This window comes from Equus przewalskii, chromosome 14, assembly GCF_037783145.1.
Source record: "Equus przewalskii isolate Varuska chromosome 14, EquPr2, whole genome shotgun sequence".
In the NCBI taxonomy this organism is placed as follows: domain Eukaryota; kingdom Metazoa; phylum Chordata; class Mammalia; order Perissodactyla; family Equidae; genus Equus; species Equus przewalskii.
The window spans coordinates 7,251,468-7,395,646 of NC_091844.1; the positions used below are offsets into that span (position 1 = coordinate 7,251,468).

General features: G+C 41.1%; 2 protein-coding genes across 5 annotated transcripts; both read right to left on the bottom strand.

The window, feature by feature from the left end:
• Nucleotides 1–5,475: 5,475 nt before the first annotated feature.
• IL18R1 (interleukin 18 receptor 1) lies at nucleotides 5,476–46,346 on the bottom strand. Of its 2 annotated transcripts, XM_008537410.2 has the most exons (11): nucleotides 45,419–46,346; nucleotides 39,321–39,405; nucleotides 36,100–36,343; nucleotides 32,091–32,256; nucleotides 29,289–29,439; nucleotides 24,871–24,933; nucleotides 20,439–20,559; nucleotides 17,722–17,861; nucleotides 14,192–14,353; nucleotides 9,603–9,761; nucleotides 5,476–7,724 (listed from the first exon to the last, which is right to left on the bottom strand). In XM_008537410.2, the coding sequence occupies exons 2-11, from the start codon at nucleotides 39,376–39,378 to the stop codon at nucleotides 7,369–7,371; spliced, it is 1,620 nt and encodes a 539-aa protein (XP_008535632.1). In that variant the 5' UTR covers nucleotides 39,379–39,405; nucleotides 45,419–46,346; the 3' UTR covers nucleotides 5,476–7,368. The 2 variants fall into 2 exon arrangements, with proteins under 2 accessions (XP_008535632.1, XP_070429495.1); XM_070573394.1 differs by lacking the exon at nucleotides 45,419–46,346 and having other exon boundaries at nucleotides 39,321–39,520.
• A 3,143-nt stretch (nucleotides 46,347–49,489) lies between these two features.
• IL1RL1 (interleukin 1 receptor like 1) lies at nucleotides 49,490–79,086 on the bottom strand. 3 transcript variants are annotated; one of them, XM_070573392.1, is made up of 11 exons: nucleotides 78,996–79,075; nucleotides 65,393–65,564; nucleotides 64,623–64,833; nucleotides 63,813–63,987; nucleotides 63,554–63,716; nucleotides 62,170–62,241; nucleotides 60,554–60,695; nucleotides 60,317–60,462; nucleotides 55,528–55,674; nucleotides 54,358–54,525; nucleotides 49,490–51,783 (listed from the first exon to the last, which is right to left on the bottom strand). In XM_070573392.1, the coding sequence occupies exons 2-11, from the start codon at nucleotides 65,451–65,453 to the stop codon at nucleotides 51,386–51,388; spliced, it is 1,683 nt and encodes a 560-aa protein (XP_070429493.1). In that variant the 5' UTR covers nucleotides 65,454–65,564; nucleotides 78,996–79,075; the 3' UTR covers nucleotides 49,490–51,385. The 3 variants fall into 3 exon arrangements, with proteins under 3 accessions (XP_070429493.1, XP_008535633.2, XP_070429494.1); XM_008537411.2 differs by having other exon boundaries at nucleotides 65,393–65,602; XM_070573393.1 differs by lacking the exon at nucleotides 62,170–62,241 and having other exon boundaries at nucleotides 65,393–65,602; nucleotides 78,996–79,086.
• Nucleotides 79,087–144,179: the final 65,093 nt, after the last annotated feature.

The window sequence follows — 144,179 nt, forward strand, 5'->3', positions numbered from 1 at the left end:
TATTTGAACAATTGTTTGGTTGAGTATAAAACGCTAGGGAGAACATCATTTTTCCTTCCAGTTTTGAAGGCATTTTTCTATTCAATTTGCTGGGTGATTGGTGGCCCTTTCAACCTGAAAGCTCATGTCTGAGTTTGAGATATTTCCTTTAATTATTTCTAAAATAATTCCTTTTATTTCTCTATTCTCATTTTATAGGGTATCTGCTTATTCTCATTTTATAGATACTCTATTACTTTAATTTAGGCTAATATTCCAATTCTTTTTTTCCTCTATTTTCAATTTATTTAGCTTTCTAGGTGACACTCACTATCCTCCAGTCTTGACATTATGTTTTCCAGTTGAATTATCTCATTTTTAATTTCCAACTCTGCTTTGTTATGCTCTGCTGTAACATCGTTTCTTGTTTCTCTGAGAATATTAAAGTTCATTTTTAAATATGTTTTAAATATGTTTTCCTTTGGCTTATTTCCATTTTCCTCTGAGCTCCATTTTGGTGTTAATCTTGACCTTTCATAGGAAGGAACTTTCTCAAGTGTATACTGATTTTTCACTCTTCACTAACACTTAAAAATATTTAAAGATTACACACATATACAAAACTACAAGTCAATCTTACTTAGAAAAAATTTTCAAATTCCTAAATAAAACTTTAGTGAATGAAATGCATAGATTATTTTAAAAATACCTAACGAATAAGTGGAATTTATTCCAGACATGCAAGAATGGTTTGATATTATGAAAACATTAATATTCTCTAAATAGAAATATCATATGATTATCTCCATGGTTGCAGAAAAGGCATTGGACAAAAGTCAACACATTTATATTTTAAAAATCCCTTGATAAAATTGAACCTAAGAGAAATGTCCTTAATGTAATTAACTATACATGTGTATATATATGATGTAGATATGTAAAATAGTATCATACCTAATGGGGAAACACTGGGGCCCTCCCACTAAAGTCAGGAGCAAGAAGGACTATCTACACCCACTATTACTGAACGTTATATTGGAGGGTTAATTACCAATGCAACTGAACAAGAAAAAGCAATTAGAGGCATTGGAATTGGAAGGAAGAGGGAAAACCCTCATCTCTTTTAGCAGATGATATGATTATATCTGGAAAAGACAAAGAATCAATTAAATAATTGCTACAAGCAATAAGACTTTAATAAAGTAGCAGATGAATCAACACAAAAGCCAATAGCCTTCAAGTATATAAACAAAAGCATAAGTCAGAAGACTAAGGAAGAGGAGACGTCATTTTAAAGCAAAATACCATGAACTTAACATGAAATATCCAAAATCTCTATGAAGGAAACTATAAAACATTCTTGAAAGAACCACATGCAGATTTGAACAAGTGGAAAGATGTCCTATGTTCTTGGCTGGGAGGGCACAACCTCAAAGAGAAATCAATACTCCCTATATTCATTAAAAAATTTAATGTGAACTCAATAAAATACCACCTGTTTTTTTCTCTGGAATTAAATGTGCTAATTATAAAGTTCATTTGGAAGAACAGAATGTGCGAGAAAAGTCAGAAAATCACTGAAGAACAGCAGCTCTGGGGTGGGGTGTAGTTTAAAATCTCTACAATTAAAACAATGTGGTATTACCACATGAATAGAAAGTTGACCAATAGAATAAACTAGATAGTCCAGAAATAGATCTAGCAAGATATGGAAATTTAGTAGAAATTGAAAGGGCACCCCAAATTAGTGGGTAAAAGATGTCCTTTTTAAAAAGTAGTGTTGTGGGGCTAGCCCTGTGGCCGAGTGGTTAAGTTCGCGTGCTCCACTGCAGGCAGCCCAGTGTTTCGTTGGTTTGAATCCTGGGCGCGGACATGGCACTGCTCATCAAGCCACGCTGAGGCAGCGTCCCACATGCCACAACTAGAAGGACCCACAACGAAGAATATACAACTATGTACCGGGGGGCTTTGGGGAGAAAAAGGAAAAAAAATAAAATCTTTAAAAAGAAAATAAAAAATAAAAAAATAAAAAGTAGCGTTGTGCTAACTGAATTGCCACACGGAAAATGATGTAATGGATCCACTCCTTGCACTGTACACCAAGATAAATTCCAAATGGATTGAAGATTTAAATTTTAAAAATGAATCTATGCAAATATTGGAAGAATGGGTGAATTCCTCTATAATTAGGGAATGGGTAAATACCAAAAGCAAAGTAAAATGACAAATGACAAAGGGGAAAAAAATTTGCAACTTACATCACAATGTCTTAACAGCTCTAATATATAAAGACCTTGCAACAACATAGATGAAAAAGATCAACATCTCTACAGTAAAACTGGCAAAAACTAAGGGACAAGCACTCCTTACATTGCTGCTGGGAATGCACAATGATGCAACCCCCTTGAAACGGAGTTTGGCAACATCAAGCCAAATTACATATGCATTACCCTCTGACCCAGGGATCCTACAACTAGGAATCAATCTCAAAAATATTCTAGCGAAAATATGGAAAGATGTATACATAAGACTGCTCTTCACAACATAATTTGTAATAGTAAAAGTCTGGAAACATTTGAAACTGGTCTAATAAACTATGGTACAGCCAAGCCGCACAATGGTGCACCATGTGTCTGTAAGAATGAGAAATAGCTCCACATGCAAGTAGGGAGTGATTGCTGGAATAAATCATTCAGCGGGAAAAGCAAGGTGAAAACATGGTATGTAATACTCTACAATTTATCTGTAAAAGGTGAGGGCATTTAAATATGTATGCGTATTTATTTATACTAAAACATGGAGGGATAAATCAACATCATTTTTAGAAAGGTTTGCCCATTGGGAAAGGAACAAGTGGCAGGGGCAGGACTAGAAGCTGGATCTCTCGGCATATCCCTTATGTTGCCGATCTGCTCTTAGAAGGATGTAAGTATTTTGCATTATTATAGAACAAAATAAATTTTTAAGAAGCAATCCCTAAAAGTCAAAATAAGAGAAGTAAATCTAGCTATATATCAAGTTGGCAAAACTACATCAAGAGCAATAATTTCAAATGACTTTAGAACACAACATCTGACTTTATATTCTAATGAGATATTCTCAAGGGATAAAACGGGACAAAAAAATCTTGAAGTGTTTTTAGTAAACAAAACATTGATGGCTGTGCTAGCATTATAATTATTCTGAGACTATTATGTCTATTGTGGGACACAGCAAATTAATAATTTGTCGCTCCTAGTAAACTCAGGTGCATGGAAGCAATAGGCTTTTCCAGCCCCCAACGACTCCACAATATGCGGCTCAACTTAGATGGCAGCTGGGGTCTGGAGCTGGCAGCTGCCGCAGGCGCTTCCTGGCTCCGCTGAGTTATTGCTGTCTGTGGCGGGATCAGCAGCTCTTTTGGCAGCCTAGGTTTTTTGTGAGACTTTGGAAGACATCCTTGGAAGATTAGCCCAGAGCATTTCTTCCCCTTTCTAGACAATTCTATAACCATTTTTGTTTAAACTAGCTAGAGAGGATTAGGTGTTACATCTAAACTGTGACCTATTCACAGTTGATTTGGTTAAATAAAATTGGTTAACTCAATTTGGTTAAATAAAATTGTTATGAGGAACCTAAACATAAAAATGGTAAAAGCAGTGTTACTCTAGTTGAAGTGGGAGGTGGGAAGAATGCTGAGCCCAGCAGACACGTTCCGCCTCACTCCATCCCACAGCCCATAATGGTCCCTAAGGCACCTCTGAGGAACCCTAACTCCCAAAACACAATTTGAAAGTCTACCTTTTTTTTTTCCGAGGAAGATTCACCTTGAGCTAACATCTGTTGCCAATCTTCCTTTCTTTTTGTATGTGAGCCACTGCAACAGCATGGCCACAGACAGCCGAGTGGTGTAGATCTGTGCTGGGGAACAGAACCCAGGCAGCCCAAGTAGAGAGCACCAAACTTAACCACTAGGCCACTGGGGCCAGCCCTTGACAGTCTACGTTTAACATGTTCACCATTAATTATTAAACTCATGCATCAAGTTGTAGCAATTGCATAAGTGGGGTATTGTGTTCCCTCGGTATGTGCAACCACAACAGGCTGTAAAGAGATAAAAGCTCATTTTCACAAGCCTCACACCAGAAATGTAGGTGTTGGGCTCAGAGCCCCCAGCCTAGATTGTGATCACTCTCGGTGTGGCAAGCAGGTGGGGCTGGAGGGACCCCGTGTCCTGCCCACAGCGCAAACACATCCCGTTTCCTGTTAGATTTGTGGCTTGGCACCTCTTTGAAGAGCCCTGTGCTGCTCATGAGCCTGCCTGCCAGAGAGGCTTCTGCTCTGAAAGAGGGCTCCCCCGAACTGTGGGTCTCCTCCCTCAGAGCTGCACTTCAGACAGTGGTGACGAGTTACTTCCTCTGAGTATTTAAAGCTGTTCTTCAGCTCGGCCTTGGGCTCTGGTTTTCCAGCATCCCCACTTCAGAAAAGCAGGGTGATAGCTGCTGGGACACTCGTCCTCCCTCCTCTGCTGACAGTCCTGGTAAGCCCACCTGGCTGGCCATTCAGCACCCACATAGGATGAGCCCCTAGTGCCCGTCAGGGGTCCGACGCCCTGCATCTTGGCAGTGCCGCAGCGGGCACACTCCAGTCAGGTGCTCACCATGACCCAGTGGAGGATTTGAATGCTATGTCCCCTCCTCCAGCCTCACCTAGAAGAGCCCCTGTGCTCTTTCCCCTCTGAGCCAGTGCTAAGCAGCCCTGCTTCCTCTCGGCAGGACTCTGTCCCAGACCCTCTGAGCATAAGGCGTCTTCCTAGGCAAGTGCCCTTGGCCTCCAAAAACTCACAAGTCTGACTGTCCAATGGGCAATTCCAAAGAGAGGAGACCGAACACCTCTCTGCCAGCTTTGTCACACTAGCTAGTTGTGTGACCTGGGCCAAGCCCCTAGGCTTACCACGTGTCAGGTTCCTGGGTTTGGAATATGTGGGCAATAAGGTATCTCTCTGCTTTAAGAGCCTATTAACTCTAATTTAATAAACGCTTCCATTACATAAGAGACAAACATGATATATATCTTTAAACATCTTAAGAGTGTGTTAGTTGGTTGTTCACTGAGTCTCTGAAATGGCCTCCACAGTTTAGGTACATCTGAAGTCATAGAACTGAGTGACGTTATAATAAAAGTTATTTACTGGTCCTAGTTGGAAATGGCTGCACTTAAATTTAAAAGTACGCACATTAATTAACTGGCCTGTGAAGACCTAACACTTGCGCTGGGTGCTGAGTGGCCTTGTGAGAGAGGAAGGGAATTCTTCTTTTGCTCCTGGATGCAAGGTAAGCCAAAGAAGGTAGGTAAAAAGCAATCTGACATTAAAAAAATATAGATGTAGAAGCTCATTTTGAATGACCCATAACTTATTAAAACAGGTGGGAATCATGTTGAGAAGAGGGATTGGAATCTAAAAGGAAGTGAAAAAGACATTGAGACCTTTCAAAAATAAAGGCTCTAGACCAATGGTTCATTAACGTATTTTAAAGCATATTTTTAATGTATACATCTAACACATTTAATGCAAAATACATTTAATATATTTTAAAACATACACCATAAAAGACAAAAGAAAAATCACTCTATGTATTAGAGACTATGATGATAGCAATAAAATTTCTCCTAACCCTATATTTTCACATATAAAGCACAAGTTAGTAACTAAATTCTTTTACTTTGTTTGGGCCATCCAACTAGGACACAAAATTGTAAGCTCTACAAAAGCTAAATCACTTTCTTACACTGAAAATCTAATGAAAATCTCATTCTTCTTTCATTCAGCAATGCCCACTACAGCTGTTTTAAACAGTGTCTGCTTTAAACTTTTCTGGGACATTCACACTGCACCTATATACTCCAACCAGCCTTCCAAACCCACCCAACTCTTTCCTTTCTCTTTAAGGCTGATGTTTATCACTCACTCAAGGGTTTTCATGGATGGCCATCACTGCTGAAGCCATCAAGAAGGCCCACAGGGCTGGACTCACCTTAGGGAGACAGATATCCATCTTCCAACATCAAAAGTTGCACATGTCCAATGAAGAAATATCTTTCCCCCTTCTGACATGCTTCTCCTATTTGCTCCTCTATATACAAATGTCCACAAGTCAAAACTGCCTTCCTCTCCAGATGTCTTTCCCTTTCTGCTCCCTGGCTTCCATTTTAGTCCACTGCTAAATAACTGATCTAAGCAATAATTAACAATAACACAATAGCAATAGCAACACTTACAGAGTGTTGTCTGTGCCAACAAATGTTGTAAGTACTTATTTAAATTTATTCCTTTTGTCCTCCTGTGAAGTAGGTACAATTATCATAAATTCTAATTTTACAGATGAGGACTGATGCACAGACGGGTTAGAAAAGGTCCCAGAAGTCACCGGAGTAAGTACCAACCCAGGACGGGAGCTCCAGCAGCCTGGCTGCACAATGCACCCTCCTCACCACCAGGCCATGCTGCTCCACCCTAAAGACATTTAAAACATGTAATCTTTTAAAAAATCAAGCAAGTAATTATTATTTTTTCTGTTTAATGGCTAATACAATCTGGCACCCATCCTGCATACAAACATTTATGTAAAATCAACAAAAGTTTTAGACAATTTTTGAAAGACTAAGAGAACCATTTGAATTAAAATATGTGTTTCTCATGAAAGATAAAGAGTGGCTTTGGGTTCCTTTTAAGAACTTCCCACAAATAGGCCCAATTAAGCAAGCCCTGAGCGGTGCCCTAGTGGGTTTCCAAGAACCGTACGGCTACACCTGTGGCTGAGATACAGTAAACAGATCATGGGGCCGATGCCCTGTCACAGCAGGCTCGCACCTCACTCCACTGCTCTGCACGCAGCCCTGCCAGCTCTCTCCCGCATCCAGGCAGGGTCGGCGGTGTGTAGAGGTAGGTAGCTATTGCGGCAAAGTGAAGGCACCGTTCCAGTTACTATGTCACATACTGGCTCATAGAAAATGACACTTCATGAACTTAAAGTCCTTTAGTTCAATCATTAGCATTAAAATCTGTTAAAGATGTGCCCCTATTATAAGGCATAAGTCACTTTGCATTGTGCCCAGCCTCACAGTTACTGAATAAGAGTATTGAGTATGGGCACCTGCATCCATTTATGGAAGAAGGCGAAACAGAAGATCCATTTCTTTCAAATTCCAGGGTCTTTTGGGAGCACACGACCACAGCTCAATGTTCAGTCTTATCCCTGGCAACCTGACAAGAAGGTCCATCTTCAGACTGTGAGCAGGGTTTTCACAGAGTAGAGTTACATGTGTGAATAACCCTCTTTGTGACAGACGGACTCAGACACTCAGCCCCCATCGTCGAGAGTTCTTTCTCACGCTCCGCTTTTCTGAACATCAGGACTGTGAAAGAGCAGGCAAGACTTCTAACTCGTCTCCGCATGGCTTGACTGTTTTTGCAGGCATCAGATACAGAAGATTTTTCCAGAACCTTGAGTTATAAGACAGAGATTCCTCAGGCTTCCACCTCAGAACTCTGTGGGATTTCAACAGGCTTAGAGACTGGGGCAAGAGCGTGAAGTCACTCACAGGTGTCAACTCAATTAAGATTATTTTAATTTTCCTTTCCACCAGCGCTTTGTGGAGGCCACTTTCGAGTTCATACCTGACCTCATTTGACATATAACTTTTACTCAGGACAATGATTAGTCTTCGGCTTTTCTCGATCAATGAATGGATTTCATCAACAACAGCTGAAAATGCAAGATGTGGAGTATTAATTTAAGAGAACTGGAAAGGGTGGGCATGAGATAAAAGCATTTTGCACAATCCTATTTTGTGTTATTAACACTGAGAAGTTTTTTAAGACAAATCATTTATTGTCAATTTTATACGCCTATTCAAAGAAGCAATCATCCACACGACAATAATAATGAATACCTACTTAGCACTTACTCTGTGCCACACCTGCTTCTAAATATTTTGTGTATATTAACTCATTTAATCGTCATAATGAAGAAAGCATTCTTATCACCCCCATTGTACATATGAGGAAGCCAAAGCACAGATTAGTTGCCCAGAATCACACGGCTAGTAAATGGCAAGACCAGAATCTGAACGCAAGTGGTCTACCTCTGGAGTATATGTTCCTAACCATTACACTACATACACACGTATGTAGAAGCATGATAAAATCAGAATTTAAAGATTAAAAAAAAACACCTACCATTATTCTAGACCAAAGATTGACACGCTTTTTCTGTAAAGAGCCAGGCAGTAAACATTTTAGCTTTGCAGGTCACACCATCTTTATCACACTACTCGTCTTTGCTGTTGTAGCTCAAAAGCAGCCACAGATGACACATAAATAGACGCATGTGGCTGTGCTTCCATAAGGGTGGCAGGCCGGACCTGACCCATGGGTGACAGATGGCCAACCTCTGCTCTAGCTTCTAACTCTTCTCAGATAGAGGTTTTAACCCAAACTAATTACCATCGAATGCATACTCTTTATTTTTATTTAATAACTAAGAAAAAAATCTATTTTCAAAATGACTCCTAGAAAATAAGGGAAATATAAGAAAATTGATGGAAAGCCAAGCAGAAATGCTTTCTAAGTGACGACATGCATTCTTTGATACAAAGAAGTCACACAGGAAAACATCGCAGTGCTGTGTGCGTCTGACAATTTGGCATATTATTCCTTTTGCGAAGTTATTTATTATTAAACAGCAGTATATTTTCTCTTTCTAATTTGAAGTATTTTCCCTTTCTAATTTGTAATCTAGGAGGGGACAAACACAACTGTTTCTTAATTCCTGCTACATCTTCAATGCCCAGCTCAGCATTTGGCACAAGGATGGCCCTCGGAAAATGCTGAGTGAATGCATGGTGGTAACAATGAAAACATTTGCACCCTCTGTGATGCATCAGCTTCCAAAATAATAGACACGAGATTCCAAACATTTGCTCTGGAAGACTTCAGAAAAAACAGGGAAATGTTATGTTACTAATTTCTTTGATTCTAACTGTAATCTGCTTCAATATATGTGTTACGGCCATTTGTATTCAGATATTAATAAAAAAATTGAATTCATAACTGAAATATGGTACAAACCTATCAATATCTTTTTATTGATCCTTTCCCAACTCTCTTATTTCCTGCTTTAATTTTCTCACCAATGACAACACAATAAAGAGCAAGCATTTTCCGGTAAGAATTAACCTGTGTTTATAGTCCAAAGGATCACATATTCAATTAGAAACTGGTTCTGTTCTATAAAACATTATCAAAAGAGGTATTCTTCCTTACTGTGGGGGCTTTCTAGATAATTGTCTCATGATAATGCCAGTTCTGGACCCGGTGCTGAAAATGGAAGGCCCGTTCCGTCTCCCCAAAGCTTCAGAGACCCGGGATGGGTCCTAGACAGGCCATTATCAGAAGCAGCATCAGGAGCTTGCTGTCTCACTAGTGATTATGCGGATTTAGCTGGTTATTTCTGGTTTAGAGGACCACGTGCATTTGTTTGTTTTCAAGCAAAGCAGGATAGCCTTTTGCAAGGCTAACTATACATCCTTTAAAAAGAAAGTGCCCCCGTCAGCTTTCTATCTGGTATTATTCTCTTTCTTACCTCCTCCAGGCACTACATCCCTTTCAAATATGCATAACTTATACCCAAAATGTTTCTCCAACACCCTGGGCAAAGTCTCCACAGCAAAGGTGTGCTCCTCTCTGTTCTCCGGCTGACATCCTTTCAGGTAAGACACAAAAGCATCATATGTCTTTCCATCTAGGAGATAAGGTTGAATCTTTAATTGGTGTGTAAATAAAGGTTTATTTAAGTACAAATTTGAGTGAAATTCATGAATAATGGGAATAGAATCATCAAAAAGGAAAGTTAAACATAACATCCTCACGTCCAAACTCATGAAACTGTACACATTAAATATGTGCTATTGTTTGTACATCAATTATACCTCAATGAATCTGTGAAAAAAAAGAATAAAGAAAACATTTTTGATAGAAAATAAGTTAAAAAATAAAACAAGAATGTTTAAACTAGGTAATTTCTAAGGCCCCTCAAACATTCTTTTGGTCTATGATTCTTTTTTATGAATTATTCTTTATCTCTGATTTTTTAAGGGTCAAAAACAAGGAATAAATCCAATTTTTATTAAAGACAAACAAAAAATAGCATCCTCAATTCTCACATACCAATCAAGCAGCCAATTAGCAATTTTTTTTTAAGCATGTCATTGACTCCCACCATTTGACGCCATAGAGGAATGGAGAGAAATACAAGACATAGACCAGGGAACTAAAGGAATTTAAAGACAACAGAAGGCCAAGGAGCCCAAATACGCCCTCGTTCCAGGATTGGAAAGCACATGTCACCTTGGCTTACTCTGCTGCTATCACTTAATTCTACCACCATCCTAATGTCTACCCTCACAAGGAACCCCTGGAAAGTGAAGGTAGAAACAAAGCTGAGCGAGCGTTTACAATGGAAAGTGGGAAGAAACAATAGAGGCGGGTGAAACAATGTTCTCTAGGAAAGTGGGTGATATTTGAAAATATATTATACGATCCTCAATGCCAGCACAAAACCTTGTGATCTATTGAGCGGTTTTCATTGATGCTAATGTCTACTCCTATTTAATTCCTGAAAATGAAGCAGTATACAGATGGCGAAAGGGACAGATTCAAGAAGAATGTGTTACCTATCAAAGACCATTAGGCTAACCGGGTAACTAAACAATTAAATATATTTCCTTCTTCCACCTTCATCCAAGCTATTTGAAAAGACAAAGCAGACAAATGCAACAACGTGAAAAACTTTACAAAGAACACACGTGCAGATGCAAGACAGTCTCACACAAAAAACTGACAAACAAAATAACCTGGTCAGAGAATAAGGAATGATCTCAATGGACATGCTTTCTGAAAGAAGGAGATTTTGAGTCAGGTCCTAGATAAATTGATGCTAATTAGGATTGGGCAGGAAGAAGAGGAAGTGGCAAGAGAATGGTCTCTCCTTATCCCAGGACAATGGTAAGATGGGAGAGGAGTTACATTTGTGCTTGGGTATATTATTGGGAGTAATGAATTTACTACTGAGTTGAAGGTCAAATATTACTGGATCCTTTATTAAAATCTAATAGGATTTAATCTAGGATCTAAAATCTAATAGGATCTAATCTAGGTCCTTGTTCTTTGCGGTACCACAACATTTATGCTCAACAGCCCAGCCCAATATCTTCAACAGCATCCAGGCTCACAAAACAACACTTTCTGTTCGCGGCAAAGGCTTGTTCAGGTCTACCTACAGCATTCTGGTCCAGTCTTTTGGGTCAGAATCTATTGTTGATTTAAGGCAATTGCTTTGCAGAATTGCATGCATATGAAAGAAAGAATATTTTGGTCAAAAAGACAGAATTAACATGCATATTTAAGGTAGGAGAAGCTGGTAAAAACAGAACCACTTCTTAGTTTAATCAGTAAGTGGGTCTTCAGGATAATTCTATTGGATTGTCGTGAAATACAGCTATTTCCTAGCATAAGTAGGAGGTAGTGTTTCTATTAGTGTAGTCATTAAGTCAGCGATTAAAACAGACACCAAGGTGTAAAAAATAAATAAGTACACTTTTTAAAAAGGCACAGTTTTCTTATAATCAGGATGTAACTAATTGCAGTAAACTGCGAAGACAATTCAGTCAAATTTATCCTGTAATATACATGTGATACAGCTTTACTCTTACCCATGAAAAATTAGGTTTTCAACTATTAATTAGCTTTCGAATTCCTTATTTCAAGCAATTCTCTTCTTCATTTAGCAAATATGACGAGTTATATTATAATTTATTTTAAACCCGGATAATGAAAGATTTGGTGGCTTTGACAACTGACAAGTTAAAGTGCTCAGTGTAAGGAAATTGAAAGCCAATGATAATTACCTTGGCTCTGGATAACAAAACCATCACGTGAACGGGTATTTGGGACAACAAGGAGTCAGTTGCACCACTGCTTCCCACACCCCTGTGTGGCAAATGACCACATTTTCATTTCAGTTTTTTTGGCTGATCAATTTCTTTCATTTCCAAGCCCTCATAAACCAATACTGAACACATTCTTGCATATTGCAGCCTTATCAAATTTCTATAAAAGTTTTAATTTTTGTACTTGTATCTCCATTTATGCCTTCTCCTTGACTGACCTCTGTCCACAGACCACGCTATACATACAGCTGATTTAGAGCACATCTCTAAACGGCTCTATGCACTGCCACACTGAGAGCTAAAACACGTACATTGAAAAAATTACCTGTGAATTGCGTCAAACACAACCAAAGAGGAGGAAAAAACCTTACTTAAAAATCAGCAAGAGAGATGTTAGTGAATGCCCATTCTGAGATGCGTGCTGGTCCATGCAAGTAGAGACCCGACCATAAGACCAAAAACAGCCCTCCCGTTTGTTGCAGCATCTCTCTTCAGAGCAAAATGGCACACACACGCAGGCTCACAGCTAAATGTATTAACTTTGCTAATTTTACATTAGTAAATTAGTGAATTCATATGAATAATGAATCTATAAAAATCTCAAAGGAAAAATATGAGAATTCCTTTATAACTTGAGATTAGGAGGGCCTTTCTACTTATGAACACAAATTCAGACACCATTAAAAAAGGGTAAAGTTGAGTCCATTAAAAAATCTTCCACATAACACACCACTATAAGGAAAGTCAAAAGACAAATTACAACCTGGGAACAATATTTACACTTCACATTATACACAACAGGCTAACCTCCTTAAAATGTAAATAGGTCCTAGAAATAAACAAGTAAAACAAGGCCAAACACCCAAAGGAAAATGAGGAGGGGACATGAACAGCTACTTTGAGAAAGGAAACACAAATGAGTCTTAAACAAGTGAAAAGTTGCCCTGCTCTTGCATAGTAAGTCAAATGCAAATGAAAACAATACTGAGATACAACTTTTTATCTATCAGATTGGCAAATATCCAAAAGGCTGTGGTAAGGCTATGGGAAAAAAAGTTACTCCTATCCTTTGAAGGTGGTAGGTAGTACAGTAGTATGGAGGGCAAATTGGCAATGTTTTATTGCCAAAATTACAGCTGCATCTACTGCTTGTATTTCCAGCAGTTTCACTTCGGGGAATTTTCCCTTCAGTTACACAGCACACATACGAAACAATGCAGCACCGTCACATGACTTCCTTAACAACAAAGGGTTGTAAAACCACCCAAACGTTCATCAAAAGGTGACTAAATCAACAGAGGTACATCCATATAGATAAAATACTGTGCAACCCTAAAGAAATGATTTTATAAACTAATATGGAAGGGTATCCAAGCCACAGTACAGCAAAGCTCAGAATAGTATGCATAGTATGCCAAGATTTGTCTTTGAAACAGCAGCAGAATAAGAGTCTATATTGATATTTGTTTGGACATGCTCTCAACGGGGGGTGACATGGGAAACAGACACGGGACAGGCTGGCAGGAAGACTTTCTACTGTGTCATTTCTTAGACTTTTTGTGTTCTGAACTATGTGTGTCCTACACACACACTCACACACACACACACGAAAACAAAAGCAAGTGCAATTGATTAAATTGTTTTTTTTAAATCCAGTAATTATCTTGAACCTTGAGGTCAAGATAAGTCGCCTTTAAAACTGAGACAAGGAGTCACCAGATAGAAATAGCAGGAGACAAAAACTGGCAGATCTAGGGGACTAGAACCCAGGTCACGTGGGGTCTTCTTGCAGGTACATCATGCAGCCTCCTTTGCCAGGTTCAAATAATGGACTATAATACAATCCAATTCAATTTAAATGCCCTTTATTGAATGTGCACACTGTACGTGGTGCCCAGATGGTATATGAGCAACAACATTCGGAAACACAGTCCCTGAGCTCAGGCAGGTCCCAGGGCATTTAAGAAGATACGCCATACATGCATGAGACAATTAGAGAACGGGCAGAGAACAATTTTTGGCAACATTTAAGTGAGCACACGAAAACATGGCACAGCCAACATACATAACAGATGATAGGTTCAGATCAATGTTTCCTATGGAAAACCTTCACCACACATTACATCACCAATATAATCAAAATGAGATGAAGATTAATGTTTCTTTACTTGGTTTCTTAATGAAACCATAAGATAAGAAATCCCAGCATTACGATGTTCATTACCTGTTAATGTTTCATCTCTTCCCACGAAATGTCTATAAATTAGAGCCAAGTCAACTCTGTAAATGACACCCACAATCGCTACGCACACCGCTATCACCGAGATCAAAACAGCTATGATCATTCCTCTAGTGAAGACGTGGCCTGGGATATCAACCATATCTTCTAGAAAGAAAAAGAAAATGGGAATAGTTAATCCAAGAAATTTGACCAGTGTCTTCCACCATCCACAGTGCAGCTGTCGGTTTTTACCTAAACACTAGTCCAGGTGTCTACCCAACACATCCCGCTGAGTCACTCCGCATTTCTGCCTTTAGTCTGGAGCAGTCGTCTTTCTTCTCTAATTTTTAAAGAGTAAAAATGTGTACAAGAATATTCAGAGAGCTGAATGGAAAGCCTTGTAGTCTATCCCTGCCTATGGAAGTCAGAGCTCTAGGATGATGAGATACTCAGGTGAAATGCAGAGAGACCCAAACATACATCTCAGCCAGCGGGCTGAGAGCATAAAGAGAGGTGCACAGTCTCGAGACAGCAAGCGCTGAACTGAGATCATCTGGGCTTCCAGCCTGGCTCCATCACCTATTTTGTGTCCTAGGAAAATCACTGATGCCCTTGACTCTTAGTATCTTCATGTGTAACGTGAAGCTAGTAATAATTTCTGCTTCACTAACAGGGTTGCTATTTGGGGGCAAGATTAAATGTGATACTACACATAAGTAGTTACCTCAGTGCCTGGCACACAGCTCTCAGAATTTTAGCATAATTTTTGTATAAAAGTGCCCTTTGGGAAAAAAGTTATGGTTCCTAGATTGATTCGGTTTATGCTCATTATGGACAATATGAGATAATACACAGGAGTATAAAGAATAAAATAATTTTTTTTGCAGGGAAAGATTCATCCTTAGCTAACACCTGTTGCCAATTTTCCTCTTTTTTTCCCCCTCCCCAAAGCCCCAGTGCATAGATGTATATCCTAGCTGTAAGTCGCTCTGGTTCTTCTATGTGAGCCACCACCACAGCATGGCAACTGACAGACAGGTAGTGTGATTCCACGACCAGGAAGTAAATCTGGGTTGCCAAAGTGGTGAGCCCCAAACTTTAACCACTAGGCAGGCCATCAGGGATGGCTGAATGATAAAATAATTTTTCTTTCTTTCTCTCTCTTTTTTTTTTTTTTTTTTTTGGTGAGGAAGATTGGCCCTTGGCTAACATCTGTTGCCAATCTTCCTATTTTTGCTTGAGGAAGATTGTTGCTGAGCTAACATCTGTACCAATCCTCCTCTGTTTTGTATGTGGGACATCTCTATAGCATGGATTGACAAGCAGAGTGTAGATCTGTGCCCAGGATCCGAACTGCTGAACCCTGGGCTGCCGAAGCAGAGTGTGTGAACTTAACCACTGTGCCACCAGGCCGGCCCCTGGGATAAAATAATTTTTAACAACCATCCCACAATATGCTAATGGCCACTGCTAACATGCTAGTATATTTCCTTTTGGGTTTTCTTTTTGCCCTGAAAGTATTTACTTAATTGGGATCATGTGGTAGTCACTCTTCATTGTGCTTAACATTATATTATGAGCATTTCAGTAGGTCTTTAAAATCATCATTCATAACATCCCAATATTTAGATTGATTGCAGTTTTTCATAAATATATAGAATGCTGCAATGAACATATGCATAAAGCTTCGTCCACGTTTCTGATTATTTTCCTAGAGTAGATTCTAATGGTGGGGGGATTTTTAGGCCAAAGAGTGTGAACATGCATAAAGCTCTTGCCATCTTAGCGTAATTTTTAGGAATGATTTTTCCAGTAAAATTAACTATTAGGATGTCAGTGAGCAACCACAGTTATAAGTAAAATTGCTAAATAAGGCCAGCCTGTCAGTTCCTGCTTCTTTGAAAGGTCTACATATGCATGGCTGTGCCACACAACTATACAAGCACACACTCTCACGCTGGTGCACACTCCTCCAGGGATAATGGTGGAGTGAAAGACCCTACTCCCCAGCCAATATTTGTGAGCAAAGCAGAAGGAGAAACATTCAGGGTAGAAACTTCTACGGCAGGGATAGCACAGCCATGCACTAATCTGGGAGGGGAGAGGTGGCTGTGGCCAGCAGTCTTCAGAAAATCCAGGCAGGGCAGTGGAGCAAACGACACAAAACATGGATTTGAAAGCTTCCCCCTCCCAGGTGCATGGACCGAGCACGCCCATTCATCTGAGGTGCAGGAGACCTGTGCTGAGTCCTGGAGGAGACAGGAGCACAGGTTTCAGTTAATCAGCTCTAAGCTGTGTGTGGTGGGGTGAGTTTCCTCACCTATAAAAGCTTGCTGTAGAGATCAGGTTAAATAATGGGCAGAGCTCAGCACAGAGCCTACCACTTAATAAACATATATAAACATATAAAGAATACCAGCTATTATCATTATTGCATGTGGTAGAGCGATAGCCTGAGAACAGGTGTTCCAGGTGAGCTGCAAATGGTAGGCAGGATAACACACCTGGGGAGGGCAGTGTCCGGCCTTAGGGACTCCCTCTCCCACTCCAGGTTCTAACCAAAGCCACACAGCACTCTCTCGCTCTCTCTCCCTCTCTCTCTCCCTCTCTGTCCCTTATCTCTCTGTGTCTGTCTGTCTGTCTCTCTCTGTGTGTCTCTCTGTCCCTGTGTGTCTCTCTCTGTCTCATCTCCTTCTGTTTCTGTCTCTCTCACTCATGTCTGTCTCTCTTTCTCTCTCAGATTCTAGCCTTTCTCTACAGAGTATCCAGGGAGCTGTTGGCCCAGCCTGGGAATAACTAGTGAATGAGTAGTAACAACTGGAAAGCATAGCTTTTTGGCCCCAGACACAGGCACTTCTGAGCAGCTGCTGGGCCAATAGCCCTGTGTTGTACTGTTTTGGTGGAGGATGGAGGTGAGTGACTCCGGAATGCTCCACCAGATGGGCACTGAAAAACTTTAAGAGTTACTTGGTCAGAACCATCTACTGTCCACTTGCCAAGTCCAGGAACTGGAACAAGGAAGGGAGGCCTCAGTGAATCTTTGTTGAATGAATGATCACACCCAAGGGCCCCCTGTGAGCAGTGCCCAGCTAATGTAGGCTAGAGGCAGAAACTACTCCCACTGTCACTGGCCTCATACGCTGAGCTGCAAACTTCCCTCTGGTTTTTCTGGATGTCCCAGAGCTGCCCTGACAGCCTCCCCTACAACCCTCTCCCACCAGCATTTGTATCCCTGAGCTCCACCTGCCTCCCTGCTCTGGGCCCCTGGTTTCTACACAGGATTGGAATGGGACTGAGAGCAGAGGAATAAACTGTGTCTTCATTCTCTGCTTGGAACTAGGGTGCAGGGTATTCCAGCGAGGGCTGAGCACCAGCTCTGCCGCTGAATGCCTGTGACACACCACACAGTGAATCGTTCACCTCACAGGAGCTTGGTTCCTGGGTGGAAAGGAGCAAGTGAGGATCTTGGAGGGGTCTCTTGGCAGCAACATTCTAAGTTTCCACAAACTCCCCAAAATAAAATTTTCTCACACCTTTTTTCAACAAGATGAAGGTTCTGGTGTCTATGCCTCCCTCGCTGGCCACAGTGCAGTTATATGAAAAATTTAGATTTTTTTCATTAATATTCTCAATTCTCAATATTCTTGAAGCATAAGATTTGCCTTCTGAAGTCCTGTAAAAGAGGAAAATAATTGAGTGATAGGCTTTGTTCATAGCCAGCGGCATCATCCATGAGAGAGGAATTCATATGTGCAAATACTCAAAGGCAGCGGTTCTGTGGACTCCATCAAACCATCCCTTTCGGGTCGGCCCTCAAAGTGTGGGCCGCAAGGAGGCTCCTACCCCTCCCTGATGGGGAGCATCAGGACCCACAGGAATGGCCCTCCTGGACCATCTGGGGACAGTGCTGTGAACTGTCTATAATTAAAATGCTGGAAGGCAATGATGCTAAGTTGAAAATACAAGAAAATATTCCCCTCTCTCAATTGTTTTTCCGTATTTCTCCTCTCCTAACCACTCAGCGTTCCTCCCACGGTGAGGTCTCCACCAACTGTGACAAGGCTGCAAACTGTTCAGCATAGATACAGATTCAAATCAAGTTTGTCCATGGAGTCCTAAAGATCACTTTTATTTTGCTCAGCATTTAAAATAAATTAAAAAACAACACTATTCACAGACACCACCAGGCACATGAGAACTACCAATTAAGCTGTTCAGCGAGTGTCAGAAAATGACTTGAGACAACTGTTGGCCTCAAGTTCTCTTTCTTCTTAAAGGATTCGAGCTGCCCTATCTTTCTTGCAAGGCAAACGCTTATGACATCTGCTTCCTGGCCAATGGCAGGCTCTGAAGGTACTGTGTGAGCCAGCACTTGCAGGTGTAGTCACTCACCTGCCATGCCCCTAGCAGCAGGTGTCTCTCGTACCTGGGACAGGGTACCCACTGTAGCCTCCAACTCTCTCAAATACATTTTAGAAGGTAATTCTGTAGAGAAGTCACCTATCCAGAAATATCAACCATCTAACATCAATGAAAAATCCAGAGGAAAGGCACAAAAGACCACTGAGAAGCCCAAACAGATGACATAAAAAGCACCCAACTATGAAAAAAAGACCTCCCCAGTGTCTTAGCTTAGCTGAAGCTCCATTTCTAATAAGCTTGGTGAGTTATCTTCTCTCCCTCCAAAGATTAGCAAGAGATCCATGGAAGGGGGAATGCAGAACTCCAGCAGAGGCCGGATGCTGAGGGCAAGATGCAATGGCAGGAGAGCGACGCGGCTCAGCGGAGGCGGCATTCACAGAGCACTAACCTCGTGCCTGCTCCTGGGCGAGGGGAGAGACCTTGCGCTGTAAGGAGCTTGCAGACAGTGTCAGCAAGAATTGAGAGCTGCCAGCATGATGATGAAGAATTTTTTTTTAAGTGCTAAAAGTAGAAAAAACTCAAAAGTGCAGCTAAGGGGATAGCCCCCCTAGGATCACTGCTGACTAGAAACTGAGCAACAGTACCTTAATAACGACAGTGATGACCCAACGTCATCCAGACACATTTAAATAATCACAGGCTTAGCATGTTTTGTTTTCATAGTCTGACCATTCCTCAAGGGAAGAATATAGGCTATTTAAGTATTAATACACACATTATTTGGAACTTTTTACACCAACGCTGCCTCCTAGATATTTACATCTAACCATCACCCTTCCGCTTTTTCTACCCATTCTTATAGTGTGTTTCTAATTTCCATCAATGGACTCTGACAGGAAAATGCTGCAATGACTACTATGCTCAATGTCTATCCACCATAGTGAATGTCATGGAGCAGGCTGGTAATTTAAACTAGTATTTCCTTGAGACATAACTTACATCTGACAATCTCTGGAGACCCTTTCATACTTGATAAAATTTTTCAATGTTCACCTTTAAGAAAGATAATCACTGTAATGAATATGGAAAAGGAAGCTACAGGCTATCTCAAACGAGCAGGAGGCAGCGTCTATGTCAATGTAGCTCATGGCGATCAAAGAAATTCCCAGAATAGACACAGAGCTGTCTTCAACTGACTGTTCCATTCTTTGTGATTCTCAGTATTTCTCAAGTTTCTTATAATGAATGATTTTCAATAATCAGAAAAGAGAAAGGTGTGTGTGTGAGTAAGGTACAGGACGTAGATCTGGAGGGGGAGCAGCGGACGGCCTGCCTCTGGCCTTGGCTTCACCAGGTCCTGCAGGGAAAGGGGCAGGGGATGCGCTCTGCAACCTACAGACCGTGGCTCATCTCATGGTGATGCGTGGGCAACACAGCTAGGCACACCCACTGCACTTAAGGGGCCCAAACACTAATTTACGCATGTCCCAGTCTCTTGACCTGGTCTTTTCTCTGGCACATTAGTAAGAACAAAGTACTTAACACAATTTTTAAAATCCAACAAACTGTAGCCTAGGTAATTGCTCCTTTATAAGATGCTTGGCTAAAATCCCCGTCCCCATCAGATCCTAACTGATCAAAAGTGATTTTTGTAAGATAATGCTAAAAAGCTTCATTGACCTTCTTTTTCTAGTTTAGATCTTGGCAATAAATTTCTCCATAATCCATCGACCTAGAGTAAGGAAATTATAATTATAAAATATGTAAATTATATTAAGCCAAATATCCTATCAGCCATTCGGAACTCTGGTGTTTTTTATGTTATATATTTATGATACAATATGACTTTTATATATCATGATATATATCCCATATGACATATATATACCTAATTCTCGTTTCTTCCTCTTCATGAACATTAGGATCTGTTTCATTTTCTTTCCAGAAGTTCCAATAAACCACATCTTTTTCATTCAGCAAAGCAGAACAGTTGAGCCGCACATCTTTTCCTAGGTAGAAGTTGACAACCAATCATTCGATTTTAGAAACTCAGACTTCCCAGTTTAAAAGTAATATAATCAATATATGTTAACCTAAAATGTAATGCTAATATAGTGCTACATCCCAGAAAGAACACAGATATGCCTTGTTCTTAAATTTTTAAAAGTTTATAAGGCAGAGAAATTAGATATTAATAAGTCATCATCAAAATATGAATTGATTTCTCTTCAAATGTTTATGTTAAAATCAATTATTAAAACTTAAAGTGGCCAATGGACTTTCGTTTCAGCATACAATTTAGTAGGTAGTGTCAGGCCAACACTCTCACTGCAACTTCCAGAAAAACAAAACAGATAAATCACAAAAACATTAAATTAGTTAAAAATTAAAGACATTAAAGTGCAGGGAAAACAAAGAGAAACAGTCGAACTGGAAGTGCAGTCAGGAAAATGTCCTTCCAGGGTGAGCTGAGATAGCCAGCCATTTAATTTCTTGGAGGAATTTGCTTTGGTTTGTACAACAAAGAGGGAATCCAGTGGAGAAAAGAGAGTCCAGTGGAGATTTTGAGAGCTGTGCAGGCTTGCAGGATCATGTCTAAGGTCTTGGGCAGCAGCAGAGACTGCAAAGGCGTGATGATTTCTTGAGCAGTTTCATGGTACTTGGGAGAGTAAGTCCAACTAGAGGAAAAGGTTTGCAACAAACACATGACTGAAGGCTCCCCCTAGCTATCAGAGAAAAAACAGATAATAGAAACAGACCCACCCACAGATGATCCAGATGTTCAATTTAGCAGACAAGGAGTTTGAAATAACTAGTGTAAATAGGTTAAAGAAAACATAGGAAAAGATGGAAAAGTACCTGAGAAGATGGAAATTTTCAACACAGAAGAGTAATCCATTTAAAAGAATCAAATGGCATTTGAAAACTGAAAAAAACACCCCACGAATTTAAGAACTCACTTAATGATTTTAAGAGCAGATTGGGAATAAAAGAAGGCAGGATTATAGGGCTTGAATTCAGGCCAAAATCAAAATTAAAGCACGGGGGGGGGGGGGATGAATGAAAATAACAGAACAGAGCTTAAGAAACATGTGGAATATAGTTACATATAAGTTGGAGCATCAGAATGAGAGGTGAGAGGAAAGGGACAAAAGAAATATTCAGACATAATGGCAGAGAATTTCCCCAAAATAGATTAAATACATCCATTCACAAACTCAAGAGGCTCAATGGAACCCAAGCAAGATAAATGCAAAGAAAACCACACCTAGAACACCTCAAAGTCAAAGAGACACTTTTGAAAGCAGCCAGAAGACACATCAAAGCGGCAACAATAAGACTGAAGGCTACTCTTTCAACAGAAACCCTGGAAACCAGCGAACAATAGAAGGGTGTCTTTACAGTGCAGGAAAACCTGCCAACCTAGAATTATTGAAATTAGTGAAAGAAAATATTCTTCCAAACTGGAGGCAAATAAAGATATTTTCAGGTAAACAATAGCTGGAAGAATTTATTGCCAGCACAACCACACTATAAGAAATACCAAAGGAAGTTTTTGAGACTCAAGAAAATGTATCCCAGATGAAAGCAAAGAAATATGTGAACAAATGAATAGCACAAGAAAGGATAAATATTTGAGTAAATATAAACGAATTTGGTTGTTTAAAGCAATAATAACGCCAATCTCTTACAAGTTTTATAACATATGAAGGCAAAAATATGAAATATAGCACAAAGTGAGGTAAGAGGATGAATGAAATGAACTGTTGTAGGGTTCTGGCATGTTTGTGAAGTTGTAAATGTACTAATATGTACATTTGTCTCATGCTAGTAAGACAAGGATACACATAGTCATCTCTTACAGAAGTACTAATGAGGGATAAAAAAAGGTATAACTAAAACGAAAACAAAGTAGATAAATAAAGAAAAATACTTTATTAATCCAAAAGAAACAAATAACACATGAGACAACTGGAAAACAGGAAGCAAGATGAAAGGTTTCAAACCACCCATGTCAGTAATTCGCTAAATGTAAATGGACCAAACACTGTACAGACCGGGTTTCAAAAAGGATCCAAATATATGCAGTTTATGTGGGACACATTTTCTGTATATAAACAAAGAAATGTTAAAAGTAAAAGAATGTAACCAACGATCTATTCTCTGTGTTGACGTGTTTGTTTGCTGTTGTTGTAGATTGGTGGTTACCAGAGGGGAAGGGGGTGGGGGAGGGCAAAAGGGGGCACATGTGTACGGTGATGGATGGACGCCAGACTTTGTGTGGTGAACACGATGCAGTCTATACAGAAGCCGAAATATAACGATGTACAGCTGAAAGTTATATATTGTTATAAACCAACGTGACCTCAATAAAATCATAATTAGGGGCCAGCCTCATGGCGTAGTGGTTAAGTTCCCGTGCTCCACTTTGGCGGCCCAGGGCTCGCCAGTTCAGATCCTGGGCGCAGATCGACACACTGCTCATCAAGCCATGCTGCGGTGGCATCCCACATAGAAGAACTAGAATGATGTCCAACTAGGATATACAACTATGTACTGGGACTTTGAGGAGAAAAAAAAAGAGAGGAAGATTGGCAACAGATGCTAGCTCAGGGTCAATCTTCTTCACCAATAAAATAAAATAAATTTAAAAAAAATTAATTGAATAAGTAAATAAAACAGGGCAATACAATAAAAAAGTAAAAGGATGAAAAAAGATAAAATATGCCAGTCCAAACAAAAGAAAACTAGTGTATCCATCTAATATCAGAAAGAGTAGGCACTGAGGAAAGAAGTATTAAGATTAATAAAGAGAAAGATTTCATGATGATAAAGCATCAGTTCAACAGGCATCAATTTATGCTCACAAGATAACCTCAACATACATAAAGCAAAAATTGACAGAATTAAAGGATATTTAGGCAAATTGACCATCATAGTTATTTAACATCTCTCTCCGCAACAGATAGAAAGAACACAGAAGATTAGTAATGATATAGATGATTTGAACAATACCATTAACCAACTTCACCTAATTGACATTTCTAGAATGATAAAACCAAAATTTGCAGAATGAACATCGGTTTCAAGTGCCCTTGGAACATTGATCAAGATACACCATATTCTGGTCTTTGAGTAAGTTACTACAAATTTCAAAAGAGTGAAATGACACAATGCATAATCTTGGACAATAATGGAACTAATCTGGACATCAATATCAGAAAAATAGCTAGAAAATCCTCCAAATATTTGAAAATTAAGACACACAAATAATCCATAGATGAAAGAAGAAATCACAGAGGATTTTTAAAAAATATTTTGAACTGAATAGTAATGAAAATAAGGCATACCAATACTTGTTGGAAACAGCTAAAGCAGTGATTACAGGGAAATTTAGAGCTTAAAAATACATATGCTAAAAGAAAAGATAATTGAAATTAATTCTCTAACTCTCCATGTCAACAAACGGAAAATGAAGTGAAAATTAAGCCCAAAATGAAAAAATAATGAAGATAAGTTCAGAAATGAATAAAAATAGCAGGCCAACCACAGGTACAAATGGCAAAGTGCCCAAGCTACATTGGGCATATGTGGTCACATAAATGACGGTGACCGGCTGTGGTCAGAAGGTGTGGGCTTTGGAAATAACAGAAACTGTCGTCTCAGCTCTGCCACTGTTTAGTGGCCTAACTTCAGGCAAATTAGTCAACTGTTCTGAGCTTCAGTCATTTAATTCGTAAAATGGGAGTAACACCCCTCAGAGTTGCTTGGAGGATGGAATTCAATAATATATTTCAATCACCTAACACAGTATCGGTCTAGCATATGTGAATTTCATCTTTTCCTCCCTTTCTTTCCTTTTGGAAAGAAATTACTCAGCTGGACATGTTCATTCATCAAGGCCTGTCTAGACAAATCTTAAAGGTACAGTCAATTCTATCCACTGACTCAAAGTGAATCAATTAAGCAAAGATTCAAACCACACAATAGGTTCGAATCGTTTCTCCAGAGTGTTCTCACTGAGTTTTCAAATTTAAAAATGACCACAGACACTATTAGAGAAAAGCCACACACCGGGCAACTAGAGTTTTAGTTCCACAGGCACTTCCATAACCTTTCGAACAGATGCTTCATTTTAACCAGTCTAAAAATAGCAGCATGCAAACGAGGACAGGCTGTTTCTGCATTTGTAATGTTCTTCACGAAATATGGAATGTGTTATGCACACAATATGGATCAATAATGAGTCAGATTTAGTCTTGCAAGACTCAGTTAAGGCCCTATTCATAAATGCAGACTATCTGTAAGTCAAAATATACCTAATTCCACTTTCACATGGTTAAGCTTTGGTCCAAGAAGAACTGGAATCACGTTACTGCGATCTAAAAGTGAAAAAGAAAAGAAGTGTGCGTTAGTGTTGCTTTGAGCTTCTCTAAGACAAACACGTGCTGTAGGAGGCTTAGTCCACATGACAAAGATTCTAATCGTCATCACTCTACAGTTCTTTAGTCATATTTTCATTAAATAATGGTTGCAGCTAATATTGTTTGCTGTTTTGCTTTCCAGAGCTCACACATCTGGAGGAAGCACGTTGAGTTTGGTTTTCCCTCAGTTCAAACCTGTGGCTTCTGCTCACCGCAGCTAAAAGCCAGAAGATGCTCATCCAGAGAGACAGCCAAACTTGCTGGCCTTGGAAGATGCAAAGTCACTGGGAAGCGCCTTTCTGCTCTGCCTTGGTTCCTTCATCTGCTCTCCTCAGCTCCTCACAGAGATTTACTGGGCGGAGTAGGCAAGACACTCCTCTCAGGAGCCCAACCCTCCCCTGGCAGGATACTGAAAGGATTGCCCCTTCAATTCTGTGCCCTGGAGGCCTCGCCGGCCTCCCCCTAGTCCTGGGCCTGCTGGGGTCCACACCTGTAGGCTCAGTTCTACTTCTGTTCCTGAGAGACTTCTGATACCTGACTGGAGGTACATAAATCTTCTCTGCCTCAGCTCCCATCTAGTGATGCTTTGGAAGTAAATAACCCCCCGCAGCCTCCCACTGAATGCTATAACACAACCTAGGGTGCTACTAACTGCAGAACTCTGAGAGTAACTATGGTCATACATTTACAGTGCTACGCAGTCAGGTTCTTGTTACTCCTATTATCAGCATTGGCAACTTTCTTCATGACCTGGACTATCCCCTCTAGTACATCCGGTGCCTCTGGGGCATTTACGTGTACTGTCCAGAGCAGCCCTCATGGGGCTTGCAGGCGCTCAGCAAACAGAATCCCTGATCATGAGGAGTAAAAGACGATTCAGGAGCTCTCCTGCAGCATCCACATCCTCCTAAGCTCTCTCAGAAAGTGCAGTGCTACGGAGTGAGGAGTAGAGAAGGGAGCGGAGGAATATGTGGGCAAGAACTGGAGAATGAAACCAGCGCAGCAAAACCCCAGGTTGAGTCAGCTCTGAGTTCCTCTGGGAATCAGCCTCTCCAGGCAGGCCTGGAATTCACGTAGACAGGCAGGAGGAGCTGGGATGCCTCCAGAGAAAAAAACTAACTTTCACATCTGAGAGTACCGAGGAGCATGAGGTGATTCAAGGACAAAGGGGCAGGAGGTGGTTTTGTGTAATGAAAATTGCTACTGACTACCTTTCTCTGTATTCATCTTTTTTGTCAGGAACTTTGGTAGGAGTCCTGGGAAGTGGCGGTGTAAAAGACATCTTTGGGAAAGGACATCGTTAAGAAAGGACACCATCTACTAAAACTTGAAGCAGATCACTGAGAATCCAGAGAAGCACCAGGTTTTTAAAACTGGTGTAAAGTGAAGGGTACGATCCTATGTAAGGTAAAGGAAAGAAGAAAACACCTCGGTGTATGCCCCTGACATGTCTAGTCTACCTATGAAGCTAATACCACAGAATCACAATGGCACAGAGATTGTCAGCAGTAGGAAGAGACATCACCAGATCAGCCAGAGCATGAGATGAAGAAAATGGCAGATGCCAGGCGGGATTCAAGAGGATTGTGATTCAAGGCAAGGGTGTTTACCACATGGTGGCTGAGAGATCTACATCCATGACCACGGGTGAACTGAAATAAAGACACAACATAAAGAAGGTTGGAGCTCAGAGTTCCACTGTCCTCAGCATGGGTCATGACATCTCCTGACTATCAACTTCAACTCTTAAGCTCTACATTTTATAAGAATGGTGGCAAACTTCATCAAATCCAAAGGAAAATCCAGGATGGTTAAGAGTCTAGACTTCTTGTTGAATGAGGCACAGCTGCAGGAACTGTTGCTGTCTCAACAATTCACTTGACAGACATGTAATGAGAACTGCTATGTGCTAAGTGCCACCTGTAAGTACAGGAGATGCCCAGATGAGGAAGAGAACCCAGTTCAATCCCTTCTTTCCAGGAGCTTCCCAGCCTAGTGACAGAAACAGACAAGTAATTCAATTCTAACAATCAGAAATAGAATGAGAGGCCACAGGAGCACAGACGAGGAGGGACTTTTTAGTTAAGTCCTGAAAGATACAGTTGGCATTCTCGAAGAAGACAAGGAAAATAAGATGGGTAGTTAAGGTAGAAAAACAACAGATGCAGCAGTGTGGGAAGGTGAGGAAAGACAATGGGAGAGGTAATAACAACAGAGCCGTCCATGTCCTTGCCACCATTCTCAATGCTTTACACACACTCAGTCCTCAAACTAACCCTGCGAGGGATGAACCATTACTGTCTTATTTGACTAATGAGGAATCTGAGGCAGAGAGAAACTAAGTAATTTCACTCACCCAAGATCACAAGCTCAGAGGGCCGTTGTGAGAATTGTATGAAATGATTCATTTAAAGTATTTGGTACAATTCCTGGCCTATAGCAAGCACTCTTGATCTTGGCTAGTCTTATTGCTCCCTCCAAAAAGGAAGGAAAGAAGAGTTGGGTAGGCAAAAAGCAAAGATGGATTGGGGGAGGTTGGTGGTGGTGGAAATGTCAAGAGACCAGAGATTTATATGAGATTAAAGAATATACATGGGAAAGTAAAACTGAAGAATTTAAGGTAAATATATAGAATTTAAGATGTTTGAGTTTAAGAATTTAGTTATGGGATTCTCAGGTTATGGGAATGCAGAATAATACCCCCCCAAAGTTGTTTACATCCTAATCCCCAGACCCCGTGAATATTACACCTTACATGGCAAAAGGGACTCTGCAGTGTGATTAAATTAAAGATTTCAGATGACAGTATACTGGATTATCCAGGTGAGCCCAATGTAATCAGGTCCTCATAAAAGGGAGGCAGATGGATCAGAGTCAGAAAAGATGTGATGAAGGAAGCAAAGATCAGAGAGAGATTTGAAGATGCTACGCTATTGACTGTGAAGGTGATGGAAGTGGCATGAGCCAAGGAAGGCAGATGGCCTCTAGAAGCTGGAAAAGGCAAGGAAACCTATTCTCCTCTAGAACCTCCAGAAGGAACACAATCCTGCTGAAACCTTGATTTCAGCCCAGTGAACCCATTTCAGACTTCTACCTCCAGAACTGTAAGATAATAAATTCATATTGTTTGAAGATGCTAAGTTTGTGGTAATTTGTATATTAGAAATACATGGTATATAGCTATATAAGTGGAGGTTGAAGCAAGGAGGAAAAATGTTGCAAAACAAAGGGGCCCATGATTTTGTTGAATGAGTCATCACAGGAGATGGAATGATGGAAAAGAATGTCAAGGGTATATAAGCCACCTATCTCTAAATACTGAAAGGAGCTGCTATTTTAAGAAGAGACGACACAATCTGTACAGGCAAACAAACCCCAGCAAGTGGAAGTTACAAGAAGGCGTATTTGGACTCAATGGAAAAAAAGACTTCTCAACAATCAGCTGTTATAATCTGGACTACCCTGCTGTGTGATTTGGTAATTTCCTTGATAGTTCCCAAGAAGGGAGTGAATGACCAATTATTGGCTGTGCCATAAAAAGGATATCTTCACTGGGAGAGCTTTAATGAAATCATCTCTAAGGTCTCTGTCACTCTAAACTCCCAGGCTTCAGTTTTTCCTTTATATATAGTCTGGGTTCATGATAAACCAGACTAATAGCCATTATCCCAAAATGCACTGCCCCTTTTCCCTGCCACACCTGTGCTCCTCATATCCTCTTATCAGAGCTCCCTTTCCCCAGCGTCTCCTCCTGCCTGCCCATCATGCTCAGCCTCTAAGAGCAGCTCAGAGCCTCCTGTGTCTGTTCTTCCTCTCTCCTCCCTCTGTGCCCCTTACACTTCACAGATGACTCCAGTTTCATATACTATGGTACATCTATGTGCCTTATCACCTATCCTGACTATAATCACATTCCTTGAGAATAGTATATTACTCATTTCATTTCATATTTCCCTGCTTCTCTTACCTCCCAAAATTTGGTATGGTTTATTGAATGTAGACATCCTCAATAAATATTTCTTGACTGAAAGCATATGCATAACAACAAAAGATTCCAAAAGTTACTCAAATACCAAATAAGAGAGCTGACTCATGGGAAGTTCACCTACATAAACTTTCATTTGCTACCCAAAAACATCTTTTCAGCACAGTGGATGATGCCAAAATGATTTTAACTCTTATATTTGAACTAGTGATGTGGTCGTAACTCCAACCAAGTTGCCTCTGGCTTCCCATACTGCTTTAGAAGGGAAAATAATATTCCCCTTTACTAAGATACATTTGTTTATTCCTGCTTCTCAAATTTCTCTTACCTCCAACTATAGTTATATTGAAGGTTTTGGTGACGTTAAACAGTTTTCCATTATGATGAAGGAAAAACACGCAGGTGTAATATCCCCGATCTTTAAACTCCGCATTCTTCTGTAAAAATGGATTTTTATTGTTCTCTATCTGTTCACAGTTCTGTTTTCAAAAAAACAAGTTAAAATATTTTAAGTAAAAGCAGGCTTATATTACAATAATTCAAATTTTTAAAGTTGAAGATTTTTAGGGAAAAGGGGAAACAGAATGGAAACTAGAAATTTCTGAGTAAATGTCCCAGTGCTTTGGCACTGCCTTTACTGGAACAACAAAATACAGTCCCACTACTGTTACTATCATTATCATTATTAATATATGCTGGGAAATAAAATATAGGGGGCACTGTAGCTGCTTTCATCATTTTCTTTCAATCTCTCTCTCTTTTACACACAAAGAGAGGAAGGGGACAGCAAGAGACAGCGAGAACACTACCATAAAAAAATCCCTGCTTGGGTCAAAACATTCCACACAAGTCTACTTCATAACACTTTTAGTCCAATTCTATGTACTCAGGACTACCCACCCTGAGAGTGGGTGGTGGTGGTGGGGACAGATTTACTCAGAGAACTGAGTACCTAGCAGACTACCCACCCCCTTGACGCCCCCCACCAGAAGGCAGTGGACTGATTAGAAATGCATCAAGAATATTCAAATCCATAGGCACATGCAAATATGTCTCTCTATCACAAATTTTCATATATGTCACAGGAATTGACAATAATAAAAAGTCACCTTCTTCAATCCAGTCACCTGTAGATAGGTTCTGAAACAATCTAAGAACCAGAAGGGGGAAACGGGAGCTGAATTGCTAACCTTGACTATGTGACACCGTTCCTGCAAATACTGAATGAAATAAACAATTTATAAGTTTTAAATGGTGTGCCGTTCTTAGTATCACGATGAAATCACAGACTTCTCCCTCACAGCTCTCAGAGCTGGTGACAACTGGGGCTAGGCCCCGAGGGAGCCTAGAATAGGCTTGTGACGCCCCTACATGTATACCTCACCTCAGGAAATTGTTTCTGTAGAAGCTAAACTTTTATAAACCTAAACTGGTTTTTTCCAAGGCATATTAAAATATCAAAGACTCTTTATTTTTATTTCCAATCAATTGCTTACTGATTTTGCTGCCTGTTCCCCTCCCCGCAGCTGGGTCAAAATCTGTAAACGGGCTGAGAATACTCAACTCTACAGTCAGTTATCTAGCTAAAAACATCCCCATTACATTTATTTTCTAAATTTAAATATCTGCATGTTGGGATTCCTTAGAACCCAGCACAATGAAGCTTTGAGATTTATATGTACTCTAAAATATTTGCACATTTGACAGGAAACAGAGTCAAGTCAACTCAGGACTGACTCAAAAGTTTAGAAAACATTTTGGGTAAGAGCTTCCTTGTAAAGTCACAAGTAAACACTATTCAAGCAAGAGGTACAAACAAAAGTTTCTAGGAAATCGTCGTCAGTAGGCGCAACTCTCCCAAGTTCTTCTGTTCAGACCGCCCTCTCTCACAGCTCTTCAGAGTTTCCACGAGAGCCACCCTTTTCAGGTTCTTTCTTCTATAGAAGGAATATAACTTGTGTTGTGTGTGTGCGTGTATGTGTGTATATTATGTGTGTGTGCACGTATGTTATACATATGTATATACATAATCCATGTGAGTGTACATATACATGTGCATATATAATCTCCATAGTATTGTCTAAGAGAGCTCCTACAACTCAACGAGCAAAAGGTACACCAACTGAAGGAAACAGACAAAGAAAACAGACAATCCACGAAAGAAGTAATATTAGGATGCAATAAATATATTAAAAATGTTCAGTCTATAATATGAAAAGAAATGGTGTAGGGGGAGGCACTGCAAGTTACTGAAATTCTGCATGTCATATTTTTAAATGTTCTAGAAGTATTACTTCCCAATGTGGTGAAGATGTGAGAAATCGGCATAGCTCTCTGGATAAGAGTTTGATACTGTGCATCGAAAGTCATAAACATGCTCATAGCCTTTGATCCAATAATTCTACTTCTAGGGATTTTGTTGAAGGATTAAATTATATATTCACCCTAAGACTTATAGGAACGATATTTCTTTTAGCCTTATAAATAATAGTGAAAAGTAGAAAACTAACAAAGTCCGATAACAGGATTAGTTAGATACAAGCATACAACACAACAGAATCCCACGTTTGGAAGAATGTTTAAAGACGTGGGAGAATAATCACAATACAATTTTTAGCAGATAAAAGCAATATACAAGCAATAAAAAATACCACCTTTTAATAGTAGACATTTACACAGAAAAACAACCAAAGTCTCTGGCTGGTGGAATTATGAGTGATTTCTGCTATATTCATTATTCATTTTTTCATCTACCAATTTTATAAAATGAACTCTTATATTCAGAAAAAATATATATACAATAGAACTTTAAATTTTAAATGTATGTGGCAGAAGCAAATGAAAATCCTTAAACCAGCATTCCTAAAAATTAATTTTTTGAAAGAGATGGAAGACGAAGGGAGGCAAGAGAGAGGAAGCGGTTAGCAGGAACTCTGTGACATGCAACTATGCGTAAGAGCTCATTACGGCAACCCCGAAGGGGCACCCAGCTCAGAGAGGCCAGCTGAGCTGTGTGGGGTCACACAGCCTGGAGGTTACGAGACCAAAATGGTCCACAGCCATCAGACCTTCATTTTGGAATTTTATTTTTTCTATCAAGTCTTAAGTGAAAATATTTTAAAAGCGTTACCTTATACAAGGATGTCCTATGGGCCAGTTTTTGATAGTAACTATGTTCACAGGCTACCTGCAAAGATTTTTTAACTTCCACAGTTTTACTAATTACTTGTTTTTCGGTAAAACAGCTCTGTTTACTTCTTCTGATGACACTTAATTTCCATTCATAAGAAGCATTCCTATGAAATAAAGGTTTAAACATATTTTATAATTAGTACAGAGACTTTGCAAATATCACCTTTTAGTAACCAATCCAATGAAATTTTTCCCTTATTTTTGTATAAAAAGACTCATTCACTGATGCCCAAACCCAGCTATGCCTCTTTTTGGTTTAGTGCGGCAAGAAATTTAACAACTGTCATGGGATGTGCATAGGGGGCAGTGAAAGAGAGAAAACTGAGCAGTCATAAACACACACACTCACACACACACACACACACACAACCTATCACAGACCATACACTATAGATGTCAGGACAGAAATGGGTAAAACTTGAGTGATCTTTGAAGATGGACAAGTTCAGAAATTCTTAACCCAGGATGAGAGAGTGGCGGTGGTTTCATAAGCTCTATAAACAAACTCCTGAACTTGTTTTCCAAAAGTCTGCATATACACATTGGGTTTTATGATTTCTCAGGGCAATTGATTTTAATCCTCTTCTCTTAACTGTTGAGTAAACCAACAGTAAACTCTTAGCATAATTGTATCAGCGCTTTAAGTGCCTTACTAAACAGAAGCTAGTTTGAACACAGTTTACTGTTGTTCTGTCTTCTGATTAGAAATTAGTAACCTAGAAGAGGAAAAAAGTGGAATGGTGTTTTAAAAAAGGAGCTTTTAAGAAAGGAAACATTTGCAATCTGATGTTTGCTTCAACTGCACAAGTGAAATATATCGATCCATACACTAAATGCAACAGACCTGTGTTGTTAACTTGTCTTGTGTGCCTGACAATTTTGTGCCCACTGTAGGCTTTTCAGGTTCCCCTTTAAGTCTGCAACAGGATGGAAGGAAGACTGGCATTCATTGAGTTCCAGGAATTGTACCACGGATATGCAATGGAGACAATTATTTTCCTTATGTGAGATGAGAAAGCTAAACTTCAGGCAAAGGTCAATAACTTGCCCAAGGTCACACACCTGGCAAGCAATAGGGCCAGGACGCAAACGCACATCAGTTTGGTGCTAAAGGCCAGGAGTGCTTTGCACAATGCTACGCTTTCATAATCAATGTGAATCCTGCCCTTCTCCTTGGGTATGAAAGTATACAAGATTGGCCAGCACTGGGTGAGTTGGGGGGAGGGGGGTGGCGGGGGTGTTCACAGGGTTCCTAAAGGTTAAAGACAGTGAGTCAGTGGCCATGGAACATAATAGAGCTACCTGACTCTTGGAAAGGATTCAGAATCCCATTGGCAGCATCCTCTTCTCAAGTGTGTTTGTAATGTTTCCCTGATCTCAGCCTTGCTGAGCTGGACAGAGATCTATTTCCGGATCTCTCTGTCTTGTTGCTTACAAAGAATAGGGCGCATGCATATTCCCATTTTATCAGGCCATATTGTTCTCTGCCTCTGCAGTCCTCAATTCCTAACACTCACCAAATACTGACTGGTGGAAAACCTCCATGTCCAAGACGCCACACTGCAAATGCTGAAACAAGCAGCGCACTGTACTTGCTGTGGGAGCTCAAAGGCTAGTGTGAAGCTGAGGCCAACAAAGCCAAAGCCGTGACCCAGAGGGCAGCCCATTCTGATTACAAGAGCCACTCCTGGCCACACACAGAAGGGATTTGAGAAGGTCTAGCCCACTCCCCTGAGGCCTCTTACCAAGCCAGCCTTGCTCTTCTCAGCCTACAACCTGATTATAAGACTTACGTGTGTGCTTTTCTCTCTACCCTCATTTCTTCGCCCTGTCATTGAAAACTCTCTCTCCTGCATCCCTCTGTCTTCACGGATTTCCTCCTTAAAATCTAATCTGACAAAGTGATTTTCACTGCAGGATTAAAGTTTCGGTCTCCAGGGGCATTTGATCATTAGCAATGGATTCCTGAAAAATTGAAGGATTACAGTTCAAAGGAGGGATTCCAGGAGTGGAGTCTGGGCATTGACAGATCCCAGATGAACTACAAAGCCTCACTCACCTAAGACAGTGCACACAGGCAAAGATGCGCGTGTGCACACACACACACACACACACACACACACACATGCCTCTGTGGTAAACACAGGAACCTGTTCACCAGTTGCACTATATTTGAAAAAGTCTGTATCTTCAGTGCTCCTGGATGTCCAAAACAACCTGCTCCCGTGTACCCTCCCATTTATTTTCAAAATTACTGTCAAGGCTGCTCCTCCCACCACCACTTTTGTCTCATGTTATTCATCAGCTTCCAACACCCTCCAAAGTTCACCACCACAGCCTTCGTGAGCCATCTCATTTCTCGTGCCCTCTCCTGTCCTCTTCCGGTCCCTCCACAGCTCTCCGACATCCTCCCTCTATCTGATGATTCCACTTTTTCTTCCCAGGCTGTCCCCTCCACCTTTCATATCAGAAAGACAGTTAATGCTCTTTGTCCCCATCTTCCTCCAAGTGACATTCCGAGGTGACTAGCTCTTCCCTTCAGTTTGCTCTTTCTGTCCTCTCCAGAACACTTTGTTCATTGAAATCATGCCGTTACTCATTCAGGATTAGGGACATGTTCTCTTTTCTCTACCCCATTTGTGAGCATTCATCCTTCCTTAGCTTGGTGTGAAAAGACCCAGTTGTGACCCATTTCTGAAATCATCTCTCTCAAAAGGTCATCCCTCTCATAAAATTCATGGGTTAAAAAAAGAGTTCTTAAATTTCTTTTTCACTCCTGGGAGTTCCTACATACAAAAACAAACCAACATGACCTCATTTTGTGCAAAACCACAGGAGTAATATCAAGGTTTCACTGTGATATCTCACTCTGCTTTCAACGGCACTGTCGATAACGATCAGGACTCTCTCCAGAAGCACTCATGAAAGAAATCTACTATATCCGACAGCACACCGTCACCATTCGCCTGGCCCTGAGCTACTTTCTACAGGGCAGTTTCAAATCCTTATAAAAATACATACATACACAAACACACACATACACACACATACATGCAAGTATACATACATAGGCACACATACATATGCATACACACACATATATATTCATACGTATACATGCACACATACATATATACATACACACATACATACCCAAATACATACATATCATCACTAATGAACCAGATAAATACTATGGCATCAATGTTCTCACTAACAGTCCATCACATAGAAGATTCCTTGTTCCAGCTACTCCTTCTCAAACTCACCAAATCAAGTTGAGTAATAATCATGACACGATCAGTTGGTTGCTCTCATTTCATAGAACTTATGGTTCTTATTAGGGGTCTCCTGGCAGACTCGGGTCATGTCACGAGAAGCTGTGCAAAGCCCCTTCTGTGCTCCCCTCTTCCACTGCCCCAGCTGTAGGTTTGTGATTGGTTACCAAACACACACACCCTTCACTAGCACTGCCACCTGGCTCTCAATAGACCCCTGAAAACTGGCGTAGGATGTGTCTACACCAATTCCAACCCCTCTCCCCAGCCTGAGAATACCACTCAAGAAGCTGACCCCAGCCCCCCTCACCACATGTTCACGATACTATGAAGCCCTAGCCATTTATTTAATTTAACTAACAGCTCTAGATTACAGGAGCAGGCGAATTTTGAAATGAATTTCATTCAGTCTTCACTTATCTTTGGCAAGGTTTCCCTAAAAGGAAATAATATTAGGTAATCTCCTTTCATTAAGATCACTAAGAAAATAAACACAGGGCGGTATTTAATTTAATCTTTCAATAATGAAGTATTTCTTTTATGTCGTAGGAAGAGTTGGGAGGGAAAAATGCATGGATTATCCGACCTTTCAGAGTGCTGTACATTTGATTTGCTGAATGAAGTCCAAGAGTGTGATGAGACAGACTAACACAGAGAAGGTGTACTCACCCCATTTGGAAAGAGTAAGACCCACTGTCATCCGACTCAACTGGCCAAAACTCCAGAACATAACCCCGCAGAGTAATTCTGGGTGAACTGCTTGAGCTTAGCTCCTTGGGTCCATGTGACCCACTGCTTTTGTACCATTTTATGGCGGCCGTTTCATTCTTAGGCTCAGATGAAGAGAAGCAGTATTTCAGATAGAAAGGTTCCCCTTCAACTGCAGTAATTCGAGGACGTGAAGTACAAGTTTCTTCAAAAAATTAGCAAAGTAAAAGAAAAAGAACAAAAACAGAATGACACAGGTAAATTTTTGTGCTTTCCTAATGCATTAGGTGAAGAAGCTGGTACACAAGAAAGTCCTGAGAAATCTCAGTGTCTCAGTCCTATGGGTTCTCTGATTTTAGGGTCAATCTTTCTAACACTCAGACACTTTCAGAACAGAAATGGAGATAAAACTTCCAACAGCTTCTCCCAGAAAGGAAGGTACCAGAACTTAACCTACCATAGCTAGAAGACAGATAAATGCAGTGTAATCTCTTAAAAGAAGATGTTACACATACTTCCTCATAAGAAAAGCCACAGAAGTCACAGTGTTGCCACACCTACCTCAAAACATCTCTAGCTGAGGAGTCTCCATGGAAAAGAAAACAAGAAACCTAGAGCCCTCAGAGGTTTTCAGCAGCACCATCAGCAGTCTCACCTACCTTGCTCTCAATCAGCCTCCCTAAGCAGTCCCTGGGCAGGTGTGGGGATGGTTGAAGGTGCTCCTGTGCAGCTTAGAGTGTGTGTAAATCTCTTCTTTCTCTAGGTTATCCATGTGAGCAATCAAGAATTGATTAATATAATATCGCTCAAAATCTGGATATCTGTCACTTCCTTCATTGGGCTCTCTCTCTCATCCTCCCTCTTTCTCAACTAACCCAGATACTCTGGCTTTGGAACTTTCTCAGATCCTTTCAGCTACACAAGGTTGTCATTCCCCTCCTTTTGCACTTCTGGTAGTTCGAAGTCAGCATTAATGGGCCTTTCCCACATCCTGTTCTCTGGCGGCTCCAGGGTGCCCTTGAACCACATTTTGAGAACGAGAATCTTTAAACTGAGCAGAGCATTTCTCTGAGGGCATGGAGAAAATGCCTTCTTTATAGTTAGGTTTTATTTCTCAAAGCAACTGTCTGGTTTTAATTCAATGTTGTTAAACACAACATAAAAAGGAAGTAGTTCAGATAATAGATGCTTTCTTTGAAAACATGGATGTCAAATCTACCTCAAAGCACAAGAGTTAACGAACATCAACTTTGCGTTTGGTGGCGTTAGGGAATCTCTATTTCACTCTGCAGTGCTTCAACACAGAACGTGTGATACAAGTGTAAACGTGGGTGTTACTTTTTAACTTTACTTTTTAAACGGCACCCAAAAGGATGGTAGGTTATAAACAGTTTAATTTATTTTCCTGTTTTAGAGATATAATATACATAGAATAAAGTGCACAAATCATACAATGTGTGCTCTTTGGTGTCTGGATTCTTTTGTTCATTACTGTGTCTGTGACAGGCATCACACAGCAGCGATTTGTTCTTTTTCATAGTTATGTAGTATCCGATTGTGTTAGGATTTGACAATTTATTTATCCATCCCATGGGTGTTGAACATTTGGGTTATTTTTAGGTTTTGGCCAGTCTTAAAAAAGCTTCTGTAAGCAGCTGTGCCTGTGTTGTGATAGACACATGTCATCATCCCCCTCTGAGAGAAGTGATCATTTGAAGAACCCAAATCTGGAAGACATACTCCCCAGGAGTGGGAGATTGACAGTTGAAAGTTCACACTTCGTGAGAAGCTAGTGGCTTCACATATCTAATCTCATGTTTAACGCTATAGACTTTGTTGATTAGAAATGGTTTTTGATTGGAGAAAGGAGTGGAGTTCAAGGTGTAGGGAGTGTCCAGAACAGGGACTCCCGATCTTACGTGAACAGAGTGCAAGAATCCAGCAGGGTCAAGTACCATCATTCCAAGTACCCTTTGGAATGATGTCTGTGTTTGGAATTGCCTCGAGTTTGGACAATAGTAGGATGTTGTCATTTAACTTCAATTACGTTAAGTAAATCCTACACACAGAATATAATCATGTCTGCCTAGAGCCCTTCAGCACAGGTGCTCTTCAAATGGCTGTTTTTAAGACTGAACCATGGGTTTCCATTGGAACCTAGAAGCAAGGGTATTAGTGTGTGTGCATAGAGCAGGGACCCAGAACACACACTTTCCTGCACCTTGTGTTTTCACTTGGCAGGCTGACAGGATTATTCCATATCAAAAAGAGCAGAACTACCTCCTTTCTCTAACGTCTGGGTAGCAGTGTATCGTATGGATCTCAACAATACATGGACCCACTAGTAAATATACCCAAATACTAGGCCTGAGTTGTTTGAAAGTATCAGTAACTTAACTCCATCATCTCTTCAGCAGAAATTCTCAAAATAGGGGATACTGACTCATGTGTTTCCCACTCCTAGATAATAGATCAAGGCAAACCAATATTTGTGCCCCCACTTTCTCCTCCAAAGCCTGAGAGAAGCTTGCTAATCAATCATGGAACTCTTCTCCAGTGAATCCTGATGAGGCCTCAAAATCCTTCTCAATAAATGTCTCCAAGCATCACTGCTAATAAATTAAAATTGGTGTCTGACTCCTGACCTAAAGACTGCTTGCTTTCCCTGGTTTGGGCAGTCTCTTTCTTATGGATTCCCTCTAACTCTATTGTTCTCGTTAAGATCTGTAAGGTATTCCCACTCACTTTTTTCCTTACCTAAATAACGAGATGAATCTTTGCCTTCATTTCAGGGAGGAAATAATGTGTGTAAAACTTTCTAAAAATCAATAATAAAGAAGGCTGTGACTTCTTAAATTTCAAATAAGAGTAAGCAAATTTTCATTCAGATAAATGTAGTTTATTTCAGGATACAAGTTTTCACACCCTGCTCTCTCTACAAACTCAGATTGCTGAATGTTTTCTTTTTAGTTATCCCATATGAGTCTTGGCTTGATCCCATTCCTATGAATCTTTTATTCTCTATGGCAGGAAGACCAAATGGTTGGCAACTTTATAAAGTAAAATGCAAAATCATCAACTTTCATAAATTCAGCATCTTCAGTAGCCACCTCCACATAAAACCTTGGTATTCCCTCCAGACTACCAATGAAGTATGTTTGTGAATGATTACAATTACTTACCTGAGGTGCTTATAAACATAAGGACAAAAAGTGTCAAGGCTATTTCTCTATGACGCATGTTTAGGATTCTGTTTCAACTGTTTCTCTGGAAAACAGAATAAGACAGGTTCAGCCACAATTTTCAGACAAAAGCATACCTGTCTTATGAAGGAGGTTTTCAAAAATCTTCTGGCACATAGACCTTTAAAAAATCAGCCCAGTCAATTTTATATCCCTTAATATAGTCACTGACTATTCTCAGAACTTTCAGCCACATAGAGTTGATAAACTTCAAGGCACTGAATTCCGGCATCCAGAAGAAATTGCTAATAATGCAATTTTCTATTATAAGAGAGTCTGATGTATTTTAGGCCTGGTCTACTAAATCTTCCTGCCAAGGTCAAAGTTGAGGACAACAGTGTTTCCAGAATATCTGCTACTCTATGAAGAGACAATCTGTGATATACTAAGATATTTATAGCAGTTCTGCCCATGAAGAAGTGTGTGTGCGTGTGTGTGTGTGCACGCGTGCGTCTGTGTTCCAGCTGCTTTTTTCTCTCAACACATAAAAATGCTCATCACAATCTTCATTTGCGGGTTGAGTTTTTAAATATCCATCTTTCTTCTTCAGAACTAAGTTATTCGTAAGTTAGGAACCAAGTCTATTTTTCATCACTGTATCGCTAAAGGCCAGCACAATGCCTAGCACATAGTAAGCACTCGTTAATACTTGCTAAGAGGACTAGGTGTGTGGATGTGCGTGCATGTGTCTGCACTCACATGCCCATATGTGTTTATTTAAGGAAATGGAGAAACAAAGCAAGAGTTTCCTATACTCTAGATGCCGAGTCTACAAGGACTGAACGAATTCAAATTTGTGTTGAATTTCAATCCCACTCCAACCCATCTTTTGCCCTACTAATTACAAATTTAGAGAGTGCAATAGGAGACGAGTGCAGGCGGGCTCATACACCGAGTCTGAATATTTCATAAACAATCCCATGTTCCTTGAATATAACACACCTAGCTCCACTGGGTGGAGGCAGCACAGCATGATGGAAAGAGCTTGGTTTCTGGGGCACACAAACCTGAGTTGGCATTCAGGTTTGAGCCCTGAGAAGCTGTGCAACCTTCAGCAAGTTACATAAAAGTCTCAGAGTCTATTTGCTCAACACCAAAATGGAGATGATAAGAAGGCCTATCTCTAAAATTAATGAGCAATTAAATGAGCTAATTCTTATGAAGGCTTCTTGGGGACACAGTAGCCTCTTCGCCCCAAATAGCACTCTCACCAACTGCCACTCACGTCCCATACAAAAAAAGGGACTGTTAATGCCCAAATCCTAGATGAAGTTTAATGGCTGAGCTGCTAAATCATTAACATCAATCCTTAGGAATAATACTACCAAGCATTTGATGTAATTTCCCAGAGATATAATCAATAATGTAAAGACAAATGGATAAGTATGTATGGAAACTACTAACTGTACATAACCAAACTGGAATATTTCCATGGTTTGAAATCAACCCCCTGCCCACACACACACACATTACCAACTCTACTCTCTTATCTCGAATAGAAAGAAAAGTGTTGTTTCCTCTGGTTAAGGTTTACACAGTCTTGTAAAGGACACTGTTGGTTTTTCGGTTTTGGGTTTTTTTTTAATTTTCAAGATGTACTAAGAGGTAAAGTTATTATGTGATAATTCAGCATTCTGATGAGCGAGCTCCGAGTTTCAATATGAAACATGTTAAGATCCCAGTATACAAATTAGCTGAAATTTGCACCACTCTCTGGGTGTGTGTACATAAAATTTTCACTTACTGTGGGTTTAAAAGATTAAGATATTACATAATGAAATTCATTTTCAAAAGAAAAGCTATTCTGAGAAATGTCGTAGATACCCTAGAAGTATTAATGAAATACATGTAGGAGGATATAAATATCAAATTTCTTGCATGTAGGAAATTTGGGGGTATTTTTCTAGTGTTATGTTTCATATTAATATCATTTTTTGCCTTTCCATAATTTTTAAATTTCCTTCCTCTTCCTTTTCTTTCTGTTTTTAATTTTTCTTGTTTCTAAAGTAATACATGCACATTATAGGACACTTATGAAGTGAAGAGTGAAAAGAATAAAATAATCTCAACATGCCTAATACTTTAGCATGTTTTCTTGTGCTTTTTCTATATATTTTCAAATAATTAAGATGATGTTTAAATAACTTCGTATTCTGTATCTTACACTTAATAAATGAGCATTTTCTTATGTCACAAAAATCTCTTTGTTAACATCATTTTAATTGCCACATAATATTCATTTGTATGGATACATTATAATTTACAAGATGTACTTTATTATAAAATAACTCCAGGAGAATGTTCTTGTGTAAGGCAGTTTGGATCAGTTTGTGGAGCATGGCCTCTGGTCCCAGACTGGCAGGATCTGAATCCTCATTCTACTCTTTACCAGCTGAATAACACTGGGCCAGTCACTTACTCTCTATGCCTCAATTTCTTCATCCATGAAAGGGAATAGTAATCCTACTTCCCAGAGCGGAGGTGCAGACTACATGAGTTACTATTGCAAAGCCAACGTCAGTCACTTAAATGTTAGTTGTTATTATTTATTCACACTTCTCACTATTTTCTTGGTGCTACACATGGCAGTGCAATCTATGAGTCAAAGAATACATTTTGCACATCATAAATGCATCCTGCCAAACTGGATTGCAAAGATGTTGTCATAATTCATACTCCCTCAACAGTACAAGATAATATTCACCTACCACTCCCACACAAGCATTGAGCATTCTCATTCTTTAAATCTAATTAGATGTTCAAATTGGTAAAATGGTATCTCATGGTTTTCTTAATCTTCATTTCTATTGGTATAAATGAGGCAAAATATTAATCATGTAATTTTCAGCTATTTTATTTCCATGTTTATGAACTATCTTTCTTTATTTTTTCTGAGGAAGATTGTCACTGAGTTAACATCTGTGCCAGTCTTCCTCTATTTTATGTGGGATGCCACCACAGCGTGGCTGGATGAGCAGTGCTAGGTGCACACCCAGGATCTGAACCTGCGAACCTCAGGCCTCTGAAGAGAAGCAGGTGACCTTAACTGCTGCCCACTGGCCCAGCCCCTGATGAACTACCTTTTTATGCCTTTGTCCAGCTCTTAGATGTTTAGCTAGTCTTCCAACTTATTGTTTAGTTTACCTTTTCCCTCTTTCGATATTTTAACATATGGAAGGTTTTACATGTAGGCAGTCACAGCGACCATTCTTTTGCTTTAAGATTTTCCGTTACTTTACCTTTAGAGCATTCCTGTCTCCTGAGTGCTCAGAGAGATACTTATCTACGTTTTCTTCATTTTTATGGCTTAACTCTTTTTTACCCTTAATTTTTTTCATCCATTAACAATTAATTTTCTTGTTTAGTCTGAAGATATGGTCTAACCTCCCTTATTTTTCCCAAATAGCTACTAACTACTCCTCTATCATTAATTAAAGAGCCCTGTCTTTCCTTTACAGTTCGTTGATACTGTAATTACAATGCACAGGTCCTTCCTGAGCACTCCACGGGAAATTTAACACAGCATGTTAGCTAACGTGGATACACACAATCATGCACATGCACACTCACTCACACACACACAGACACACACCACTCACTCTCTAATCTCCCATCTTGCTTTGCTTTTCCTATTCATAGCTCTTACCACTAACTGACTTACTCTCATTTCCTGTCTGTTTGCTTGCTTGTTATTTGCTGAATTAATGAATGCGTGAAATTCATTCTACACAGTTTGGAGCCTTAGGCGATCATCTGAACCACTGTTACATCCGCATAACCTTCTCCCTATGAAATTCTTCTTAAATCACGACCTCTGAGAAGTAAGTCTTAACAACTGATGCAAAGTCTAGGGCACTCATTCTCACCTGGAGCTTTAAAAACAATAATGATGCCTGGGGTCCACTCGGACACCTGGAATACAGCCTGGACATCCTGATTTATAAGAATCCTCCAGGTGTTTCTAACACGCAGCCAAGGGAGGGAGACACTCATCTAGGGGATTTATTTGTATACTTAAAAGTAAATTTAATAATCTTAAATATATATTTAATATGTAAGATGTGTTAAATATATGTGCATCGAAATGTATGTATATGTGTATGTATGTAGGTATGCATGTGCATACACATACACAAACATAAAGAATACTCACAAACTTCACCTGAATCACCCAAGAACATGACTATTTTCTAAATGAAAAAGATTCTCTTCCAAAATTTGCATGACCTAGGGCGAGGGTCAGATACACACTGACCCCCCTCTCGGAGCCTTGAGGTAACACAGTGCAAGGCCCCTCCATAGAGTCCGAATAGTCATCTCCTGAGCCCCTGGTTCTGCCCCGCTGCCCTTGTTTACGGGCCTCCACCCGGAGCAAAGTACGCATTTTCTAGAAAAAATAATTCGCAGAAACCCATAATTATCAGGCCACGTCGAAGATCTTCCTGACAAGGAACCTGAGACTTGGCCGGGTGAAATGGTCAAGTCCAGATTATAGAGTTATACTGACTCACATAAACAGGTGTAGACTGCCTCAATGTATATGACTGTTATTAGCAAACATGTCACTGAGCACCTCGTAAGATAAACTGCCCTGATGAAAATCACAACACCAGTGGTTTTTTAAACCTAATTCTTTCTCTACAGTGTTCCTTGCACAAGTGTTTCACTCAGCCTCTGAGATGATAAAACAACCAAACGCAAAGGGAAAAATGTGATCTTGGATGTAACACACACACACGTACGTGTGTGCACATGCACACACACACTTCCACTCTAAGAAAAAAAGAATTTATGTTGAATTAGGTTTCTCATCTGCAAGGCCAGGAAAATCATTCCCTCTCATTGTCCTTGTCACACACATGTCTGCTGTTACTGTCCTTAGGCTTTCCCCCATCACCCAAGCATGAGCTGGTCCTCCACCCGGACCACCCTACCCACTTCTCCTAGAAGCTGCCGGGGTCCTGCAGGCCTTGCAACTGGCCTCAACAGTTGCCATCTCAAGGAAGCTCTCCAACTGCTGCTGCCCCCACAGCCTTGGTCCAAGCCTGCACCCCAATGAGTGCCCCTTACTCCAGGCTCACTCTGACTCCCTGGTGGTTTCCCTGTGGATGGGGACCCTGCCTTCTCACTGTGCTCCTAGCCGGTTGTTCTTAGCCTTTGTATTTGTGATTGTTTCAGGGGGGAGGTGACACTGCCCCAGAACCCGCACAAACCCAGTTTCCCCCAAAGCTACGCCCTCCCAGCCCATCCAAAGCCCTTGGGTTGAGAAGTGTGCCCCAGGTCCTAGCACTGCGTAACGCCGATTGGGTGTTTGCTGAGGTCCCAAGAATGCAGCAAGGGAAGAGGGTGAAATTAATACAGTCATCTGAGGTGTCCACACCTGACTGGGCTGACCCGGCCATTAACTTGTCTGATAACTACGAGGCAACCTGTCAGTGGTTCTGACTCCTGGAGGCATCTCAGATCAAACACCGAGGTTTTGGGATCAAGAGAATTTAGGTGTGAATCTGGGATCTATTACTTAGTGGCTGGATGCCCTTCCATAAATTACTGCACCTCTCTGTGCTTTGGTTCCCCTCCTTTCATTGAGGTTCATAACAGTGCCTACTTCATTTGGCCTGTAGGAAGGTTCGGTGACTCACACTCCCATTTATGTGTGTGTCAGTGTAACTTTCTATAATCTGTTAAGAGCATCTAGAAGCTTCCTACAAAGTGTCAGACACACAGTAAGTGGTTAATAAATGAAAACTATCACCTACTTTAACTGTTCTTACCTTTCCAGAAAAAAAATTGGGAATGTTTTAACCTCCAAAACTATACTATCAGGGAAAGTTGATGAGGCTGTGTCACCAATTATTCATGTGTATAAACTCAACATTTAAAATTACACACACACACAAATAGGTACACAGGACGGCATACCTACTTAATTGGTCAGGTTTTCAGAATCCCTGCCCCCAGGCTGGGTTGCCCCTCGCCCCGGCGGGCAGCAGAGGGATGGGGGAAAGGGTGGATGGCAGTGGCGGCGCCGGTCTCACCTTCAGACGGGCGTGCCGAGGCTGGGGCGGGGGCGGCGGTCCCTCCTTCACACCTGTCGCGATGGCAGAGGCAGGAGTTCAAAAAGCAAGTGAGAAACAGCACTGCCCTGCCTCCCTGGGACTGCGAAACAAGGAACCAGAGAGGAGCCGCAAGTGTGATTAAAGAGAGAAGGCAACTAGAGAAGGTTGAAAAACAAAAGAAGAAGAAACAAACAAAAAACAGAAAGCAAGAAGAAAGAAAAAACGTCTGGCAGCCGCTGGCTGGCGGAGGCTGCGGGTCTGGGGTGCTCCCAGTGGGGCGCTGCTGCCGGTCCCGCGGAGTGTTCTCTGTCCGGGATGCTCCTCGTCGGGGGATGCTCCCTCCTCGTTGGGGTTCGCTCTCGGTAGTGGGGTCTTTCCAGTCGGAGGTGCTCCTTGGTGGGGGATACTCTCGGTCGCCGGGTGCTCTGGGTTTGGGACAATCCTTGCGGGGGTATACTTCGGACTCACGGTGCGCCTGATCTGGGGTGCTCCTCGTAGGGAGGTACTCCTGATCGCGGGCGCTCCGAGTCTGGGGCGCTCCGGGTCTGGGGTGCTCCCTGTTTGGACGCGCTCCGGGTCGGGGTGCACGCGCTCTTCTCAGCGTGCCAGGGTATGGGCTCCTCCACCTGGGCGCCGGCCTGGGCGTTCCGGGACCTACCCGACCGCGGGGGCGATGAGGCTTCGCTGGAAAATCCGGCCTCGCGCTTTCCCCGCGGAAGGTGGCGGCCTCAGCGAAGCCGGGTGCCGGGAGCTCTGGGTGGTGGGCGGTGGCCGAGTGACCCGCAGGGCCTGGAGGTGGCGCGCCAGTGCTGCTCCTGAGCTCCCTTCTGGCGCAGAGCAGTCTGCACCAGAGAAAGGTGAGGAGGGAGTCAACCTGCACCAGGCAGAGAGGCAACATGGGCGCTTAAGAGTAGGGGCTGGGGAGGCCTGGAGAACAGGACTGAAGCCAAGGAAGAGCCCCAAAGATAGGGACGGCTCCCTGAGGCGAGCACGAGGAGAGGAAGAGGTCATTGTCTCAAGCACTCAGGACTCAGGTTTGTGCTGAAGCCTTCTGCTTAACCTGAGGGATGAGAGTTCTCTATGGAGAAGTAATAGAGGGGCGTTGACTTGAGAATGTGACGTGTTAAATACCAAAGTATAAATGTTTTGAAAGACGTACAAGATATCTGTTACGAAATCTACAGACTATTGCTCAAAGAAATGAAAGACCTAAGTAAACACAAGGATTTATCATGTTAATGGATTGGGAGACGTTGTTCAGATACCTATTCTCCACAAACCAGAGTTTATAGAGTCTCTACAATTTCAGACTCTGTAGGTAATAGAGTCTAAGTGTTGAATGCAATCCCTATCGCAATCCATATCCCAGGAGGAATTTTCAAAGAAATTGAGAAACCGTTTCTAAAATTTACATGTATGTGCACGCTATCAGAATAGTCAGAACAATCTTGAAAAAGAAAACAAAGAACAAAGAGGACTTACATTGACTTGAAGGTTTACAAAAAGGCAATAGTGATCTTGACAGTGATATTTGCATAAGCATATAAATGGAAAATAACAGAGAGTAGAATAATAGACCACGCATGTCTAGTCTGTTGATTTTTGACCAAGGTACCCTGTCAATTCAATGGGGAAAGAAAAGTTTTTCATAAATGTTGCTGAAACAACTGAGATCTCTATTAAAAAAAAGAACCTTGACCCTTACCTCATTTTATATACAAATATTAATTCACAATGGACCATAGACCCAAACATAAAAGCTGGAACCATAAATATTTCATAAAAATGCATAGGAGAATATCTTTATGACCTTTGGGTAGGCAAAAAAAAAATACTTAGAGGGGCCAGCCCTGTGGCCAAGTGGTTAAGTTCGTGCGTTCCACTTCGGTGGCCCAGGGTTTCAGCGGTTCAGATCCTGGGCGTGGATCTAGCACCTTTCATCAAACCATGCTGAGGCAGCTTCCCACATGGCACAACCAGAGGCACTCACAGCTAGAATATACAACTGTGGAATGGGAGGCCTTGGGGAGAAGAAGAAGAAGAGGAAAAACAGAAGAGTGGCAACAGATGTTAGGTCAGGTACCAATCTTTTAAAACAAAAAAAATTCTTAGAACACAGAAAACACTAACCATGTAAGAAAAATTGATAAATTAGATGCCATCAAAATTCAAAATGTCTACTCATCAATGACACCATTAAAAAAATGAATAGGTAAGCCTAGAAAAATTCTTACATCTATCTGAAAAAGAACTTGTATCCAGAATATATAAATAATTTCTACACATCAACAAGATGTAGAGAAACAATACAATTTAAAAACGCGCAGAAGATTTTCCTTTCACTGAATGATACATGGATGGCCAATAAGAGCATGAGAAAAGCTCAACACCATTAATCATCAGGGAACTGCAAATTAAAACTACAATGAGATTCATTTAACAACCACTAAAATAAAAACCTGACAATATCAATCATTGGTGAGGAAGTGGAGGAACAGAAATCTCATACATAACTGGTGAGAATGTAAAATGGTACAATTAGTTCACAAAACAATTTGCCAGTTTCTTAAAAGGTTAAACGTACACCTACCCAAAGACCCCTACTAGGTATTGGCTCAAAGGAAGTAAGACATACGTCCACAAGAATGTTCATAGTAGCCATATTCATAATAGCTATAAGCGGGAAGCAACCCATATGTCCCTCAACAGGGAAATGTTTAAACAAACTGTTGGGCAGCATATGTTGGAATGTGACTCAGTAATACAAAGAAACAAACTACTGACCTGTGTGAAATAGGGATGAATCCCAAAAATATTATGTTGCGTGGAAGTAACCAGACACCATGCTGTCCGACTTTATTGACGTGAATTTCAAGACCTGACAACATGAATCCGTGAGATAGAAATCAGGACATTGTTTGCCTCTGAGGAGGGAGAGAGATTGACTGGGGAATAGCCAGAGGGACTCTCTGGGGTGCTGGAAATATTTCTGTCTTGTCTCAGGTGATAACTACACGGACATGTGTAATCATCAAAACTCACCAAACTTAGGACCTTCATTTTATTGAATGCAAATTTGACTCAATCGAAAGTAATTCTTTGTGTTTTTATAATTCACAGGAATTTGTACATGATTCTAGATGACCATATGGTAGACACCCAACAAGTTTTGGCTGAATTCGTTTTATTCACCATGCTCTGTGTGTCAGGGGGAGCATCTATGACTCTCACTGTGCAGGTGAAGAAACTGAGAGAGGTCAGTGATGCTGCTGGTATGAGAAGCCAGGTCTTCTGGGAATTTCCTGACCAGGCAGCTTGGAAGTATGAGCTACTGGAGCTGAGAAAGCTGTCACAGCTTTTCTTCTCCATCCTCCCATTTTTCAGTTGCAGAATCTGAGGCCCAGAGATCTCAAGTGACTTGGGAGGTGGGTGTAAGTTTAAGAAAAGGGGTGATGGAGGAAAGAGCTCAGCGATGTCAGGCTCTCCCCTGAGGCCAGCCCTGTCTGGGTTCTCTGGAGTGTTTCCCGCTCCCTTCCAAGTTCCCACAGTGGACTTGAAACCCCATAAGGTGAGTAAGGAGTGTGCCTTACTCACCTGTGTCCTGTGATGTCCCTTCACAGCCCTTCCTCTCCCGCCCCTCGCAAACAGAGGCTCAGCACACTCTCAGAAAATGTAAATGTTTGTTGAGTACTTACAAAGGAGCTCATAATATAGACAGTCAAAATATGTTTAAAAATAAAAAATAAGGGAAAAATCAAAAACAAAGATAATATGAAGCAAGGGAAGAGGTTATTACAAATTCCTATCTACTTGCTGTCGAAAGATCCCAGATTTGGGTCTATGCTTTCAAGCAGCTAATATAAAGGGGGAAATAAGATCAGTTCCAAAATTCCCTATGTCCATAAATCAAAACACATCTGTCATTCTGGCTGGGTGGGGAAGCAGGAATAAAGGCACACCTATTCCTGATGGTGAGGTTGGAGGGGATATATTCACTAGAGGTCCTCGTTGAGAAAGGAATGGAATATAATCCACATGACAAGAAACATGTGAAGTGTTATAACAACTGTTGCCATTTATTGAATCTTTACTCTGGTCTGGTCCAAATAATTCCTTTTTTTTTTCATTTGATTAGCGCATAAATACAAAGAGTTTGGTATGATTATTCTCATTTTACTGAAGGTAACTAAGTTTGGAGAAGTTAAATGACTTACTCATGGTCACACAGCTGGTTGGCAGCTGACGAGGACTCGTTGATCCCAACTGCTATGATGTTAACCAATCAACTATACTGCATCCTTTTCATTGGCTAATTTTTTAGTAATTCAATAATATCAGATGTCACCACATAAAAGCACAATAATCTGCCAGAGTACGGTAATTAGATTTAGCAAATAAAAATAAAAGACACCCAGCTAAATTTGAATTTCAGATCAATTTCAGATGAAATTTCCTTGTCTGAATTCAACTTTAACTGATGTCCTGTATTTTATCTGGCAACTCTAATCCAGGGAGTAGAGATGTAGATCATAGTGTATCTAGAGGGATGGGTAAATACAGATCCTTTAGGCAACCTTCCTGAAATATGACTTCTTTCCAGGCAAGATTCTGTAGGTACTGAATGACAGTGAGTTTAAGATTACACTCCACGTCAAGGGTCTGGAAAGCAGTTTTCTTTTGTCAGTTAAACATGGAATCATACACTTCATTTAAGCAGTTCAGCTGAGGATAGGCTCTCCATCCGCTTTCAAAATTTGAGGCTCCAACGGAACTCTCTGCCCCAGTGGACACCCTGCCTTAGCTCTGGATCCACGGACCGGCTCTGATGTAATGTGAGCTCTTTCCGGGAACTGACGGGAGTGGCCTGGACTGTGCAAATTAACTTCCATTTTGCCAAAACAGTTCTGCCAAAATGCCACACTAATTTCATAGAAATGATACAAAAAACATTTTCTTTTTAATTGGGAGTTATACCGATATGGTCATTGCAGAATTTATAATGGTGGCTATTTAAGTTGGATACAACTTAAACATCTAAAAATAAGGAATTAGGCATGTCAACTGTAGCACAACCGTGAGATGGAACACTATGAATATTTTAAAATGTTAAAATTTAAATGACGTGTCAAACGCTTTTACCATAGTATTAAATAGAAAAAAATACAAAAACTACACACTGTTTAATCTCAGCTGTATAAACAGTATGTGTAAGTATGAATTAAAATTTTTTAAAAATACAAGAAAATTTATCAAAAGTCATAACCTTAGGATGTGGTTTATGAATGATTTTTGTTATTTTCTTTTTTTATAGTTTCCATTCTACAATGTACTTATATCACTTTTATAGTGAGAAAAAATATTTCTGAAGAGAATAAAAATATATGAAAGAAATTTTAGAACTGAAAAAAATGATCATAATGGCAATTGGGATAAGGTACTCCAACAAAGTTGACAATATTGAGATGATGGGACTAAGCATCTGATCAAATAAAATACAGTAAATTCTGGAATCTGGGGAAGAAGATTTACTACTCACGTTCTGCTTGAGGGAAACTGAGTGTTCTTCAAGATTACATGAAAATTTAACTTCAAAACTTTTAGGTTGATGTTCAGAATGTAGGTTATTGACAAGAAATGAGGAGAGGAAGAACAAAAAAGAGAGAAAGAGGAAAAGAGCGTGGTGACAACGTCCTACTCCACAATGCAGAAAGACCAGCGAAGGGAAGAAGGGTAAGAAATATGAGGTGGAGAGAGGGGAACTGAGGATAAAAATTTCTGGGCATTTTGCATCCTCCCAGAATCAAGAAAATGGAAGTAAAGTTACTAGATGAAATCTGAGGCCTGAATACCCTTGACATTGCTACTTCCCAGCCTCAGCTCCCAATGTCTCTTCGTGGTGTAACCCAGCTAGGAGTTTGGATCTGCAAAATCGGGCGCGTCAGCACATCAAAGCAGGCACTCCTGCCCGTGGGCACTCAGGGAAGCCAAGCGGGAAGTCTTTCTGGGAGGTTTGTTTGGCACAGGCATGTGGTACCTCACGTGCTTCCAGAATTTGGAATTCAGGGACCTCTTGTTGTCCACATGGGCTTCCCTCCACTTGATGGTACCTTGCACTTTCACGAGATGCTTGAGGGAATCTTGGAGCTCCCCAAACTGCAGTCCGCCCGGCTTGCTCAGAGCCTCCATTTCAATCAGAATCACCTTGGAGTCGTTCTGGATGAGGGCGCTGTGCAAGGCGATCTCCTGCTCGTAGGCAAACTCCTTGCTGTGCGTGATTTGAGGAGTTAGGATGAAAATGTGCCGCCTGCTCTTTTGTATGTTGGTTTCCACTGCCGTGACTGCATCTGGGAATAAAAGACATGGATAAAACGTTCTGTTGTTGCTTTTTTAAGTCTAATGGTTTGGTCACAAATGTTCTGAACTTTTAAAAAATTATCATTGTTATAATCTCGTGTGAGATTCTGACAGTGATCAGTTCACTTATTCAGAAAAGTGGGAATGTACTTGGATGGAGACCCGCTATGTTTGCCTTACCCCGTCACCAGGAGCACAACCACTCCAAGGCCCTCTTCTTTCCCAGGTGGATCAGTCCAAACTGAAACAGCTCTTCCGGTTAAATGAGAAGGTAGGAGTATTTAGCAGGAGACTTAGTTCAGGTTCATTAGCTACATATCTTCTAAGGACATTAGCTCACATGTTTTAAAAGGGCTTGGAATTTTAACCCTCAAAGAATGCAACCTCAGGAACTCTTGCTCCTCTGAAGCAACTAAAGTCTCTATTGAAGGGCTGGATCCACCTCGCCCCTCAATAGTCTCTGCTTTAGAAGCTGATTTGATCTGGACTAGAAAAATCTTGGAAAGACCAGATCTCCTTATCAAGTCAGGGTTTATGGAGCATCAACTCCCTGGTGATTTCAGTTAGCTTCAGGGGGGACTTAGAAAGAACACGTAAAATACCAGTTTTCACTGCGAGGTCACAGCATGATTAAGGAAACATAATCAAGAACAAAACAACTCAAGACATTCTTAGAGAGCAGCGGCTGAAAGGCTACCAATTCCTATAGTAGCTGGAAATTAGGAAATGAGTGTTCAATAGTGTCAGATAGAGACTTTGTGTCAATCAGGAACCTAACAGCAAATTTGGCACACTCCAAAGGACTGGCTAAAGAGAGTTTAATGAAAGGACAGCTTATGCAAGATGTGAGCAGAGCCAAGGGAAATCAACAAAAGATGGTGCAGAACCCCACAACTGGCAGCATCAGGGACCCATTGCCACCGTCCAGGCATGAAGGGAAAGAAGCAGTTATGGAACCCAAGGAGTATAAATGCCTGAGGAAAGCCAACTGACAGGAACCTGTGCTCCAGGAGAGAGGAGCACAACTACCCTGGCAGCCCCACCCAGAGCTGGTAGGGATGTTCTTGCCCTCTGAACTCCTGCCAGTGTCTCTCATCGGCCAAACCCAACATGGAACAGAGGGCAAGAGAGTGATGGATTCCATAATGATGGGCCACTCAGGTCTGCTGGACGGAGGGGGATGCAGAGTGGATTTGAAGAAGCAAATGGAAGATAGCAAGCATAGGAAGAAATACACAGCATCAGTCAGTCATAAACTTTTCACTTCACTCTTACAGAAGAGTGAAGTTTGGTGTTGTTTTGTTGGATTTTATTTTACTTTGGTTGAGGAAAGGTCGGAGGACATACTTGAGGGAGGGGAAGTGGGAAAACTTTCCAAATGAAAAATAGCACAAAAAAGGCAACACAAGCTTGAGGATCAGTGAGCTGGCGTTCACGTTTGGCTGGGGAAAGGTGTAATTAGAAACGAGGTTGATGGACCTGAGAAAGAAGAGATGAAGAGCTTGCAGCCACATGTAGCCACATGTAGCAGCTGGTGTGACATGACAAACAGTTGGAGTCCTCGCAGCTTCTTGAGCACTTGTGCAACATGAAAAGAGCCTTTGAGCACCATGACTCTCTACTTGCATGGCAGCCAATGGGGAGCGCTGGGGAAAGGAAAGAGCCTGGAGGGAAGGCTTGGGTTACATTTTTCTGAATTGTACATTTTGTAAGTCTCCCAAGCCATTACTAGGCTCTTAACATTACCCAAATATTCCAGGATAAACCGAATTCACCTGTTGTGCATACCTTTAAATCTACAGGCACTCGACTCTGTCTTTTCCGGAGGAATACCAGTTTAAATTCACGGTCTCCTAAACATTTACTTTTCTGGACTTCCACTCATGATGTCCCTGCCTCATTCACATTTCAAACCATCCTGGTCTCTGAGGAATTCGAGAAGAGTTCCCAGGAGGGTTCATAGGTACTTGACATAAATATGGAGAGAAGAGAAGAACTCCCGACATGCGGGAATTGTGACACAACTGCCAAAGGTACATGAAACCAGCAAGGAATATTGAGAAACAGAAGACACAGTTCTACTTATTCTTGTAAGAATAGAAATTTGCAAATGCTTCCCCAATATGAGGAACATCATGAAGACTCCTTGAGTCCTTTCGGATATTTTAGCCAGCACCTCTGGATATTAGAATAAAATTCTTTAATTTTTAAGCCTTCGTTCAAATCTTCTAGATAGAATTAAGAGAATTCAGAGTTAGCCCAGTGGGGGACGTGGAAAGTGAAGTACGGGCAGTACCTTGCTACTCCATATAGCAAGGACACCTCGTTCTGTCTTCATGTCACTGACACTACCGTGAAGACGTCATGATCAGGGTGGCGATGGCAGCAGGAGGAGCAAAGAATAAGTGTCTCCTTCTTCCGGAGGGAGAAATACTTAAAAGCTCTGGTCACGGGGCCTAGGATCATGATTGCAACTCCTTATCCAATGCACGGATAAGACCACCTATCTCTTAGCCTTCAGATGAATGTGACTTTCTGGCCCTGATGTATGTTGATAGCTTTACCTTCTCCAGGTCGCAGATCCCTGCCATAAATGCATAAGTTATAGCCACATTTATTTTCCAGAACATCAGGCAGGATTTGGTGAACGAAGTGCTCCACAGAACTGGCCCCCTCGGGACTATTTTTCTGGTTCCGTGGGTAGATAACATAAGCATCATAGATCTTTCCATCTGAAAATGAGAACAAGAAGTACAATTCTATTACTTGGTTTTTAAAAATTCTCATCTGCCTCTCAGTAAACATTTTTTCACCGAGCTGAGGAACATATCCCAGCCTCCCAAATATTCTGGAATCCAGAGGTGATGGCAACAATTTACAGCCCCAAAATGTCATCAGGAAATCAGTCTTAGTCCCGAAGTTCTCCTTTTTAGTGTCTCAGACTGAATGATGGAGAATAGGTAAGAGTCTGTCCAGTATAGTTCAAACCATATTGTCAACTTTGATTAATGATCTATTAAAATAAGTATTTACAGTCATGGATAAGGGTCTTCTGTGCTGGATAGATCTCAGTTTTACCTTTGTTTTCCCCATGCTTCTTCTGGGGAAGTGAAAATGCTAATGGCCAATAGTAGCAAGGAGATAGAATGTTTAAAGGGGGCAGAATTTCTCACAAATCAAACAATTAGCCCCTGATTGAGTGGACCACATGGAAAATCTGACATATATCTGCTTCCAAATGAAAGGGTGGTGTTCCTACTAAGCAGGCAGAACTGGCTTCTTTCATGTGCCTGGGCAAGCCTCTCTCTGGAACAGGGTTTCTGGTAAAATACACCTGCATTCTGATGGACATTTCTAACCTATTCACATCTGGAAAACAGGAACAATTTTGTTAATGTTTTGAATTCCATGAAGTTTTACCAATTCACATTTTCCAGAATGTTTAAACCTTTCTGGGTTTGAGCAGATTCTGTTATTGGGGAGTTCATAGGGACAGCAATCCCACTGGAGAGATATTTGAGCTGTTGAGATAAATCTCAGAACCACGAGGGGCAGCAAGGCAGAATGGAGAATGTTCCTTGAGTGGACTCAAGAAAGATGTACTGTTACTATGTTAGTAAGCAAAGGGGAATCAGGGTTTCATAGCATAGCTATTAAGAGATTAATAGATAAGTAACCAACAACCATTATGGGACCTTTTCTTTTTAAAGGAAAACTTGAAACTTGCCACTTACCGTTCCTAGTTTTGTAAGGTCTAGCTATGTCTCTCCAGAGCAGAATAACTTCAATCCAGAACACTTTTAACATTATCATCATGACAATGATTAGCATTAACAATATGCTAAATCCTGCAAGTATGTAGTAGGTGCTTTGATGCTCAGCTATTCAAAAGATAGGGGGAGGACAAAAATGATCATTATTATTACTAAAACAAGATAAACAAATACACCTATGCTGCCTCCACTGAGAGTTCGAGATTCATACAAGAGATGCCTCCATGGAATTGTCATGGCTGCTTTAAGAATCAGTAAGTAAATGTTTTTTGAGCCCCTCTTCTGTGCAAGGCACCAGGCTAGACATTGTAGGGGATTCTCAAAGCATAAAAGATGTAGAGACACATGCCAACTTAACTAAGATAGGAGGTAAAAGCATTAATTTTAGTTGGCAGAGGTATCTAGAAGGAGCGCTCACTCCACGCTGAACTGGGCAATGAAGGCTTCCTGGGTGAGGAGGTCCCTGAACGATGGGTAAGATTCAGGTACCTGCGAAAAAGGCAGTGTACTCTTGGCAAGAGAGGATGCTTGGAGCCCAAGGGTGGAGATGGGAGTGTGTTTTCTGAGGAAGTGGAGTAATGTAATTTGGGGAATTAGTGGAAGATACAATTAGAAAGGTGTGTCAGGGCTAGGTTCTGACCAGACTTGAGGCTCCAGTAAAGAATTTTGCCTTTATTCTGAAGGTCATGGGGCCACTGAAGAGTAGTAAGTAGGGTATTAAAACTGAAAGTGGTTTTCAAGCAAGATTAATCTAGTGGGAGGTTTGTTTCTGTGGAAAGAGAGCATAGGTATTCAGAGTAGAATGAAATGGAAAGTTTTTGTAGTACTAGGGGTGAGAAATAAGAGGGTTCAAAATCGTGTAATAAAGAGAAAGGAATGAGCAAGTCTAGTGCTGGGGGCATCAAGGAGAAAGAATCAGTAGGTCTCAGGGACTCATTGTATCTGCAGTTGGTGGCATAGGAAAGCAGGCTAGAAACAAGAGCCACGTAAGTCTCTAAAGCATATGTGATGGAGAAGTCAAATTACTGGGTTCTAGGTCGTACACATAGCCTTTATTTCTCTTACGGTGAACATTATTTAGCCATCACTGAACTTTTATCCTGTATTCATCGCTTCACAAAATACATATGCAAGATGGTCCTCATCTCTAAGGACTTGTAACAGATATGTACAAATTGAACGTAAGAACTGTCCTCACTAATAGTATCTTTGGCTGTTTTAAGTTTACTTCCCTCTTTAGAATCGTTAACTATCCTATCTTACAAATAGTTCCACTTAAAGATGAATGTGAGAAGAATGTCAAATGACGCTGGGCCACATAGTTCTCTTTTCATTTTCATCTGAAGTCTCAAAGCATGGGCTCTCGGTTTTGCCACAGAAAATCACTGCCCCGTGTTTGCAAATTCTTCCACTGATTTATCAGCTCCCTGAGTATCCAGCACTGTGAGATGAAGAATGACCAAGGGGAAGTGATTCAAAACTGGGGGACAGGGGCTGAAAACTGGCAGAGAGCTCACTGGCTGCCCTGTCATCATTTTAAATGATAAATGTTCCCTACATTCATCACTTCAACAGGAATCTTCTCCGGTTCACTTTCTAAAAATCCTATCTGGATGCACGCTGGCATCTGTATTTCTTGTAGAGATTGTTATGAAGTAGCTGTGCATGGGGCTGGCTGCCTTCAACTGGAAGAAAGAAGTATATCCCAGGCACTAAAGGAAGTTGCAGTTCAGTTTCTTTCTAAGTGTTAAGGACTTTATAAATGTATAGCTAATTCTTGCGTGTGATGACTAAATACTAAATACCTTCTGTAAGTGCCTGTAAACAGGAAATCCCTGCCTGCCTGTGAATCTTGGCTCTGTAGTACTTGGCATGTTATTCAACCTCTCTTTGTCTCAGTTTCCTCATCTATAAAATGAGATGGTAGTGGGGCTGGCCCAGTGGTGTAGTGGCTGACTTCATGCACCCTGCTTTGACAGCCCAGGGTTCACAGGTTCAGATCCCGGGCACAGACCTACACACTGCTCATCAAAACCATGCTGTGGTGGTGGCCCACATACAAAATAGAGGAAGGCTGGCACAGATGTTGGCTCAGCGACAATCTTCCTCAAGCAAAAAGAGGAAGATTGGCAACAGGTATTAGCTCAGGGCCAATCTTCCTCACACACACACACACAAAATTTAGATGATAGTTACAGTCTCTTCTTCATGGAGTATTGATAAAACAAATGAGAAATTAAATGAAAAAGAGTTAGACATGTACTGGTACATAGGAAATAATGAATAAATGTGTACTATTATTATTATGAGTATCAAATATTTATTTAATAATATGGGGGCATAGGTTTTGTAAGTTTTCCTTTTTAAAATTCAAGGCAGTGCTGTAATTTCTTTTGTTCTAGGAATAGAGATGAAGGAATTCATTGTGACAATTCAACAGCAGTAACAACAATTTTGTTTAATTTACACAGTTGTTGAAACAGAGTAAAACTGTGTTGATTTGAAGAAAAACAGGTAAAAGGTAGCAAGTACGAATAAATCAGAAGGAACAAAATCGCCAAGGACATACAACATGAAAACAATTCCTACACACAGGTAACCAAAGAACACTCATAGAATGACAACATAAGCAAAGCACTGGGATAGGGACGTGATGGCAGCGCCGGGTTGAAGGGTGGCTTCCCCTTTCCTCCGAGAGCCACCACGCTGTCAGCCCCACAAACACCACCCTAACATAACATCTCCATGTGGTCCACACGTCCTGGGTGACAGTTATAACTGGCAGAAGCCTGACAGCCCACGGAACATGATAGCACTTAAAATTATTTACAGTAATCATGATTCTGTTTGTCTTATAAAAACGTATAAATCAACAAAGTTGAAATTAAAACAAGAAAAATCCCAAGCACCACATCAGGCAAAAACTTACCACAACCACATCAAATTGGTGGCCTGCTTTCTCATCACCCCCAATCCTTTTCATCATGTTGTGCCTTTGTGGGTGTATTCAAATTAATCTGGGCTATACCCAACTTAGGAGTATAAACCAAGTTTCACTCTCCCTTTGGCTATTTGACAAACACAGTGAATAATTTCTACATGGTTGTACATGGAGTGACAAGTATAAAAATATCATATTTTTCTCCCCGCCCTTTTATACTGAATTAAGTATAAAATTCATCTCACAAACAGGATGTGTTTGCTTGGAAGTGCAAGCAAGTGAAGAAATCGACAGGTTCTCAGGAAGGAAATGTTTCTAAAACTATTTTTGCTGATGTCATTGCATGGAGTGACGTGGGAGTGGGAGGAAGAAGCAGTCAGTCCCCGAGAGGAGGAGTGTGTCCTTGCTGACTTGTTTAACGTTTTCTGGGTATGCTGGTAGCAGAAAGCACGATGACTCTGCGATGGCTTTATTACTGCTTTGAACTCCCTACAGACAATGTATCCTTCTGCTGCTTACACCCAGACAGATCACTTTCTCTACCCTGCCTCCACATGCCACCGATTGTTTGTGAAAGTGTATGTTACGTTTTAAAAGATTATATATGGTGTCTGAAATTAATCCATTGAAGAGTAGTCGGTTTCATATTTTTCTTATAATATTTTATTGCAACAATTATAATGAAGTCAGTAAAAGCATGCTAGATTTAGATAAAACTATAAACTATAGGGAAGCTATAAATAATTTGGCCTTTCCAAATTATGAGAAAAGTTATTCAACTGAACAAACACAAATATAGGTTATTGTTTTGTTGTGTAATTAAGCCCTATAGCTAGAGAAGTAGAAATATACAAAAATAGTTTTCCTTGATAACTTTGGTGTACATTCATTCAGCAAATTTTTTTTTAAGCATATGCTATGTGCCAAGTACTGCACTACAGACTGAGGACTCGAGATAGGGAAGATGCCACCCTGCCCTCATGGAGTTTATAGTCATGTTGAGCAGACTCTCAAACAGATTTTTGTAAGACAGCAGCAATCGAGACAGGATGCTGTGGGAATACGTAGAGGGAGTATATACTCCAAACTGGTGGTCAAGCAAGTCTCCTCAGAAGAGGTGGTACCTGGATTGCATGTTGAATAACAGATATAATGCGAAAATGGGCTGAGCTACCAGACGTCCCATGAGTTCTACCTAAATTTAATATTTTATAAAAGTTTAACAATGATAATGCATGTCTTATTACAAAGTAGCATCTAAGATTTTCTTGCTAGAATGGGCAGTAGTTAAAGACTTCACCTTTTTGTCCCCTTTGCCAGCCTCACTAAAAAAAAAAAAAAAAGTGTGTTCTTTATGGCAAAGAAATAAGTTAAAAAAGAGAACGTGTTTATAACATGTTATAAAAGGTAACAAAAGAACATGTTCACAGTTTACTGTTGGTGTATTTTTTTCCACCTACAATGAGGCAGAGAGAGCTAATGAAGTTAGAAAGCACAGAAGGATGACCAAGGAGGCAGGTGGGTATCAAAGAGGAACCAACAAGGAGAGTAGGTGGGAGAGGAGGAAGGGGAGGAGGGGGAGGAAAGCAGTAGAGAGGAGACCAAGCAAACAAAAACATTCTGAGAAGCCCAGGCTGCAAACGGTCAGCGTCCTCAAGAGGAGAAGCACGTTTATGAGATGAGCCACTTCCGTTGTCTTGATAGATCCCCTGGAACCACACGCCAACACACTGCTGTCTCAGAAAATGATTTCAGCCCATAGTTGATACAGCAATCTCAAGTGACCAGAGTCTCAGAAACACTCCTTACTTGGATTTTTCCTCCTTAGTCTTATGATGTGGTTTCTTGAGCCGTGCAAATTCAGGGCCCAACACTCATACTTCAGGGATAAATCCTCTTCTTTCACATCAGCTATTCTTAAAACGGCATTGAGACAAGTCATCTCATTGCTGGAACTAAGAGGCAACTTGTTACTTTCTGTGCTTACTTAGCAGTTGCAAACTGTATGGGAGGGAAGGGGATGTTTTAACTTCTATATAAAAATACCTTTGGTTTTGCTCTTGCTTCTCTTGAATTCTTGCTTCGCCAAAGTCCCCAACTTTGGTTCTGTTAACCTGCCACAGGATGGCAGCCATGATCTGAGAGCCTTTCCCAAAGCAAGCAGAGCAAGTTATGCTTGCTGTTTTTCCTAGATGAGAAGTAAAGAAATTACACCAATAAAATTAAATTCTGCAAAAGGCATTTAATTTAATTTAATTTGATTTAATGGGGAAAAAACTTGTTGAACAGCTAGTATGCGTCATGAATCGATTCTCATTTCCCCTCCTCGTCGTTAGCACTTTCATTCCTCTATGGCTTTACTTGGACTCCTCCGTCTCTCCCATTATCTTCATTTCACTCACTTCCGGTTGAAGCTCAGCTCCCACTTGCCTTTCACATGCAGAGGAAACTAGAGGCAGATGACTCTCTCACATGCAGCGGAAACTAAAGAGGCAAATGACTCTGGCTTCATCAATCCCACATTATAGTGTAGGATTTCCCTTTACCATCAATTGGAATTTCTTTTTAAATTCTCTCTTCCACATCTTTCTCCTGAATTCTCTTCATCCCTCTATAAGCTACCTTTGTTGGTAAAACTGTATTTTATCTGACCCAGCTACAAGCCCAATATTTAATCATCCAACAAGAGCATTCTCCAGTCCAATGTCTTTAACTTGAGACTTCCTCCTTTCAGAACTGAAAGCATCAGGGCCGCCTTCCTGCCTTGAGACATGCATTCAGCCGTCCTTGCTGAACCCTTAGTTCCTGTGTCAAGACTTAGGCACCTGAAGAGGGGTGAGGAGCTAGGAGTCTCTCAGAAGGTAACAAGGGTGTAAACAAATGATGAGAACACAAGGTATTCTAGTGTTCTATTTAGTAGAAAGATTGACAAAATGACATGGGAATACAGAGGGGGAAATCTTGCAGGGAGGGCTACCACGCTGAGCATGTAAATGGTGCCCCTGGACTTGATCAGATGGAGGCTCTGATCCTGCTCTCTGGCAGGTAAGAGACGAGAAGGAGGACCAATATGGACAAAAGCAGGAAGAATGTGAAAATGCTCCGCATCATTGTAATAACCATGAGGCGGTCGGTGTGGTGGGGACTTGGGGCGTGTGGGGTTAATGGCTGCAGATGGGCCAGGATTGGGGTGAGAACCAGGTCATGAGGGGACTTGTTTTACACGCTAAGAACTTTGAGTTGTAGCCCACTTCTAGTGGGGAACCAGGAAAGGCAGAGATGGACAGAGTCAGAAAGTCTGGGCTCTCGTGCTTCTATCACAGATTATCCACAACCTCGGGCACGTCATTGATCCACTGTGACACTTAGCCTCTCTGACCCTAAGTATCCACCAGCATAAAGTGAGAACAATATCTACCTCCAGGATAGAGTGCGAATAAAATGAGACGGCCCATGTGAAAGCACCATGAGTTACAAAGTGTGATACTAATGTAAATGCTGCATGTTGCTGTGACCACACATTCCCAATTATTAGCACACATGGCATCTCATTTAATCCTCAAAATCAACTGTCCTAATTGCCGGACTCCTGCTTGGGAATTCAGGGGTCAGAGGGAAAGATTTTCCAGGCAACATTTACAGAACGCTTAAATTTTTCTTACCAATTTCCACTTCCTTTGTTTCATTTTGTGGAGGGGCTATAATTACTGGAAACAAAGAAAAGCCTTCCTCATCTTAAGTCAAAGACAAAAAGAGAATATAAATGTTAGGAGAGCATTGGATGGTCATCAGTACAAAGCTTGTGTATCCATATTTCTATCCTGTGTCATAGCGATGTTTCTCACATTTTTCTGACAGTGACCCATGGCAATAAATACACACACACACACAAAAGAAACAAAAACATTCAAGTAATACTTTCTCTTACCAACTATGATACTCTTTGATATTTTTGATTCTCTTTGATATCATTAAAACAAATGTTAGTTCAACGCATTAAATTAATTGCCTGCCCCAGCAGTTGTTAGAAAACCGCAATTCTGCAGAATAAGCATAACACTACAGGGAAGAAGATTTCAAAAGACCCATGAAGATGATAAACACCTAAGTAGTCCACACTTCTGCTCACAGGTTTCCACCTTTGTGGCCCACTCTATTAGGAAATCTTAATTCCTGTGACACTGATGCCTAGAGACAAGGAAAAGGGAGTCTTCTGGAGCCCTGCTTGATTCTTGTTTATTTCAGGATGGTGTGACCAAGGACCCCTACAGATTTTGACATTGAACAGTGAGAGGCACTCAGAGAAACGAGGTCTGGTGATGCTTGTTTGACAGCAGTGGAGCATTGAAAAACCCCAAACAAAACGTTTCTCTGCTACTGCTTTGCTCTAAGAAATCTGGCACACGTAGAAAAGTCACTGCATCTACAGCCACAGATGTATGACGAGGAGACTTCGACTCTTTGAAGATTTGATATGGTTAATTGTGAAATCTTTTCCCTGAGCAGGCTTTTATAGAGTTTAATAAATTTGAAAAAACTGTTTTAGAATGAAGTGACCTACTGAGGTCATTGATGATGTTGAAAGCATTGCAAACCAGGATCGAAAATCACTCAACAATATCTATCTATCCCTTTATAAAGCTTCTCGCTAAACCTCTAACCCAGTTAGTTATATTAGAGATCAAATGGATCTTTTTCTGTTTACAGAACCTCTGACAACAAATTGGGAGAAGGAAAGTTAATCTTGCTCTCCCAATAGTTGTCTCGCCATTCAAAAAAGTGAATTAAATTACTGTTCAGATCATATTGTCTTTGAAAAATTAAGTCATAGAGGAGAGAACAGATGTGGCTTTGGCTTAGCAGCATAATCGTCCTCTGAAACTTCTTAAATCTTGATAGTACAGTTGTAGAGAATGTCTAAGATAAGACGCAGGAGGAAATCTCGGGGGGGGGAGGATGAAGAACGGAAAAATCAACAAGAAGGGCAGAATTTCTCTCATGTTATCTTTTTTCAAATATTCTGTTGTGTTAAGTTCAGTAGCTTACCGTTAACTTCGAATGATCGGGTTGCTGTCACGCTGTAACTGACTCCATTTTCATTGTGCATAAATTTACATGTGTAATCACCTGCGTCCTTACTAGTTGCATTGTCAATCAGCAAAAATGTACTGTGTGTGTGGTACCTTGACCCTTGAAGAACTTTACAATTCTGAAAGAAAAAATTCCATTCCATTTACAATATTTCTTTACTTGCATCTATTTTAATTGTGTTATTTTCATCTATTTCCCCCAAATTTCCTTTTACCTTAAACCACTCAACAGGTGCTGTCCAGTTGTACAGATCAATTGTAGGACAATATATTCTGGAATTTTTTTCTGATCCAGATGTCTTTGAATATATCAGATAATCTGGAATATTGCAATCTGGTTGTTTTTTATATATGGTGACATTCACATATCCAGTCTTATTGGCAGCAGGACTATTAAAATCAATCAAATAATTTTGAAAAGTTACTTAGCATTATGAAACAACTTCATCCAACTCTAGCTTTTACTTAATATTGCTTTTCTTCTCACAACAATTGATATATAATGATCCTGTTCTTATTTAAAAATAGTCATTAAAATCTAGAGCTTTAAATACTTTTTTGTTACATTCGAGATAACCCCTAGCGTAGCCCTAAAAATGACTCAATCTCAGGTAACCCTCTTTAGCTTATCCCTTAGGTTCGAGGCACTGCTAACCACCATTGCACCTCCCAAGGCCTCTTTGCTGCCCATCATCCAGGGCACCATTTTCTGTGCTGGTTTGTTCTTACTTCCAGGCCAAAATGAGCAATTGCTTTCAGTTCTCTTGTCCCTGGGAAAGCTAGGGTTTTCTTCTATTTGGGCTACAAACCCATCCCCACAATTGCACATCTAAATAGTTGGTTCATAATCACCTAACCGGCAACCTGATGGTGTTCCTATAAATACTCTTATATTCACATCACTTTATAAATTCAACTGTTCCAGAAAGGTCTAAAAAGGGGAGGAAAGTGAAGGCAGCTCAGACTACCAACTACTGAAGAAAAGGGAGCAGGCCCAAAGATCATGGTGGCTGCCTGGATAATACCTTCTGAGAATGCAAGTATAAATTCCAGAATCGTTGACGTTGGCTGGGAGAAACTTAAGACTCTCCCCTGAGGCAAGTAGATGATTTCTTTTCTCGGTGAGAATATTTGTGTTGGTTTCTGAGTAATACCAATCTACTGGGTATCGAGATTTTCCTTGTCTAGGACATCTCACAATTAAAGCCTCATTTTCCAGGCCCCAGGATGACTTGACTACAAATAAAAAATATATATATAAATATGATTCTGAAATGATCATATAAGAAGATTACAATTCCTATATTCTCAATATCCCCTTTGAGGGTTAATTTTAGAAATAGTTATACTTTGTGATATTTTAACTGAGAAAGAGTAGGTAAATGATTAAAATCTTTTATGAAATGTTCTAATGGGTACCACAGATTAATGAATGAATTTGGAGCTCCGTCTCCCACACTGATCCAAGAGAACAGCAGCCATGTCTATCTACACAAAGTATGTTGTCAGTCAACAAAAATGCTTACAATATGTCCCATGTGCAGGCACCGTGTTAAATTTTGATATATTTTTGTAAACTTTTGACATATTATGTAAAACTAAAATTATGATATATTTGTTGTGAAGAATTTGTCCTAATAGATTTGTGATGAAGAATGACTATAGAGCATAAATGAATATTCCAGGTTGCAGTCCAGCTGGAACAGCGGGAAGCAACCAGTTTAAAACAAGGCAAACATTCTTTGAATTATTTAATTTAAAAATTTAAAAATTTTACTTGACAAGTAATACTTACGAAACTTAGCTGCAGTAGAAGATATAAGAAATGTTAGAACTGCCAAGACCCACTGTCTCATTCTCAGTTTATCAGTCTAGAGCGAGTTTTGGTAACTGACTGTTGAGATTATTCAAGTTGAATCTGCGATCTACGATGGTGCAGGTCTCCCCTAGGAGGTTGATAATGCTCCCTAAGATTAATAGTTGGAAAGAGTTATCAGCGACTCTCCTGAAAGGTAAATCATACAAAATCACAAGCAAAATATTTACATCCATGATTTTTACTTGCTCAATATCCCCCAGGAGAATCAATCAATCAACAGGTACTTATTGCATATAAATATGTATAACAGTGGGGTTTCCAACACCCATCACGGCATTTATTCTTACTGAACCTTTGGGCCATGTAGGCCTTACAATGGTCTTGCTGTTTCACAGACACATGAGAATTGCTAGAAAGAAGCGAAATTGAGAGGAAAGAAAATGAGTTTCTATTTTTGAAAAAAATTAAAACCATAAAATTCAATAGATCCTAGAAAATAAGAATATTATGAATGCAAATATAAAAACACAGATATCCACACAGGCTGGTGGTTGTGTGCACACACACATGAGCCACACTCAGGCACACATGCCAATAGTCCTCACAAAGCAGCTAAGGAATATAGGAAAGTGACATGAATCAATTGGAAAGCATTAATCAAATAATTGCCCTAGACACTACATCAAACCCTCAACAGTTTGTCCCTGCCCCAGCTTGTCCCCACAATTCACCAAAGGCTTTGTAAGAACAGTTGAAGGTCTGTGAAAAACAATTACATGGTTTTTTTTTCTTTTAGAAAAAAGATCATTTAACTGTATCTTTTTATTAAAAAGTCAAGGGAAAGATGAAACCAATATAGAAATTTACAAATAGAAGAATCAACACAACCACCCTTAAATATGTCAAGAAAGCCTGTTTCCTCTAAGCATGAATTTTTGATTCTTTTCATTTTATATGTATGAAAAGGTTTTTACTACAAACTAGATAAGTAATTGATGCTTACCCAGACTGGAGGACAGAAGGGAATTAACTCCAGGTCAATGACTGAGCTAAGAAGAATTTCCAGGTCTCGCGGCTCCCTCCTTGCAGACTCCACACATGCAGGCTCTCTTTTATTTTAATGGGGAGACACTCAAAGACATCCTACAGTTCACCACTCCACCCACCCTGAAATTTGACTCCTAGCTAAAATTCACGATTTGTTCAAAAATGCTGGTGCATCATGTACCAAGAATTCTTGACTTTGGTACATAAATATTTAAACACAAGGACAACACTGAATAATCCCTTTAGAGGAAGTAAGCAAGTCACCTCCGCCTGTTTGAGCATCAGTTTCCCAAACTGAATAATGCTTTTTGTTTGTTGCCCTGCTTTTCTTACACTTCGGATTCCAAATGATCTTGGAATCTCAGGGCCTTGAGTCTGTGCTTCCAGATAGACCTTGGTGCTTCATTTGGCAGACACTAGTTAGGAGGACTCAGCCAATTTTGGCAGCTTTGGTTCAGAGAGTTTCAAAAGCAAAGAGGGGGGACAAGCAATGAGAGGTAAGCAGAACTTAATGGGGACTTGCAAATGTTCTGTTGATGGTCCAAAATGTGACATCATCTCATCCATAGCAGATTCCAGCTCCTTCCATCTAAATCCCTGTAGGGCTCTCATTTTGGATGGAAAAGGAAGTTTTTCTAAGGAGTTCAGAGAAATAGACGGAGGCTGTGAGTCAGAAGGGTACCTCAAGGGGAGCGACAGAGAAAACCATTCCCCTCAACTCTTGGGCTCCACATAAAAAAAGTGTTAATTGCCAAATTTGGTTTTAGCTATGCATAGTCGGTATGAATCTCTTATGAGTAAATTCAACCTACTTTTAAAGCTCACCAATCCCAGAAGGATTCAGGGACTAATTCCAGACCAGCGGAATAATATAGTAACAGCTAAGCCTTCTCTAGAAATTACTCCGTGCCGGATACAGTTTCAGGTGACTTACGTGTATTAACTCCTTCATTCTCAGAACCGCCCAATGAGGTAGGTGTTCTTATTATTATCCCCATTTTATAGATAACGACACTGAGGCTCAGAGGGGATAAGCAACTTGTCTGAGTCACATGCCACTGTGAGACAGAGCCAGAATTTGAACCCAAGCAGGCTGGCTCCAAAGGCTAGATGCCTGATCACTAAGTTACACTGCTGCCAGTGAGAAAGGTGAAGAGAGGAGGCACCACAGAGGAAGAGTTCTAGCAGGTTTTTGGAGTTTACTAGAGTATCTCCCACCCCCCATGGCGGGCAATGCTCGGGAGCAGGCCTCGCCATCTGCACGGGGTTTAGATTTTGGACGTCAGTCACGTGCTCAGAGAGGAAGAGATATGAGTCCTGTCACCACGGGGAGATTCACTGTGAGATGTTTGGGGTAAATTCAAAGAATTAGGTCTGCCCCTTGTGACTCTTGACTTAGTTGTCACAGTTCTTGTTATCAAGATCACATGAGTTTCAGCACTGAGATCACAGAATCAGGAGTAGGCCAGCTTGGAACAGTGCCCAGGGCGTGTAAGCTTTAGATAACATTTTGTTAAATAAAATAATATAAACTTGAATGTTTTTATACTTGAATATGAACTTATATTTTTATCCTAAAACATGTCTTAAAAAATTTTATTAAATTTAGGCATTTATTCATTAGGCTAGGCCACGTTCACATTGGTTTCTTAGTTTTAAATAAGGTAGCTTAATTAAAAACAAGATTTCAATTAGAATTTTAACATAATCATCATGAAATCTTGCAGAAGTATTTAGTAAAGTCTAACTATTATTATAAAAGGATTCAGTCGTCCATTCAACTAAGTCCTTTCATTCAAAGTATTATACTGTGTGGTACTTATCATCAACATCATTCACAATTTTGCAGATGAAAATAAAAACCCAAGGATGAGACTGGTTAAACAATTTGGCCAAGCTCACCCAGTTGTGGCTGGGGTGGAAACCAGATTTATTGAACCTCAAAGCCAAGGCTTTTCTCCCCTAATATCAACTCAAAAAGAGAGAGATTAGTGGTAAAGCTTTCCTTCTTAAAATTGTGACTGGCTTACTAAACAAAGTCATTTCCCTTAAGCCTCTTCTTTATAAAGAACTAAACCATTGGGCTTCTAACTACTATGACACCATCTGACACGAAAGTATAGCAGTTTATAGCAGCAACAAGAGAAAATGTGAAAAGCAAGGGCTTCTAATATAAATAAAACAGAGATTTTGAGCAGCCATGAATTTCTGCCAAGTTCATCAGAAACCTTCCAGTGTCCGCTTGTTTCTCTGGCAGATATCTTCTTTCAAAGACTTCTCAGAACTACTCATTATTTTCAAAATTAATCTAACCTAATTTGACCTTAATTTTTTCTGACTTTTTGGGTTACAGTTTTGGAATCTTGCATGTCCCTATTTATAATCTAATTCTCTGACATTTCCACTAAAAAATCTAAAACAAACAAAGAAACAAAACCTCTATTTCCAGAGTTACAGCCAACTGCTTGTATCTGGAACGTGGAACCCAAATATTTTGTAACTTAGAAGCTATCGTGCAAGGCTTATTCATCTGTCCTGGCTGGTGTCACGGCTCGACCAGGATATGAATATCTTCTACTCCAGAACCAGCCATCTGTGGCCTCTTCTTACTGTAAACCACGTCAAAAGCCAGGACATTTTTGTTGTGTTAAACTTTTATGAATTTCAGTGGTCAGATTGTCACCCAGTAATCTTCACAAGAGCAGGCAAAGGGGGAGTTAGCCAAGGGCATTAGGTGCCCTGGCCTGAGCCTCAGGAGATGGCTCTGCGCCCAGCTCCGGCCACTGTGTCACCTTGATCAAAGCACTTATCTTTCTGATTCTTTTTTGCCACACTCCTAACTCTAGCGACACTCAAGTCTCAGCTGCTTCCCTCCCTCCTCCTTTTGGTCTCACCCAATTCTCTTCTTCAAAAATTCCAAGAAACTGGTACATATTCAAAGACAAAGTGGAATTAACAACACCTTTACACCTCCACAACTGAACCCCTGATGTCCTCCACCCTCCTGCTCTCCATCGCCCCTGAGGAAAGCCGCTTCTCCCACAGTCTTCCTTGGCTCAGTGATGGCAACTCCATCCTTTCAGTTGCTCACGCCAAAACTCTCTGTATATGATTGGCTCTTCTCTTCTTCCCATATCTGACATGCAAGCCATCCGGACATCCTCCTGGTTTCACCGTCAAAGTACATCCTACCTGCAGGAACTTCCCCCGACCTCCACTTCCACCTTTCTTGTCTGAGGCACTATCATCTCTCACTTTTAAGAATAGCTTCTAACTGTTCTCCCTGCTTCCAGCCTTGCCCCTCTTCAGACTGTTCCTAACAAAGAGGCTCTAGAGATCCTGTTAAAATCTAAGTTAAGTCATCAAGCCCTCCCACATCTTCCCGCGTTACGCAGAGGAGAAGTCAACCGCCTTACCGCAGCTATGAGGCCCACGTAGTCTGAGGCCGCCCATCACCTCCCTGACTTTGTCTCCAGCCTGTGTCCTCCTCACCCTTCCTTGAACGCATCAGTTCCTACTCTGCACTTGCTCTTCCTTCTGTCTGGGTGGCTTCTCCCAGTTACTCACAAGGCGAACTCTCTCACCTCCTCAAAGTCAGTGCTCCAATTGTACCTTCTCAACGAGACTTAGCCTTACTGCTAATTTTCTTTTCTTTTTTTTTTTTTTTGCTTCTGATTATATTTTTTATTGAGGTGAAATTCACATAACATAAAATGAAGCATTTTAAAGTGACAGTTCAGTGGCATTTAGTACATTCACAATGCTATGTAAGCACCAGCATTATCTAGTTTCAAAAGGTTTTCACCACACCAAATAAAACCCCATACCCATTAGTAGTCATTCTCCCTTTCTTTATTCCGTCTAGCCTCTAACAACAATCAATCTGCTTTCTGTCTCTACAAATTTGCCTAGCCTGAAAATTTCGTATAAATAGAATCATACAATAAGTGCCTTTTGTGTCTGGCTTCTTTCATTTAGCATAGTGTTTTCAAGGTTCATCCATGTTGAATCATGTATCAGTACTTCATTCCTTTTACTGGCTGAGTAATATTCCATTGTATGAATACAGCACAATTTGTTTATCCATTCGTCCATTAGTTGACATTTGACTTTTGACTCTTGACTTTGACTTTTGACTTTTGACTTCTGACTTCTGTGAATAGTGCTGCTATGGACATTGGTGCTCAAGTATTTGCTCGAGTATCTGATGAATCAATTTTAAACTGAGCACCCCCTCCCCCATTCCCTATCTCCTTGCCCTGCTCTAGTCTTTTTCTAGGGCACTCATTGCCTTCAAAGTCTACTCATACCATGGATTCATCATTTATGTTCTGTTTCCCCCGCTAGAATCTGAGCTCCAGAAGGAAAGGTATTTTGTCAGTTTTGTCCACTGATAGAGTTCACATGCCTGGAACAGTGCCCAGCATGAAGTAGGTGCTCAGAAATGTTTATTGAATGAACTAGTATGGAACTAGTATGACTGATTAGGTGGGAGAGTTTTTAATTGGAAAAATAAAGGTTTTACCTATGGATCTGAACAGGAGCAACATGCTTTCTACTGTGTTTTTACATCTATCTCTTAAAAGTCTGTCTTTTCTATTCTACCTCATGGTAAGGTGAGGGCTAAGTCAACCCTGGAGACACCATAGGAACTCCTGGGGCTGCAAAGAGAATGAGCATCAAGAGGGCCGGAAGGAGCTCCGTGGAATGAGGATGGACAGGAGGAGAAGCGGAGGTGCTGACCCTGTGAAAACCAGCCAGGAGTCTTAAGTGTTTGCATATGTGCAGTGACTAAATTATAACTAACATCCCTTTGAGACTTTAACGACATTTGTATAATCTCTCCCAGACTAATTCCACAGAATCTATTGCTGTGATCTTCATTTGTCATCCTTTTACTTAGTTCATGGACATCTTCCTTTGTCTCGAGGTCAGTGTGACTGATTTTTCTGGTGTTAGAATCAGCATCTATAATTTCTGTGAGAATTCAAAAATTTATATGGAAAATTAAAACACTTAAACTAGCCAAAACATTGTTAAAAAAAACAGAACAAAGTTGGAGAACTTACACAACCTGACTTTAACACTTAATATAAAGCTACAATAATGAAAACAATGTGATATTGGTATGAAAATAGATACACATACAAATCAAAGGATCAAAAGAGAGAGTCCAGAAATAGACTCCAGCATAGACAGTAAATTGATTTTTAAAAAAGCACCAACGTAAGTCTATGGGGAAAGCATTGTGTTGTCAACAAATGATGATGGAAAAACTAGCTATATATATATGAAAAAGAATATCTTTATCTCACATTATACACAAAAATAAAATCAAAATGGGTCATATATATAGAAAATTACATAGTGGAAAATCTTCATAACTTGGAGTAGGACAAATATTTCTTAGACTGGATATAAAAATCTCTAATCATGAAAGAAAAATAACTTGAACTTCTTCAAAATTAAGAACTTCTGTTCTTCAAAAGACATTAAAATAGACTCAGAAGAAATACTCACAATTTATACATCTAATGAAAGATTTGTGTCCATAGTACATAAATAACTCTTGCAAGTCAATATGAATAGCTCAATCAATAAAAATGGGAAATAGAGTTGAACTAAGATTTCACAAAAGAAAAATATAATCAATGGCCACGGGAGGGCTTCAAGGCAAGGAACGGCATAACCTGACACAGGTGTTAGCAAGAACACTCTGGGTGCTGAAAACACCCTTCAGGAGGACCAGAGATGAAGGAGGAAAACAAGATAGGAGGCTATGTGATTGTCCAGGTGAGAAAGAGAGGGTGGTTTGCACCAGGGCCTGGAGGTGGAGGTGGTGAGGCAAGGCTGGATTTCAGATATATTTTGAGGTGTTGCTGACAGGATTTCTTGATGGATAAGATACGGGGTACGAGAAAGAGAGCAGTCAAAGATGACTTCAAGGTTTTGGGCCAAGCAATTGGACAAAGGGGGTTACTATTTACTGAGTCGGGGAGACTGGAGGTGGAACAGATTCTGCAGTAAGATTCGATCAGTTTTGGACACATCCAGCCTTACGTATCTATTAGACATACAACTGGAGATGTCGAGTTATAGGTGGAATATTTGCCTCTGAAGTAGAAAAGACACATTCAGGCTGGAGATACAAATTTGGATTTTGTCAGCATATAGATGAAATTAAATCCATGAGACTAGATGAGATTTTCAAATATGAAAGTAGATAGGCCACACGAGGGTACAAAAGAGCAACTTCTTATTTTCACTGTAAAACTTCCCTAGGGAGGGGTATTCAGCTTTCCTTAAAAGATAAATTTGGATTTTTCTATGTAAAATACTGCAGAAGTGTCGAGAACTTAGCACAAATTAAAATGAGTTTTTAACTTAGAATCATTTCTTTTTTTTTTTTTCTTTGTTTTGCAAATAACCCTATAGAATCTGAACCCACTTTGGGAACACTGCATTGCTTGTTTCCTTACATTTCAATTTCATTAATAACTAGTTAAGATTGTAATGGTATTATGCTGTTGTCCACGTCACGGATTACCTCCATGTAGTTGCTAAAGCCAAGGTCTGTCCTCAGTCCTCACCTTACCACGAGCTCTGAGCAGCCTCTGTTGCAGTTGAACAATTTCTCCCCCATCTATCTTCAGGACCCCCTGGTTGCGCCTTCACATCTCATCTTCACCCCACGACTTCATGTTCAGTCCTTGAACCTCTTTAATTCTGTCTACACTCAATCCCCATGTGAGGTCGTCTAGTTTCCTGGTTGTAAACATCATCTATGTGCTGATTACTCTCTCAACCTGCTGTCCAGAGTTTTCCCCTGAACTTCAGACGCAGATATTCACTTGCCAACTTGACATCTCCACTTGTCCGTATCCTAGACATCTCAAATTAACGTGTCAAGACTGAATTCATGTTCTTCCCACCCAAACCTGCTTTTCCAACAGCTCTTATTATCTTGGTTGATGGAAGCTCTGTCTTTACAGCTGCACAGATCTAAATCCATGGAGGTATCCTTACACCTCTTTTTCTCCAGCACATCTCATCCAACCCTCAGCAAGTCCCACTGAATCTACTTTCCATCTAGATTCAGAACTCAACCGTGTGACCTCTGATCATGGCCTTCACCAGTGGTCCAGCCAGGCCACCACTATCTCTTGCCTGGATTATTGCAATAACCTCCAAATTTGTCTCTTTATTTCTTCCTTTGCCACTTATAATCTATTTTCAAAGTAGAAACCAGTATGATCCTTTTAATCACTCCTCTTCTCAAACCTCCCTTTTCACTCAGGGAAAGTCAAATTGTTTGTACTGAACAAAAAGGCCCTCCACGGTCTTCCACCCCTCCTCCTCTCTTTGATTCAGGTCTTTCTATGCTCCCCACTCTCATTCCACTCCTTGCACACTTTTCTCCTCCCTCTTCCCTGAACACCCCAAGCTTGCCCCCACCTTAGAGTGTTTGCACAGCTGTTTCCTATGTCTGGGATTCCCTTCCTCTGTGGGGCTCACTCCCCTCACCTCCTCCTTGATGAGGTCTACCCTCCTCCTCAACTCACCCTGCACTCCCAATCTCCCTCATCCTGTTCTATTATTTCCATGACTTTTATAACCTTCTAAAATGATAAACACTTGACTATGCATCATATGTAAATTTGCTGTTTTGTTTGCTTATGTATACCCAGAGTAGGTCTTGAATAAATACCTTTTGAGTGAACAAATGAATGAACGATCTATTGTTGGGTAAGCATGAAGATTAGGTTTTTCGTCATATATATTTTCACTGAATTGAATCCTTTTGCTTATAAGAATGTCAGATGTAAGGATGCTTTCCTTATGAAGGTGGAAGTAGAAATAGGAAGTGGGTGAATTAGCCCTGGATTTGACCCAGAGGCAGGAGGCACAAACCATTGCTGACAGATTCAAAGAAGCAGAGAATTAAAGTGGGATGAGACATACACCAAAGGACAGCGAAAAGGGGAAACCAAAGAAGCCACACTGGAATTCAACCTCTAATTTGCTCAACGTGCTCCTTAATGACAGCAGGAGCCAAACCCATTCTAAGGGCATTTGTTTGGTTACCATGATTTAAGAATGACTTAGTTTTATAAAGCTTAATATAGATCACATTTTGAAAAGATTAATCACTTTGCATGGAGGCTAGTTTACTAAAAATTCCTCTAACAAGTAATTTCTCTGACATCTTTTAAAAGTTGATGTTTATGTCAGCAGTGATCTACTAGAGATTTTTTGGGGTGAAAATGCTTATATTTCCAGGAAACCATACTCGAAACAAATTAAAATGAATAAAAAGCAACTTTGAACATTCCAGCCCAGAATCTATCAGAGCCCTCCTCAAGAAGAGAAGAACGCTGAGAGAATGACAGCTGAAGGCCCTGTCTTACCTCCATGCTCACTGTCCCCACAGAGGAGTAAAACTCAAGGAAACCCTTCCCTCCCGAACATGGGAGTCAGGAGACTCTGTGATTTTCTTAAACGTTTAACGTTACTGCTCAGATGGTGCAATGAAGACATTACTACAGTAAGCCAAGCTTCCAGCAGAGAACGGCTGATGTTTTCTGATCAACTAAGGGCCCAGGGTAAAGAGGACCTTGGAAAGTGTTGATTAGTCCTGGGGGTGGGCGGAGAGTGAGAAACGGGGAGAGCAGCCAGGAACCTCAGATGCATCTGCATCACCCCATTCCCTTTCCTCAGGGACGAGCCCCCATCCTGGGAGCCTCCCTTGGGTACAGGCTCACCCAAGAGGGTGGAGGCTCCAGTCTGCAGTGACTGAAACCTCAGTCCCTTCATCGATTTGACTATAAGACTTGAAAGAAAGCTGTAGGGAGGCCTCAGTTACCAGCCTAGAGTGGGCTCAAACCGGCACCTAATATCCACACTTAAATCATGTTTAAGGAAGTTGTCAAAAGATAGAAGTTGTCTTGGGTAAGGTCTGCAGTTGCTAAAATTCAAAGTTATCCGTCCAACTTGGGAATAAGTTATAAGCTCTTGTCTAAATCTCAGTTACCTTCTAGTGGACACTATCTTTATTCTGTGTCTTTTCATCAGAGCACTGCCTCCTTTCACCTGGCGCTCAGCTACATATGGCTGCAGAGCCAGTTCCACAGACTCGACCCAAGCATTCTTGCGCTCATTTTCAGTCTTGCTGTAGTGAGCCCAAGCTCTCACCAGCATTGGCATGGCATGATGGTTGAATGCACAGGACTGAGTCAGCCAGGTCTGGGTTTCACCCCTGCTTCACAGAATTAGCACAAGAACAACAGGATATGGTGTATGGAAAGCACTTGGCCGACTCTCAGTAAATAGTTATTGTTGCTCCTACTACTGTGTTATTACAACTGTGCTAAGGGTAATTGTGTCCCAGACAAGCTGGAGCTTCTTGCCCAGGTCCCCTTCATCACCCTATTTCTCCATTTCTCTGAGCCCAGTCCTCAGGAAAACTTTTTAATAAAACATATTTTAATAAAACATATGGGAAAAGATTCATGACATTGGTATGGGCAATGATTTCACTGATATGATAAGAAAAGCATTGGAAAATAGACAAAAAGCAAAAGAAAAATATACAGTGGGACTGCATCAAACTAAGAAGTTTCTGCACAGCAAAGGAAACAATCAACAGCGTGAAAAGGCAGCCTATGGAAGAAAATATTTGCAAGCCGTATATCTGATAAGGGAATGATTTTCAAAATATATTAGGAACTCTTACAACTCAGTAGCAAAAAAATAACCCTGATTAGGAAACGAGCTAAAGACTTTTCTTTTTAAAAGATTGGCACCTGAGCTAACTACTGTTGCCAATCTTTTTTTTTTTTTTTTCTGCTTCATCTCCCCAAATCCCCCTGGTACATAGTTGTACATCTTAGTTGCAATTCCTTCTAGTTGTGGCATGTGGGATACTGCCTCAACATGGCCTGACGAGCCTTGCTGTGTCCGCACCCAGGATCCGAACTGGCGAAACCCTGGGCTGCCACAGCGGAGCGCTCAAACTTAAGCACTCAGCCACAGGGCCAGCCCCCCAAGCTAAAGACTTGAATAGACATTTCGCCAAAGAAGATATACAAATGGACAAGAAGTATGTGAAAAGATGCTTAACATCACTAATCATCAGGCAAGTGTAAATCAAACCCACAATACCTCACTCAAGTCAGAATGGCTACTATCAAAGAAACAAAAGATAAGTGTTGGCAAGGATGTGGAGAAATTGGAACACTTGCACACTGTTGGTGGGAATGCAAAATGGTACAGTTGATATTGAAAACATTATGAAGGTTCCTGAAAAAGTTAACTATAGAAATATCATAGGATCCAGCAATCCCACTTCTGGGTATTTACCCAACAGAATTGAAATCAGGATCTCAAAGAGATATTAGCACTCTCATGTTCACTGCAGCATTATTCACAATAACTAAGATGTAGAAACAACCTAAAAGTCCATGGAGAGAGGAACGGATAAACAAGGTGTAGTATTTACATACAATGGAATACTATTCAGCCTGAACTTTGAGGACATTATGCTAAGTGAAATAAGCCAGCCACAGAAGGATAAATACTGCATGATTCCACTTATATGAGCTATCTAAAATAGTCGAATACGTAGTCTTCAAGAGTGGAATGGTGGTTTCCAGGAGCTGAGGGAGGGGAAAATGGGGAAGTAATCTATAGGCACAAAGTTTCAGTTACGTAAGATGAATAATTTCCAGAAATCTGCTGTGCAGTATTGTGCTTATAGTTCACAATACTGGATTGTACACTCAAAAATTTGTTAAGATAGTAGATCTCATGTTAAGAGTTTTTACCGTAATAAAAAAGTAAAAATGTTTAAAGACCCTGTTTAGAATCCAGACAACCTGCCTAGCCCTTTCCCTTCCTGTTTCTGGGACCTGGAGTTGGTTGCTATTAGAGTTTGCCCCTGACCAGAGGCCCTTTCCCTCTACTCTGAACCAGGACCCTACTGCATGTACATTCGGGCACACGTGTGTACACTCACACACTTGCAGCATCACCACAGCGGGGACCCTCCTGCACCCACTGAAATGCACTTGCCCTTGGATATTGATGTCGCCCAAAACTTTGGAGACCCTCTCCTTTGCCGGTGTCTGTCTCTGCACTCACAGAAAGTGGGGAGTGTGGAGGGGTGAACAAAGATATAGAGGTGCTCATAATCATAGGACAAATATTCTGAAGGACATAGATGAAGAGTTCTCCTCTAGAAAAGCAGGTATCGGAAAACCGGACACCCCAGATCTGCTTGAGCTATTGGTCCACGTCTCCAAACACGGAAGCAAACAGAAAAGTACTTTGGGAGCAATCTCCTCATCTAAACAACCTGTTCAAGAAAAGAGAGAACCAGATGTCCTGCCGAGGATTCTGTAAAGTTCAAATCAGCAGCCATGACAGGCTGTCTGCAGGGCACAGAGATGAGTTCTCAGAACAGGAGAGGAAAAAAATGGTGACAACAATGAGGGCTGACATGATTAAGAATTTACTGTCAGCTAGCAACTGCGCTAAGTACCTTACATCCAATTAATCTTTAGAATCCATCCTCTGAGCTTGGTACGAGTACAGACATGCCAGTTTTACTGGTGAGGAATACAAGACTTAAGAAGTGAGATGAGTTGCCTAGAGTCATGCACCGAATCAGTGTGAGAGCAAGGCTGAGATGCGGTTCTGCCGAAGTCCAGAGCTTTCTGTCGCAAGTACTAGACGTGCAATAGCAGAAATGGGGTAACAGTGTCCATATTGAGACTTGGCCTCAAGAGCTGGTAAAAACTGCTACAGCTAGAGAGAAGCACACCTCCCATTTCTCTGCTCCTGGAGGAAATTATAAGGAAAAACTGACACTCGAGGAGTATGGCTTTGGGGGCCAGCTCTGCCACATTTGACTCTACACACTTTGTTGAGCAGCCTTCAGAGAGAAAAAGAGTGGAGCCGTCAACCAGAGGTTCAAAGCAGGTACCAATGACAAACGTGAACTTAAATCAGTTCTTCACTCCCTATCCACCCCCCAAAAAAGGCTGGTCCTCACCAGCCCGCCTCCTCATATCCATCACTCTCATGTTCCATCCCACATTTCCTTCTCCCTGAAGGTTCTGACTCCTCTTCCCCACACCACAGACCTCTCTCTCACCCCTTGTGCCCAGCTCCTCTTACTTCCTAAGTTCTTTTCCCTTCTCCACCACCTGAGTAGAGTCCCTTTCTGGATTTCAGTGGATTCCAGAAAGAATAATTCTGGAAAACGAGCACTCAATATGTATACTGCAAGCCCCCCTTTCTTTCCCACCCTCCACCAGATATTTTCCAATACATGAAGCCAAAGTTTCATATTATACAAATAAGACTTTAAGGGACTTCATCGATCTGTCACTTGTTTTTCCCATTGGAAATACTATTTTTAAAAAAAAAAAAAAGTCAATAGCAATTATGATTTTTAATCTAAATTTCTGTTTTAAAATTCCATTCCCTTTGAGATAAAAGTATTTTTGAAAAACACCCCAGAGGCACTTACCATCAGCAAGTCCTACTTGAGCTCTTTCTTCCTCAGCTTCCTTCTGGCACAATTTATTATCTCTAAAAACCAACTTCTCTAATAGATTTATGCTAAATACCATAGCCATCCTTCTTTAAAAACCTCCCATTTTCCTTATCAGTTAAGACACAGGAATCAGGTCACTGATAAGTTGAAACTGATTAACTGTACTGTTAACAAATGTCAACTTCAGTTTTCACCACATTCTCTGTTTGAAAGATCTAAGATGAAGCCACACTTTCAATATAACATTATCTCTGTAGAAGGTCACATTTTATCTTAACTATATTTTACCTCCCATGTGGGTGACTTTCTCAGCAAAACCTCCTGACTCCATCTAGGTGGCAGGTCACTCCGTGCCCTTAGAGTGGGCTGGCAGCTTTGACTTCCTGAAAGCTGCAGCTCTAAGAGGAATGGTGCACATCTCTCTGCAGCCAGTTTTACTGCTGATAGCTCAGTGTCACTGCTTTGAAATGGATACATACTGAGTGCTTAAGTGTACTCCAGGCTCTGTGTGCAGGGGCTTTGCACATGCTCTCTCGTGCTCAGATCAGGGCCTATGGGAGGCTCAGAGAGGCTCACTGTTACCTTACCCGAGGCCACAGCCAGTACAAGATAAAGTCAGCCCCCAAAGCCTCCACAACTGGACTTTTTCCACGTGCCACCACGTGCCTGTCTCAGGTGGCTGTAATACAGATCTGTGGACACTTGTTGCAGTTATTAGAATCCTGAACAAACCAACTTTAATCATCTATGTGATTTTTTCAAAAAATGTTGGTGACTCTTGAATAATCAGGATATGCCGTCAGCCAAAGAATTCTCTGATACACAAGAAAGATCATAAGCTTGAGATGCAACCTGGTTTTCCTCTTACTGGTAGTGTGACTTTGGGCAAATTCCCTAATATCTCTAACTCTCATGCAAAGGGTAGAATTATCAATACTAAAGAAGAATCTATGTAAGGAGTCAACCATATTAATGAATACTGATGGCTTTCTGCCCCATTATATACTCAACCAGTTCTACTCACTCCAGCTATGTTAAAAACAACTTCAAAATTTATTTTCTTTCATATTTTCTTCAAAACCTCAGTCTCACCAGTGGAACCAAATCACCTGTTCTCCTGTGGTCACCCTACATAAGAGATGAAACTCTACAGCAGAACCCAGCTCCAGACTACACGCTCTTCCTATGGCTTACTTTTACGTGAGGTCATCCATCATTTCTTCTCCACTGCTGGAGAACTGGAGAAAATAACAACCGATAAACCAAACAGTGCTTATTGGCGTGTCCCACACTGTCAGGTGCTGTGAGAGATGCCAGAGAAGCGAGAGACTCATGTGTGACCTCAAGGAACTTAAGCTTTATGAGGACAAAAGGGAGATGGATGTAGAATTTCACAAATCTGAAAATTTTGAGCTTGAATTAGACAGAAATTTGCAACCATCTGAATGTTTTTGAAAATTCGGGTAGGTTATTGAGAAACTATAAAGTAGCCTTTATTCAAGCGTGAACTGTTTAAAATGTTTCTGACATGATTGAGCTATGGTTCTGCTCTAACTCGGGGTCTCCTGACATCCGTTATTATCACATGAGTGTTCTGACAGCAATATTTAGAAACTTGGGCCAAGTCGACTCTGGAATTTACCTTTCAAAGAGTCTTGCAGCGTTGGCACTTAAGTACTTGATGGTTATCAAGGTGACTATTGGCTTTTTCAAGGTTTCCATCAAGAGTTCAAGAGTTCGAGAGTGAAGTCCGGGGAGGACAACATCTTTCAACGTCCATCAGGTTTAGTCAGAAAGAAGGTAATATTGAAGGAAGATAGAGGTCTCAGCAGCCATGCGAAGCTTCAGGAAGTTTCTCTTTAATAATCCTTCTATCTGTAAGGGCTCTGCAAAACGTGGAATTTAGAGATTCCTGCTGACGTACCCAACTGGCGGGAAAGACTAGGCGAGCCTGGGAGGGGCCGCAGCCCAGCCCTTTGAGGATCTGTCCCCAGTCCTGAAGACCTGTGACCGTGCACCCCAAGTGTGATTTTCCCTCTGGTCACACATACTAAAAATGACTGTACCCCTTGGAGGTGAATCTCCTAAACAAAAGTGCCCCAGAACCGACAGAAGGCAATTCTTCTCTATGGGAGAGCAGAACAGCATGTGTGACAATTCACTCTCCAGTGACACGAGAGGAAAGATCAAAACCCAAGCCCTTCTCCAGTTTGCACAAGAAACTCATTTACACTGAACAGTTGTAAGATGTGCACCTAGCTCAAGCCCTCCTACCCGGCCAGGGCTCTCCCCCTGCTTGTCACCACCTCTTCCTTCCCAGAGGTACTTAGGAGCCTTTCACTGCTCCCCAGTACCTGTCCCAGATGGGCCCACCCCAAATGCACTGAGGTGTAAGCAGCTAGAAAGGCTGCACCCCTTTTGGAAGGAAGCTGAGGCTAGAGATTGCAAATTCCTTTCCCTCCATCACCTCTGCCTTGGGTGCACCCTCACCTTCCCGCGAGCACCTCTTCCCCCTTCTGACACCTTCTCACCTCTTACTTGGTTGCCCCAACCCATCAAATATGTTGATAAGTGAGACTTGCTGCTTTACTCTCCCGAGGAGTGAAGAGTTTCTTGAAAACGAGAAAAGCTTTATGAATACAAATATCTGAATGGCTTATAAAGGAATCTCAGCATCTAAGAGTAAAAGGAACTGTAGGATTAGTGTTTTAACCCAGAAAACTCAAACCACATCCAACACATAACCAGAAACTTTGCATCCTCGTAAGACCAGCCTCGTACTTCTCTGCCTCACCCTCCACCCTGGGTCCTTGTTCTCCTCATCATATTTAACAGGAAATAAAAACTCATCTTTATTTTAAAGTCACACCACAGCAAGTTCATTCAAATCTTTTATGATTCCATAATAGGTAAGAATCTTTCTATTTTCAGGAGTTTAATTGGCTGTTCTTCATTTTTCTGAAGCAGTTAGCCTTAAGAATTGCTCCTACTTATCAGAATATGATCCATATAGGCCAGACTGAATTGCGGTCCTCTTTCCCTCTCTCTCTGAGAAATGAAAAATTAAAACCAAGCATGACAGCTAGTGTTTTCCCCTCTTCCTCCTTTCTCCTATTCCAAAGTTTTAAAAAGGTCCTTGTTTAGCTGAGAGCTCATCAGAGGTGCTTGATTTGAGAGTTGAGAAATAGGAGTTATGTTGAAGCCGTATGTTCAACTGAAGGAGAAAAATAATTTTGATCTGAAAAATTAGATTTTTATATTCTCTCTCTCTCTCTCTCTCACATACACACACTCCCTCCTTCTCCAAAAGGAAAGAAAGGAAATGTTGAATCAATGACTTCTATAAAAGACATTTAGATCTCACCACAATTTAACAGGTTCATGAGTTCCCTGCCAGACTGTAGTTTAAACAAAAGAGTGAGCTATTGGGTAGCTAGAAATTGCAAAGCCTCAATAAAAAGCACCTTTAGGGGCCGGCCTGGTGGCATAGTGGTTAAGTTTGCACACTCCACTTCAGCAGCCTGAGGTTTACAAGTTTGGATCCCAGGCGCAGACCTATGCACTGCTCAACAAGTCATGCTAAGGCAGCATCCCACATGCACATAGAGGATGATTGGCACAGATGTTAGCTCAGGGCCAATCTTCCTCACCAAAAAAAAAGCACCTTTAAAGGTGTGGCAGCCAGCCTTCAAGATGGCTCCAAATGATCTGTGCTGCCTGTTGTTCACACCCTTGTGTAATCCTCTTCCACACTGCACCAAGTAGATCTATATGACCAATAAAATATGAAATAAGCCATCACATGCCACTTCCAAGATTAGGTTACAAAGACATGCGGCTGCCGTCTAGGCCTCTCTCTCTTGAATCACTCATTCTGAGAGAAGCCATGTGGTGAGTAGCCACATGGAAATGTCGCAGAAACCCCCGCCAACAGCCACATGAGTGAGCTTGGAGGCAAATCTTCCAGCTCCAGTCAAGTCTTCAGAGATGACAACTGCTGGCCAACATCACCAACAGCTTGACCACAACTTCATGAAAGACTGAAGCAGAACCACCCAATTAAGGCATGCCCAGATTCTTGACTCATGAAATGTAAGAGATAATATTTATTGTTTAAGCTACTAAATTTTAGAGTAATTTGTTATACAGCAATGGATAACCAATAGTTAATCATAATATGTCTCTACCTATTTTCCTTGTGGAGCTATCAACCAGGAGGTAGATGTCAGGAGTCCTGGCTAGTATGAAATGACTTGATCTCCATGGGTTTTTGCATTATATTTTCCTTACAAAGTAGTCAAAAATTCAACTTCTATTCCTACTTAATAGGCCTTTTGTTATCTGTGTTGTCAGGAAGCTGCTTCTGTTATATCACTTGGGTTTCTGTTATCAGAGGAAACTTCCTATCTCAGAGACTGTTCCAATTCTTAAAAGCACTCCTTTCCTAGTCTAATCAGATAAAGCATCTTTTTTTCCTACATGCTCATTCTGTTACCACAGAAAATTGGGGTTCCCTTGCCCAATGCACATAAACAAGCCAATTAATTATGGCATCCGCTTTTGGGAAAAGAGATCAGCTTTATTCTGTGAGATCAATCTGCAGGGAGAAGAGGGGACCAGTGCCCTCAGGTCTGTCTTTCTGATTCAGGATTTGGGGTGAAATTTAAGAGGTTGGGGAGAATAGGCTGGCACATGGACATGCTGATGGGACAGGTTTTGATTGGGGAGGTTCAAGCATTTATGGTAAGGTTCTAAACATTTCTGACAGGGTTCTAAACACTCGTGATGAGGTTCTAAACTCTTATGACCGGGTTCTAAACATTTTTGATGAGGTAGGGAAGTAATTTTAACACCGGTTCTTCCTGAATGAGGGACCCATCGCTTCTGATAAGAGTCCAGTTTCCAGTTCTGATCGTGTCTCAGTCCTTGGATTCCATGGGAAGGAGGATCTTTGGTTCCGTGGTCATTTCAGGTCAAGATTTCTTCTTTTGCACATGCTCTGGCTACATGACTTTGCAGATTTTCTGAAAGGCAATTCTTCATCACTCTGTTGATAAGAGATGGGGTCAGTTGAACGGGTCCTGGTGGGCCTGCGGTTACAATTCCATATATGCAACAGATCTTTGTCCGTGTATCAGAAGGAAACAAATTCACTTTATCGTAGAAAGCAGCATTTCGTCATGCTTTCCTCGAAATCTAGGGTCTGCCCCAAGTCAGTACTGGTTAACAATGGCATCTGGGAGGCCTCATGGGAACAGGTCTCTATAGACGGTGAGATGACCCACATGTGGTGACCAGGAGCACAGCAAGCAAGTGGCAGAAGTTGAAGTAGGAAAGGGCAGGATTAGAGAGAGCAGTGAGCGAGAGCTGAGGTGGGGTCTGGCAGGGGATCTATGACTTTGAGCAGACAGTCTTTTGTGCATGTGGAAGATTTCTTCAGAAATGCTCTTATTGCGATGTGATGCCTTCATCTTGTAGTGGCCTGTGCTCCCTGGGATCTTAAACAGATGCTTTGGCTTCCAGCACCGTGAGAATGTGAGAGGAAAACCTGATGTGTAGGTTACACTCTCAGTATTTCCCCCGTGTGGTTGGCTTTATTCTCTATTGTCTCAATCACATCCCTGGTCTTCTAATATTGTAAGAGTATCAGAGGAAAGGCTGATCTGTAGGTCATCTTCTCATTCTTTCCTCCTATTTAAATAAATGTCAACATTTTCCTTCATGGTTCTAGGTCTTCTAAAACCTAGAAATCTAGACGCTTCCATCTGGGGCTGGTAAGAATTTAAACATGGCCTTTATTTGCTGAAATTTTCCAGTCCTATAAATATTCGTGACAGATTATCATCCAAGATCAAGTCCAGATATGATGAGGCATTCCAAGAAAACTTAGCCTTAGGAAGGAAGGAGGATTGTGGAAGGAAACAAAAGGTGATTTCACAGAGACCACACATGTGTTTTCAGGAAATCACTTTACTCATCCACTTAAAATTGTTTTTCTTCAGGATCCTGTTCAGTTCTCCTGAAATCGACTTCCCTAACTGATGACACAATTTTTTAAAAAACAATTTATTTGCCAAGATACTCGTGTAATATATAGCACATGACAGCCAACAGGTACTGCCCTTACATCTGAAACACAAAGCAACAGAATGTCGGGGCAGTGGAGTCATTCTAAAATCATGCAATTCTGGCTGTGTAAGTAGAGGTCAGGGAAGAAATTTTGAGTATTTCTGAGTATTATCCCTAATACTCAGAGATAATCATTTTAAACATGTCCACATATTTCCTGTCAGCCCTATTTCTGAGTGTGTGTGAATATAATTGTGCAAGAGATGTATAATTATGTATAAATATTATATATATACACACAAACACCCCCCCCCAACAAAAAGACATAAAGGAAAACAAGTGGAGTTATGTTTCTAGAAGAGAAGATTCAATAATAAAAATAGCAATAATTTTTTTTTTAGAATTTGAGAAAATAATTCTAAAGTTAAATTGAAGAATAAATAAATATAGCAAAAATAACTTTTTATTACGTGCTCACGTGTGCTGGGCACGGGTTCCATCCACCCTAACAATAATCACCGTGGTCATAAACGTTTAAGGTAGGGACTGTGATCACTCCCACTTTCCAGATAAGGAAGCCTGGCCATGGAGAAGCCAGCGCCTTTGCTGGGTCACCCTGCTAGTCGCCAGGGAGCTGCGATTTGAGCCCAGGTATGATGAAGTGAAGCCTGCACTGTTATCCAGTGTCCTCACTGCTTCTCCACTTCCCAGAAATATATGAAATATGTGTTCAAATCAGTTTCATTACATGTGAATATACTATAAACAGAGAACAAGCAAAAGGCGGGGGTAACATTTAAAATATTTAAATATTTAAAATACAGGTGCTTTTATATATGTACATATATAGCTTATAGGTATGGTTTATATATATACACACACATATATATACTTTCTATACAGAATATTTTGTAAATTAATAACAGCAAAGATGACAATTTTTTAAAAAGGCAAGGGCTATGAACAGGTAATTAGAAAAAGAGGGTATAGAACTTTTCAAAAAGCTAATTACAAATACTACACATCAAAGGTAATCAGGAAATTCCAATTGAAATCAACAAAAGTACCAGTGTTACTTCTAAATTTTTGAAAAGCTTTACAAAATTATGATATTCTAGACTGGCAAAAAGCATGGGGAGATGATGGCTATGTAAATTAGATAACCTTTCTGGAGGGTAATTTGGAAATTTAAGTCAAAATCCTCTTTAACTTGATAATTTGTCTTATGTTCATAAATTTGAGGAAATCATAGATGTTCAAAAATATGTAGCTTCTCACTGGCAACGTTGTGGATAACAGTGGGGGGAAAACTAAACATACAAATTAGACAGTTGATTAAATAATCTATGGTACGTCTAGCTAATAAAATACTTCATAGTCATCAAAAAGGATGTTGCCTAATAATATTTAAAGAAATAAGAAATGTTTCTGACATATTTTAAGTGTTTAAAGAACAGGTTTCATAATTTCCACTTCCAGCCAAGATGGAGTAATAAGGACTAGATTTACCCTCCTGCCTAAAACAACTAAAAACTGGGCAAAATATATGAACCAACAGCTCTCAAGATGGTGACATCAGGCGATGAATGATTGTGAACTCTGAGAGGTGGGAGGCAAATGAGACAAGCCCGAAATTGCCCCAGCTTACTGTCTGGAGCGTTTCTAGACTGTGGCACTGGGACGGGGAAAGAGATGAAGCCCAATGGTCACTCTGAGCTGAGGAGTTGGAGCTGGGAGTCTGAGAAGGCCAAGGTAATTAGAGTTCAGAGAGCAGAGTATCAACAAGAAAAGCACTGCATAGGGAAATCTGAGGAGGGTCCCCTCAATTACTCAGCTGAGCACTGATCAGCTCATGCTTGTGGAAATCATCTGCAGTCAAGGAGAGAAACACCCAAATGATCAGAGGGAATGGTCATCACAGCCCACCAGGGCCAGGAAAAGTGCCTCCTCCCCTGTCCAGAAGGGAAAGTGAGTCCTGTCGCAGGAGTCACGTAAATTAACCGGAGGCTAAATGCCGCTCTGCTTACGCCTGAGAAAACTTAAAAATGAAGACGCCAAAGGATCAGACTGCTTCCACGCACCTTGACAGTGATCCAGAGCACAGCTGAAGAACAGTTCCCGGAATACAAAAATATCCCGCACCCAGCAAATTAAAGTTAACATTGTTCAGCATCCAACAAAACTCATCAAGCACGGAAAGGAATGGCAAAATACTACCCTTAATAAAAAGAAAAGTTAGTCAGTTAAAACTGACCCAGAGTTGACACAGATGACAGAATTCAGAGAAAAGAACATCGAAGCAGCTATGATGGTCTGATTCCATATGTTCAAAAAGCTACAGGAAAGAGTGAATGTGTTAAGCAGAGACATGGTAGATATAAAATGACCCAAAGAGAACTCCTACAGATAAAAACTACAATATTTCAGATGAAAAAATACACTGCATGGGAATAGAGACTATACAAAATGAAACACAGAAAGAAAAGAGACCAGAAGAAAAATAGAGCATCACTTAGCTGTGGGAAAATTTCAAGTCATCTAATATAAGTGTAATTTGAGACTCCAAAGCAGAGGAGCTAGAAAGAGGACAGAAAAAATTCACTTGAAGAAATAAAGGCCCCAAATGTTGCAAATTTGATGAAAATTATAAAATTCTCAGGTCCAAGAAGCCCAGTGAAATTCAAGCATTAAAATCATGAGGAGAGCCAGCCCTGACGGCCTAGTGTTTAAAGTTTGGCTTACTCTGCTTCAGCGGCCCAGGTTCGGTTCCCAGGTGCAGAACCACACCACCTGTCTGTCAGTAGCCACGCTCACAGAGAAGAACCAGAAGGACTTCCAACTAGAATATACAGCTATGTAGTGGGGCTTTGGGGAGGAAAAAAAAGAGAGAGAGGAAGATTGGCAACAGATGTTACCTCAGGGTGAAAAAATAAAATAAAATCATGACGAAAGCTACCCCATGCCTATCATGATTAAATTGCTCAAAACCAGTGATAAAGAGAAACTCTTAAAAGTCAGAGGGGGGAAAAATATTACTCAAAGCTATAAAGGTAAAGATTATATCAGATTTCTCATCAGAAATAATGCAAACAAGAAGACAGTGGAACAAAATCTTTAAAGTACTGAAAGAAAAAGTCACCTTAGAATTCTTTACCCATAAAAATATTGTTCAAAAATGACGTGAAACAAAGATGTTTTTAGACATAAAACAACTGAAAAATTCAACAACAGACAAGTGCTCTGAGGCATTTTGAAGGAAAGTCCTGCAAACAGGAAAATAAAATACCAGATAGAAATGTGCATCTACATGAAGAAATGCAGAGCACCAGCAACACTAACCATGTAAGTAAACATAAAGATTTTTATTTCTTACTATTTAAATCACTTAAAAGATAACTGATTGCTTAAAGCAAAAATAATTGCAAAGTAATGTGGGATTTATAATATGCGCAGAAGTAAGATATGTGACAACCATCACACCCAAGCCAGGAGAAGAGAACTGGAAGCACACGGCTTAAATCTCTCCCACCAGGAGTGAACTGGTAAAACCCACTCGGGGGGAGACTGTGCTGTTTAAAGATGGATGGTAAAACCCTGAAGAAATCACTAAAATGACACAACAGAGTTAGAGTGAATGAGCCTACAAAGGAGGAAAATTGGTATCATAAAAACCATGCAATTAATCTAAAAGAAGTTAGAAAAAGAGGAATAAAGACCAGTTGGCTCAAAAGGAAACAAATAGCAAGGTGAGAGTTTTAAACTCAATCATATCAATAACCACATTAAATGTAAATGATCTGAACACACAAACTAAAAGCTAGCAATTATGAGTTGAATTAAAAAAAGAAAGCCCAACAATAGGCTAGGTACACAAATTCAACTTCACATATGTAAACAGGTTAAACGTAAAAGGAAGAAAAAAGATATACCCATCAAAACATAGCTGAAGTGGCATTATTTATATCAGGCAAACTTGATTTTAGAGCAAAAAAAATGTTAGCAGGAATAAAGAAGATTATTTCATAATGACAAAGGAGACAGTTTATCAGGAGAATATAACAACCATAGATGTTTATGCTCCTAATAATGGAGCTTCAGAACACATGGGAAAAATTGATCAAACTGCAGGGAGAAATAGAGAAACCCTGAATTAGAGTCAAAGATTTCAGTAGCCCTATTTCAGTAATTGACAGAATATCAGTAAAGCTATAGGAAACTTGAAAAACATTCTCTTGATCTAGTTGACATTTACAGGACCCTCCACCCAACAGCAGCAGAATACTCATTCTTCTCAAATGCACACAGATCATTTGCTGTGGTAGACCATATTCCAGTCCCTAAAACAAGTCTCAATGCATTTAAAAGGGTTCAAGGCATACAAAGTATGCTATCTGACAACAACGGAATTAAATTAGAGATCAACAACAGAAAGATATCTAGAAAATCCTCAAATATTTAGAAACCAAATAACACACTTCTAAAAAATCCACGGGTCATTTCAAAGGAGAAATTAGAAAGTATTTTGAACTCAATGGAAGCAAAAAGACAAATTTGGGGAGTGCAATTAAAGTAGCACTTGGACATTTACGACACTAAATGCCTGTACAGGAAAAGAACACAGGCCCCAAATCGATATGCATGGCTACCGCCTTGACAAACTAGAAAAAGAAGAGCAAAGGAAACACAAAGTAAGCAGAAGAAAGGAAATAATATAAATCAATGCAGAAAACGGTAAGACAGAACACAGAAAATCAACAGAGAAAAATCAGTGAAACCAAAAACTGGCTGTTGGGAAGGTGAATAGAGTTTATAAATCTCTAGCCACAATGTGAAAAAGAAACAAAAGAAGACCCAAAATACTACGTCAGGAATGAGAGAGCTGAATTTGAATGCATAGTAAATGGTGGAAATTTGCAAGGAGGGGATATTTTAAGGAAGAAATCACTTCTTTTTTTTTCAAAGATTTTATTTTTCCTTTTTCTCTCAAAGCTTCCCGGTACTTAGTTGCGTATTTTTAGTTGTGGGTCCTTCTAATTGTGGCATGTGGGATGCCACCTCAGCATGGCTTGACAAGTGGTGCCATGTCCGCGCCCAGGATTCAAACTCACGAAACCCTGGGCCGCCAAAGCAGAGCGCGTGAACTTAACCACTCGGCCATGAGGCTGGCCCAGAAATCACTTTTTAATGTCATCTTCAAGCATAACACATGGATAAAATGCTTTGCCTTAATATAGGATAATTTCTGCTTCTGCGAGCTAAGACTTTATCCTGATGCTTAAACAGTAGCAGAATAAAATATTTCTGTAACAAAAGGTGTTATATTATCTATAAAAGCAATACCAAGGTTTTGGGCTAGCCTCTCTATGATAAGCATCTAGTATCTAGATCACAAGTTTGGCAGAAATAGGATCTATTCTCTTGTGGATGGGCTGCAACATGGAATCAGTGGTGAGCCAGTTCCAACCACGAGGATGAGACCCACGCTCCGAGAGTGACGTGGCAGCAGCTGGAAGGAATCTGGGATTCGGAATGACTTCATGAAGCTGATCTGCCAACCATCCCTAGAGCGCCAGGCTACCCACACACTGTGACGTGACAGGGGAATAAATATCTTGTTTGCCACTCTATTTTTGGTGCTTTCTTTATTTTTACACCCTGACTAATGCAAAAGACATCCTGTATACAGAGTGACTCAGCCATGTTGATCGTGACTAACAATCTGAAGCGCAGCTTGCCGGGGCCTGTCTACAGTCTCTTCCATAGCACACGCGCAAGAGGAAAGGTGGTAACGACAGAGAGAAGAGACGATCATGACGGGGAATAAAACGACTTTTAAATCCCTAATTTTCTCTTCAGTCTATTCCTTTTCCAACTAGTGTTTTAAACACCTGTTATTTACCAGAACCTCTGCTAGGTGACTTCAAGGATGATCTCATTTAACCCTCACCACAAAACCCTGAAGCTTCTTTGGCTTGTAACACCCCAGATGCCACTTTGCAAGGGAGGCTGCCAGGCTGCTTTCCTCCTGTGGCTCGCTCTGGGCACCAGCATCTTGATTGTAAGAGGTGACTATGTATATGACAGGCCTCAGCATCTTTATGCAGCAGTTAGGGCTTCTCTAACTCAGGACGTTACATAGGATTCAAATGGATGTGTTAACCACGTCTGAACATACACGCCGAAGTGAGAAGTACATGCATATTTTTATACAAACACTTGGTCAGTAGAATGACTTTGGATTTGTGACCAAAATCAAGGCACATCTATGAGGTGTATCCATAAGTAACTGGGTCACTTTTTAACATCCGTTAAGAGTTTTGAGGTGCTAGGAACGCAGGACTCATGTTGAGCTCACTGGTATTTAGACCTGGACCGGAAGATACGTCCGCATCTATGTAATGAGAATCACAACTATACAATCATTTTTTGTGTGTTAAGGAACCTGCTGGCTGGTAGCCCAGTGGTTAAGATTTGACGTTGTGGCCCAGGTTCGTTTCCTGGTCAGGGAACCACACCACCCGTCTGCCGGTTGTCATACTGTGGTGGCTGCTTGTTGCTGTGATGCTGAAAGCTATGCCACCCAGTATGTCAAACATCAGCAGGGTCCCTCATGGTGGACAGGTTTCAGCAGAGCTTCCAGACTCAGACAGACTAGAAAGAAGGACCTGGCCACTCACTTCTGAAATAATTGACCGTGAAAACCCTAGAAATCATAGCAGAAGATCGTCAGATGTAGTGCCAGAGGGTGAGAAGATGGTGCAAAAAGGACTGCAGAGGGTTTCGCTCTGCTGTACACAGGGGCACTAGGAGTCAGAACTGACTGCACGGCACATCCAACAAAGGAATCTGCATGTCTGAAATTACATACTTGTAAATGCCTAAGAAACTGACCTAGCATAATGATAGTCCTCTAACTCTATTTTAAAGGGTGTAACTGAGCAGTTGATTTAGACTTCCAATTTTAAGTCGAATTCTTACTAAGTTCATATACAGCATATAAGTTTATGGGTAGCATTGGAAGTACTAAGAGAACTTAAAAGTAGAAGAATTAATTCATTACTTAGGAAGGTTTCAATCAAAGTACTTAAGAAAGTAAATACATTAAATTTATAAATACAGTTTAAAAATATTTGAAGATACTTAGTTTACTAAATTTTTAAATGGGATGGATAACCTAGTATGAAAGTTTGTTAAAATGCGCTAGACTTATAAATGGCATAATGTGATTTTTAAGCTGAACTTCCACTCATAATTAACTAGATTTTTAAATTTCTAACTTTAACAAATTGAATATTAGTTTTAAAACCTAAATAAACTCATGAACAGTCTTTTCTGTCCATAAAACTGCCCTGAAAGCCACTTAGAGAAAACTCGTCTGACAGAGCCATAAAAGACAAGCATGGAGTTCGGCCTTCCCCCAACTTCCCATCACTAAGAACGCGGAGATAAACCAAAGTCACAGGTATTTACCAGTGCGGCTGCTCTGCTGGCCCTGAGAGCTCAGCAATGCCCCCTTGTTCCTTAAAGCAGTTGCCGCTAGTCCCACTGATGAATCTTTCATTGTTGACCCTGGGGAAAGTTTGCCTGGCTGTGTTTCTGAGTAGATACTATTTCTGTTCAGACGGCAGGGATCTGCTTTGACAATGCATTCTCCAAGAGTCACTACATAGATAAGTTTGAAAGATCTCTTGACAAGAAGTGCCTCTTTCTGATGGTATCACAACTGCAAATGTGCAGCACAAGACCCTTTCCGTATCACGCCCCCATGTAACTCCTTCCCCTAAGAAGTAGTTAAGCTGTTCAGAGTCACCCAGCTTCAAAACTCTCCATCTGCCGTCCTGTGGCTTCCCCTGCCTCGCTCCCACGCCTCTCTCCTGGCTCCCTTCCATTCTCTTTCTCCTCTCCCCACCTCTGTTTCTGTGTGCATCTTTTCCTCCCTGCCCTCCTGACATCTTTAGTGTCCCTTCTCTCTGCTCCCACACCTGCACCTGCACTGCTTGGCTTCGCTCCTTCAAGTTCGTGTCTTACTCTCTTTTCCTAGATGAGGAAAACTGCTCCTCAAGTTTGCACCCACACCTCCGCCAGTCTCTGCAGACCCGCTTGTCTTATTTTACTGTTAGGATAAAACAGATATATATTTCACTGCACTTTTCTTCAACTCAACATCTCTTTATCTTCACCCGTTTTCTCCTTCTTCTCTTCTTGCATTAGGGAAAAAAAATTTTCTCCCAGCCTACTTGTTCACATCTCCTCAAAATCTTATGCCACCTGTCATTTCCGCTTTCCTTCAGTAAACTCTTCCTCTCGTCTGCACTTCCCAGTCTTCTCCACTCTCAGAAAAGCCAGAACAAAGAAGGATGTTCGGCAGCCTTGCCACTTGCTGACCCATCACTCGGCTTGTGCAGGGGAGGGAAAAATCTTTCCCAAGTCAGCTGGGTCTTAACTGCCTTCAGCTCAAAATAATCTACACGCCAAAAAGGCATATTTTGGGGTGGCCTATTCTGCTCCCCTTCACTTGCTTTCTCAACTTCACCAAAAAAGTAGTCCTTATGCTCATCGTTCCCATTTTTTCACAACCCATTCACTGCTTAACCCTGAAACCCGGTTATTCCACTTGCCGTTCTCTTAAAATTGTTCTCAGTGAAGGTCGTAACACCCTCAACACAAGATCCAGTGGGCTCTTCTCAGTCTCCATCCTCCTTAATCCAACTTCACTGCATCGTCCTTTGGACCTCTCTTCTCATGCCAGGCACACAGGCGTCTGTGAGAACAGTAACATCTCCCACATTATTCCTACTGTGCTGAACATTTACAGACCCTTCATCTTTATGACCACCCAGGGAAGGAGCTATTACTTTCACATTTTATAAGAGAGGAAACTGAGGTTGGGAGAGATGACGTAACTTGTCTCAGGGCTCACAGCTGAGCTAAGATTTAAACCCTTAGCTTTATGACTCCAGGGCCCATGCTTTGAGCCATCAGACAAGGACACCCCAGTCAAATTGCTTCTTTCTCCTGGCTCTCCTGCTGCCTCACTGACTTCTCTTCCCAGCTCCAACTTCCTATCCCTGCCCCTAAAGTTAGCAGATCTCTGCTTTTATTAATGGCCCCCTGACTCGACGCCTTGCAATCCTTTCCCTTGCCCCAGGTGCCAAATCTTATTTGATTCTCACAACACAGTATCTCCTGCAGATTTCTCTTTTATTTATTTTCTGTTGCCAACATCCTATGCAGGCGCTCATCACCCATAACCTGGACCATATCAGGGGCGTCCTCTGCCTTCCTGTATACTCTCTGCTCAGCTGACTCAGTTTCCACAACATGTTCATTCTATGGAGCACCAAACACAAAAATGAGTTCGGAATCCCTAATTTGAAATAAGCATAAGGTTTACTGGTATTTAAGAAGTATTGAAAATAAAGCAAAAAATAAATACTAGAACATTTTCTAATAAGCCAGTCTAAGAATCATCATGTTCTCTCAAACAAATGTAATTTTGTGGAGAAAAAGGAACCCTCATACACTGTTGGTGGGAATGCAAACTGGTACAGCCACTATGGAAAACAGTATGGAGATTTCTCAAAAAGTTAAAAATAGAAATACCCTATGACCCAGCCATCCCATTACTGGGTATCTATCCTAAGAACCTGAAATCAGAAATCCCAAGAGTCCCTTGCACTCCTATGTTCATTGCAGCATTATTTACAATAGCCAAGATGTGGAACCAACCTACATGCCCAGAAACTGATGATTGGATAAAGAAGATATGGTATATATACACAATGGAATACTACTCAGCCATAAAAAAAGACAAAATTGGCCCATTCGCAGCAACGTGGATGGACCTCGAGGGTATTATGTTAAGCGAAATAAGCCAGTCAGAGAAAGACGAACTCTATATGACTCCACTCATAGGTGGAAGTTAACATATTGACAAGGAGATCTGATTGGTGGTTACCAGGGAAAAGGGGGGGTGGGGGGAGGGCACAAAGGGGGAAGTGGTGTACCCACAGCATGACTAACAATAATGTACAACTGAAATCTCACAAGGTTGTAATCTATCACAACATTAGTAAAAAAAAAAAAATGTAATTTTGACCCAAAACTGATTAGAGTTCAACTCTTTTGCAACTCTGTAAAGTTAGGGATTACTTTGTAGAAAACAGATGAGTGGAATGAGTTTTTGTTCTTCTCTGGTCTGTAAGATAACACAGTGGAAACGGTTTATGTTGTTGTGCATCCAGTTTAACAATATTCTCTCAACATTCCTTCCCCACTTCTTATGTGAATTCCAGTTTCTCGTAACCTTATGAAATCAGTCCCGACATTCTGTTGGTTCCTTCATTAACTAAACTTTGACAGACACTATCTATTCATATGAGAATTACGATTTTAACAATTTGTGAATTATGCTTTCGCACTGGGTACCTATTTCAGAAACATTCTCACCACCCTATCTGCCAGCCAGAGAATAGAACTGAAGGAATCTTCTTGAAAGACAGTTTGACATTTTTGTTAGGAGATTTAAAGAAAATAAATAAAGATCTACAATACATTTAGGTTATTTTTCTTTCTGATCACCCCACGAACTGACCACATGGCACAATCTGCCAGGATGGAGAATGTGCATGCTTTCCTCTCTTTGGGAAGGTGAGCAGGAGCTGGAGGCGAGGGGAAGGCTTTTTTTTTTTTTTAATTTCCCTCCTTTCTAACAGAATGTTGCCTCCACCACCCCCTCCATTCGGTGGGCTGTGTTTTTATTTCTGTCCCAGCTTCTATTGTAGGGAACAACGTTGTAAGTGGAAATCAGCCTAATGTCAGTATCTTGGTTTGGGGGAAAAAATTAAATGTCGCAGTTTTTGTTTATAATGGGGAAAAAAAACATAAAGCATGAGAAGCAATAACTACTACTCAGGAGTCTCTGATGTCTGCCAAAGGTTCTTTGTTTTTGTTTTTTTTAAAGGCTTTTTTTTTTCCTTTTTCTCCCCAAAGCCCCCTGGGACATAGTTGTGTGTTTTTAGTTGTGGGTCCTTCCAGTTGCAGAATCTGCCAAAGATTTTACCTCCAGGGTCCATTTAAAATCAGATCTTCCCAGGATCACCCCCAAGTGTCTCTTGTTGGATATTTATGTGCAAGTCTCTTAACTAAATTTTTTGAGAGGTCTCTCACACATTATTCAGGAAAAGTTCTGAAATACGCCTAACTTTATACAAACTCATATCTAAGAAGCCAATGTTCACCTGTTTATATGCTCTTTCACTGGAAGAAAGTTCCTAAACCTAAGTATTTTTACATACAGAATACATTGTCTTGAGTTACAATTTCCATAAATTCACAGATCTTAAGTGTACAGTACCACGATTTTTAACAAACACGTAAACCTGTATAGCCGAGGCCTCAAACAAGATGTAGAACATTTCCGTTACCCCTGAAAGCTCTCCTATGCCCGCCTGTATTAATTATATCTACTGAATAACAAATTGCCCCCCAAACTTAGCAACTTAAAACAACGAGCATTCTGCTTTCTTTCCTCCCATGGTTTCTGAGGGTCAGGAACCTGCGAGTGGCTCCGCTGGGTGCTTCTGACTGTGGGTCTCTCACAAAGCTTTAGTCAGGCTGGTGGCCAGGGCCATATTCTCTAAGGACTGGACTAGAACTGGAGGCTTCACCTCCAAACTCACTCAGATGTCGCCAGGAGGTCTACTTCCTCACGACACTGGGCTCTCCATAGAGATGTTCAAGACAGGGCCCAGAGTGAGCGGAGAGAGAGAAGGAGAAAGAGAGAGAGAGGACACAACGTTGAAGCCACAGTGTCGACAACCTAATCTCAGAAGTGACATACCAAGCCATCACTTTTGCCTTACTCTGTTGATAACAAAGGCCAACTCAGAGAAGCAATTACACAAAATTGTGAAATTAGGAGGCAGGACTCACTGGGGGCCCTCTGGGAGGCTGGCTACCCAACAGTCCGACACTCTCACTCCCTTCACCCTCAGATGGAAACCACTGTTCAGATTTCTTCCACCATGGGTTCCATTTGCCTGATAGAACTTGTTATAAATAAAAATATTCTTTTGTATCTGGCTTCTTTTGTTCAACACAATGTTTCTGAGGTTCAATCGTGTTCTTGTGGGTTTCAAGTTGTTCATTCTTATTTATTGCTGAGTAGTATTTCACTACACGGATTTACTATAATTTGTTCTCCTGTTGATAACTTTGAATTGTTTCTAATTTAGAGTTATTACTTAAAAAATGCAGCTAAATATATTCTTGTACAAATCTACTTGTGGGAAAATAGTGTCATTTCTCTTGAGTAGATACTTAGAGATGGAGTTGCAGGGTCATGGGAGACATATATGTATCATTAAATGTAAGTGACCCATTTGTGCTATTGAATTGAAGTTGCCCCCCATCAACACTCCATTTGACACTGTCAGGTTTTGGTTTTGTTTCAGCCACTCTGGAGGATATTTAACGACCTTATTGTGCTTTTGGTTTGCATTTTTTTAACAACAAATGATTGGCATTTTTATGATGCTTTTTGGCCATTAGCTGATCTTTCAAGTGTTTTGTTTATTTTTTAATAGAGTTGTTCATCTTTTTATTATTGGGTTGTAAGAGTTAACTATATATTCTGGATAAAAGGCCTTTGTCAAATGCAAGTTTTTGTGAATATTTTTCCTGTTCCATGGTTTGCCTATTCATTTTCTAAACACTGTCTTCTGAGGAACAGAAGCTTTTAATCATTTTTAACAACTGTGTTGAGGTATCATTTAATTGGGGAGTTTAGTCCATTACATTTTTCTTTTTTAAATGTTCTAAAATTCTATAATTATGTAGTATAATTTAATCTGAACTTAAAAATTTTTATCTTGAGTAGATTGGGATCCTGTTCAGAGCTCATGTTAAGGGTATCTTAGAGACTCACATTTTCCATGTTGTATTCAGCTCACGCACACATCAAACTGAATTCCCATAAGCCTTTTCTTTAATCAGTTGCTAGCTCCACATTATTGAATCAGCTGTGAGTGTTTATTCGGGTCACACTCAAATGGATGAATTTTATCAGGTAAAATCCCAGAATTCACATCTTTTAAATTCCTGTTAATTTTCACAGTCTTTCCATAGCCAAATGCTATGTTCTACACATTCTTATTACTCTGAAACATTATTTCAAAACAGATGTGGTGGCTACATGGAATTATAAACATTCCTAATTTTTTCCAAATGTTTGCGGAAATGAGTTATGGAAGACTAGTTTTGAATTTGCAAGTTCAATTTACAGTGAAAGAAATCAAAAGCTATGTTGTCACAGAGACTTCTTTACTCGAGAGGCACTGTGAGAGATGGTGTGTGCCACCCATGATGTGACTCACAGCCACGTCTTTTAGTCATTTAGTAGATAGACAAGTATTATCCGAAAAACTCCAGAAAATTGGTATTGCCAGAATTGGTATTATTTATTATCCAGTCTGACATTTTCTTCTTTAATTGGGGAGTTTAGTCCATTTATTTTAATGGACAAATTGACATTGTGTGTTTGTGTCTATCATCTTGCTATTTGTCTCCTGTTTATTGATCTTTACTCATCATTTCTTGACTTCTTTCGGATTAATTATTTTTGTATTGCATTTTTTTCCTCTATTGGCTGATTATCTCCACCTCTTTGTTTTATTTGTATTATTGTTACTGGTTGCTAGGATTTACAATATGCATTTTAACTTATCGTAATCTAACCTTCAAATAGTTTATACATCGAAATAAAATGAAGGAACGTGAAAGAGTACAGCTTGTCCCCTCCTCTGTGCCATGTTCTTGCACGTTTTACTCCCATATTGTATGAAGACCCTACAATACATGGTTAGTTGGTTGTTTGCTTTAAACAATCCATTAGGTTTTAAATCCACTATCGAACAAGAAAAGTTATTTTATATTTTCCCACATATTTACCATTCTACACTCTCCATTCCTTCGTGTAGATTTGGGTTTCTACCCAGCATCGTTTTCCTTTACTCTGAAGAACTTCCTTTGACTTCTCTTTCATGAAGGTTTGCTGGTCATAAAATTTCTCAGCTTTGATTTGCACAAAAACATTTTTATTTGACCTTCATTTTTAAAAGATATTTTCTGTGAACACAGAAGTCCAGGTTAACTGTCATTTTTGTTTTTTCTTTTAGCATTTCAAAGATGCTGTTCCATTATTTTCTGATTTGCATTGTTTCTGACAACAATACAGTAATCATTATTATCATTCTTCCGTTATAGGTTATATATTTTCCTCCCCTCTGGCTTCAACTTTCTCTATATCACTGGTTTTCAACAATTTGATTATGCTGTTCCATTATGTTGTATTTAATCTATATGTCTTTGTTGAACTTCTTGGAACTGTGGATTTATTCTTTTCACCAAATTTTGAAATTTTCCCATGATTATTTCTTTAAATATTTTTTTGTGCTTAAATCTCTCTTTCTTCCTTCTAGGACTTGAATTTCACGTGTGTTCCACTGCTTTAATATTGTCCCACAGGACCCTGAATCTCTTTTATTTCTTTTTCCAGCCTTTTTTCCCCTCTCTATGCTACAGTCTCTTAGTCTATTCCCCTGTCTTCAAGTCTACTGGTTATTTTTCTCTTGCATGGTTCAATCTGCTGTGAAGCCCATTGATTTTTTTGCAGATGTTATATTGTTTTGGTTATAAGATTTCCATTTGGCTCTTTTTTTCTTTTTTACTTGCCATTTCCCCACTTAGATGTCCCATTTGACCCCTTACTGTGGTCATATTTTGTTGAAAGCTTTGAAAGTAATTAAAATAGCTATTTTTAAAATCCTTGCCTGCTAATTCCATTATTTCTTTCTTATCTGTTTCTATCTCTATTGAAGTTATTTTTTCTCTTGGTTTGGGGGTCATATTTTCCTGCTTTTTTGAGTGTCTCATAATGTGTTGTTGTATGTTGGACATTTTGGATGCTATGCTGTTGTGTATCTGGATTTTGCTATTTTCCTTGAATTTTGAATCTTCTTCTAGTAAGAAATAATTTACTTGTGGATCAGCTTGATCCTTTCAAAGCTTATTATAAAGCTCCACTAAGGTGGGTCTAGAGTAGCCTTTACTCATGGTGGATTAGCTCTACTCCACGGGAGGGCCCTTCTGGGTCTCCTCTGAATACTTGGAACTCTATCAAGGCCTCTCCACTCTGCCTGATTGGAACTGGAAGTTCTCCTGCCTCTGAGAGCTTTGGACTTGACTTTGAGCTCATGGCTTCCTAGCAGTTGCTCTGTGCTCGACAGTGGGATTTGATCTAGCACTATGGAGCTCAGTCCATGCTTGTGCAGCTTAATTTTGGCTGAATCCACAAAAGCATTCCTATGCAATTCCTGGCTCTTTCTCTGTACAGTTTCCTTTTTTCTGGTATTCTATCCCCAAAATTCAAGCCCACTTCAAACTTGGATCACCGTCCTCTGGGCTAAGCATGACCACAGTAGTGTTTGTGTTCCCAGTCCTGCGCTGCCATTCACAAAGTGCCTCCGAGCGAAAGCTCAGGTCACGTGGGGGTTATCTAGTCTTCCTTCTTTCAAGGTGCTCAGTGTCTGTCGTCCAAAGTCGGGAAGAATTTTCTTTGTAGGTTTTGTCCGCTTTTCTAATTGTTTGTGGCAAGAGGGCTAGTCCAACACAACTACTCTGTCACGGTCCTGAAAAAGCAATTTAGAATACAGCAGCGTCCTGCTCAAAATCGTTTAGTGGATCCTTACTGTTTACAGACTAATCTCAAAGCTCCTTAGCCTGAAAATCGGCTCCCACCTACTTTATCTCCCACTTCTGTTCTTACCAAAATATTCTCTACCAAAAAAATATCATGTTTTTAGCCCAGTTACTAGAACCAGAGTCTTTGGTTCAAAGCCTGCTTGAGCTTTGGTTCTCTCATCTGCAAAATAAGAATAATAATAATACCTACCTCACAGGAGTGAGGAGAATAAACAAAATCGTTTGTATAAAGCACCTAGTACAGTGCCTGTCTCATAATAGAAGCTAACCATCAGAAGTATTAACATACCTATCCTATTTCCCCAACTTGACTGTAATTTCCTCAAAAACAGACCTATAAGTCTTTCATCTCTCTATCTTTCCCATAACCTAAAGCTATACACATGGTTAAAAATATTGGCCTTGTACGTAAACCCAAGGCTTGTTCATTCATCCTGCAAGGAGACATGGAGTGAGTCTTACGTGAATTAAGGACCAAAGACGCATGCAAGGCAGCAAGAATGCTACTGGGAGCAAAAACAGGCATGGTCTCTACTGCCCCAGGAGAGTCAACAGTCTAATGCAGGAAAAAGATCCCAATCAAATATTTACACACACACAAGGCCTAACATGTAAAATGTGTTCATGCTTCTTACTTCAATACATTTTATATTCTGTTGCCGGATTAATATTTCGATTCCTCTGCTCAGAATCATCAGTGGCTTCCTATTGCCTTCAAAATGAAGTTCAAAGTTCCTGCCAGTGATCACTGCCATGCTGAGTGGGTCAGGGATCTATGAAATCAGATGAGAAGAAAATTTGATTGAGAGTTTTACGGTCAAGGGTGGTCTCCCAGAGGAGGCGTAATTGATTCGTGCCCTGCAGAATGAACTGCCATTAAAAAGGGTGAAGAGAGGAGAGAAGAGTCGGCAGACAAGGGAAACGGTATGAAGTACTACCGTGGGAACGAGCGTGGCAAATACGGAGGACAGAAGGAAGGGCCGTGCTGCTGGGCAGCAGAGATGGGTGGAGATGCCTGGCGGCGCCCTCGAGGTCACGTGAAGAAGTTTGCTCTTCAGCCTAAGGGCATTGGGACACGATTAAACAGTTTTAAGCAGGAGGTTACTCTGGCTCTGTAGTGTCCAGAAAATATTAGAAATGTGTGGAGATAAGAGGGATAGATATGTTTCAGTTACTATTGCTACAGAACAAATTACCCCCCAATTTATCAGCTTGGAACAACCTTTTTATGATGCTGGCTGATTCAGTGTTTCTGGAACTTGGACAAGCCACAGGGGGTGGAAAGTGAAGAGGGTGGAAGGGGATGGAAGGTAGAGGGAGAAAGGGCGTGGCTTGTGGCTGCTCTGCAATGCCTGGGACTTTAGCTAGGAAGACACAAAAACTGGGCGTGAGCTCCCGGCCAGGGGCTGGAATCATCTAAAAGACTTGATCACTCGCTTGTCTGGGCCTTGGCTGAGATAATACAGAGACTGAAACTGCCAGCCATGATGCCTACATGCAGTCTCTCCATGTGGCATGGCTTCCTAACAGCAGGGTGATCTCGGCCTCTCAGGGCTCCAAAATGAGTGCTCCAGCAAGCCAGGGAAAGCTGCATTGACTCTTACCACCCAGATCAGAAGTTACACCCTGCTACTTTAGTGATAGCCAGCCCTGGTGGTTTAGTGCTTAAGATTCGGTGCTCTCACCACAGTGGCCTGAGTTCGTTTCCCCGGTCAGGGAACCACACACCCATCCATCAGTTGTCACACTGTGATGGCTGTGTGTTGCTGTGACACTGAAGCTATGCCTTAGGTATTTCAAATACCAGCAGAGTCACCCGTGATGGACTGATTTCATCAGAGCTTCCAGACTCAGACAGACTAGGAAGAAGGACCTAGTCACCCACATCTGAAAGAATTAGCCATGAAATAACAGCAGAGCATTGTCTAATATAGCGTGGAAGGTGAGAGGATGGCACAAAAAGACCAGGCAGGGTCCTGCTCTGCTGTCCCCAGGGTCACTGGGAATTGGAATCCACTTGCCAGCACTAACCACAAAGACTTTAATGATCCAGTCCCAAGTGAAACCAGATTCAAGGGAACAGAACATGGACCTCACTTCTCAATGGAGACATAGCAAAGAACTTTAGGGCAATGTTTAAAATAGCAACATCAGTAATAAGGTTATTTTGGTAGAGATGGTGATAGACAAAGGTAGCTTGACCTAAGGTGGTGGTAGCAGAGGTGGAGAAAGTATTTAAGAGGTAAGATTAGCAGGACCTGGTAATAGAATTGATGTGAGAGAAAAGAGAAGTTTCCAGATTGTGGAGCAGAATGGATGGTGGTACCACTCACCACGCTGGGGACAGAGGCAGAAGACCAGGGCTCGCTTGCTTGGTTTTGTGGGGAGGATAACTTGAATTTGGTGTTGAAAATATTGAGCTGGGAGAGACTTTGAGACATTTGAGTGAAAGTCAAGTAAGCAGCTGAATATAGACTCAAAAGAGAAATTGGGGGGCCGGCTCCGTGGCGGAGTGGTTAAGTTTGCGCGCTCTGCTGCAGTGGCCCAGGGTTCGGATCCTGGGCGCCGACGTGGCACCATTCGTCAGGCCACGTTGAGGCGGTGTCCCACATCCCACAACTGGAAGGACCGGCAACTAAGATACACAACTGTGTACAGCGGGAGTTTGGGGAGATAAAGCAGAAAAAAAAAAAAAAGAAGATTGGCAACAGTTGTTAGCCCAGGTGCCAATCTTTAGGAAAAAAAAAAAAGAATTGTTAAAAAAACAAGAGAAATTGGGCCTGGATATACAAACATGAGAGTTATTATTTAAGTGGTCATTTAAATCATAGATGTAGATGGGGTCGGAGAGAGAATATAAAGTGAAAAGAAAAGAAGGATGAACATAAATATTTGAGCCATTGAACATTTAACAGCCATGGAGAGGAGAATGAGGCTACAGGTGCCTGGAAGAGCAGTCAGGAGTTAATAGAAAACTAAGAATGGGGGGCTGGCCCTGTGGCCGAGTGGTTAAGTTCGCGCACTCTGCTTTGGCAATCCGGGGTTTCACCAGTTCGGATCGTGGGCGCGGACATGGCACCGCTCATCAAGCCATGCTGAGGCAATGTCCCACATAGCACAGCCAGAGGCACTTACAGCTAGAATCTACAACTATGTATGGGGGTGCTTAGTGGAGAAGAGGAAGAAAAAAAAACAATCGGCAGCAGATGTTAGCTCAAGTGTCAATCTTAAAAAAAAAAAAAAAGAAAGAAAGAAAATTGAGTGGCTTGTACATCAAAATCCTAGAGAATAGAGGCATTAAGGAGAGTGATCAGCAGTGTCAAATGCTGCTGAGAGGCTGGATGAGAAGAGGTCTGAGGATCTAGTGCAGGGAGGTGATTACTGACAATTAAGAGATTTGTTTCCATAGAGTTATGGGTGCAAGATGGAAAGTGGGAAGAAGCTTGTCTAAAAGGGAGGTGGAGAGAGACCCAAGGCTTTCGTTCTACAGTTGCCAATGACATCAGTGTGGTCAAATCCAGTGAGTGATTTGTCAAATTTCTCTCTTCTACTCATTTTGCTGCTGTCGGCACTTTTAATCACTCCACCTCTATAATCTCTCTTTATTAAAGAAGGTAACTGCATGTTTACATTTTATATTTCTCAGCAACCACCTGCTTCTCAGAAAACTCTCTTCTGTGTTTCATTTTGCTGACTGTCTTACTCTACCCGCCATTTCCCTGGGGGCACCCCATCTCACTCGTCAGAGTCCCAAACCTACTTTCTCCATCTGGGTTCTCTCCTTCGCAGCCTCGGTGGCCCCAATCACAGCCTCGATTACCTTGTGATGTCACACCTGCCTGATAGATGGCTTCCCAGATGCACATCTCCATCCCAGGTGTTTCTTCCTCCACTCAAGCTTTTATTTCTGGCTGATTTGAAGGTCAAATGCAGAGAAGTTTGTTGCTGAAGCAAACAATTTATCACATCCAAAGTTAAATTAAATTGTTCCTGTAAACTCTCCTTGCCATTGTTCTCTGCTTCTAGTTCCCTATGTCTCAAATTCTGATGTCTTCTTCTATTTCTTGCTGACTTCCTGCTTCCTGGACTCATCCCCACCCGCCAGCCTCTCATGTACACACATCCAGGGCAGTCTCCTGAATTCTCCTGGATTTCCATTAATCTCCTTCTTCGCAAGAATCACCCAGATTCAGTGTTACACATGTAGGGCTCTAAGGACCACATGTCAGGCTCCCTGATAACAGTTTCTCAAAGTCCTCTTCTTCAGATGTTACTACACTGTAATGTGGTCAGCTGATTGAAATAGAAAGGGGAAGACTAAAGGGAACAAAAAATGACTAATAGATTCCAACTTGTTGTCAACTCTGATCTTTTGACAGTGGTTCCCTGGAGCACTATGTTGAGAAGGATTCTGAAACTCCATCCAGATTCAGTACAAGAGTCCATGATTGATTGGTGCTATTTACTGTAAGTTAGGGGGTAGAATTAGCTGCCCAAATTGCAGGTTAATTGCAATCCTTGGTAAGAACATTGGACTAAATATAAGTAGGCCTGTATTTTAATCCAAATGAAAGTGTCAGGGTATTCCACACATTCTATGAAACGCGATTTTGCTAACATATATTAGAAGGCGACATGGTTCAACTTTGGCTCTTTTACTTCTTTTAAGTTGTTATTTTGTGTCCTTCATACAGCTACAGTTACCTTTTAGAGAACTATTTGTTACAGAGAGATCTTAAAAGGAATGCCGGACCCAGAAAATTTGAATCTACGGATCAGCTAAGACGCACCAATACCTCCCCAGGATGTGACAAGTTAGCCTAGTGTTTTGCCTGTGTATTCAGGAATATGAAAATGTACAATGTCCAACAAAAGGACCACTTTGAGAAAAATACATCCTTTGGAATCCAAGAACTCTCTTAGCAGTATCTAACACTTTTCAGCAGGTGATCTGCTCATGTCCAGGATTGGGTACCACAGCTAGAAGATTCTGGGAAAGGTGTTTTCGGTGACTGGCATATTTGCAATATCACTGTGAATGCATGATGTATGCTAATGCACAGTGATATTACAGACCCGGATTTGGTTCTAAAACATTCCACAAAAATTTTGGAGATTTATAGTCAAGGTTAATTATCCTAATGTGCAGTTTTTCACTGTACAAGGATTAACTCAACTGCTGCTGCCAGTGGAGCAACGTCTACTTTGAGAAAACACTTGGTATCATCGAAAGCATATAGTGACCTCTTGGTTTGACCTACTGACCATTAATGTTATTGGAGTGATTTACCTATGGGAGCTGTCAACAGCTTCCGCAAAGCGCTCTTTGAGGACCGTATCAAGCACATGTTGTCTGGCACATAGCAGGTAGCCAAAGTAGAGGTGCAGAAAAATAAACACACAGTTTTTGAAAAAGCTCTGCCATTTACTAAAGATAGAGGCATTCATCAATTATTTTTCTCTAAGGCAAGAGTTAAAAAAGAGTTTTCTGTCCTTGCTAAACATATTAATAAGAGCTAACATACATGAGCACTTGCTGTAGGGCCGACACTTTGCTGAGCACTTTGTGGGCATCATATGTTTTTTCAAACCAACCCTATGAGGTAGGCACTAGAGGCACTTTATAGGACAAGGAAACTGAAACATAGAAACGTTAAGTGATTTGCCCAAAGTCATGAAGCTCGTAAAGAGGGGCGTGGGGTTATGAACCCAGGCCGCCCAGCTCCAGAGCTTCATTTTAACCACTTTAATCACTGCATCAAAACAGTCACACCTATCCAGTGGCTTGCACAGATTGTCTCAGTTAAGTACTGAAAGTGAGAGAACTAGACAAAAACAAAAGGTTAAGGATGACACAGTAGAAGCAGATGTTTCTTTAGACAGGTAAAGAGGGATCTGCAGAATTGTGTTCTCTCTGTTTGAAGAGAGCAGAGATACGTGTCAAAAGCAGCCAAGGCCAGTTGTGCATGGGAACAAAGGGATGGCATATGGATATGAGTGAGCCAGAGGCTTCTGGAATGTTCTGGAAAGTTCTTTTTTTATAGCTTTGTTGAGATATAGTTGACATGTAACATTGTGTAAATTTAAGTTGTACAATGTGATAATCTGTTACACATATATTTTGTGCAATGATAACCAAAATAAGACTATCACAATAACACATCCACCATCTCACATAATTACTTTTTTCTTTTGCATGTGTGTGATGAGAACAATTAAGATTTACTCCCCTAGCGACTTTCAATTATACAGCACAGCACTGTTTACTATAGTCACTATGCTGTACATTACATCCCCAGAACTTATTCACCTGATAACTGGAAGTTTGCACCATTTGGCCAACATCATTTCCCCCAACCCCTAAACCCTGGCAATTACCATTCTACTCTCAGTTTCTATGAATTCAGGTGTTTTAGATTGTAATATAAGTGAGATCATCCAGTATTTATCTCTCTCCGTCTGACTTATTTTGCTGAGAAGAATGCCTCAAGGTCCATATCCATGTTGTTGCAAATGGCAGGATTTCCTTCTTTTTGTGGCTGAATAATATTTCAGTGTGTGTGTGTGTGTGTGTGTCTGTGTGTGTGTGTGTCGCATTTTCTTTATCCAGTTATCCATCGATGGATACTTTAGGTTGTTTCCATTTCTTGGTTATTGTGAATAATGCTGCAGTGAACATGGGGGTGCAGATATTTCTTCGAGATAGCGATTTCATTTCCTTTAGACATATACCCAGAGGTGGGATTGCTAAATCATATCGTAGTTTCATTTTTACTTTTTTCAAGAACTTCTATACTGTTTTCCATAGGGGCTGTACCAATTTACATTCCCACCAACAGTGCACAAGGGTTCTGTTTTCTCTAAATTCTCGCCAACACTTGTTATCTCTTGTCTCTTTCATAGCAGACATTCTAACAGGTGGGAGGTGATGTCTCATTGTGGTTTTGATTGACATTTTCCTGATGATCAGTGATATTGAGCATTTTTTCATGTACCTGTTGGCCATTTGTTTGTCTTCTTTAAAAACATCTATTCAGGTCTTCTGCTCATTTTTCCCTGAATTATTTTTTTTACTACTGAGTAATATGAGTTCATCAAATATTTTGGATATTAGCCCCTTATCAGATATATGATTTGCAAATACTTTCCTCCATTCAGTAGGTTGCCTTTTTGTTTTGTTGCTGGTTTCCTTTGCTGTGCAGAAGTTTTTTAGTTTGATGTAGTCCCATTTGTTTATTTTTGCTGTTATTGCTTGTGCTGTTGGTGTCATATCCAAAAGATCCTTGCCAAGAGCAAGGTCAATGAGTTTTTCCTGTGCTTTCTTCTAGGAGATTTACATTTTCAGGTCTTACATTTCAAGTAAATTTTTGTGAGTGGCATATGATAGGGGTTCAGTTTCATTCGTTTGCATGTGAATATCCAGTTTTCCCAAGAACATTTATTGAAGAGATTGTCCTTTCCTTATTGAGTATTCCTGGCTCCCTTCCCAAATATTGGTTGACAATACATGCATGGGTTTATTTCTGGGCCCTCGATTCTGTCCTGTTGGTGAGTATCTGTTTTCATGCCAGTACCATACTGTTTTGCTTACTATAATTTTGTAATATAGTTTGAAATCACGAAGTTTGCTGCCTCCAGCTTTGTTCTTCTTTTTTGGGATTACTTTGGTATTCTGGGTCTTTTATAGTTCCATATGAATTTTAGAATTATCTATTTCTGTGAAAAATGCCATCAAAATTTTTGATAAATATTACATTGAATCTACAGACGGTTTTGTGTAGTACCGACATTTTAACAATATGAATTCTTCTAATCCGTGAGTGAAGGAAATCTTTGCATTTATTTGTTCTTCAATTTTGTTCATCAATGTCTCATAGTTTTCAGCATAGAGATCTTTTCCTTCCTTGGTTAAATTTATTCCTAAGTATTTTATTGTTTTTGGTGTTACTGTAAATGGGATTTTTTTTAAATTTCTTTTTCAGATAGTTCATTGTTAGTGTATAGAAATACAACTGACTTTTGCATGTTGATTTTCATACTGCAACTTAACTGAATTAGTTTCTTAGTTCTAACAGAGTTTTGGTGGAATCTCTATGGTCTTCTATATATAAGATCATATCATCTTCAAACAAAGACAATTTTACTTCTTCCTTTCCAATTTGGATGCCTTTTATTTCTTTGTCTTGTTTAATTGTTCTGGCTAAGACCTCCAATACTATGTTGAATAAAAGTGGCAAAGTGGGCACCCTTGTCTTGTTCCTGATCTTAGAGGAAAAGAGGTCAGCCTTTCACCATTGAGTATGACGTTTGCTGTGGGTCTCTCATATATAGCCTTTGTTATGTTGAGGTACATTCCTTATATATCCCATTTGTTATGAGTTTTTTTAATCATGAAAGGATGTTGAATTTTGTCAAATGTTTTTATCTGGGTCTATTGAGAAGATCATATGATTTTTATGTTTCATTCTATTAATGTGGTGCATCCCATTTATTGATTTGTCTGTGCTGAACCACCCCTGTCTCCCAGGGATAAACCCCACTTGATCATGGTGTATGATTCCCTTAATGTACTGATGAATTGTTTGCTAATATTTTAAGAATTTTTTTATCTATATCCATCAGGGATATTGGCCTATGGTTTTCTTTCCTTGTAACGTCCTTTTCTGGTTTTGGTCTCAGAGTAATGCTGGCCTTGTCAAATGAGTTCAGGAGTGATACCTCCTCTTCAATTTTTTGGAAGAGTTTAAGAAGGATCGGTGTTAATTCTTTTTTTTAACGTTTAGTAAAATTCACAAGTGAAACCATCTGGTCCCAGGCTTTTTTTTATTGAGAGATTTTTGATTACTAATTCAATCTCCTGTCTTGTTAGTGCTCTGTTCAGATTTTCTATTTTCTCGTGATTCAGTTTTGGTAGGTTGTATATTTCTATGAATTCATCCATTTCTTCTACTTTATCCAATTTGTTGACATATAATTGTTCATAGTACTCCCTTATGATCCTTTGTATTTCTGTGTTATCTGTTGTAATGTTTCCTCTTTCACTTCTTGTTTCATTTATTCGAGTCTTCTCTCTTTCCTTCTTAGTCCAGCTAAAGGTTTGTCAGTTTTGTTTATCTTTTCAAAAAGTTAGCTCTTAGTTCCATTGATCACTTCTATTGTTTTTCTGGTCTCTATTTCTGCTCTGATCTTTGTTATTTCCTTACTTCTGCTAACTGTGGGCTTAGTTTGTTCTTTTTCTAGTTTCTTGAGGTGTAAAGTTAGGTTGTCTTTTTGAGATATTTCTTTTTTCTCTTCTTTTTTCTTTTTTTGAGGAAGATTAGCCCTGAGCTAACATCCATGCCCATCTTCCTCTACTTTATACGTGGGACACCTACCACAGCATGGCTTGCCAAGCGGTGCCATGTCTGCACCCGGGATCCAAACGGGTGAACCCCAGGCCGCCAAAGGGGAACATGCACACTTAACCGCTGTGCCACCGGGCCAGCCCCTCTTTTTTCTTAATGTAGGCATTTATTGCTAGAAATTTCCTTCTAAGAATTGCTTTTGCTAGCATCTTGTAAGTTTTGGTATATGTGTTTCCATTTCACTTATTTCAAGACAATTTTTTATTTCCCTTTAGATTTCTTCTTTGACCCATTGGTTGCTCAGGAGTATGTGCTTTAATTTCCATATATTTATGAATTTTCCAGTTTTATCCTGTTACTAGTTTCTAGTTTCATACCATTGTGGTTGGAAAGATACTTGACATGATTTCAGTTTTCTTAAATTTGCTGAGACTTGTTTTGTGACCTAACATATGACCTATCCTGGAGAAGGCTCCATGTGCACTTGAGAAGAATATGAGTTTTACTGCTGTTGGATGGAATATTCTGTGTATGTCTGTTAGGTCCACTTGGTCTAAAGTATTGTTCAAATCCTGTGTTTTCTTATTGGTCTTCCTGTCTGGATGAGCTATCCATTCTTGAAAGTGGGGTACTGAAGTCCCCCTCTATTATTGTATCGTCTATTTCTCCCTTCAGATCTGTTAGTGTTTTTACTTAACATATTTAGGTGCTTCAATTTTGGGTGCATATATATTTACAATTGTTATATCCTCTTGATGAATTGATCCCTTTATCATTATATAATGACCTTCTTTGTCTCTTTTTACAGTTTCTGACTTAAGTTTATTTTGTCTGATATAAGCTTGGCTACTCCTGCTCACTTTTGGTTTCCATTTGTATGGACTATCTTTTTCTATCCTTTCACTTTGAGCCTATTTGTGTCCTTAAAGCCGAAATGAGTCTCTCATAGACAACATGTAGTTGAGTTGTGTTTTTACCCATTCAGCCACTACGGCTTTTGACTGGAGAATTCAATCCATTTACCTTTAAATTAATTATTAAGTAAGGACTTATTGTTTTATAGCTCTTTTGTATTTCCCTTGTTCTTTTCTTCCTCTCTTGCTGTCTCCCTTTGTGAACTGACTCTTTTCCATAGTGGTAAGCTTTGACTCCCTTCGTTATCTTTGTATATCTACTGTAGATTTTTGCTTTTTGGCTACCATGAGACTTACATAAAATATCTTATAGATATAATAGTCTACTTTAAGCTGATAACAACTTAACTTTGATTGTATTCAAAAACTCTATCTCTTTATTCCTCACACACACTCATTTCATGTTTTTAATGTCACAATTTACATTTTTATATTGTGATTCCATTAACAAATTATTGTAACTCTAGCTATTTTTAGTACTTTTGTCCTTTCACCTCTATACTAAGGTAAGTGATTAACACACCACTATTTTAGAATATTCTGAATTTGACTGTATACTTACCTTTACCAGTGTGTTTTATATTTATTTATTTTATCATGTTACTAATTAGCATCTTTTCATTTTAGTGTGAAGAATTCCTTCAACATTTTCTTTAAGGCAGATCTTGTGATGATGAATTCCCTCAGCTTTGTTTGTCTGGGAAAGTCTTTCTCTCTCCTTCATTTCTGAAAGACACCTTTGGCAGGTACAGCATTTTGGGTTGGCAGTTTTTTCCTTTCAGCACTTTGAATACACTATCTCTCTCTCTCCTGGCCTGCCAGGGTTCTGCTGAGAAATATGCTGATAGCCTTGGATGAGAGGAATTTTTCCTTTTGCTACTTTTAAAATTCTCTGTCTTTGATTTTAGACAGTTTTATTATAATGTGTCTTAGATAAAATCTTATTGGGGTAAAATTTTGTGGCGCCTATGCATTTCATGAATTTGGATGCCCAAAGCTCTCCTCATATTTGAGGAGTTCTCAGCCATTATTTCTTTAAATAAGCTTTCTGCCCCTTTTTCCCACTCTTCTCTTTAGGGACTCCAATAACGTGTAGATTATTTCTCTTGATGGTATTCCATAGTTCACAAAGACTTTCTTCATTCTTTTTCATCCTTTTTTCTATGTTCTTCTCTGACTGGATAATTTCAAATGACCTATCTTCTACTTCACAGATTCTTTCTTCTGCTTGATCAAGTCTGACGTCAAATGCTCTCTGTTGCTTTTTTTTTTTCTTCATTGTATTCTTCAGCTCCAGAAATTCTGTTTCGTTCTTTTTTATGATTTCTATCTCTCTGTTAAACTTCTTGATTTGTGCATGTATTGTTTTCCTGATTTCATTGAACTCTTTTTGCATGTTTTCTTATAGCTCACTGAGCTTCCTTAAAACAACAATTTTGAGTTATTTATCAGCAAAATTATAGGTCTCCATCTCTTTGGCGTCAATTACTAGAAAATTATTGTGTTTCTTTGGTGGTGTCATGTTTCCTTGATTTTCCATGTTCCTTGAAGTTTTGCATTGTTGTCTTTGCTTCTGGAGAAGTGTTCACCTCCTCCAGTCTTTACTGCCTGCTTTCAGGTGACAAATATCTTCTGTCAGCCATATTAGGGATTCTAAGGCTTTCTCAGACCTTCTGTGGATATGCCTGCTCCACACTTCTTCTTCCCTCTTAGGGGGGAATCCTTAAGATCGTATGCCTTCTTCATCCTCCAAAGCCAACTTAGGTGCTGAGAGTCTCCCATTTGCTTTCCCTAGGGTGGCCCTGAATGCTTAACTTTGTGTGTTTTTTCCCAATCCCACAGAGTCAAACCAGCTTTCTGTGAATGCTCACGAGCTGTCTGCAAAGGTTCACACTCACCACCTTCAGGGGCATACACAGGGAGCTGGCCACACAGTGAGAGTGGGGGGATTGTGTGTGGGTGAGGTGCACAGAGCACTGAGGGTGCTCCTGGGCCAGCTAGTGGAAATCTGTTGGTGAGGAGTTCCCAGCAGCTCTTTGATGGGCTTCCTGATGAAATCTGTGAAATGGTTAGTGGGATCCATGTCCCTTTGACGACTTTCAAGAGTCCTGGTTACTGTTCTCCTAACTGCTCCCAGCTTCACAGTCATGCAGCACACCTCAGTAATCTGGGTGAGGGGAAAAAGAAGTGGACTTCTTGGGAAGCATCCTTTATGGCTGGGGAAGACAAGTGCTCACTCACATGCTTCTCATGTATGCACATGTTAGACTGCAGTCCTACAAGACCACACACCTTACTGCACCCTCAGAATGTGGGGAAGCCTGACCTCCTCAGGTCTCCTCTTCAGATTGAATCCTCAACCCCACCTGTGAGACCAATGAATCTGAGCCTCATCTCCTTGTTGCCTTCCCCCTTCTCCAATGTTGTGTCCTAGTACCTCATATCTATGAAACACAAAATCAGATGCCTACTTGAAGAAGATAAAGCAGCAACCTAGAAGTTTGGAAGCTGCCCCACCTCCTCTGTAGGTCAGATTCTTTGTGAATTAAGTCATGCGCAAATTGAACTTGAGTTTGCCCTCTACTCCTTTGACTCCTCACATCAGCTTTATAGTCATTGGACTCCTCACATCAGCTTTATAGTCATTCCCCTGCCATTATAGTTCCAGTTCGACCCTACATTCCTTCTTAATGGAGGTTCAAGGGTACTAATCTTCTCTGGCTTCTAGCTATTTGTTGATGAACACATACAAGTCATCTGTTATGTATCCAAATATGTAACCAACTTTCACAGTAAAGCTAGATTGGAAAATAAACGCACCTTCTTTGAACACAAGCCTGAGAACCATAGGACTCTGATTTACCCTCTTGATTATATGAACAAAGTACACTTGTGTCTGCTATATAAAAAGAGGGAGAGAGTGATGAGGGAAATGAGGGAGGGGACAGAAGGGAGATAAGGGGTGGCCCACCCTGCCAGAATTTCAGGGAAACGACCCCACCATCCCTTTTAGGTGCTGCTTGAAAGTTCGACCCCACTTGATCTCATCAGTAACAGAAGCTCCCTCAGAAAAATGTAACGAAGGGAGATCAGACACTTTCTAACATTTCCCAAGTGTTAATTCTCTTAACTCATTGTGCTTATCAGTCAAGCCTGTGACCTACTCGGGTGTAACTATCCCCCCTGGGAGAACAGAAGAGTAGTGGATTGGGGAAGTCCTGCCCCCACATTTTGAGGCTATTCCTCAAAAAACGCCAACTGCTGTTCTAAGAGAGAGAAGTTCAGCTTTGGCCCCCAAATAGTTGCGCAATGGGACAGCATAGGACATTAAATACATTTCTGCAACTAAGGCCAAACATACACGGCTTCATCTACTTCTAGGCTTCAGTTGTACCCAATTACAATAACTAAAGAGACTAGCAGAAATGGAACAATAAATCCAAATGACAATATAATAATATCCCAACTCCAAGAAAGTCCCCAATATAAATTGTCCTCCATTATCAAAACCTAAGGAGAAATTAAAGTCCCAGGTCAATTCACCTCGACTTAAAGACCAAAGATCCAAATCACTTCCAACTCACTTTTGTATTCTGACTCTCAGTCAGAGCAGCCTTGGATTCCATCAGCATCCATCTGGTCCTTTGCTACTAGAAACCCCTCCAAAGTTTATTTCATCCAATCGTATTTTTCATGCATTCTCTTTTACTGAAAATGCCCCAAGCCCATAGCATTATCATATCACCAACACCATTGAGATCCATAAAATTTAGAAAACCAATCCCAGCCTTTACAACTCGTATCCCAATCAGATACAGTTAATTGTCGTCATTCTCAGAGGCTATGTTTTATTAAGTCATCTGAACACTGATTGGCAAATCCTGAACCATTGCTCCCAGGGGACAGGCAAGTTTAGGTTTCTTCAAGCACATTTTTCTTCGTCGCAACATTTTTCTCAACCAGTCAATGCATAACCTTGTTTTATGTGAGTCTGTGTTTAAATATCTTATTTCATAGATTATTGAGTCATTAACATTAACAGCACACCTAGTAGCACTATATCTCAGGCCTGAAGGAAGCTTATCTAACAATGTGTTTTCTCCATAAAGCACATCACAGCTTTCCTGCACACTAATTGTGGCACTGTGCTCACCATGTCTTAGAGCAAAAGAAAAGTCTCCCTCTGTACCCTACCTCCTTGCACAGGGAGCTTCGGGCCTTTGGGTCTTTTTACCAATCATGTAGAACATACCTGGGTGGAGGGCTGTGGGACGATAGTCCCCAAAGTCCAACACACTCTGTTATCTGGAAAACTGCCAGGCTAGTGATATCTGAGGGACAAAGTCTGACATGAAGAAGCCAAACCCTCTGACTCATCCTGGAAGAAGCTACTTGACTTCAGGACTCAGCTGAGCTGCCCCCCAGTGCTCTCGCCAAGTAAATTCCTGGGAATCCAGTTATTTAGTAAGTTCTCACCTCTAACCTTCACCTGCAGACTTCAAAACCAACATGACAGGTGGGTCCTTAAGTGTCTTAAGGATCCCCAGGGGCTGGAAAACAAAGTTAAGGAGATCACTAGTATGTGGGATTTTAGGCAGAAACCCATCTATTTTTATCCCCTTCATTCAACTTCTCATCTAGGAGTATAAGTTGCAACAGCTGCAGGGCACATGTACATAAGACTTTTTGCTCTCATATCATTACCAGGGTGGGGCAGGTGGTGGGAGGTGGCAGCACTATCTTAGCTGCCGACATTCTGTTCCTCTTTATAAAATACAAGAGGGACGTTAGTGTTGGCAAAATACCTCTTGGGTTCAGGGGACCTACACACAAGCCCTTAAACACAGAAGATTCTCTGCTCCAAAGTAACTGCATAATTTCTGATGAAGTTTGTGGATTTCAGGGGCCCAGCCTGTGGGTTCAACCACTAGGTTCGGGTGACTTTTATTAATAGTCTTTACAAAGAGGATGAATGACTTTATCACATAGTAAGCCAGCTACCTTCTGGCATTGAAATTAAAACAAGAAGAACAAACAAACCTACCCTCAACAAGAGCTGAAAAGAAACTGCACAAGATTTGCACTATCTCTAGGAGTGCTGTTGATAAGGACACTAAAGAAGAAAGGTGTTCTGTTTAAAAAAAAAGATGAAAAAAACACAAGCATTGGTCCTGTAGCCTAGTGTAGTGTTAGAACTTTTGTTTTATGAATTAAGGAGGATGCATGAATATTGAGTTGGAGAAGAGACGATTTTGTTAGGAAGAAGGTAGTCATCTTAAAGGATAAGATAGACCTTGATAAAAGGGAAAAGGAGAGTCACTGGCCCTAACTATTCCTAAAGATTAGAGAGGGCTCTCCCCCCAGAGATAACTAAGAAAGGGAGGCATGAAAGACCTAAGAGAGGACTGGATGACTGCCCCGGAGGAAGCCCAGAATTAAGGACCAACGGAAGCGCTCTCCTAAACTCAAGATGGGGACAACAGTGTCTATGGGAAATCCTCAGTTAAAGACAGATGAAGTGGTTTACGAACATTTAGACAAATCTAGAGGATGAGGGTAGGATCTTTTAAATGCTGTTGGATGGGTTTTACAGTACCAGAGAACTCAAAAAACAGTCATGGCTTGTACTCTGAGGGTGCATGACAAGAGGATTATGGGGCAAAGTCTTCATGGGAAGATCCAGAGATGAAATGAATCCCCAAGAAAGAAGCAGAACCACCAGGCAAGAGGCCCTAGCGTGCCACACAGAAAGGATCGTTGTCCCAGAAAATGTCTGTCTACAAAGTAACTCCAGGAAGGCTGGTATGTCTTAGCACGATATGTATTTGCATAAAGAAGAAGAAATTCCTTAGGCTACCCTGCCAGCTCTTTCAAGTAGAGGAATTCCATGATGCATGCACTGTAAAAACAGAACAAGAACTTCTAACCTCATTGGGGCTATTGGAGGGGTCTTTTTTAATGAAAGGAAGCCTTTCGGTTCCTAGTAGGGACGGGCGTTGACCTTGAGGCCTTGAAGGACGTTTGAGGAGTTGACCTTGTCTAAAAGTGATTAATCTCTGTCGCTGAACATAAGAATGGACACGAAGCCCTCCTACAGCTGGATGTGTCCTCTTACAGGCCAGAGCTGCTCGTACCTCAAAGTACCAAGACGCTAGAGGTGGTGCTGGCTACATGGGCCAATAACGGTACTTCTGTTACTGTTTCAGGGAGCAAGGAATTCCAGGGTACTTGTTTTACATCTACAGATCAAAGCGTCTTTTAGAGCTCTCTTTTTCGTTCTTCTTTTTTCTTTTTTAGATTTTTTTTTAATCTGCTCATCACCTATGCAAATTATATTACATTACATCACATCCCATAAACATTTAACAACCTGACCTATCTCATTAGTCACCTCAAGTGACGGAACTTCCTACAGAATCTACCAGGAAATGTCTTAAGGAAATCAAGGCCTTGGCCAGCCGTGTAAGGATCTAGAAGACAGACAAGCACAGTGGTTAAGAGCAGAGGCTTTGAGGCTAGACATGTTTCATTGCTTACCAGAATTGTAATCTCGGGCAAGTTACGTAGCATCTCTAAACCTCAGTTTCCTTATCTGTAAAATGGAGGTAAGGTTACAACTTCCCAAGATTATTGTAATGATACGTGAGAAAATGTGCTCGGCCAACAATAAAAGTACAAATAATAGCTAGTAGCTAGTCTTTTACATATAACAGGGTGTGACCTTTTTTTAATTTTTTTAATCCAGGGACGTTTCCAGGGAAACTTCTTGGAAGACACCACTCTTGATTAGCTTGGAACAGACCTTTTATTCTCGACTGAAGTCACTTGAGTGCCCTCCTAGGTATGCAATATAGCTGACTTGGCAATCACTATCTTCAGAGAAGAATAGAAATGAACCTTCTGTCTCAATGGGCTTAGTAAAGCTGCCTCTTTGGGGGAAATAGATTTTGCTGCACAGAAACCTGGAGGTTTCTGGGGGAGAAAAAGACTGTTCTCAGGGATTCTGAGCTAGAGAGGCATGGTGGTGTACAGTAGGGTGGTCCTACACAAGACCCTCAAGTTATGAGTGTAGACTGGTGACCAGAGGCCTCAGCGCAGCACTTGTACATTGGAAAACAATGAACACCCGGAACTGGAAGTGCAAAAGAGAAAAGGCACCTCCAAGGCCAGCAAGAACATCCTGGCAACAGTGGCCATTCCCAACAATGACTGTGTGGCAGAGGAGCACCGTGGCATCAGGCTCCACACACCCCTGAACTGATGAGCAGGCAGTATCTATATAATTGGAAAGGATTTTTTAATGGGAAAAATTGTGTTACTATTGAAGGAACAAATTTTGACCAAAAAGCAAATATCCATCTTGATTTTGCAGGGCCGTTCAATGGGAAGTCCATCGAGGAGAAGAATTGCCTCTCAGAATGGCTCATTGCACACTCAAATGCTTACGCAGTAGTTATAGTCTTGCACCTGTGGTCAGATTACTGAAGTGGGATTGTTGACAATGGCCCTTCACTTGCAAACAGAGCACACAGACAGGCATCTGACTTAAGCCAAGTTACTCTTCCTCATCATCCTCAGAGAGACCCATCAGGCTGAAAGCATCAGGCAAACAACTACAGAAGCCCTGAAGCAGAAAGCTCTTAGGGAATGCACAGAAAGACTGTCCCTATTTCTCACTCTTCACCATGTTGCCTCATAGTCAACAAGAGGAGTCAGTTCTAGACATTTATTGATAGGTCAATCTTTCAACTGATTCAAACTCAGCTGGGGAATTGAATGAGTGGCTTCCAGCTACCTTCTTTAGGGTCAGAAAGCCTGTCATATGAGGACAGGTGTTCAGCTAATATACTGTGACATCAGCACATTGGCAACTATGACATGAACTCTCCAGGGAAAGTTGAGAAGATCCACAAGCATTGGGAGCATCTCCTATAGAACCAAAGATGTTGTCTCTTAAGCTACACCTGAAGATTCAACAGAGCCTCAAGGGTGGAACTAACATTTCTTCTGTGATCAGAGCAGCTGCTGAAATTAACACACTCAGTATTCCCACATCCACTAGTTTAATACAAAGATAGCTCCACAACTTCTTACCAAAAAATTGATGGGGAAGGAGGGCGTTTTCACTTGGCAGGGAGTTCTGTGGCTTAAATCATAGTAGCTGCTGTTTATTGAGACCTTCCTATGTGTCAGGCCCTGAGCTAACCTCTTTATGTATATTAGCCCATTTGCACACTAAAAACAACTCTGAGATTAAGGTATTACTAGCACCCTTATGGTATAGGAAACTGAGGCACAGAGAGGTAGCCGTCACATAGTCATTAAGTTGGAAAGCTAAGATCCAAGGTTCAATGAAGTGGACTCCGACACCTGCTCTTTGGGTAATACTGTCTACCAAGTCTTTGCGTCTGTGGTCCATGTCTCATCAGTCTCTTAGGTGGGTGCCTTTGGCTGTAGGGTAAGGAAATTGAGTGTGGTCTAATCAGTAACATTAGCAGTAACAAAATGCTATTCTTGCACCTTTTTGCCTTAACTGTTGCCCAGTAGCCCTGACTAAATCACAGATCTAGACGTCATGAGAATAGACCACATGTAAGTTTCCTGCTCTTTAGAACTTTCTGTGCCAAGACAGATATATTGATAGCATTTTCAAAGACAGATAAGATGTCTCAAAATCAACACATATGCTTAGAAAAGTATAAATATTATGTACCCCACAGAACAGACTATTCAAGAAATGCTTTTGGAAGCAAAAAGTCAACGTCTTTCTGGAAATGACAGAGACTTCAGTGTTCTCTAGGCCAGCATTTTCTGACCTTTCTTGAACACAGAACACCTTAAAATAATAATACATTGACGCAATACCGTCAGAGATTATGAGATATTTTACATACTTAGAATAAAATACAAAGTAAAGATCGTGTTACAGATGGATTAATTACTGTAAAAAAGTTGAAAAATTAATTTATAGTTTTTCCTTTATGGTATTTAAAAATTAGATGAATCAAGCCAAATTTTTGTTAAAAAAAAACAAAATACCACAACTACATGTTGAAGTTATATGATAAGGAATGCAATATAATCCATGGATCTTACACTTAAAAAATAGATGAAGAAGACAATATGTTTGAAAATGTGCAATGGGAAATCTGAGCATTCATACGTGACAGGATCCCCCACATCAAATTCTAGCATGTTCAAGTATGGCTCACCATTCTTTAAAGGCAGATTATCTAAAACTAAGAGAAACATATAAATGAAATTTGAACTTCTTCCTTTGAATTTGATTTTAAATCTATTTCAGAGAATGCATATCCATGGCATTATTTGTTTATGGAAGAACTCAGAAGAACGATTGAGGACGAATAGTGATCCAAGGAATTATGGTTGACGAGAAGGAGTTGTGTAGAAAGAAGAGATGTAGATGAAGAAAGGAGAAATAGAGAAGGGTCCTCATTTCATGCTCTATGAAACCCAATCTTCATTGTAATGAAATGCAAGAGTCAGTTTAGCTTCTAAATCCTTAGGGTAACAGCATAGAGGATCAGAGGTAACCAACAAGAGGTGGGATGCCAGGTGGGAGGCTCCCGCAATAATCCCACCAAGGGCTTGAATTTAGAAACTGAAAGTTAGCGTGGAATAGGAAGGAAGAACAAATTGTATTTCTGTGTTTAAAGGTAGAATTAATTAAATTTACTAAGCTATTTTGCATTGGCAGGGAAAGAGGGGAAGGAGTTTGGGGGACGTGCCTCTGAAGCAAGCTAGGAGGGTGGAGAACCATTCACAGAGACACCAAATACTGGAGGAGGAACAGTTAGTAGGAGAGGAATGGTGGGTTCAATGTTGGATATGCTAATTTTAAGAAGCTTTCTTGACATCAAGCTATTAGAAATATGTCAGCAAAATTATGGACCAGACTTATTAATTCTGGATTTGTCAGTACAGAAATTGTAATCGAGTCATGGGGATGATTGAGATCACTCAAGAAGAGAGAACAGAGCAAGGAGTGCAGAGCAAAGATGGATCCCTGTGGAGCATGAAGTCCTGATGGGCAAGAGGTAGAATGGTACCTATAGGAAAGTGAAAGCGTTTCAAGTATGGTAGGAGGGAAAGGGGAGAGCATGCAGACGGAAGCCAGGGCAGAGAGAGCTTTTATAAGAAGGAGGTGGTAAGTAATGGCAAACACTACCACAAGCTTAAGGTAGAGAAGGACAGCAAAGTTTCCATTAGCAATCAGTGCAGTCACTAAAGACGTTATTGAAAGTGATTTCAGAGATGTTGAGGGTGGCCTGGACAGGACACAGTAGGCTGGAAAGAAATGCTAGGATTCAGAACATTAAGTTAAGTTCAATGTGTGTCCATTTGGAAATGACAATGAATGCAAAAGACCACTACCTTCTCCTCTCAAAGACATGAAAAAGGGGAGACAAAGCAGCCCCACAGGAGACAGGGCATCCTCAGAGGAGAATAAAGTCTCAGTCAAGTCCAGGAGCTATAAAGAGTGTTCTCCGAAGAATGCAGGGGTGAAAGGAGTCTACTAACAATGGAACAGTGGCCATTTTTCCTGCCCTCTCTCCCACTTCCTCAGCACCCCACGCCTAAGTTACTTCCTCAGACCCTGAGTTCAGCTTGAATGACTTCCTCAGAAATCCTGGGCTCAAACTTCCCTTTTTTGTACATTCCCAGAGCCCAGGATAGTGTCCCTATTGTGTCACTCCTCATATACGTCATTTGTTCAATATCTGTTTCCTTCTGGACTGAGAGCTCCAAGAGGCCAGAGGTGTAGTTACCGTGTTCACTATTGTATCCCCACATAATAGGGACTCAATAAATAACTTGTGGAATGAATGAATGAATCAACGAATCTGTAGGGCTTCCGGAGGACATGGAGTAAGGGTTGCTCAGAGGGCAGCAGTGGGAGGAAAAGTGAGTGGGAGGTAAAATAAGGCAGTGTTACAATGAGTGGGTGGGGGGAAGCAGATGACTCAGAGGGACTTGGATCTTAGTCTGTGATGAAGAAGGACTTGGATGAGATGCACAGATCTCTACCTGGTTTGGTAGGAAATTTCCATTTTGATACTTTCTGAGCAGTGTCCAAGGTGGGATGATATTCACTAATCATGGTGCGGGCAGCATCCAAAGCCTTTGCTCAGGTTTCCAAACAGAATGTTGGTGATTAAGTTTAGACTCCGGTGAAAGGGTAGCAAGCTAAGGCCCATCCATCCATCCAAACACACATCCATCCATCCATCCATCCATCCATCCATCTTTCTACCTATCCATTCACCAAAACTTACTGAGGGCCAGGCACTATTCTAGGGGCTGGAGGCAAACTAGTGAGCAAAAGAGACAAAACTCTTGCCCTCATGGATTGGTGGAAAGGCGATAATAGGACAAATGGAGTGTTGGAAGGTGATGAGTGCTGAGGAGAACCATTAAGCAGTGAAAAAGGGTGAGGGGAGTGTGTGTGAGTGTGGACCCTGCAGGGGAGGGGATACATTTCAGAGAAAAGAGCTAGAGCAGACCTCACTGAGAAGATGACATTTGAGCAGGCCAAAGAAAGTACAGGAGCAAGCCATGGGAGTAGCTGAGGGAAGAGCACGCCACACAGGAGGAAGGGCAATGCAAAGCTTTGATGCCAAAATAGCTGGAATGTTCAAGTCACAGGGAGGAATCCAGTGAGACTGGAGCAGGGAGGGAAGAGGGGGAGGAGGAGAATGCTAGGAAAGCAGGAAATGCATCATAAACCGATGGGCACACAATGGCGAGGCCTTGTTGGACTTGTATTGTAAGAACTTTATTTAGCTTTTGCTCTGGTTGAGAGAGGGAACATTCAGAGGCTTGAGGAGTGTGATCTAAAACCTTACACAGGATTACCAAGGTCGCTGTGGCTGACAGATTGTGGAGGGGGTTAAAAGTGGAAGCAGGGGGAGCCACTGGGGACTACCATAGTCATCTGAACAGCAGATTTGGATCAGGGTGGTAGTGGTGGGGTGCGAAGTGGTTCCATTCTGGATATAATATGAAAGTAAAGCCAAGTGAATCTGCCATTGGATTGGATCTGAATGTGAAGGTAAGAAAGAAGGAAAGGAAGATGCCAAGTTTTCAGCCTGAGCTCCTGAAAGGATGGAACTGGCATCAACTGAGAGACGAAAGGCTGTAGGTGGAAGATGCTTTGGGGGGAGGTTCGGTTTTAAATATATTGAGTCTGAGATGTTTATTCAATATCCATGTGGCAAGGTCAAAGAGGCCATTTGGAGCTTTAGGGGGAGGTCCAGGCCAGAGACATAAATTTAGGAGTTTATCATCATATTTATTTTATTTAAAGTCATGAAACTATTTTTGATTTGTTGAGGAATTTCCATACTATTTTCCATAGCAGCTGCACCATTTTACATTCCCACCAACAGCACACGGGGTTCCAATTTCCGCACATCTTTCCAACACCTGTTATCTTGGTTTTGTTTTTGTTTTTGATAGTAGCCACCCTAATAGGAGCGAGGCGATATCTCAAAGTGGTTTTAATTTGCATTTCGCTGATGATTAGTGAGATTTCCATATACCTGTTGGCCTTTTGTATGTCTTCTTTGGAGAAATGTTTATTCGAGTACTTTGCCCATATTTTAATCAGGCTATTTGTTTGTTTGTTTTGCTATTGAGTTGCAGGAGGAAGAAAGAGAAAGAGAGAGAGAGAGAGAAAGGAAGGAAGAAAGGAAGAAAGAAAGAGGGAAGGAGGGAAGGAAGAAAGGAAGGAAAGAGAAAGAAAGAAGAAAAAATGAAAAGAAAGAAAGAAAGAGAGAGAAAGAAAGAAAGAGTCATGAAACTGGATGAGATCATCAAGATAGAGAAGGCAGAAGGAGCCCTGGGACCCTCCTATGTTAAGAAGTTGGATAGAAGAAGAACCAGCAGTGGAAAGAAAGAGAGAAAGAGAGACCAGTTAGACAGGAAGAAAATCAGGAATGTGCACAGGCTGGAAGCCAAGTGAAAATATTTCCAAGAGGAAGGACTGATTAACCACATCAATGCTGCTAGAAGCTCCAATAGGATGAGGACTGGGAATAAGTCTCCAGATTTAGCAACATAGACCTCATGGACACACTGAGAATCTGGTCTTTGCGGAATAGTAGGTATGAAAGCCTGTTTAGAATAGTGCAAGAAAGAGGGGGAGAAAAGGAATTAAAGATGATGAGTATATAGAACTATTTCAGAGAATTGTACTGTAAAGAGGAAGAAATAAATGGAGCAAAAACTGGTAGGGAAATGGAGACAGAAGACGAGTGTGTTTTTTATGGAAGAAATAACAATATATGTGTATACTCATGAGGATGCTCCAGCAGCAAGGGGAGAATTGCTGGAGAAATATCCTTGAGCAGGTGAACAGAGATTCGAGCTATTGCACGAGGGGAGAGTCGGCCTTTGATATAAAGTCCCTCCGCGGTAACAGAAGGGAAGGCAGAGCAAGGGGGTGCACATGCCAGGAGATGGGTAGATGTGGTGGTGGGAGTTTGCAGAGGCTCATGTCTACTGGCTTCGATTTTCTCAGAGGGATAGGAAGAAAGTCATCAGCTGAGTGAGGTTTGGAGGAGGTGGTTTGAAGAGAGAAGAAGGAGTGGTGGTAAAATCATCCTCTCGGACAGTGGGAGAAAGAAAGGACTCAGGCAATGGAGGAGACAGTGAGGCAACATTAGGGATCACTGGTGGTTCGTGGGTGGGGAAGCACTCATCTTGGGGGCGTGTTCTCCTCCAGGCACATCTGCCGTGAAGCTGCAGACACAGAAGCAAGCTTCGGATATAACCAGGGTTAGATCTAGCCAAGTGGTAGCGAAAAAGGAAGGAAGGGTTGAGGGAGTGGAGGGGTGTGTGTGCAAGGGGGGATTTAGAAAGACAGAATTTCAGCTGAAGACATGAAGGGGGTAGGGGCAGTCAAGAGCTGTGCAGGTCAATGGATTTTATTTGATGGTTGAAGTCAAAGTACTAGAGGAAAGAGCAGGGAAGAAAAAGGGCAGAGGTAGAAGAGAGCAAGACTTGAAATTGATATCACAGACAAGTCACAGTTATTGGTCTCGTGGAGATCCAGTGAGTGGCTGAGACAGCATGGAGGGAGAGATCCCTGGAGGAGGTCATTTGAGAACCACAGCAAGGCCACAGTGAGGAAGGTCATCTGTGTGGCTCCTGAAATCAACAAGACAGGACTGGAGTTAAGCAGAGTGGCTGTGACCCAGGAGTCAGAACCTTGGAGAGATGAGGCAAAGAGATCAAGGAAGCAATGGGGCAGAGTCGGCGCAGGGCTGGCATTGCCTGATGTCAGGAGAGCCAAAGCTATGGACTTTAGGAAGGAGGGAGAGAGAATGGGACACAAGGGACCAGAATAAGCAAGGAGGGCTCCAACCACACCTCCAGGTCTGGTGAAATGAGGGCTGTGGGAGAAAAGCTCCAGGCCATGAGAGGGCATCAGCAGAAGCAGCGTCCCAGGGAAGACTCAGCAAAAAGGTAATGGACTGTTCAGAGAATTTCAGATGCAAGGGGTTTTGTTGAGGATGAGAAGGATTCTTTGCTTGACTGAACTTTAGTCAGTCTCCCAAACCATCTTCTAGGCCCATTGCAGACTTCCTTGTAAAAATCCAGTGTTAGCAGGAACCCAGCTAAGTCAGTTTAGAAGGACCCCCACCCTCGATATCTGACCCACCCCATGTCTGACCAGGCTCCTCCACCTGCCCCGTCCCCCAGGTGACATCCAATTGCCCTGGCCTGTCTTCACCAAGAATCCCCTGAGGTCCCTTCAGCCAGAACCCCCATGACCCTGATGTTCCTCTTAGTAATTTCTGTCCCCTGACCCCCCCCCTGCTCCTTGACTATCATCCCCGCTTGCCCACGCTGTATCAGAGGTTGAGCCCCTCTTTCTCCCCCACTGCAGAGTCCCACAGAAATTGTCTCGATTCCTATTGCATGGTCCTGAATATAGTCTGCCTCACCATCTTTGACAAGTGTCATTCACTTTTTTTTCTCATTATTATTAGCTATCTTATTACTATTATTAGCTATCATTGGCCAAATGCTCATCATATGACAAAGGCTTTACTAAACACCTTATCTCTTTTAATCTCCTTTAATCACGTGGTAGGAAACATTATGTCCATTTTTGCAGGTCAAAAACCTGAAGCTTAGGGCCAGCCCCATGGCAGAGTGGTTCAGTTCACATGCTCTGCTTCGGCAGCCCAGGGTTTTGCCAGTTCAGATCCTGGGCGTGGACCTGGCACCACCCATCAGGCCATGCTGAGGCGGCGTCCCACATAGCTCAACCAGAGGCACTCACAACTAGAGTATATAACTATGTACTGTGTAGTGGGGAAGAAGGGAAAAAAAAAAGAAAAGAAGATTGGCAACAGATGTTAGCTCAAGTGCCAATCTTAAAACAAACAAACAAAAAAAAACACCTGAATCTGAATAAAGTAAAATAATGGTGTGTGGGGGAGGGCGATAAGGGACTGAAGCTTAGTCCTCATGCCTCAACCCACATTCATTTTTTTATTATTGTGATAAAATATATATAATGTAAAATTTACCATTGTGACCATTTTTAAGTGTACAGTTCAGTGGCACTAAGTACATTCACATTACTGTGCAGCCATCACCACCATCCATCTCCAGAACAATTTTCACCTGGTAAAACTGAAATTCTGTCCCCATTATACGCCAGCTCCCCATTCGCCCTCCTCCAGCCCCTGGCAGCCACCATCTGCTTTCTAGGTCCCTCGTATAAGTGAAATCATGCAGTTTTTTTCCCTTTTGTGACTGACTCACTTCACTGAGCATAACATCGTCAAGGTAAGGCAGAGCCAGGCCAGGGCAGGATTTCAAGCCCACTGCCTTGGGTTAGGGGCCCAGCGTTTCTGCCTGTGCCACAATGCTACTTAAACCCACGCTCTGAGTTTTCTGTGAATGGTATAGTGGCTGAATTGTGTCCCGCTCAAATGTATATGCTGAAGTCCTAGCCCCCAGGACACTGCGGAATGTGACTGTATTTGGAGACAGGTCCTTTAAAGGGGGAATTCAGGTTAAATGAGGTCATCTGGCTGGGCCCTAATCCAATACGCCTGGTGTCCTTGTCAGGAGAGAGACACCAGGGACGGGCACACACAGAGGAAAGGCCGTGTGAGGCACAGTGAGAAAGAAGCCACCTGAAGCCAAGGAGGGAGGCCTCACGAGAAACCAAACCTGCTGACACCTTGATCTTGGACTTCCAGCCTCCAGAACTGTGAGAACATAAATTTCTGTTAAGGTCCCAAGTCTATGGTAGTATTTTGTTATTGCAGCCTGAGGGGACTAATACAGACACAACTCTCTGTGTTACTAGATGCAAAGGACCAAGGTCACATAGTGGCTTCTCCCAGCTGGCAGCAGACTCCCCCAGTCTGATTTGTGGACATGGAGGATAGCGGTGACGTGATTCTACGTTCGTGTATCATACCGAGAGGGATGTGGTTTCTAAGCCTGCCTGGGGGCCAGCAATGGATAACCTTTCAAAGTTTTGAGTTTCCACTAAGACAGCCCTGCAGCTGACCTCCATAGATGTGGGCTCACTGGCGCAGCTCCCCTTATTTTCACCAAGCTGCACATGTTCCGACGGCCAGCAGCACCACAGGGGTGTCATGACCTCACCAACTGTCAATCACTCCTCTCCAGCCTGCTACTTTTTATAACTAGAAGAGGAAACATGCTCACAGAGAAAGTGACATGGGCTGAGAAATGGGCCTCCAGCACCTGGAAGGAAAGTCGCCAGCCTCCGTATCAACAGTACAAGGCTCTTTGGCCTCCAATTCAGAGTAGTTCTGCTGTATTTCTCAATATTCTGTGTTTCAACTGTCACTTTCTAGTGCCATAATTTATGAGTAATTTTAGAGTTTCATAAAAACAAATAGAAAAATTCTTTCATTTTTTTTTTCCATTCTGAGACATATCATCAATTCTAAAACACAGCCTCCAGATGGGCCAGGGGAGCTGATGGCCTTGAGAGGAGCTCAGGAGGATCGAAAGGGCTGTGGGTAGAAGAGTGGGTCCAGAGAGCTGGGGAGGAAGCCAGAGACCTTATCCAGAGAAAGGCCAGAGAGAAGCAAGCAATTGCGAAGAGTCTTAGTGGGGTTCACGCAAGAGACTCAATGAGGAGGACAACACCCCAAAAGCAGTCCTGGAAATGTGTCAACCAACACAGGGAAATTGAGTAAAAGTGAGAATACCCGTTACTGAAAATGAGATTCACGAATTTCCATGTACGAAGAGCTCCAGGGAACATCAGCCACGTTGATGAGGCCACAGGTTCCCAGACAAATGTTTCCACCAGAAGCCAAAGAGGGTAAAGACCGAGACTCCAGGCAGGGGAAAGGTTTTCATGCTTCACAGACCAGAAAAGAAATGGGGGTGGGGCAGGGGGAGAAGTGATGAGGTCAAAGAGAATAGATTGGTTTGAAATTGGAGGATAGTAATCAAAGGTGAACCCAAAACCAAAAGGGAAAATCTTACTGCAAAGAGGAGAGTCCAGAGGAAGTGGCTGCAGCCTCTGATGAGGAGCAATCACAGGCCTGGGGTGATGGACAAGCTCGACGCAGTCCTGTGCCTCCATCCATCCCAGCCCGAGGTCACCTGTACTGGGCAGGCACCCCATGAGTACCAGGAATTGTCTGTGCATGTGACGGGTTGCATGGTGCTGGGTGGACAGTTTTGAGAAGAGGAAACAGACCAAAGGGAAAAAGTGGAAAATTTCTGTGAACCCGGGGCACAATATCTCCCTCTATAATCATTCAAGAGTGAGAAAGGGAACTTTGCATTTGGCAGGGGGCCCATGGTGGGGTTCCCTAATCCTGTTTTCTCCACTGTTACTAGATAAATGCCGGTGGCACTTCGCCTAATCTTACTGATCAGCAGAATTAGAGAATTTATTCATTAAACAGATATTTATTGAGCATCCGCTCTGGCCAGGCACTGTGCTATATCATGGAAATGCAATGGAAATGGAATGGTAAGATAAACATAAGTTTCTCTTTATCAACAAGATAAACCAACGAATTCATCGGAGGTCTGCCATACTGCTCATTGGCCCTTCTACTTGCCCACAGCTTATTTCCCCTCCACTCCCAAAGCGTCTTTTCAGACCTTCTGTTTGGCTCAAAAATCCAGGATTGAATATTTCACTATGAGCCACTGGTCTCACTTCCCAGCCACTGAGAGAATGGACACCATCTAATGTCCCATCATCACCTCTCTGTCTCAGCTCAAAATTTTCCAGGATCTTCATCCATATTCTCCCTCCTCCCCATTTCTCCTTCCTGAGAAAGAAGCCTCTTTTTCCACAGTTAGCCCCTCCACTTGTGTGCTGGATCTGATGTCTCAATCCCTCAGCCCCAAACACAGTCTTACCTCTTAAAGAACTCTGCCTCGTCTCACTTCTTCCATCTGTCTCTACAGGCGCCCTCCACCCCGTCTCTAAAGGTATTCTGGACTCTCCACCATAACTAAAGCCTTCCTTTATATGCACTTCCCTGTGAAACTACCGCCGTCCCTCCCTCCTTCCTATCCCTGCCCAAATTCTTAGAAAAGAGCTCCACTCCAGCCCTCACCACCCCCACTACACGCCTACCCCTGGCACCCATAGGGTCTGATTTCCGTAGCACTATTTATACCGCTCATTTCAAGGTAACTGAAGACTTTCCGATTGACTTGTGGATCTTCTCAATTCTTAATCTATTCTCCACTGGGACCATTTGACACTTGACCACTTCCTCTTCAAAACTCCACCCTTGGTCTCCAAGATACCCACCCTCCGTGGGGTCTCCCTCCCATCACTCTGACTGCTTTTTTTTGGTTCCTTCACTGATTTCTCTCTCTAGCCACACAGCTTAAATGCAGGCATTCTCTAAAGATCTGTCCTTACTCCTCTCTCTAGGAACTGTCACGGATTCCCACAAGTTCAACTATCAGCAAATACTGATGGCTTCAAGACCCATGTCAAGGTGGTCCTTCTTCTCACCTCTCTGCACTTCACCCTGCTTGAAAATTCTTTCATGCTGCCTACACAATATGCATTGTGCTCATCCACTTCTTATATTATTCACTGCGATTGCCCTGATTCAGGCCTTTGTCATCTCTCACCAGGACTACTGCAATAGTGTCCTAATAATTCTCTATGTCTGCCCTAGTCATAGTGCGCTCAATTTAGTCTCCTCCTCACAAACCAGTGATGGTTCACGCAGCCCACAGACTAACGTCCAAATTCCTTGCTTAAGAGTCTTCACTCTGAGGATTCTGGGAAGATGGTGGCATAGGAGGACTCTGAACTCATCTCCTCCCATGGGCACAACAAATCTACACTACCTGTGGAACAATTTCCTCTCAGAGAGATCAGGAAACTGGATTAAAGGAACCCTCACAACAAGGGACAACATTGACAGGGGTGGAAGAGGCAGAAATACCCCTCTTCTGAGGAAAAAACCACATCCCAGCCACGGTACTCCATGGCCGAGAGAGATCTCAAAGGTATGGAACTTTTCCCAGAGGAGCCGGGGGAGGAGGGGTTCTAAGTGGGGGATCTATTCCACAGTAGGCATCCCAGCCTTTAGATTAAGCACAACTGAGATGAGATCCCATAATACCTAGCTTTGCTGGCTTTTAAAACCAACAGGGAATACTCCCAGAAAAACTATCCAACTTCAGAGAAAGAAAAATCTGCTCTAAAGGAGCCTATACACAGATTCACCCATCCCAGAAACCAGCACAAAAACACCAGAAAGAAATGTGCATAGTCCATTGGTAAAAGAGACTGTCATTCTGAGCTCTGAGCACATCTCAGAGAGGCAGGAGGCAGCTGGGCCCACCACCCCAGGGACTGACTGGCAGCAGCCATTATTGTGACCTAGTGCAGTCATGCTGACATGGATGGAGGCAAATGCCATTGGATTCCTTCCTCTAGCCAGTTAGCACAGAGGTTTTCCCTGCCCCCTAGAGCACTGATTTAATCAAGTGCATCCAGGGCAGGCAACCTGCCCGAGAGACTGGCCTCACCCACCAGCAGGCCTGCAGTGAACTTTTGGGCCTGCATATAGCCAGGCTGGGTGGAACCTCTGCAGCAGGGCAAATGGGCCCATCTTGGCAAGGCATATGTGCTGGGTGAGCCTGCATTGGCAGTGTGTATGAGCCTGTGGGGATGGGGTATGTTGGCCAAAGCACTCATGCTGATGGCCATCTCAAACAGCCACACACGGGATCTTCCTACCTTCCAGTGTCTGAAACGATTGTGCACTGCCACTCCTGGGGCTAGCCTCACCCATCTGCATGCCACAGGGGGCCACAATGGAGGCCTGCAGCTATTGTGAGAGCCTGAGCCTAGCAACCAGCCACACTGGGAGCCTGACTGCCTTAACAGCAAAACAGCAGTAGTTGCGTGCTGTTAGACCTTGCAGTGAGCCATGCCAGGGCATGCCCCAAACAAAAAAGTGACCATAGCAGCTGCATTCAGCTGAACCTTACAACCCTCTGGACCAGGGGCCAGCCTAGCCTACCCATGCACCTGCAGCAAGAGCAACCACATCACAGCATAAAGGCACACACAGCACACACAGGGAACACCCCTGGAGCATGTGGAACAGGTGCCAAGAAGGAAGCACATTGCTGGGACCCATTAGACATCTCCTACATAAGGCCACATTTCCAAGATTGGAGATGTAACTGATCTACCTAATACATAGACATGAGCACAGTGAAGTGGGAAAATGAGGAGACAAAGGAATATGCTGCAAATAAGGGAACAGGACAAATCCTCAGAAACAGAACTAAACAAAACAGAGATTAACAATCTACCTGAAAAAGAATACAAACTAATGGTCATAAGGACACTCACTGAACTCAGGAGAAGAATAGAAGAACACAGCGAGAATTTCAACAAAGACTTGGAAAATGTAGAAAAGAACCAATCAGAGCCGAAGAATACAATAATGAAAATGAAAAACTCACTAGAGGGAATCAACAACAGAGTAGATGACCCAGAAGAATGGATCAGTGATCTGGATGAAAGAATCAGAGTAAATCAACCAAGGTGAACAGAAAAAAGAAAAAAGAATTAAACAAATGAGGACAGTCTAAGGCACCTCTGTGACAGCATCAAGTATATTAATATCTGTATTATAGGTGTCCCAGAAGAAGAAGAGAGAGACAAAGGGGCAGAAAACCTATTTGAGGAAATAATAGCTGAAAACTTCCCTAACCTGGGGTAGGAAACAGATATCTAGGTACGGGAAGCACAGAGAGAACCAAATAAGATGAACTCAAAGAGGTCACACCAAGACATGTCATAATTAAAATGTCAAGAATTAAAGAGAAAGAGAGAATCCCAAAAGCTGCAAGAGAAAGGCAACAAGATACATACAAAGGAAACCCCATAAGGCTATCTGCTGACTTCTCAACAAAAATCTTATAGGCTAGAAGAGAGTGGCATGATATATTCAAAGTGCTGAAAAGAAAAAACCTACAGCCAAGAATATTCTACCTGACAAGGTTATCATTCAGAATGGAAGGAGAGACAAAAAGTCTTCCAGATAAGCAAAAACTACAAGAGTTTATCACCATTAAACTGGTCTTACAAGAAATTTTAAAAAGGGTCTTATTTAAGAGGAAAAGAAAAGGCCATAAATAGGAATAAGAAAATTATCAAAGAAAAAAAATCACTGAAAATTATTGAAGAAAAAATATCACTGGTAAAGGCAAATATACAGTAAAGGGAGTGGATTAACCACCTATAAACCTTGTATGACGGTCAAAAGAGAAAAGTACCAAAAATATCTATCTCCATGATAAGAGGTTAAGGGATACACAGACAAACAAAAGAAGTTAAATGTAGTATCAAAAACATAAAATGGAGGGGAGAATAAAATTGTAGGGCTTTCGTAGGAGGTCAAACTTAAGAGACCATCAACTAAATATAGATCACTATTTACATAGGTTATTATATACGAAACTCATGGTAATCACAAACCAGAAACCTATAATAAATACACAAAAAATTAAGAGAAGGGAACCCAAACACAATACTAAAGACAGCCATAAAATCACAAGGGAAGAAAGCAAGAGAAGAAAAAAGGAACAGAGAAGAACTACTAAAACATCCAGAGAAAAAATAACAAAATGGCAATAGTACATACTTATCAATAGCTACTTTAAATGTCAATGGACTAAATACTCCAATCAAAAGATACAAGGTGCTAGAGGAGGAATTCCAAGATGGCGCCGTGAGTAGTCCTCTTTGTCTCTCGCCCTTCGAGTCTACAATTATTTGGACACTTATCGCTTGACAAAGGATATCCAGACAGCATCTCAGGACGTCTGAGACACCCACGCGACTATACATCGGAAGGCGGACGGACTTTCCTCCGGGAGGATGTGGAAATAGGTGAAAACTCTCCGACCCCGACGGGCAGCCTAGTACCCGCAAGCGGCTTTCTTCCAACGGACGCCCCCAGAGGATCCACACACATCTAGGGCAGGAGCGAGAACACAACAGAGGAGCGACGGTGGAAACAGGTGACCAGAACCCTACTTAAACCCCCCGCAATTACTCCTAAACGCAGAGGGAAACTTTGGAGTTGCACACCTGAGCCCGCGGGGAGAGTCTCTCCCTGCCATTGGCGGGGAGACCCGGCCTGGTGCTCGGTGCGCCCGGAGGGTCCCAGAGAGAGACACGGAGGGCACGGAGGTCTCCCAGCTGCCGTTGCCCGCCCCGTGGGACTAGGGATTGCCGGAGATCTCGGAGAGGACCGGGGCGGGGGAACTTTCAAAGGCGGGTCCGGCGACCCGGTGGGGAAGCGCCGGAGCTCCGCCAGGCAGCAGACAAAACTCTCTGTCTGCCGGTAGCAGAGGGGCCACGCTGAGCACTCAGGGCTCCCGGCAGAGGCCCGGAGAGAAGCCCAGAGGGCGGGGCGACCCCCAGCTGCCGTTGCCCGCCCCGTGGGACTAGGGATTGCCGGAGATCTCGGAGAGGACCGGGGCGGGGGAACTTTCAAAGGCCAGATCGGCGACCCGGAGGGGAAGTGCCGGAGCTCCGCCAGGCAGCAGACAAAACTCTCTGTCTGCCGGTAGCAGAGGGGCCACGCTGAGCACTCAGGGCTCCCGGCAGAGGCTCGGACAGAAGCCCAGAGGGCGGGGCGTCCCCCAGCTGCCGTTGCCCGCGCCGTGGGACTAGGGATTGCCGGAGATCTCGGAGAGGACCGGGGCGGGGGAACTTTCAAAGGCGGGTCCGGCGACCCGGAGGGGAAGCGCCGGAGCTCCGCCAGGCAGTAGACAAAACTCTCTGTCTGCCGGTAGCAAAGGGGCCACGCTGAGCACTCAGGGCTCCCGGCAGAGGCCCGGACAGAAGCCCAGAGGGCGGGGCGTCCCCCAGCTGCCGTTGCCCGCCCCGTGGGACTAGGGATTGCCGGAGATCTCGGAGAGGACCGGGGCGGGGGAACTTTCAAAGGCGGGTCCGGCGACCCGGAGGGGAAGCGCCGGAGCTCCGCCAGGCAGCAGACAAAACTCTCTGTCTGCCGGTAGCAGAGGGGCCACGCTGAGCATTCAGAACTCCCGGCAGAGGCCCGGAGAGAAGCCCAGAGGGCGGGGCGACCCCCAGCTGCCGTTGCCCACCCGGTGAGGCTAGGGATTGCCGGAGATCTCGGAGAGGACTGGGGCTGGAGAGAGTTCCAGAGACCCAGCTTAGTAGCCTAGGGGGAAACCCTACAGGCTCACAGAAGCCTTAGGGAAAGCCTCTGCACAGCACCAGTAGAAGGCACCCAGCCGCCAGCCACAAGGCTGGAAGACCCCAGGGCAAAAGCAGCATAGCTAGGTGTACTAACCACAGACTGTAGAAGATGCCAATAGCTCTCCTGCGACCCATAGAGGACAAGTGAGATTCGGTGGGTGCCGACAGCAACCGAGCGACAAATAAAAGTGATCCCACCCCTGGCCGCTGGAAAAGCCCATAACACCGTTGCAGACCCCAAGGAGAGAGCGCATCTAGGTGGGCAACAACAGTAGGCACCTGCAGCCTGAAGCCCCCCGTGACGGCCCCCACGGCAGAGGAGGGAATCCAAAGGGCCACTGTGGCTACGAAGAGGGGCCCAGGCCCAGTTAGCAACTACGGACAGGGTTCCTGGTTGGTGAAGTATAAACAGCTGCTCCCCCCACTGCAGCAGCTGAAACAAGTGAAAGGAGCAACTAAACTCTATCTCCATGCGGAGGCACAAATCAACATCATCAAGCAATATGAAAAAATACATTAAATCTCCAGAACAGAAAGAAAGTAACAAATACACAGAAAACAATCCCAAAGAAAATGAGATATATAACCTAAATGATGATGACTTCAAAACAGCCATCATTAAAATACTCACTGAGTTAAGAGAGAATTCTGACCGACAACTCAACGAGTTCAGGAGCTATGTCACAAAAGAGTTTGATACGATAAAGAAGAACCAAACAGAAATACTGGAAATGAAGAACACAATAGAGGAGATTAAGAAAAATCTAGATGCTCTGAACAGTAGGGCCGATAATATGGAGGAAAGAATTAGCAATTTGGAAGATGGCAATATAGAATTGTTGCAGGCAGAGGAGGAGAGAGAAGCAAGACTTAAAAGAAATGAAGAAACTCTCCGAGAATTATCAGACACAATTAGGAGATGCAACGTAAGGATTATAGGTATACCAGAGGGAGAAGAGAAGGAGAAAGGGGCAGAAAACCTATTCAAAGAAATAATGGCTGAGAACTTCCCAAATCTGGTGAGGGAGATGGATCTTCAGGTGACAGAAGCCAATAGATCTCCAAACTTTATCAATGCAAGAAGACCAACTCCACGGCATATAGTAGTGAAGCTAGCAAAAGTCAACGACAAGGAGAAAATATTAAGGACAGCCAGGCAAAAGAAACTAACCTACAAAGGAACCCCCATCAGGCTATCAGCAGATTTCTCAGCAGAAACTTTACAGGCTAGAAGAGAGTGGAATGATATATTCAAAAATCTGAAGGACAAAAACCTACAGCCGAGAATTCTCTACCCAGCGAAAATATCCTTCAAATACGATGGAGAAATAAAAACTTTCCCAGATAAACAAAAATTAAGGGAGTTCATTGCCACAAAACCTCCTCTTCAGGAAATCCTCAGGAAAACCCTCATTCCTGAAAAATCCAAAAAAGGAAAGGGGCTACAAAACCAAGAGCAGAGGAGATAAGTAGAAGGACAACAACAGAGAGTAGCAGCTCTACATCAGAACAGATTAAACCATGGGACGAGAAACAAAGGAAACTGAAGAAAACCGGAAAACAAGACACAAAATGGTAGTGGTAGGCCCCCACGTCTCAATAATCACTCTAAATGTAAACGGATTGAACTCCCCAATCAAAAGACACAGAGTGGCAGGATGGATCAAAGAACAAGATCCAACAATATGCTGCCTCCAGGAAACACACCTCAGCCCCAAAGACAAACACAGACTCAGAGTGAAGGGATGGAGAACAATACTCCAAGCTAATAATGAACAAAAGAAAGCAGGTGTCGCTATACTAATATCAGACAAGGTAGATTTCAAAGCAAAACAGATAAAGAAAGACAAAGAGGGACAGTATATAATGATAAAAGGGACTCTCCACCAAGAAGACATAACACTTATAAATATATACGCACCCAACACAGGAGCACCAAAATTTGTAAAGCAACTCTTAATAGAACTAAAAGAAGACATCAACAACAATACAATAATAGTAGGGGACCTCAACACACCATTAACACCAATGGACAGAACATCCAGACAGAAAATCAACAAGGAAATAATAGAATTAAATGAAAAATTAGACCAGATGGACTTAATAGATATATATAGAACACTTCATCCAAAAACAGCAGGTTACACATTCTTCTCAAGTGCACATGGAACATTCTCAAGGATTGACCATATTTTGGGAACCAAAGCAAACATCAATAAATACAAGAGAGTTGAAATAATATCAAGCATCTTTTCTGATCATAACGCTATTAAACTAGAAATCAACTACAAGAAAAAAGCAGAGAAAGGTGCAAAAATGTGGAGACTAAACAACACGCTTCTCAACAAACAATGGATCATTGAAGAAATTAAAGAAGAAATCAAATATTATCTGGAGACAAATGAAAATGAGAACACGACATACCAAATCATTTGGGATGCAGCAAAAGCAGTCCTAAGAGGGAAATTCATCGCAATACAGGCTCACCTCACTAAACAAGAAAAAGCTCACGTAAGCAACCTCAAACGACACCTAACAGAACTAGAAAAAGAAGAACAAACAAGGCCCAGAGTCAGTAGAAGGAGGGAAATAATAAAAATAAGAGCAGAAATAAACGATATTGAAACAAAAAAGACAATAGAAAGGATCAATGAAACAAAGAGTTGGTTCTTCGAAAGAATTAACAAAATTGACAAACCCCTAGCCAGACTCACCAAGAAAAGAAGAGAGAAATCGCAAATTAATAAAATCAGGAATGACAGAGGAGAAATCACAACAGATACCAATGAAATACAAGAGATCATAAGAGAATACTATGAAAAACTATATGCCAACAAATTGAACAACCTGGAAGAAATGGACAAATTCCTAGACTCCTACAATCTCCCCAAACTGAATCAGGAAGAAATGGAGAATCTGAATAGACCAATCACAAGTAAGGAAATAGAAACGGTAATCAAAAACCTCCCCAAAAACAAGAGTCCAGGACCAGACGGCTTCTCTGGAGAATTCTACCAAACATTCAAAGAAGACTTAATACCTATTCTCCTCAAACTGTTCCAGAAAATTGAGAAAGATGGAGAACTCCCTAACACATTCTATGAAGCCAACATCACTCTGATCCCCAAACCTGACAAGGACAACACAAAGAAGGAGAACTACAGGCCGATATCACTGATGAACATAGATGCAAAAATCCTCAACAAAATTTTGGCAAACCGATTACAGCAATACATCAAAAAGATTATACACCATGATCAAGTGGGATTTATACCAGGGACACAGGGATGGTTCAACATCCGCAAGTCAATCAACGTGATACACTACATTAACAAAATGAAAACCAAAAACCACATGATCATCTCAATAGATGCAGAGAAAGCATTCGACAAGATCCAACACCCATTTATGATAAAAACCCTCAGTAAAATGGGTATAGATGGAAAGTACCTCAACATAATAAAGGCCATATATGATAGACCCACAGCCAACATCATACTCAATGGACAAAAGCTGAAAGCCATCCCTCTGAGGACAGGAACAAGACAAGGGTGCCCACTTTCACCACTCCTATTCAACATAGTTCTGGAGGTGCTGGCCAGAGCAATTCGGCAGGAAAAAGAAATAAAAGGAATCCAAATAGGTAACGAAGAAGTAAAACTCTCGTTGTTTGCAGACGACATGATCTTATACATAGAAAACCCCAAAGAATCCACAGAAAAACTATTAGAAATAATCAACAACTACAGCAAAGTAGCAGGGTATAAAATTAACGTGCATAAATCAGTAGCATTTCTATACACTAACAATAAACTAACAGAAAAAGAACTCAAGCACTCTATCCCATTCACAATCGCAACGAAAAGAATAAAATACCTTGGGATAAACTTAACCAAGGAAGTGAAGGATCTATACAATGAAAACTACAAGACTCTCTTGAAAGAAATAGGCGATGAAATAAAGAGATGGAAAGACATCCCTTGCACATGGATTGGAAGAATAAACATAGTTAAAATGTCCATACTACCTAAAGCAATATACAGATTCAATGCTATCCCAATCAGAATCCCAAGAACATTCTTCACAGAAATTGAACAAACAATCCTAAAATTCATATGGGGCAACAAAAGACCGCGAATTGCTAAAGCAATCCTGAGCAAGAAAAACAAAGCCGGCGGAATCACAATCCCCGATTTCAAAACATACTACAAAGCTACAGTGATCAAAACAGCATGGTACTGGTACAAAAACAGGTCCACAGATCAATGGAACAGAATTGAAAGCCCAGAGATAAAACCACACATCTATGGACAGCTAATCTTCGACAAAGGAGCAGAGGGCCTACAATGGAGAAAAGAAAGTCTCTTCAACAAATGGTGCTGGGAAAACTGGACAGCCACATGCAAAAGATTGAAAATTGACCATTCTTTTTCACCACACACCAAAATAAACTCAAAATGGATCAAAGACCTAAAGATTAGGCCTGAGACAATAAGTCTTTTGGAAGAGAATATAGGCAGTACACTCTTTGACATCAGTTTCAAAAGAATCTTTTCGGACACTGTAACTCCTCAGTTGAGGGAAACAATAGAAAGAATAAACAAATGGGACTTCATCAGACTAAAGAGCTTCTTCAAGGCAAGGGAAAACAGGATTGAAACAAAAAAACAGCTCACTAATTGGGAAAAAATATTTACAAGCCACTTATCCGACAAAGGGTTAATCTCCATAATATACAAAGAACTCACACTACTTAACAACAAAAAAACAAACAACCCGATCAAAAAATGGGCAGAGGACATGAACAGACATTTCTCAAAAGAAGATATGAATATGGCCAATAGACACATGAAAAGATGTTCATCATCGCTAATCATCAGGGAAATGCAAATCAAAACTACACTAAGATATCACCTTACCCCCGTTAGATTGGCAAAAACATCCAAAACCAAGAACGACAAATGTTGGAGAGGTTGTGTAGAAAGAGGAACCCTCATACACTGTTGGTGGGAATGCAAACTGGTACAGCCACTATGGAAAACAGTATGGAGATTTCTCAAAAAGTTAAAAATAGAAATACCCTATGACCCAGCCATCCCATTACTGGGTATCTATCCTAAGAACCTGATATCAGATATCTCAAGAGTCCGTTGCACCCCTATGTTCATTGCAGCATTATTTACAATAGCCAAGACGTGGAACCAGCCTACATGCCCAGAAACTAATGATTGGATAAAGAAGATGTGGTATATATACACAATGGAATACTACTCAGCCATAAAAAAAGACGAAATTGGCCCATTCACAACAATGTGGATGGACCTCGAGGGTATTATGTTAAGCGAAATAAGTCAGTCAGAGAAAGACGAACTCTATATGACTCCACTCATAGGTGGAAATTAGTATATTGAGAAGGAGATCTGATTGGTGGTTACCAGGGAAAAGGGGGGGTGGGGGGAGGGTACGGAGGGGGAAGTGGTGTACCCACAGCATGACTAACAAAAATGTACAACTGAAATCTCACAAGGTTGTAATCTATCATAACATTAATAAAAAAAAAAAAAAAAAAAAAAGATACAAGGTGCTGAATGGATAACAAAACAAGACCCATGTATATGCTGCATATAAGAGATGCACTTCAAACCTAAAGACACTCACAAACTGAAAGTGAAGGGATGGAAAAAGCTATTCCATGCAAGTGGAAATGAAAAGAAAGCTGGGATAGCAATACCTATATCAAACAAAATAAACTTTAAAACAAAAACTAATGACAAAGGGAACAATCTGACAAGAGGGTACAACACTTGTAAATATCTATGCACCCAACATAGGAGCACCTAAATATGTAAAGCAATTATTAACAGACATAAAAGGAGAAATTGACAGTAACACGATAATAGTAGGGGACTTTAACACTCCACTTACTTCAATGGATAGATCATCCAAACAGAAGATCAGTAAGGAAACATTGGCCTTAAATGACATATTAGAACAGATGGACTTAGTGGATACAAACAGAACATTCCATCCAAAAACTGCAGAATATACATTCTTTTCAAATGTGCATGGAACATTCTCCAGAATAGATCACATATTAGATCACAAAACAGTCTCAACAAATTTAAGAAGATTGAAATAATACCAGGCATCTTTTCTGATCACAACAGTAAGAAACTAGAAATCTATTTTTAGATTTTAGTAGATTTAAGAATCTCCTGAACAACTATTGGGTCAATAAAGAAATCAAAAAAAAATACATGAAGACAAATGAAAATGAAAATACAACATACCAAAATTTATGGGACATAGCAAAGCAGCACTAAGAGGGAACTTTGTAGCATCACAGGCCTACCTCAAGAAATGAGAAAAACCTCAAATAAACAATCTAACAGCACATCAAAAGGAGCTGGAAACAAGAAGAACATATGAAGCCCAAAATCAGTGGAAGGAAGGAAATAATAAAAATCAGAGCAGAAATAAATGAAATAGAGACTAAAACAAATAGAAAAAACAATGAAACTAAGAGCTGGTTCTTTGAAAGATAAACAAAATTGACAAATCTTTAGATAGACTTGCCAAGAAAAAAAGACCAAAGGCTCAAATAAATAAAATCAGAAATGAAAAGGAGAAATTACAACAGACACCGCAGTAATACAATGGATTATAAGAGAATTCTACAACAAGTTATAAACCAACAAACTGAATAATATAGAAGAAATGGATAAATTCTTAGAATCATACAATCTTCCAAAACTGAACCAAGAAGAAATAGAGAATCTGAACAGACTGATCACCAGTAAGAAGACTGAAAGAGTAATCAAAACATCCCAAAAAAACGAAAGTTCAGGACGAGATGGTTCCCTTGGTGAATTCCACCAAACACTAAAAGACTTAATACCCACCTTCTTCAAACTCTTCCAAAAACTGAAGAGGAGGGGACACTTCTCAACTCATTCTATGAAGCCAACATTACCCTGCTATTGAAACCACACAAGGGCAACACAAAAAAGACAACATTACAGGCCAATGTCACTGATGAACATAGATGCAAAAGTCCCCAACAAAATACTTGCAGATCATATACAACGATGCGTTAAAGTGATCATACACTGTGATCACGTGGGATTTATTCCAAGGATGCAGAAATGGTTCAACATCTGCAAATCAGTCAATGCTATGCACCACATTAAAAAAATGTAGAATAAAAATCACATGATCATCTCAATAGATTAGAGAAACCATTCAACAAGATACAGCATCCATTTATGATAAAAACTCTGAATAAAATAGGTATAGAAAGAAAATTTCCCAACATAATAAAGGCCATATATGACAAATCTATAGCTAACATCATACTCAATAGTGAAAAACTGAAAGAGCTGTTAAGAGCAGGAACAAAATAAGGATGCCCATTTTTATGACTCTTATTTAGCACAATATTAGAAGTCCTAGCCAGAGCCACCAGGCAAGAAAAAGAAATAAAAGGGATCCAAATTGGAAAGGAGGAAGTGAAACTGTCACTATTTACAGATGACATGATTTTATATATAGAAAACCCTAAAGAATCCACCAAAAAAACTATTAAAAATAATAAACAAATACAATAATGTGGCAGAGTACCAAATCAACAACTGAAAATCAGTTATGTTTCTACACACATTTAATAATGAAATAGCAGAAAGAGAAATTAAGAATACAGTCCCATTTACGGTTACAACAAAAAGAATAAAATACCTAGGAATAAATTTCACCAAAGAGGTGAAAGACCTATATACTGAAAACTATAAAACACTGTTGAAATAAATCAAAGAAGATAGAAAGAAATGGAAAGATATTCCACGCTCTTGAATTGGAAGAATTAACATAGTCAAAAAGCACATACTTCCTAAAGCAATCTACAGATTCAATGCAATCCCTATCAAAGTCTCAATGACATTTTTTCAGGGAAATAGAACAAAGAATCCTAAAATTTATATGGAACAAAAAAAAACCCCAAATAGCCAAAACAGTCCTGAGAAAAAAGAACAAAGCTGGACGTATTACACTCCCTAATTCAAAAATATACAACAAAGCCATAGTAATCGAAACAGTGTGGTGCTGGCACAAAAACAGACACATAGATCAATGGAACAGAATCAAGGACCCAGAAATAAACCTGCACATCTATGGCCAGGTAATTTTCGACAAGGGAGCCAAGAACATACAGGAGAAAGGAAACTGTCTTCAATAAATCATATTGCAAAAACTGGACAGCCACATGCAAAAGAATGAAAGTAGAGTATTATCTTTCACCCTACACAAAAATTAACTCAAAATGGATTAAAGACTTGAATGTAAGACCCGAAATCATGAAACTCCCAGAAGAAAACATAGGCAGTACGCTTTTCGACATCCATCTTAGCAGCACCTTTTTGAATACCATATCTCACCAGGCAAAGGAAACAAAAGAAAAAATAAACAAATGGGAATACATCAAACTGAAAATCTTATACAAGTTGAAGGAAGCCATCAACAAAACAAAAAGACAACCTAACATTTGGGAGAAGATATTTGCAAACCACGTATCTGATAAAGGATTAATATGCAAAATATATAAAGAACTCATACATCTCAACAACAAAAATAAAGAAATGGGACTGCATCAAACTGAAAAGCTTCTGCACAGCAAAGGAAACCAACAAAATGAAAGTCAACCTAACAGTTGGGAGAAGATATTTGCAAATCATATCTCTGATAAAGAGTTAATATCCAAAATATATAAAGAACTCATAACTCAACAACAAAAAAAACACAAACAACCCCATTAAAAAATGGGCAAAAGATGTGAATAGACGTTTTTCCAAAGAAAATATACAGGTGGCCAACAGGCATATGAAAAGATGCACAATGCCACTAATTATTAGGGAAACGCAAATAAAAACTACAGTGAGATATCAACTCACTCCTGTCAGAACAGCTATAATTAACAAGATAAGAAATAACAAGTGAGCCAGCCCTGATTGCCTAGTGATTTAAGTTCAGCATGCTCCACTTCAGTGACCTGGGTTCGGTTCTTGGGCACAGGACCACACCACTTGTCTATCAGTAGCCATGCTGTGGCAGTGGCTCATGGAGAAGAATTAGAAGGACTCAAAACTAGAATATACAACTATTTACTGGGGCTTTGGAGAGGAAAAAGAAAGAGAGGAGGATTGGCAATAGATGTTAGCTCAGGGCGAATCTTTCCCAACAAAACAAACAAGTGTTGGAGAGGATATGGAGGGACGGGAACCCTCATACACTGCAGGTGGGAATG

Coding starts and splice junctions, on each gene's coding strand:
- IL18R1 (XM_008537410.2), bottom strand. CDS start 39,378: ATGCGTCATAGAGAAATAGCCTTGACACTTTTTGTCCTTATGTTTATA. Junction 29,440..32,090: donor ATAGGACATCCTTGTATAAG/GTAACGCTTTTA, acceptor TTTTGAAAACAG/AACTGTGAACAGATAGAGAA. Junction 9,762..14,191: donor AAGAGATGAAACATTAACAG/GTAATGAACATC, acceptor CTTATCTCCTAG/ATGGAAAGACATATGATGCT.
- IL1RL1 (XM_070573392.1), bottom strand. CDS start 65,453: ATGAGACAGTGGGTCTTGGCAGTTCTAACATTTCTTATATCTTCTACT. Junction 63,717..63,812: donor CACCTGTTGAGTGGTTTAAG/GTAAAAGGAAAT, acceptor TTTTTCTTTCAG/AATTGTAAAGTTCTTCAAGG. Junction 51,784..54,357: donor GGATCTGCGACCTGGAGAAG/GTAAAGCTATCA, acceptor TTTTATTCCCAG/ATGCAGTCACGGCAGTGGAA.